The sequence below is a fragment of the Hyla sarda genome, chromosome 7 (assembly GCF_029499605.1).
Source record: "Hyla sarda isolate aHylSar1 chromosome 7, aHylSar1.hap1, whole genome shotgun sequence".
In the NCBI taxonomy this organism is placed as follows: Eukaryota; Metazoa; Chordata; class Amphibia; order Anura; family Hylidae; genus Hyla; species Hyla sarda.
The window spans coordinates 197,676,035-197,799,848 of record NC_079195.1 but is presented as its reverse complement, the minus strand read 5'-3'; the positions used below and the strand labels follow the sequence as shown (position 1 = coordinate 197,799,848).

The 123,814-nt window shown below is 44.1% G+C and overlaps 1 protein-coding gene across 10 annotated transcripts; it reads right to left on the bottom strand.

The window, feature by feature from the left end:
• Positions 1–15,138: 15,138 nt before the first annotated feature.
• On the bottom strand, positions 15,139–103,006 carry LOC130282987 (tenascin-N-like). Of its 10 annotated transcripts, none has more exons than XM_056532065.1 (15): positions 102,888–103,006; positions 88,594–88,960; positions 79,634–80,008; positions 74,547–74,921; positions 72,055–72,318; positions 71,356–71,541; positions 63,119–63,208; positions 42,698–42,961; positions 41,521–41,651; positions 39,868–40,000; positions 36,465–36,616; positions 36,277–36,373; positions 33,696–33,860; positions 32,218–32,381; positions 15,139–17,655 (listed from the first exon to the last, which is right to left on the bottom strand). In XM_056532065.1, exons 2-15 carry the CDS (start codon positions 88,937–88,939, stop codon positions 17,569–17,571), a joined length of 2,829 nt encoding a protein of 942 aa, XP_056388040.1. In that variant the 5' UTR covers positions 88,940–88,960; positions 102,888–103,006; the 3' UTR covers positions 15,139–17,568. The 10 variants fall into 10 exon arrangements, with proteins under 10 accessions (XP_056388040.1, XP_056388041.1, XP_056388039.1 ...); XM_056532066.1 differs by lacking the exon at positions 102,888–103,006 and adding an exon at positions 95,872–95,965; XM_056532064.1 differs by lacking the exon at positions 102,888–103,006 and adding an exon at positions 94,418–94,526.
• Positions 103,007–123,814: the final 20,808 nt, after the last annotated feature.

Sequence of the window (123,814 nt, the reverse complement as noted above, 5' to 3'; positions counted from 1 at the left end):
CCCCTGTGATGTTACAGCCCTATATAATCGGCAGCCATTTTGCGGCTTCTCATTTCATGCCATAGAGAGAGGACAGACTGCGTGTCTATGTGTGTTACACAGATGCTGAATTGATCATAATAACGCAGCATTCCACTGCCAACTGCTAGTCACATCGGCGTTGTGGACAGAGAGCAGTGCAGTGCTTTGCTTGTTCTCACTGAGAAGCATTTTTATACCGGCCATTAACCTCCCAGTCACTTTATTCAGCATTTTACCAGAGAGGGGCAGATAGCTTTTTGTTGCCTCATACATATCAACAAGCTGCCTCAACTTCATGAACCGTATCACAGGAGGCAGGAATGATTTTTCCACAAGAAATCATCTGCTGCTTATACTAGTCTGTAGATGGTATAATAACCAGCAGTTCACACCATACTTAATACTCTGTAACAGAGTGCAATTATGGGTTTAATACCCTTTTTTTTTTTTTTTTTTTTGTGGTACAGCACTGTTGTGTCCTGCTGCTGTGTAGTGTTGCTCGCGAATATTCACAATGCGAATTTTATTCGCGAATATCGCATATTCGCGAATTCGCGAATATTCGGGAATATAGCACTATATATTCATAATTACGAATATTCGTTTTTTTTTTCCACAGTACACATCACAGTGATCATCCCTTTCTGTTTCCAGCTTGTGAGGTGTAAAGAAGGCTCTAATGCTACTGTGTGAGACCGGTGTGCGTATTTTCGCATATACGAAAATTTTGCATATGTGAATTTTCGCATATGCGAATTTTCGCTTCTGTTAATTTCTGTGTATGCTAATTTTCGCATATGCGAACAATAAATCGAGAATATTATGAATATGCGAATATTTGCGAATATATGACGAATATTCGTCCATATATTCGCGAATATTCGCGAATTCGAATATGGCCTATGCCGCTCAACACTACTGCTGTGCAAAAATAAGTTTTTTTCAGCACATTGTAGTGCATTTGTCTGCCCTCATACATGCATACCACATACCTATATCAAAGCAGTCTACTATTTTGTATCTGTAAATCTGTAACAAGTCTAGATACTGGGACAGTCCAGGCAAAAGTAATCACCAGCTGGTGTTTTAGGAAAATACATTTTCCAAGTGTACTTTAGCGCATTTTTTTGCCCTCATAAGTGCAAACCACATACCTACATCTAAGTAGTGCACTTTTTTTTGTACCTGTTAATCTGTAACAAGCCTACATACAGTGAAAGGCCAGGAAAAACTAATCACTGGCTGTTGTGTCATGAAAATACGTTTTCCAAGTGTACGGTAGCGCATTTTTTTGCCCTCATAAGTGCATACCACATACCTACATCTAGGTAGTGTATCATTTTGTACCTGTTAATCTGTCAAGGGCCTACATACTGTGAAAGTCCAAGCTAAAGTACTCACCAGCTGGTGTTTTACAAAAATACAGAGTTTTTAGGCGTATTGTAGCCCATTTTTCTGCCCTAATCAGTGCATACTGCATACTTACATCTACGTAGTGGTCTATTCTGTACTTATTAATCTGTCAAGGGCCTAGATACTGTGAAAGGACAGCCAATAGTATACACCTGCTGCTGTTCTAGACAAATACTGTTTAAGGGTGCATTCCCACACAGCGTATACGCAGCGTATTTCACGCTGCGCAAAATTTACGGCAGCAGCGGGAAATACGCTGCGTATTCCTTGCTCACTATACACACAGGGCTTTCAGGTGGCAGCCCTATGCGTGTAGGGAGTTTTAGAGGCGGGGCCGTGTGCCGGCATGACTGTGACGCGCGGCTCTGCCTCCAAAACTCACTGCACACATAGGGCTGCCGCCGGAAAGCCCTGTATGTATAGTGAGCAAGGAATACGCAGTACATTTTGTGCAGCATGAAATATGCTGCATATACGCCGTGTGGGAACGCACCCTTAAGTGTAGTGAAGCGTATTGTACTCCCCTCATATACGCAATAAGTATGTCAGGAAGAGTATTGCCAGGACATGCACAAAGGAGTGGCAGAGGCCTAAATTCATCAGGCGCAGGCAGAGGTCTCGGCAGAATAGGGGTGTGTGGCAGCCGGAGTCGCAGAGAGAGGTCTGAGCTCCCAGTGGCAGCTAGCAGTCATGATGCGACCAGCAACCCAGCAGCCGTGATTGATCGGTTCACTCAGTCATCCACTTCATCTTAAGTGACAGCCGATACCCCCTGTCAAAAGTCGGTTGGTTTTTCCACTCAACCCTAAGTTGGCATGGCCCTCAGCTGCTGCTGCCACTTCCAGGCTCTGGCACTGTGCTGCTCTATGGTCTCCTCATGCTATTGCTACCACCTCCAGGCTCTGTCATTGTGCCACAATATGGTCTCCTCATGCTGATGATACCACCTCCAGGCTCTGTAATTGTACCGCCATATGGTCTCCTTATGCTGATGCTACCACCTCAAGGCTCTCTCATTGTGCTGCCATGGATACTGCAAAACATAATTAAGGTGCTGGTCCCCAGTTTCAGAAATTCCTTGCATTAGGGTCACTTTCAGGACTCTTGATTCCATCTCCAGGCTGTGCCATTCAGCCACTATATGGTATCCTCATGCTTCAGCCACCTCCAGGCTGTGCCATTCAGACACTATATGGGCTCCTTATGCTTTCCCCAACTCCAGGCTGTGCCATTCAGCCAATATCTTGTTTTCTGATGTTGCTTGGACTGTCTTGGATATTACCTACAATTTTTTATGGTAGCACTAACAAACATACATGCTCAATAAAGATTTCAACATTGATCTTTTAATGTTAGAGGTTGTGAAGCCCTCTTATGTACACATCCTGCTAACTGATCCAGGCTGTGTGTTTCAGGAACTACTTGGCCTACTGATGCTGCTGGGCCTGTGCCTAATTTTTTGGGATGTTAGCACTAGCTAACATACATGTTCTATACAGATTTCAATATTCACCTTTTAATGTTAGGGGTTATTAAGCCCTCTTGTGTACTTCTCCTGTTGCCTGATCAAGGCTGTGTGTTTCAGCAACTATATGGTTTAGTGATGCTGCTGGGCTTGGGCCTTAAATTTTTGAATGTTAGCACTAGCCTACATACATGCTTAATTGAGATTTCAACATTGATATTTCAATCTTAGGGGTTATGAAACCCTCTTGTTCACTCCTGCTGCTGACTGCTCCTGTCTGTGTCATTCATCAACTACATGGTTTGCTGATGTTGCACGGCCTAGGACATTACCTACATATGTTTAGGGTAGCACTAGGTACCATAAATCTTCAATGGAAATTTCACAATTCATCTTTTATTCTTAGAGATTTTGAGGCCCTATTGTCTCCTCATCTGCCGCCAACTCCAGACTGTGTCATTCAGCCACTATATGGTCTCCATATATTGACTGTGTATTGTAGGAAACATGTGGCTATCCTTGAGATACTCTCCCAGCATTATTGCCATGTTTATACCAGACCAGGAATAAAAGGAATATTGCCAAGGACTAGCAGAAACAGGGAACTGTGGATACTGACCACCGGCTGTTGGAATTGACTGACTATCCCAGGTGGTAGATTTACCATTTTGAAGTTTCTCAGTTCCAGTAGGCTTTAAGTTGTTCAATCTTTGTTGTGGTTCTTCAGTTGCAGAATTAAGTTGTATCATGTTTTCCTGTTCCTCCGATGAACTAATGTCACTGGAATACACAATACTCATATTGTCATCTAATGAAGGATCCTTTTCTTCAGATAACGTATCTATCATTTTATTATTTTGAATGTCAGGTGGTATTGTGATAATTTCTGATTATAAAGGAATTTTGTAATCTGGGGCACAGGTAAAGATAAGTATTTTTAAGCGTAATGTAGCACATTTTTCTGCCCTCATTAGTACATACCACATACCTACATCTAAATAGTGTACTATTTTGTACCTGTTAATATGTCAAGGGTCTATATACTGTGAAAGGACAGCCAATAGTACACACCTGCTGCTGTTCTAGACAAATACTGTTTTAAGCCAACTGAAGCTCCCCTCATATACGTAATAAGTATCTCAGGCAGAGTAGTGAAATTTCAATTACTAAATCCATGATATCAATTTAAAAATCTTAAATTTAAATGTAAAAATAATTGATTTCAATGGTCTCCTCATGCTTCAGCCAACTCCAGACAGTGTCATTCAGCCAATATATGGTTTACTGATGCTGCTGGGCCTGGGAATAAACATTTTTGTTATAGTAGCACTAGCTACCCAAAATCTTCAGTTTAAATTTCAAACTTCGTCTTTTTTTCTTAGTGATTGTGAAGCCCTGGGGTCTCCTCCTACTGATGCCACCTCCAGGCTCTGTCATTGTGCTGAAATGTGACATGGGACTCCTTGTTAGATTAGGTCCTTTGTACCCACAGGCCAGGGCCCCAGACACTAAAACTTGGGAGTTAAAAGTTCCATTTCAAAATCCTCAATTTCAAAATCTTAGATTTCTATTTAAAATTCTTGTATTTCAATGGTCTCCTCATGCTTCAGCTCCCTCCAGGCTGTACCATTCAGACACTACATAGGCTCCTTATGCTTTCCCTGCCTCCAGGCTGTGTCATTCAGCCAATATATCGTTTTCTGATGCTACTGGGACTGGGACATTAACTCTATGGTAGCACTAGCTAACATAAATACTTAATTGAGATTTCAAGCTTGATCTTTCAATGTAAGGGGTTATGAAGCCCTCTTGGGTACTGCTGATACTTGCTCCTTACTCCTCCTGTGTCTTTCTGGAATTACTTGGCTTAGGGATGCTTCTGGGCTTGGGCCTTACATTTTTGGATGTTTAGCACTAGCTAAATACATGCTTAATAGAAATTTCAAAATTGATCTTTAAATGTAAGGGGTTATGAAATCCTCTGATTTACTGCTGATGCCTGCTCCTGACTGTGTGTTTCAGGAACTAATTGGCTTATTGATGCTTCTGGGCTTGGGCCTTACATTTTTGTATGTTTAGCACTAGCTAAATACATGCTTCATAGAAATTTCAACATTGATCTTTCAATGTAAGGCGTTATGAAAACCTCTGGTGTACTGCTGATGCCTGCTCCTGATTGTGTGTTTCAGGAACTACTTGGCTTATTGATGCTTCTGGGCTTGGGCATTACATTTTTGGATGTTTAGCACTAGCTAAATACATGCTTAATTGAGATTTCAACATTGTTCTTTCAATGTAAGGGGTTATTAAACCCTCTTGTGTACTGCTGATGCCTGCTCCTGACTGTGTGTTTCAGGAACTACTTGGCTTACTGATACTGCTGGGCTTGGGCCTTGAATTTTTGTATGGTACCACTACCATATAGTGGCTGAATGACACAGCATGGAGGTATTGGCAGCATGAGGAGACCATACAGTGGCTGAATGACACAGTGTGGAGGTGTTGGCAGCATGAGGAGACCATATAGTGTCTGAATGGCACAGCCAGGAGTTGGCAGCACCATGAGTAGACACTAGGCCTTCTCAATCCCTAAGATTATAAAATGAATTCTGAATTTTAAACTGAAGATTTTAGGTAGCTAGTGCTACCATAACAAAATTTTTATTCCCAGACCCCCATGCTGTGTCATTCAGCCACTATATGGTCTCCTGATGATGCCAACACCTCCACACTGTGTCATTCAGCCACTATATGGACTCCTCATGCTGCCAACAGCTCCATGCTGTGTCATTCAGCCACTATATGGTCTCCTCATGCTGCAAACACCTCTGCGCTGTGTCATTCAGCCACTATATGGTCTCCTCATGCTTCAGCCTCATCCAAGCTGTGTCATTCAGCCACTATATGGTCTCCTCATGCTGCCAACACTTCCACGCTGTGTCATTCAGCCACTATATGGTCTCCTCATGCTGCCAACATCTCCACGCTGTGTCATTCAGCCACTATATGGTCTCCTCATGCTGCCAAAACCTCCACGCTGTGTCATTCAGCCACTATATGGTCTTTTCATGCTTCAGCCTCATCTAAGCTGTGTCATTCAGCCACTATATGCTCTCCTCATGCTGCCAACTCCTCCACCCTGTGTCATTCAGCCACTATATGGTCTCCTCATGCTGCCAACACCTCCACGCTGTGTCATTCAGCCACTATATGGTCTCCTCATGCTTCAGCCTCATCAAAGCTGTGTCATTCAGCCACTATATGGTCTCCTCATGCTGCCAACACTTCCACACTGTGTCATTCAGCCACTGTATGGTCTCCTCATGCTGCCAACACCTCCACGCTGTGTCATTACGCCACTATATGGTCTCCTCATGCTTCAGCCTCATCCAAGCTGTTTCATTCAGCCACTATATGGTCTCCCCAAGCTTCAGCCTCATCCAAGCTGTGTCGTTCAGCCACTATATGGTCTCCCCATGCTTCAGCCTTATCCAAGCTGTGTCATTCAGCCACTATATGGTCTCCTCATGCTGCCAACACTTCCACGCTGTGTCATTCAGCCACGATGTGGTCTCCTCATGCTGCTAACACCGCCATGCTGTGTCATTCAGCCACTATATGGTCTTCTCATGCTGCCAAAACCTCCACACTGTGTAATTCAGCCACTATATGGTCTCCTCATGCTTCAGCCTCATCAAAGCTGTGTCATTCAGCCACTATATGGTCTCCTCATGCTGCCAACACCTCCACGCTGTGTTATTCAGCCACTATATGGTCTCCTCATGCTGCCAACGCCTCCACGCTGTGTCATTCAGCCACTATATGGTCTCCTCATGCTGCCAAAACCTCCACGCTGTGTCATTTAGCCTCTATATGGTCTCTTCATGCTGCCAAAACCTCCACGCTGTGTCATTTAGCCACTATATGGTCTCCTCATGCTGACAACACCTCCATGCTGTGTCATTCAGCCACTTTATGGTCTCCTCATGCTTTAGCCTCATCCAAGCTGTGTCATTCAGCCACTATATGGTCTCCTCATGTTGCCAACACCTCCACGCTGTGTCATTCAGCCACTATATAGTCTCCTCATGCTTCAGCCTCATCCGAACTGTGTCATTCAGCCACTATATGGTCTACTCATGCTGCCAACACCTCCACGCTGTGTCATTCAGCCGCTATATGGTCTCTTCATGCTGCCAACAACTCCACTCTGTGTCATTCAGCCACTTTATGGTCTCCTCTTGCTTCAGCCTTATCCAAGCTGTGTCATTCAGCCACTATATGGTCTCTTCATTCTGCCAACACCTCCACGCTGTGTCATTCAGCCACTATATGGTCTCCTAATGCTTCAGCCTCATCCAAGCTGTGTCATTCAGCCACTATGTGTTCTCCTCATTCTGCCAACAACTCCACGCTGTGTCATTCAGCAACTATATGATCTCCTCATGCTGCTAACGCCTCCACGCTGTGTCATTCAGCCACTATATGGTCTCCTCATGCTGCCAACACTTCCACACTGTGTCATTCAGCCACTGTATGGTCTCCTCATGCTGCCAACACCTCCACGCTGTGTCATTACGCCACTATATGGTCTCCTCATGCTTCAGCCTCATCCAAGCTGTTTCATTCAGCCACTATATGGTCTCCTCTTGCTGCCAACACCTCTACGCTGTGTCATTCAGCCGCTATATGGTCTCCTCATGCTTCAGCCTCATCCAAGCTGTGTCATTGAGCCACTATATGGTCTCCCCAAGCTTCAGCCTCATCCAAGCTGTGTCGTTCAGCCACTATATGGTCTCCTCATGCTTCAGCCTTATCCAAGCTGTGTCATTCAGCCACTATATGGTCTCCTCATGCTGCCAACACTTCCACACTGTGTCATTCAGCCACGATGTGGTCTCCTCATGCTGCTAACACCGCCACGCTGTGTCATTCAGCCACTATATGGTCTTCTCATGCTGCCAAAACCTCCACACTGTGTAATTCAGCCACTATATGGTCTCCTCATGCTTCAGCCTCATCAAAGCTGTGTCATTCAGCCACTATATGGTCTCCTCATGCTGCCAACACCTCCACGCTGTGTTATTCAGCCACTATATGGTCTCCTCATGCTGCCAACGCCTCCACACTGTGTCATTCAGCCACTATATGGTCTCCTCATGCTGCCAAAACCTCCACGCTGTGTCATTTAGCCACTATATGGTCTCTTCATGCTGCCAAAACCTCCACGCTGTGTCATTTAGCCACTATATGGTCTCCTCATGCTGACAACACCTCCATGCTGTGTCATTCAGCCACTTTATGGTCTCCTCATGCTTTAGCCTCATCCAAGCTGTGTCATTCAGCCACTATATGGTCTCCTCATGTTGCCAACACCTCCACGCTGTGTCATTCAGCCACGATATAGTCTCCTCATGCTTCAGCCTCATCCAAACTGTGTCATTCAGCCACTATATGGTCTACTCATGCTGCCAACACCTCCACGCTGTGTCATTCAGCCGCTATATGGTCTCTTCATGCTGCCAACAACTCCACTCTGTGTCATTCAGCCACTTTATGGTCTCTTCTTGCTTCAGCCTCATCCAAGCTGTGTCATTCAGCCACTATATGGTCTCTTCATTCTGCCAACACCTCCACGCTGTGTCATTCAGCCACTATATGGTCTCCTAATGCTTCAGCCTCATCCAAGCTGTGTCATTCAGCCACTATGTGGTCTCCTCATTCTGCCAACAACTCCACGCTGTGTCATTCAGCAACTATATGATCTCCTCATGCTGCTAACGCCTCCACGCTGTGCCATTCAGCCACTATATGGTCTCCTCATGCTGCCAAAACCTCCACGCTGTGTCATTCAGCCACTATATGATCTCCTCATGCTGCCAACAACTCCACGCTGTGTCATTCAGCCACTATATGGTCTCCTCATGCTGCCAACACCTCCACGCTGTGTCATTCAGCAACTATATGATCTCCTCATGCTACTAACGCCTCCACGCTGTGCCATTCAGCCACTATATGGTCTCCTCATGCTGCCAAAACCTCCACGCTGTGTCATTTAGCCACTATATAGTCTCCTAATGCTGCCAACACCTCCACGCTGTGTCATTCAGCCACTATATAGTCTCCTCATGCTTCAGCCTCATCCAAGCTGTGTCATTCAGCCACTATATGGTCTCCTCATGCTGCCAACACCTCCACGCTGTGTCATTAAGCCACTATATGGTCTCCTCATGCTGCCAACGCCTCCACGCTGTGTCATTCAGCCACTATATAGTCTCCTCATGCTTCAGCCTCATCCAAGCTGTGTCATTCAGCCACTATATGGTCTCCTCATGCTGCCAAGACCTCCATGCTGTGTCATTCAGCCACTATATGGTCTCCTCATGCTGCCAAAACCTCCACACTGTGTCATTTAGCCACTATATAGTCTCCTAATGCTGCCAACACCTCCACGCTGTGTCATTCAGCCACTATATAGTCTCCTCATGCTTCAGCCTCATCCAAGCTGTGTCATTCAGCCACTATATGGTCTCCTCATGCTGCCAACACCTCCACGCTGTGTCATTAAGCCACTATATGGTCTCCTCATGCTGCCAACGCCTCCACGCTGTGTCATTCAGCCACTATATAGTCTCCTCATGCTTCAGCCTCATCCAAGCTGTGTCATTCAGCCACTATATGGTCTCCTCATGCTGCCAAGACCTCCACGCTGTGTCATTCAGCCACTATATGGTCTCCTCATGCTGCCAACAACTCCAGTCTCCTCATGCTTCAGCCTCATCCAAGCTGTGTCATTCAGCCACTATATGGTCTCCTCATGCTGCCAACACCTCCACGCTGTGTCATTCAGCCACTATATGGTCTCCTCATGCTGCCAACGCCTCCACGCTGTGTCATTCAGCCACCATATAGTCTCCTCATGCTTCAGCCTCATCCAAGCTGTGTCATTGAGCCACTATATGGTCTCCTCATGCTGCCAACAACTCCAGTCTCATCATGCTTCAGCCTCATCCAAGCTGTGTCATTCAGCCACTATATGGTCTCTTCATTCTGCCAACACTTCCACACTGTGTCATTCAGCCACTATATGGTCTCCTCATGCTTCAGCCTCATCCAAGCTGTGTCATTCAGCCACTATATGGTCTCCTCATGCTGCCAATAACTCCCCGCTGTGTCATTCAGCCACTATATGGTCTCCTCATGCTGCCAACACCTCCACACTGTGTCATTCAGCCACTATATTGTCTCCTCATGCTTCAGCTTCCTCCAAGCTGTTTCATTCAGCCACTATATGGTCTCCTCATGCTGCCAACACCTCCACGCTGTGTCATTCAGCCACTATAAGGTCTCCTCATACTGCTAATACCTCCAAGCTGTGTCATTCAGCCACTATATGGTCTCCTCATGCTTCAGCCTCATCCAAGCTGTGTCATTCAGCTTGGCACCAACATCTGCAATTATGGTGCAAAAAAACGAAAACAAAAGTTGAACGAAAATGAACTCTCACATATTTTCATATTTTCAAAGCAGCACAAGAGACCTTTGAAAATGTGAGGAGAAAAAAAAGTGTAATTGATATCGATGGAACAGAAGTAACATAAGTTTTTGAATATCTACCCCCATGAAATCCACTAAAATTTGTGGTTAAATAAACTGTTTGAAAGATAGAAATGTGAGTTTTAGTAGAAGAAAAAAACTGCTTCAGTCGATTGTTCCTGTGAACATCTTTATTTTTCTATTTCAGTACAGATTTAGTTTGCAGGGCAGAATACAACTATATACATTGTATGTGTGACAGTAAGGTGAGTAGTTAGCTTGCCAGCAGGAAAGACATTGTAGAAATGGACTATTTACATATCCTGCCCGCTTCTGGGGGTGAAGACCGGAGCACTCAGTCACAACCACTCTCTGGATTTAGATAGCTCAAGAAAATAACATAACCACAACAATCATCATTGAAGTCATGCTGCATGGATAGTGCATTAAATAAACATGAAAAACATGAATGAGGTTAAATACTAACAAAATTGCAATGTATAAAATAAAAGAACAACAAATGAGGGACGATTCTGGAGCTGCAGAATTAGTCTGCACTATTTGAGTCCATGTGACATAAATAGAACAAAAGTCACATGTAAAACAGATAAAAAAAGAAATTCAGCTTCCCAGCATCCTCAGGGAGAAACTCAAATAACTACTTCTTATAGGGGTGGTCCAGTGAAAAACAACTTGTTTCCTATACACAGAATAGGGGATATGTGTCTGATCGCAGGCGGTCCAACTACTTAGACCCCAGGGTTTCTCCTGGACGGGACCCGGCTCTTCCTGTGGAGCACATGCTGCAGACGACACAATCTCTATTCATTTCTATATGAGCGCTGGAGATGCCTATGTACAGCACTAAGGCTGGGTTCACACTCCGTTTTGTCCATACGGTGACCGGATCCGGCCGGGGGATGGGAAAACCGGCCCTCCCGTATCCCAGCCGGACCCGGCCCCCATCTCGTTCATTTGAATGAGCCGACAGGAGTCAGATAGTGATACGGGAGCGCCCAGTTTTCCCATCCCCAGGCCGGATCCAGTCCCCATATGGACAAAACTCTTTTAGGTGCTCCCATAGAGAATAAATGGAGCGAGCACCGTCGGTATCAAGCGTTTTACTCAGAAAGTCATGTCTCGTTCAGGAGATCGAGGGGGTTTCCAGTGATCAGACTCCCCCCCCCACATGATCAGACACTTATTCCCTATTCTGTGGCTTGGGGATTAGTTCTATTTTACTCGACTACCCCTTTTCTGCTTTGCCGTTTTTTAGGGGAAAACTGCCATTGCAGTTTTTGAGCCAAAGCAAGAAGTCCTTCCGTTATATTTCCCATTCCTTTTGAATACACTTTTGGCTTCGGCTCAGAAACTGCCAAGTGGAAATCAAGCCTAAAGGGGTTTTCTATCCTTATAAAAATGATGGCCTATCCTCAACATATTAGGCCTAATGCGGAAGCCTCCTAATATATTCAATGGAATCCTACTGCACACTGCAGAATTTCCATGGTGGAATTTCTGCCAAGGAAATTGCAGTTCAGAAAGAATGAATGATGTTAATGAGTGTCATTACGCCACTATATGGTCTCCTCATGCTTCAGCCTCATCCAAGCTGTTTCATTCAGCCACTATATGGTCTCCTCTTGCTGCCAACACCTCTACGCTGTGTCATTCAGCCGCTATATGGTCTCCTCATGCTTCAGCCTCATCCAAGCTGTGTCATTGAGCCACTATATGGTCTCCCCAAGCTTCAGCCTCATCCAAGCTGTGTCGTTCAGCCACTATATGGTCTCCTCATGCTTCAGCCTTATCCAAGCTGTGTCATTCAGCCACTATATGGTCTCCTCATGCTGCCAACACTTCCACACTGTGTCATTCAGCCACGATGTGGTCTCCTCATGCTGCTAACACCGCCACGCTGTGTCATTCAGCCACTATATGGTCTTCTCATGCTGCCAAAACCTCCACACTGTGTAATTCAGCCACTATATGGTCTCCTCATGCTTCAGCCTCATCAAAGCTGTGTCATTCAGCCACTATATGGTCTCCTCATGCTGCCAACACCTCCACGCTGTGTTATTCAGCCACTATATGGTCTCCTCATGCTGCCAACGCCTCCACACTGTGTCATTCAGCCACTATATGGTCTCCTCATGCTGCCAAAACCTCCACGCTGTGTCATTTAGCCACTATATGGTCTCTTCATGCTGCCAAAACCTCCACGCTGTGTCATTTAGCCACTATATGGTCTCCTCATGCTGACAACACCTCCATGCTGTGTCATTCAGCCACTTTATGGTCTCCTCATGCTTTAGCCTCATCCAAGCTGTGTCATTCAGCCACTATATGGTCTCCTCATGTTGCCAACACCTCCACGCTGTGTCATTCAGCCACGATATAGTCTCCTCATGCTTCAGCCTCATCCAAACTGTGTCATTCAGCCACTATATGGTCTACTCATGCTGCCAACACCTCCACGCTGTGTCATTCAGCCGCTATATGGTCTCTTCATGCTGCCAACAACTCCACTCTGTGTCATTCAGCCACTTTATGGTCTCTTCTTGCTTCAGCCTCATCCAAGCTGTGTCATTCAGCCACTATATGGTCTCTTCATTCTGCCAACACCTCCACGCTGTGTCATTCAGCCACTATATGGTCTCCTAATGCTTCAGCCTCATCCAAGCTGTGTCATTCAGCCACTATGTGGTCTCCTCATTCTGCCAACAACTCCACGCTGTGTCATTCAGCAACTATATGATCTCCTCATGCTGCTAACGCCTCCACGCTGTGCCATTCAGCCACTATATGGTCTCCTCATGCTGCCAAAACCTCCACGCTGTGTCATTCAGCCACTATATGATCTCCTCATGCTGCCAACAACTCCACGCTGTGTCATTCAGCCACTATATGGTCTCCTCATGCTGCCAACACCTCCACGCTGTGTCATTCAGCAACTATATGATCTCCTCATGCTACTAACGCCTCCACGCTGTGCCATTCAGCCACTATATGGTCTCCTCATGCTGCCAAAACCTCCACGCTGTGTCATTTAGCCACTATATAGTCTCCTAATGCTGCCAACACCTCCACGCTGTGTCATTCAGCCACTATATAGTCTCCTCATGCTTCAGCCTCATCCAAGCTGTGTCATTCAGCCACTATATGGTCTCCTCATGCTGCCAACACCTCCACGCTGTGTCATTAAGCCACTATATGGTCTCCTCATGCTGCCAACGCCTCCACGCTGTGTCATTCAGCCACTATATAGTCTCCTCATGCTTCAGCCTCATCCAAGCTGTGTCATTCAGCCACTATATGGTCTCCTCATGCTGCCAAGACCTCCATGCTGTGTCATTCAGCCACTATATGGTCTCCTCATGCTGCCAAAACCTCCACACTGTGTCATTTAGCCACTATATAGTCTCCTAATGCTGCCAACACCTCCACGCTGTGTCATTCAGCCACTATATAGTCTCCTCATGCTTCAGCCTCATCCAAGCTGTGTCATTCAGCCACTATATGGTCTCCTCATGCTGCCAACACCTCCACGCTGTGTCATTAAGCCACTATATGGTCTCCTCATGCTGCCAACGCCTCCACGCTGTGTCATTCAGCCACTATATAGTCTCCTCATGCTTCAGCCTCATCCAAGCTGTGTCATTCAGCCACTATATGGTCTCCTCATGCTGCCAAGACCTCCACGCTGTGTCATTCAGCCACTATATGGTCTCCTCATGCTGCCAACAACTCCAGTCTCCTCATGCTTCAGCCTCATCCAAGCTGTGTCATTCAGCCACTATATGGTCTCCTCATGCTGCCAACACCTCCACGCTGTGTCATTCAGCCACTATATGGTCTCCTCATGCTGCCAACGCCTCCACGCTGTGTCATTCAGCCACCATATAGTCTCCTCATGCTTCAGCCTCATCCAAGCTGTGTCATTGAGCCACTATATGGTCTCCTCATGCTGCCAACAACTCCAGTCTCATCATGCTTCAGCCTCATCCAAGCTGTGTCATTCAGCCACTATATGGTCTCTTCATTCTGCCAACACTTCCACACTGTGTCATTCAGCCACTATATGGTCTCCTCATGCTTCAGCCTCATCCAAGCTGTGTCATTCAGCCACTATATGGTCTCCTCATGCTGCCAATAACTCCCCGCTGTGTCATTCAGCCACTATATGGTCTCCTCATGCTGCCAACACCTCCACACTGTGTCATTCAGCCACTATATTGTCTCCTCATGCTTCAGCTTCCTCCAAGCTGTTTCATTCAGCCACTATATGGTCTCCTCATGCTGCCAACACCTCCACGCTGTGTCATTCAGCCACTATAAGGTCTCCTCATACTGCTAATACCTCCAAGCTGTGTCATTCAGCCACTATATGGTCTCCTCATGCTTCAGCCTCATCCAAGCTGTGTCATTCAGCTTGGCACCAACATCTGCAATTATGGTGCAAAAAAACGAAAACAAAAGTTGAACGAAAATGAACTCTCACATATTTTCATATTTTCAAAGCAGCACAAGAGACCTTTGAAAATGTGAGGAGAAAAAAAAGTGTAATTGATATCGATGGAACAGAAGTAACATAAGTTTTTGAATATCTACCCCCATGAAATCCACTAAAATTTGTGGTTAAATAAACTGTTTGAAAGATAGAAATGTGAGTTTTAGTAGAAGAAAAAAACTGCTTCAGTCGATTGTTCCTGTGAACATCTTTATTTTTCTATTTCAGTACAGATTTAGTTTGCAGGGCAGAATACAACTATATACATTGTATGTGTGACAGTAAGGTGAGTAGTTAGCTTGCCAGCAGGAAAGACATTGTAGAAATGGACTATTTACATATCCTGCCCGCTTCTGGGGGTGAAGACCGGAGCACTCAGTCACAACCACTCTCTGGATTTAGATAGCTCAAGAAAATAACATAACCACAACAATCATCATTGAAGTCATGCTGCATGGATAGTGCATTAAATAAACATGAAAAACATGAATGAGGTTAAATACTAACAAAATTGCAATGTATAAAATAAAAGAACAACAAATGAGGGACGATTCTGGAGCTGCAGAATTAGTCTGCACTATTTGAGTCCATGTGACATAAATAGAACAAAAGTCACATGTAAAACAGATAAAAAAAGAAATTCAGCTTCCCAGCATCCTCAGGGAGAAACTCAAATAACTACTTCTTATAGGGGTGGTCCAGTGAAAAACAACTTGTTTCCTATACACAGAATAGGGGATATGTGTCTGATCGCAGGCGGTCCAACTACTTAGACCCCAGGGTTTCTCCTGGACGGGACCCGGCTCTTCCTGTGGAGCACATGCTGCAGACGACACAATCTCTATTCATTTCTATATGAGCGCTGGAGATGCCTATGTACAGCACTAAGGCTGGGTTCACACTCCGTTTTGTCCATACGGTGACCGGATCCGGCCGGGGGATGGGAAAACCGGCCCTCCCGTATCCCAGCCGGACCCGGCCCCCATCTCGTTCATTTGAATGAGCCGACAGGAGTCAGATAGTGATACGGGAGCGCCCAGTTTTCCCATCCCCAGGCCGGATCCAGTCCCCATATGGACAAAACTCTTTTAGGTGCTCCCATAGAGAATAAATGGAGCGAGCACCGTCGGTATCAAGCGTTTTACTCAGAAAGTCATGTCTCGTTCAGGAGATCGAGGGGGTTTCCAGTGATCAGACTCCCCCCCCCACATGATCAGACACTTATTCCCTATTCTGTGGCTTGGGGATTAGTTCTATTTTACTCGACTACCCCTTTTCTGCTTTGCCGTTTTTTAGGGGAAAACTGCCATTGCAGTTTTTGAGCCAAAGCAAGAAGTCCTTCCGTTATATTTCCCATTCCTTTTGAATACACTTTTGGCTTCGGCTCAGAAACTGCCAAGTGGAAATCAAGCCTAAAGGGGTTTTCTATCCTTATAAAAATGATGGCCTATCCTCAACATATTAGGCCTAATGCGGAAGCCTCCTAATATATTCAATGGAATCCTACTGCACACTGCAGAATTTCCATGGTGGAATTTCTGCCAAGGAAATTGCAGTTCAGAAAGAATGAGTGATGTTAATGAATAAAAGATTGATGTTCATTCTTTCGGCGAAATTCTGCCTGGAATTGCATTGTCGTCAATGGGGACAGTGCATGTCAGAGCGCTCATGGCGCCAATTCATTCCACCAAGATTTTCTGCAGGTGGAAATTCCTTAGTGTGCATGAACCCTTAGTAGTGGTGGTGCAAGTCACTGCACCACTGTCCCCAATCAAGTAAACAGAGCAATGCTGCAGTACCTTATAGATAGGCCATCACTTTTATAAGGTTGGAAATCCCCTTTAGGGTACGTCTATGCGCTTCAAATAACAGTGGGTTTCCATGCTGCGGGAAGTCCTCTGCGAGTTACACTACCATTCACTTCAACGGGTCCACTGGAAATCTGCCAATTTGACAACACAGCGGACTATCTGCAGGCCCATGCAAGTGAATGATGGCGTTACTCGCAGATAGCCAAATCCGCTGCTAGGTAGGAGCGTGTGAACATACCCTTCAAGGGGATTTTACTTTGTAAGTTCATAAAGCTTAATCACTATATAAACATAAGAATGATGAACAACTTTTTCAATATATTTTATTTTTTCTATTCCTCCTCAATATTGAAGATATTTTTGTCCTTATCCCTAGCTAGCTCTGGATACGTTTGCATGCAGCCTAGGCAATGCTCTGTGTGCTATGATAGTTTGCTACAATGTATCAGTCTCAAGTTCTTTATCTTAGAGCAGTGTTACCCACTCAGTGTGCCTCCAGCTGTTATGGCGAGCAATGGAAACATAAAGTATATTAGAAAGTTGTCAAACTTTTCATTTGTTTAGCGATTGAGCCTTTTCATGTCAAAGTGGAAAATCCCTTCAAATGGGTTGTATGAGATTAGGTAAACATGGTGGCTATTTTGCAGAAAATAGCGTCATTCTTGTCTATGGGCTAGGTACCGTATTAGAGTTTAGCCACTGTTACTTAAATGGCCAAAAACGGTATTTCAAAAAGATAGCAGCCATGTTTTTATTTTTTCCCTAATCTGATAGAAACCCTTTCAAAGATGGAATGTTGTACTGAATTTCCCTTAAATCATTGGACTTATTGGTCTCATCTTCATTTCTATAAATGGAATGGAGAATTCATGTCCTTTCCAAGGCTCCCAGTTAACTCCCTGCAAAACAGAAAAGAATATTTAGAGCCTGTATGAAAGCATGAACACTAGAAAGTAATAAGTCAATGGGCCTAATTTACTGAACTGAATACAACACATTTTATGGTTTATTTTTGCGACCTTGATGCGACATTGTGCCCCATGGAGCTCCGCAAAAATCTTGACAAAACCACCAGAAAGCACACCAAATGGGCATGGTTTTAAATTAGTATACAAATCCTACACATTTATAAAATTTTAGGGTAACAACATCTGCCCTGCACGGCACCCCCCATCCCCCCCCCCCCCCCCGCTACCACACTGGCAATAGAATTCCGTTGCACAGTGCACCCTATATTCCGCCGCTAAAATTCCCACGACAAAAGAATGAGCTTGATCTGCCCCTTCGTTCAGTAAAACAATAATAGAGTGCAGATTTACATACGCTTACTGTGGATTTACCAACTTCATCTGCTGGAAGTTTCTACTACTCTTAAAGGAAAACTGTCATATGTTTTCTCCTGCACTATCCACAGGTACCCATGGATAGTGCGGGAGACGCTGAACATTTTGAGTCCTACCTTGCCCAGATGCGCTGCGCCGTTCGCCCCGTTATAGCAGGTTTTTTGTATATTTAAATTAGCTGCTAACTGGCACGGGTGGGGTTACTGCCTTCATCTGGCACTGTGATGTAACCGCCGCCCGGCCCGCAGCACCACCCGGCTAATGAATATTCATGTAATGTCTTACACTCTCCTTCTCATCCCGGCCGATGCTGCACATGTGCGGGATTTCCTACTATACCCGGAAGCGGTCTTCAGCGCTGCTTCATTAGTCCGGAGCAGTGCTGGAATAAAGTTGTAGGCATGTTCATGCCTACCATCTATTAGCAATATAATGAAGCAGCGCTGAAGACCGCTTCCGGGTACAGTAGGAAATCCCGCACATGCGCAGTATCGGCCGGGATGAGAAGGAGAGTGTAAGACATTACATGAATATTCATTAGCCGGTGCCAGATGAAGGCAGTAACTCCACCCGTGCCAGTTAGCAGCTAATTTAAATATACAGAAGAACTGCTATAACGGGCAAACGGCGCAGCACATCCGGGCAAGGTAGGACTCAAAATGTTCAGCATCTCCCACACTATCCATCGGTACCTGTGGATAGTGCAGGAGAAAACATGACAGTTTTTAAAGGGGAACTTTAAAGGGGTACTCCGGTGAAAGACTATTTTCTTTTTAAATCAACTGGTGCCAGAAAGTTAAACAAATTTGTAAATGACTTCTATTTAAAAATCTTAATCCTTCCAGTACTTATCAGCTGTTGTATGCTCTAGAGGAAGTTCTTTTCTTTTTGCTTTTCTTTTCTGTCTGACCACAGTGCTCTCTGCTGACACCTCTGTCCATGTCAGGAACTGTCCAGAGCAGGAGCAAATCCTGACATGGACAGAGGTGTCAGCAGAGAGAACTGTAGTCAGACAGAAAAGAAATTCAAAAAGAAATGAACTTCCTGTGGAGCATACAGCAGCTGATAAGTACTGGAAGGGTTAATATAAAAAAATAAAAAAATAAAAAATATATATATATATATATATACGCCGGTATATATATATATATATATATATATATATATATATATATATATATATATATATATTCCCCAACCCCCCCCCCACCGAAGTACCCCTTTAAGTAAAATATCTTCTCATGTTGTTTAATGACATATTATGACATATGTTTAGGGTTTCCACCATGTCCCCTCTTCCCCTGTCCTGTAACACATAAATAGGTTCCCACCATGTCCCCTCTTCCCTACTGTAAAAAATTATAAAGGTTCCCACCATGTCCCCTCTTCCCTACTGTAAAAAATATAAAGGTTCCCACCATGTCCCCTCTCCCCTACTGTAAAAAAATATAAAGGTTCCCACCATGTCCCCTCTTCCCTACTATAAAAAACATAAAGGTTCCCACCATGTCCCCTCTTCCCTACTGTAACATATGTACAGGTTTCCATTATGTTCTTCATTTCACATTTTCATTATAAGTTTTATGCTTAAATTCTCCCACCATTTTGTAGCCCATATTTGAACCCAAATAGGATGACAAAATAAGGGTTGTCTGAAAAAGTATTCTTATAGTTTTATGGTTAAAGTGTTCATGATGGATGGGTAAATACGACATTCACTTGCCGCCGAATATCTGCTAATATCATTTTGATGGTGCCGGTCCTCACTGTCCAACTTTTCATGTTTGTGTCTTGACACATAGGAAATGACCAGTCTGCCCCTCACTGTGTAGGTGAATGCTGTGACTAGTGACTGGCTAAATGGGCACTTACTATGTGTTGAGAGGCAAGCAAGAAGCTCTTGGCGGCATGAACCAGCATCACCAGAGCCGCACCAGAGGGGATCAGTGGGAACTTTCAAATGTACAAATATATACCTGGATAATCCCTTCAAACATTTATGTGGCCTGCATTATGTTTGATCGCCGCATCTAAAGGGTTAATGCTGGACATCAGCCCGATCGGCTTTGTACGGCATTAGCCGTGGGTCCCGGTTGCTATAACCGGGTATGCTGCGCGCTCACCTGCTGAGTGCGCGTCATACCTCGGGAGCCACAAATGGACGTGAATGTACATGAATTTGTGGCAAGGGGTTAAGAAGATTACCATGTCATATGTCATGTGATTGTTACCCAGGAGGTATCAGTGACCAGATAACTCAAGGGTGGCCTATGGGCTCCCTGCTAGTCTCCCCAATATAAGCCCTGGGAGGAGCTAGCTCTCTCTCTTTGAGCTTAGCTCTCATGCTTCCTGCTGAGGTCCAGTGCAGTTGAGTCTAGGTGTGTGTCCAGAGTCATAGGAGGCCTCAAATCCAGTCTGTAGCCACAAGCAGCTACAAGGAAGCCACAGTCTCAGTATTGTCAGTCATCAGTCCAGTCAAGTCAGTCACAGTCATCATATGCCAAGTCAACGTGGCCTGCATTAAATTGACCATTTCTACTACAAGTCCCAGCAAGCCCTTAAGGTCTCTGAGTCACTGGTCACCTCCTTGGGCCCTGGCTAAACTGTATAGACTTTACCATCTGTCTACCCTAAGTTAAGCTACCATTGTCCATAACTTGGCGTCAGAGTCATTATTGCCCCCATGCCTAGCCCAGGATCCAGCGGTATTGAGGATAAACCACGCCTTGGCGTCATGAATAAAAGGGATTAATGCCATCTGCCCCTTGGGTAATTCCACCTGCCCTTTGCATCACACCCCATACCACACTAAGCATTCATTTGTGTGTGTGTGTGGGGGGGGGGGGGTAAGAAGGAGGGGCGTGACAGAGGCCCCCGCAGCCCCCGTAGTGCGGGGGCCCCTTCTTAGTAGGGGCCCCCAGCCAGCCTGGGGCCCCTACTAAGAAGGGGCCCCCGCACTACAGGGGCCTCTGTTTTTTCATTTAAATTAAGTGTTCACCTACCTGTCGGTGCCTCCGCCAGGGCCCTTTAATGCGGCTTTAAGAGGGGTCTGGCGGCAGCGGGATTGGCCGCCGCAGTGCAGCAATCATCAGGGTTATCTGAATTGCTGCCTGTGGCTGCACAGCATCCCCTGTCCCTAGTACACAGAGCACAGGGGAGCCGCGGTGATGTCACATCACGTGTCATCACGTGACTCCCTCAGCGTCTCCATGCAATGAAGCTCGGACCCAAGCTGCTGAACGCCGCTTGTGCTATGAGGAGCACCAGAGCTGCTGCTCCATACAGTAAAAAGTAAGAACAGGAAAGATTTGAAAGGATAGGGTGTGGAGGGAAGGCTGGGGAGACAAAATATGGGGTTCAGGGGTGGGAGTGGGGTGGGGTATAAGGAGACCAAGGATTAAGGGGTGATTGTAAGGAGACCAAGGATGAAGAGGAAGGGGGGGGGGGGGGTTGTAAGGTGACCAAGGATGAAGAGAAGGGAGGGGGACGTTGTAAGGAGACCAAGGATGAAGAGGTGGTTGTAAGGAGACCAAGGATGAAGAGAAGGGAGGGGGGGGGGGTGTAAGGAGACCAAGGATGCATAGGGGGGATGAGGAGACCAATAATGAAGAAAGGGGGGGGGGGGGGTGTTTGTAAGGTGACCGGGGATGAAAGGAGGGAGTGAGGAGACAAAGGATGAATAATGGAAGGGGGATGGGTGGGAAGACCAAGGATGAAGAGGTGGTTGTAAGGAGACCAAGGATGAAGAGAAGGGAGGGGGGGGGGTGTAAGGAGACCAAGGATGCATAGGGGGGGATGAGGAGACCAATAATGAAGAAAGGGGGGGGGGGTGTTTGTAAGGTGACCGGGGATGAAAGGAGGGAGTGAGGAGACAAAGGATGAATAATGGAAGGGGATGGGTGGGAAGACCAAGGATGAAGGGGGGGGGGGGGTTGTAAGGTGACAAAGGATGAAGAGGAGGGGGTGAGGGGACCGAGGATTAATAATAGGGGAAGGTGAGGAGACCAAGGATGAAGAGGAGGGGGGGGGGGGTGAGGCAACCAAGGATGAAGAGGGGGGGGGTGAGGAGACCAAGGATTGGGGGAGGGGGAGGTGACCAAGGATGGGAGGGGGGGGGGGGGGGGTGAGAGTGATGTGACCAGGGGGGTTGAGGGAACCCAGGATGGGATTGGGGAGGGTAAAGGTGAGGGGACAAAGGTTGGGGGGAGTGAGGCTGAGAAAACAGAGGAGGAGAGGGGGAGTCGTATATGTATGATTGATAGATGCATGTACGTATGTATGATGTGTGTATGTATGTAAGATAGATCGCACATCTATTGTGCATATATCTATCATACACACATCTATCATACATACATATACAGTACTATACATTGATGCAGAGGCGTGGGGGGCCTGGGAGTGATTGGGTACATTTGGGTATAATGTCTGGCAGGGTTATAATGATTATTGTCTTCATATAGAGGATGAGAATCTGCTGACAAAGTGAGGAACCAATGATGTCTGGGCGTCAGACTCTGCAGAGAAAATGTAGCTGGAAGAAGACAAGGACCAGATGAAGAGGAAAAGGAATGACAACAGAGAAGGCATCACTCAGGTCACTGATATCATTGTGTATTCTCCTGACTGTCCCATCAGAGATGTTGTAATTTGTAAGTTCTGCAGTGATGATGGGTGACAATGTACTCCAATCTGTGGCTCTGCAGCTGTTGCAAAACAGCAACTTCCATAATGCCTGAGACTCTCCAGACATGATGGGTGTTGTAGCTTTGCAACAGCTGAAGAGCCACTTGAACCGATGTGATCGGACCCCCACCAAAGAAATTGACTGCTTATTCTAAAATGTCACCACTTAATTTTGGTCCCAGGCACTTTTTTGCATCGGGCCCTGTGGTTTCTAGCTACGCCCCTGATTGGTGGGTCACTGTATATAATCTATATAGGAGGTTGCAATATCTAATCCATACAAGAGGGCAAAGTAACCCCTTAACCTCTTAAGGACGCAGCCTGTTTTTACCTTAATGACCGGGTCCAATTTTCAAATCTGCTATGTGTTGTCTCTTTAACCCCTTAATGACGCAGGACGTATATTTACGTCCTGCGCCGGCTCCCGCGATATGAAGCGGGATCGCGCCGCGATCCCGCATCATATCGCGTCGGTCCCGGCGCTAATCATCGGCCGGGACCCGCGGCTAATACCACACATCGCCGATCGCGGCGATGTGCGGTATTAACCCTTTAGAAGCGGCGGTCAAAGCTGACCGCCGCTTCTAAAGTGAAAGTGAAAGGGACCCGGCTGCTCAGTCGGGCTGAAATCGCGGCATCCCGAACAGCTGATCGGACACCGGGAGGGCCCTTACCTGCCTCCCCGGTGTCCGATCAACGAATGACTGCTCCGTGCCTGAGATCCAGGCAGGAGCAGTCAAGCGCCGATAATGCTGATCACAGGCGTGTTAATGCATGCCAGTGATCAGCATAGGAGATCAGTGTGTGCAGTGTTATAGGTCCCTATGGGACCTATAACACTGCAAAAAAATTAAAAAAAAAAAGTGTTAATAAAGGTCATTTAACCCCTTCCCTAATAAAAGTTTGAATCACCCCCCTTTTCCCATAAAAAAAAGAAAACAGTGTAAAAAAAATAAAAAATAAACATATGTGGTATCGCCGCGTGCGTAACTGTCCAAACTATAAAAATATATCATTAATTAAGCCGTACGGTCAATGGCGTACGCACAAAAAAAATTCCAAAGTCCAAAAAAGCGTATTTTGGTCACTTTTTATACCATTAAAAAATGAATAAAAAGTGATCAAAAAGTCCGATCAAAACAAAAATCATACCGATAAAAACTTCAGATCACGGCGCAAAAAATGAGTCCTCATACCACCCCGTACGTGGAAAAATAAAAAAGTTATAGGGGTCAGAAGATGACATTTTTAAACGTATAAATTTTCCTGCATGTAGTTATGATTTTTTCCAGAATTGCGACAAAATCAAACCTATATAAGTAGGGTATCATTTTAACCGTATGGACCTACAGAATAATGATAAGGTGTAATTTTTACCGAACTATGCACTGCGTAGAAACGGAAGCCCCCAAAATTTACAAAATGGCGTTTTTTTTCCGATTTTGTCGCACAATGATTTTTTTTTCCGTTTCGCCGTGCATTTTTGGGTAAAATGACTAATGTCACTGCAAAGTAGAATTGGCGACACAAAAAATAAGCCATAATATGGATTTTTAGGTGGAAAATTGAAAGGGTTATGATTTTTAAAAGGTAAGGAGGAAAAAACGAAAGTGCAAAAATGGAAAAACCCTGAGTCCTTAAGGGGTTAAAGGGGTATTCCGGGGTAAACTAACTTTTAACTATTCTGCCAATTATGAATAATCATGCTAGTTCTACATTAACTTGCTATACCGCTCTGCCGTGGATCATCCTCTTTTTATTCTTTTATGGTCCCCCCAGGTCTAGCGTTTCCTTTTAGGTCCTGATGATGTTCGTCTCACAATCCTTTACGGCTCGAGGCACCAGCTGGTATCGGGGGCTTGGCTATTTCTTGTATTTCCTCACAAGCCAGCCCCCTGATTACATTTGTGGTCCATCTGTACGTCCTAACGTGCCGGCGTCTCAAGATCTCGGCAATCTGCGCAGGGAACGCAGGGAATGCCGTCATGTCAGGATGTACAGTTGGATCACAAACATCATCAGGGGACTGTATTTATGAGGAAATACAAGAAATAGCCAAGCCCCCTGATACCAGCTGCCGCCTCGAGCCGCAAAGGATTGATACGATCGTCATCAGGACCTGAAAGGAAACGCTAGACCTAGGGGAACCATTAAAGAATTAAAAGAAGACGATTCACGGCAGAGCGTTATAGCAAGTAAATGTAGAACTAGCATAATTATTCATAATGGGCAGGATAGATAAAAGTTAGTTAACCCTGGAATACCCCTTTAAGTGGTAATACCTCTGACATGCTTTTACTTATTGATGCGATTCTGAGATAGTTTTTTTTAGTGACATATTGTACTATACATTAGTGGTAAGTCTTCATTGATTCATGCAGCATTTTTTTTTTTTGTGAAAAATTGAGAAGTTTCTAGCTTCTTTTTTTTATGGCACTCACTGTACGGTAAAAATGATGGTATTTTTAATCTGTGAATCGGTACAATTATGGCAATACCCAATTTATATAGCTTTTTATGTTTTTTTTATACATTGGTGCTTATGGGAGGAGGAGTGATGGCATGAACGCGGAAGCTCCAAGCTTTTGTGTTCCAGTTGCCGTCGCTGCCAGCCCCGAGATTTCAGGGGTCCCTGGCAGTGGGACCCCCGCGATCAGACATCTTAACTCCTATCCTTTGGATAGGGGATAAGATGTTTCCGGCGGACTACCCCTTAATGCCGGGCATCGGCCTGATTGGCGATGTCAGGCATTAGCCACAGATCCCGGCTGCTGATAGCAGATGGGACCAACTGACTATGATGAGTGCTCGGTTGCCTCTTTGTGCTTAAGTGATTAATTACAGCTCGGGCAAGATAAAAATGTTAGATGTATGTGTATAGTTTTTTGCTAAAATAATATAATTTTTTTTTCTTATTGGTCCATACCTCCTGGCCAATCACAGCTGCCAGTGGGAAATGTGAAGTTACAGTATACCGTAACTTCATTTTCTACATTGGGAAACCAGGGAGCAGAGCACAGTAAAGACATGCTGGGAGTTATAGTGATGCAGAGCAGGCGGAAGATTTGCGGGTGGGTGGCAAGCTTGTCACCTGCCCACACATCTGTCGCCCGCGCTGCATGTCTACAACTCCCACCATTTCCTTACTGCAAGGGCATGCTGGTAGTTGTAGTCATGCGGCACGGGCAACGGGAGATGTGCGAGCGTGTGACAATCTTCCCTTGCTTGCTTGTCACCCGCCTGCACATCTCCCACCAGCCTGTCATCTTATGACTACAACTCCCAGCATGTCCTTACTGTAAGGGCATGCTGGGAGTTTTAGTCGTGCAGCGGGAGCATGTGACAAACTTGTTTATTTTCTTAGGGTATAAAGCATAGATAATTGCAGTTTTTTTTCTATGCTAAATAATGTACTGTATGTTACACTGATATTTAAAGTATTACGTACAGATTCTCTTCAAACCTCCATAAAAAATGCTGATGGTCAGTGCATATCAGTATGGGCAGAGGAATTTGGTATGGGTGGAGTATATTGGCATGGGTGTGGCATACTTTGTGGGGGAGGAGCTAAGGGGCATTCTCATTGAGTGTCGCAGGGGGGCCCCCAAATTTATTGTTACCCCACTGATAATAAGATATAGCTGTTTACTAAATGAACATTATCTTTTATGTATGGGCAGCTTTAGAATGCTGGAAAAAAAATACCTATAAGGGCAACAAACTTTGGGAAATGCTGTGAATACCAAACAGGAAAAGTAAATACTAAGCACAAGAATATAAGCTAGGCTGGGTTCACACCACGTTTTTGCAATACAGTTTTTTTTTCAGGTTTTTGATAAAAAAACGGATTCCTCAAAACCTGACTAAACTGTATCAAAACGTGTGTACAAAGTTTTATCTGTATACGGTTGAAAAGTGATGTCCGGTTGCATCCGTTTTTTAAGAAAAAAAAATGCATACGTTTTGAACTTTTCACTCCATTATGAATTAAGTTTCACTTGTTTGATTGAAATTCCAAGAAAAAAAACTGTGCAAAGTCAAAAACCGTATGGTAAAAACTGGATGGAACTGTACACACATACAGTTCAGTACGGTTCCCATTGACTCCCGTGTTTAAAAAAACGTATACGGGTCTATACGGTTTTTCACCTGGACCAAAAACCGTGGTAGGCCACGGTTTTCTGTCCAGAAAAAAAAAAAGTAAAAAACCGTGTGGTGTGAAAAACGGAGACAACCGTATGCAATATGGTGCATGCGGTTTTGAATGGAAAGTCTATGGCCACGGTTTTCTGTATAGTTGCATACATTTTTTTTTTTTTTTTAAACCGTATCCAAAAACTGTATAGAAAATCATGGTGTGAACCCACCCTTACTCATGAGATATGAGCCAGAAGGCCTGGGATGTAATAGAGGTTGAAGAGTAAAAAAAAATATAAAATAAGTGCCATGTAGATAAAGAGAAATAGAGTCGGCACAGGCGTCTCTGCTCTCAATTCACACTCTTCAGTCCTGACAATCAACAGTCCTGCATACTGCGGGCTAGCAGGTGCTCGTTCACATTACTCGAGGTGCTCAAAGCAATGAAAAAGAGAAGGTAAGGAGGCACTCGGTGAAACGGGCTTCTTTTATCCTTGGTGCATGCAGACAATACAGTATTGTATTGTATTGTCTGCATGCACTGAGAATAAAAGAAGCCCGTTTCACTGAAAAACGTGCGTGCTTCCTCACCTTCTCTTCTTCAGAAAAATAAGTGCATATGCAGAAGTCCCCAAGTGTCCACTAGGTCATTGATGGGGGACACTTTGCACCCCAGGTTTTTAAACTTCTCAACTTAAAGGGGTACTCCGGTGGAAAACTTTTTTTTTTTTTTTATCAACTGGTGCCAGAAAGTTAAACAGATTTGTAAATGACTTTTATTTTAATCTTAATCCTTCTAGTACTTATTAGCTGCTGAATACTACAGAGGAAATTATTTTCTTTTTGGAACACAGAGCTCTCTGCTGACATCATGACCAAAGTGCTCTCTGCTGACATCTCTGTCCATTTTAGGAACTGTCCAGAGCAGCATATGTTTTCTATGGGGATTTTCTCCTACTCTGGACAGAGATGTCAGCAGAGAGCACTGTGGTTCTGATGTCAGCAGAGAGCTCTGTGTTCCAAAAAGAAAATAATTTCCTCTGTAGTATTCGGCAGCTAATCAGTACTGGAAGGATTAAGATTTTTTAACAGAAGTAATTTACAAATCTGTTTAACTTTCTGGCACCACTTGATTAAAAAAAAAAAAAAAAGTTTTCCACCGGAGTACCCCTTTAAAGGGGTACTCCGGTGGAACACTTTTTATAATTAAATCAACAGGTGCCAGAAAGTTAAACAGATTTGTAAATTATAAATAAGAAGAAAAAGGGCTGCCTACACCTCAAGGGCAGTCATTTGAACAATTTGATATATTTAGGCTGAGACCGTGCTTCAAATATTCATAGTATAAATTTATTTAAAACATGAACATCAAAATGCAAATGCAAAAAATGCAGAAAAATCCCCTCACAGGGCCCTTGTGGGGGGAAAAAATACAAGCAAATATCGAGAGAGAGAGTAAATACATATAAAATAAATTTAATAAATTTACAATAAAACTTTACTTTAAAAATTATATAAATGCAGTGTGATCGCTAATCCGGCAATTTTGTATCTGATAATCCGGTATAATGTTGCCAATGTTCAAAAAAATAAATCACAACAGATATGTAAGTGTCCAGAATATTGTCCCATATATATCTGCAAGATGTTGTGTAATAAAATAGAGATATTAACCGATAAAGGGATTCCTGTGTTATCCTTGCGCTATGATGCTGTCCTGTGGGCGCTGGCAGGCGGCACCGCTGGTTCAGACGGCACTGGACCTGATGTTTGCTGTCCGATGCTGCAGTCCGGAGGTGTCAACGATGGTGTTAGCTGCTCTCCCTCGTGTGGATGGCGTCTGACTCCAATGGTCAGGAACTGCAGGTAATGAGTGTTCCAGATGATACACAGGATCAGCGGCACGGAATGTAGCAACAGAGGAGATCGTTTCGGGGTGCTGTATTAAGAATAATCGACCCTTTCCTCAGTAGCTGTGCTACTGAGGAAGGGGTCGATTAATCTTAATACAGCATCCCGAAACGCGTTTAGCCTTGTTTTTATGCAGTGTGATCGCCACCATACTTGAAACAACCACTAAAAAGCCAGTTGCCACTGGTAACCACCGTAACCACTGTTGCCCTCGGATCTCCACTATTGCTACATTCCGTGCCGCTGATCCTGTGTATCACCTGGAACACTCATTACCTGCAGTTCCTGACCGTTGACGTCAGACGCCATCCATACGAGGGAGAGATTATGTTCATGTTTTAAATAAATTTGTACTATGAATATTTGAAGCACGGTCTCAGCCTAAATATATCAAAGTGTTCAAATGACTGCCCTTGAGGTGTAGGCAGCCCTTTTTCTTCTTATTTATAATTATTATTATACACCTGGGTATAGGTGTTTTTTGCCTACTTTGCATCGGCCAGTATTGAATTGTGAGCTGCACCATTTTTTATTCTTCATAGATTTGTAAATGAATTCTATTAAAAAATCTTAAACCTTCCAGTACTTATTAGATGCTGAATTCTACAGAGGAAATTCTTTTCTTTTTGGAACACAGAGCTCTCTGCTGACATCACGAGCACAGTGCTCTCTGCTGACATCTCTGTACATTTTAGGAACTGTCCAGAGCAGCATATGTTTGCTATGGGGATTTTCTACTACTTTGGACAGTTCTTAAAATGGACAGAGATGTCAGCAGAGAGCACTGTGCTCGTAATCTCAGCAGAGAGCTCTGTGTTCCAAAAAGAAAAGAATTTCCTCTGTAGCATTCAGCAGCTAATAAGTACTGGAAGGATTAAGATTTTTTAATAGAAGTAATTTACAAATCTGCTTACCTTTCTGCCACCAGTTGATTTAAAAAAAAAAAGTTTTCCACCTGAGTACCCCTTTAATGGCATCGATCAGGGGGCCCCAGGTCCCCTACTGGTAGCTCTAAGCCAGTCCATGTACACCCATAGTGTTCTGCTCCATCCCCATAAACCCATTCCTAAAAGGAGCCCCTCCCTTAGAAAATCCAGGGGATCCCCTCAGATACCATATGTGAAGCATCAGGAGGGTGGTAAAGCTGGCAAAACTCTGCAGTATTTGTGTGAATACTTCCGCTTTTAGGGAGAATGATTTTCTATTATCTATATTTCTCTACATAAATTCTCAAGGAGGCAGCGACATGGCACAAAGTGGAAAGCTTCCGAATTCATATGTCTTTAAACTAAAGTATTTTATGTTAATGTCCCTGGCAGAGAGCCATAAATAGCAGTGAAATTATGTAAATGCATCATTTCCCATCAGTCTTCTCTACAGCCGCCTGAAATCAGCCGAACATCTATTGTCTCCAATGGAGATCAGACCCCACTCCAACTGTTTTTATAAGGCAGTAGAAGTGACAGCAAATCTATTCTCAGCCATTTTTTGGAGTGAAATACTGTACCATAACAAGGAGCCTCGAGTCTTCCCAGGGATGAATATCTTAAACAAAAGGGAATACTTCTCGAGAGGCCATAAAATAAAGATAAAGTGGAAATTTTATGGGAAACAAAACCGTGTTGGGCATATAGTTTATTTTACCTGTAAACTCACCTAAATACATATTCAACAACTGATACAACAAGCCCAGATATAGCCCGAATAATAGGTGTGTGTGTGATGAGTACATAACAGCACACTACAGAACAAGGGGAGTACAGAGTAAGGGGCCCCATAAATCCAAGCTGTAATGTAAGATTCCTGGGGCCCTGCGCAAAATCTGCAATGAGGGCCCTACCTACACTGTGCTAATTAAATTCTGTCTTCTTATGTGTCAGAGGAACCTTTGCGCACTCCCCGTAAATATGCCCCTACTATAGGCAAATCAAAATGCCCCCCATATTCTCCACCTTGGCTGTTTTTAGTATCAGGTCGCTCCTCACCTCTATTCAACAGAGCTGCGCAATGGAAACAGAAGACTATGGGTATGTTCACACTGAAGAATTGGCGAGGAATTCTCGTTTAAAAATTCCGCTGCGGAATTTCCATTTTACTTTCCGCGTGGAATTTGTGCGGAATTCACACGGATTTTCCTTGCGGAATGTAGGAAGATACTGTATTTTTTTGTTTTTTTGCTGGACGACCACTCATTTTGCTGGACGCCACTAATTATAGTTTTTTTTTTATAAAGCGAGCAGAATTACTCGTGGAATTTCCTCTCCAATTCCTCAGTGTGAACATACCCTAAAGACATACAACTCTGACAATACTTTATCAATTCACGTAAGTGACCCCACATTATAACCCAAGTATATTGGGTCTAGTGTGGGTAAACAGCCTGTAAGTTTTGCTTTAAGGAGAACCTGTGGCCATCCTCCCAAAAACTGAGAATGTATTATTATTATTATTATTATTATTATATAGCTTAGGATGCCATGATCACAAATCTTTTTACAGTTTCTTGATAGTCCCCTCTGTTCCCAAAATATGAGGGTTTATAACTTGTCGGACAATTCAGTTAAGCGTCAAATGGGTATGAACTTAAGTTTAATAACGGGAATGAATATCAGGTGATGGGTGGGATTATATAGGCAGGGGGTGCGTATTAGGAATACGTACTCAATGTTACAACACATACACCCCCTGACTGTATAATCCCACCCATTATCTGATATTTACTCCCATTATTAAAAGTTTACGCCCATCTAACAATTGACTGAATTGTCAGACAAAATACAAACACTCATATCTCAGGAACAGAAGGGTGTATTAAAAAACTGTAAAAAGGTGTATGATCAGGGCATCTTAAGGTATTTAATGATAGTGGAATCTAAATTGTTTGGAGGGGTGGCGGTCCCAGGTCTTTGTTAAATGGGCAATGTGTAATGCCTAACATCTCCTGTGGTGGTGCTACAGAGGTTTTTTTTCCCACAAATTAACACAGGTTCCAAAGGGAGATTCCTTATAATCATTTATTAACAAGGGACCCTTCCAATATGTAGGGAACATCCTATAATTACAACATTATTGAGGGGGCGTGGTGTGACGGCATGAGGGGCGGGGCTATGATGACACGAGCTGCTGGCAGCGGCTCCAGCATTCGGAACAGTTTGTTCCAAATGCTGAGCAGCGGAGTACCCCCTTAAGTTGAATGAAAAAAAAAAAAAAAGAAAAATCTCCTCTATATTATTAGGTGTGTCCCGGCTACCAATGCCCAACGAACCAATGTTTGTACAACCACTTGGGACAAAGAAGCACCAAAAATGTCACCTTTTACTGGTCTGCAATACTTTTGTTTCTTATTCAAATAACACCAGTAGTGGATTGGTTTTGTGTTCATACCTGACTGTGGTTGTTATCACCATACTGCCCCATAGGGTTGGCAAGGTGGCAGTTTCTGTACCAGAAGGCTCCACGATGTGAGAGGGCGCAGTTAGTCAGTGCAAGATCATTGTCTTTATCCCACGTAGTGAATTTCAATCCATTATGATACTTAAGAGCATCGCCTTAAAATAAAGCAGCACAGAATTATATACAAAAAATGAAAAATTAGCAAAATTAGCAAATATGTCAGATTTCCCATACATTGTGATTTTTGGCTGAGATATGCAATAGAAGTCAACAGGACTGATGTTTATACACAGGACTTGAAAAAAAATATGCTGGAGTATGATAAGGGACACAATGTATTAATACATTTTGCACATGTTTCACTGTGTGCCGCATGCTGACATCTGTGCCAGCTACCAGGGCAGGGGCGTAGCTATAGGGGGTGCAGAGGTAGCAAATGAACTGGAGCCCTGGTGCCTTAGGGGGCCCCAAAGCACAGAGGCCAGTATTCTAATTGGCACATGGAGCCCTGTTGCATATTTTGCATTGGGGCCCAAAAGCTACAAGTTACACATCTGCCGACTAAAAGCTGGTGAAAGTTTCTTCTATAGCTTACACCGATTTTCTAGCATGCATTATAGTAAATCTGCTGGTTGGAAGAGTGCACCTGAAAGTAGAAAAGAAGAGACCGACGGGGGCGCCTTGTGCGTTACCACTAACACAGATGGCAATGTTTACACAGCGGCCATCAGCGGACAAGAAGTGCCCCTAAGTAATGGCCGTTCACCTTGAGCAAATAGAATATTCGCATATCAACCCAAACCGTGGGTAGCCAAAGTCAGGAACAGCTGCTGAGCCTAGGTCCCAGGGGAAGGAATGATCTGATCCTGATGGAGGGTAGAGGAAGAAAAACTGACCCTTACGATGGCGCTGCTAGTTACGAAATGAGGTGGATACCAGACCAGAAATATTGTGAAAACATCGGAATGGTTTATTAAACATAAGAAAACAATAAAATACAGGGATGATGCATTTAGGGGGAGCCACCCCTTCCTCAGATCAGTATACTAATACTGATCTGAGGAAGGGGGTTGTTCCCCCAAAACACATCATCCCTGTAATTTCTTGTTTTCTTATGTTTAATAAACCATTCTGGTGTTTTCACAATACTTCTGGTCTGGTATCCACATCATTTTGGAACTAGCAGCGCCACCGGAAGGGTCAGTTTTTCTTCCTCTGCATTGATGGTTGGAAGAGGACATGCCCCCTCAAGTTAAGTCGTGCCCATTTATGTGAAGCGGTATGGGTGATAGAAAACGTTAAATGTCACAAAATATTTTGTGCAAAATGGTCTCGTACAAAATGTCATGACTTTTTTTTATTCCAGAAAACTGGTGCACCACTATAATACATTCCCCCTAATAGTTCCCAGGCTTTCTTGTGATATCTGTAGCACAGTGCTGTAGACTTTCTAGAATCCTCTGTCTTACCTGCTGTGCCAGAGTAGTTATCAGCAGTCAGTTTGTATCTATCCCTAGAAGAAGCCACTTTAAAGGTGTTATAAACGGCATAGGCAGACTCCGTTCCGGCCCGGAGGTCCACACGCAACTGATAATCCACGGGGCTAGATGTAAGTTTATAAAGCCACTCCAGACCTGCAGAGATACAGAAATACAGTAATATTACTGAAAAAAAGGCCCCTGTCTATAAAATTCTACTGTTATTTATATTATTACTACTATTCCCCTGACAACTAATGGGGCTCCCCGGGCAATAGAGGATATTGGAGCCCTGTAAGCCCACCCATATGTAAGCCACATCAATATGCGTAAATAAAACGTGAATATTACGAATATGCGAATTTAGCGAATATATGACGAATATTCATCCATATATTCGCGAAATATAGCGAATTCGAATATGGCCTATGCCGCTCAACACTAATTTTCACCAGAGCCCGCCGCAAAGCGGGATGGACTTGCTGTGGCGGTAACTCCCAGGTCGTATCCCCTGATAGTGACTCGTCCTCACTGACAGCTGAGACTGGCGCGGTACACAAGGACAGGGCTGAGGCAAGGTCGGACATAGCAAAAGGTCAAGGTAGGCGGCAAAGGTTTGTAGTCAGGGGCAACAGCAAAGGGTCTGGATACACAGGTTTGGGATACACACAAAACGCTTTCTCAGGGCACTAGGGCAACAAGATCCGGCAAGGACAGGAAGGAGGAGTGGGTTTTTATACTTTTACACTGATTGGAAAAGATTGGGCCAAGCACCAATTAATGGTGCACTGGCCCTTTAAATGTGAGAGACCCGGCGCACGCGCGCCCTAGAAAGCGGGACCGCGCGCGCCAGGACTGAGCATACGGAGGACGGGGCAGGTGAACAGAACGGGATGCAACCCGCGGGCAGGCACGTCCCGCCGCGTGGATCGCATCCCCGCCGGGGGAATTAGAGCAGCGCTCCCGGTCAGCAAGTCTGACCGGGGCGCTGCGAACAGGAGATGAACGCCGCAAGCGCTCAGGGGGAGGAGAGGGACCCGGAGCGCTCGCCGTTACAATAAATTCATCTGTGTGGCCAGCATATTGAATTATACTATATACTGACCCCACATATTAGTTTATCCGAAACACTGTAACCCTTACATATGAATTTATATTATATACTTGCCCCTACATATAAATTTATTCTATAAACTGTAACCCCCACATATAAATGTATACTATATACTGGACTCCAAATAGGAATGTATGGGGCAGTATATAGTATGATTTCATATGTGGGCTAGCATACAGTATAAATTAATATAGGGGGGCTGTATATAGTATAAATTCAAATGCAGGACCAGTACTATATATACTGTCCCCAAACCTGTTAGTCTGCACCTGCTCCTGATGTTCCCATACAGATGAACATTCGGCATGGCCCCTTTATGGGGAACAGTAAGCAGCAAGACAGCTCTGGTACCGGCTTATCCCTATGTCATGCATCACGCCATCATGCATTGCCCTTGGCACAACACATTATGGGGGAGATTTATCAAAACCTGTTCAAAGGAAAAGTTGCCCAGTTGCCCATAGCAACCAATCAGATCGCTTCTTTCATTTTGCTGAGGCCTTGTTAAAAATGAAAGAAGCGATCTGATTGGTTGCTATGGGCAACTTTTCCTCTATACAGGTTTTGATAAATCTTCCCCATATTATCAGTTTTCAAAGAGATCACCTTTAAAGGGATATTCCCATCTGAGACATTAAAGAGGTTGCCCAACACCTACGTGTGCACATCTCCACACACAGCAAATCAAGCAATCACTGGCTGAGGTGGTCACCACTGTGGCTAGTGATTGACTGGTATTTCCTGTGTGCCATGACATTTACCCACATATTTTGACCAGCAGGGACCGAGCACCCTAAGAATGGCAGTGGCTGGGGATTGGTCAGGTGAGTATCGCGTATTTTTATTTTTTAGCCAACCTAAATTCCTTTCCAAGTGCTTCAAGATACAGTTCCAGACCTGAGCACCTAGGCATACGTTTATAGCTTCAGGATATACAGTGACCCCCCGACCTACAATGGCCCCGACATATGATAATTTCAACATGTAATGGCCTCTCAGAGGCCATCGCATGTTGAAGGCAGCATCAACATACAATGCTTTTGTATGTTGGGGCCATCGCATAAAACCCCGGGGACGCGGCGACAGAGATGGAACGCGACATCCAGGGCATCGGTGACGGTCCGGAGCAGCGGAGACAGGTGAGTTCCTCTACCAGTGGTCTTCAACCGGCGGACCTCCAGATGTTGCAAAACTACAACTCCCAGGATGCCCGGACAGCCAACGGCTGTCCGGGCATGCTGGGTGTTGTAGTTTTGCAACATCTGGAGGTCCGCAGGTTGTAGAACACTGTCCTATACTTTACATTGCACGGATCCCTCAACATGCGATGGTTTCAACAAACGATGGTCGGTTTGGAACGGATTACCATCGTATGTTGAGGGACCACTGTAGCTTCAGACCTGAGCATCTAGACATACGTTTAACTTCACACTGTAATCATTTTCAAGTTTTCCATACCAAGCCAGAATTCATCATTGGGATCTCCAAATCCCTCTCCATATGTCCTCCAGCGCTGGTAGAAGTCAAGCTTCCCATTAGTCCTTCTCTGGAACACCTGCAAAGAGAAGAAAAAAAAGGCCATGAGGGAATTATGTACATAAGGTAAACCTTAGAATTTGCCTAGATGATAAACGTAAAGTACTTACAGTCCATCCACCCCCATCGGTATCCTGGTCACAATACACTCTGACACCTGGTGTGTTGTCTCCTCCAGGGTAGATGGTATATACACCACTTTGTCTGTTGCCGGTAAGTCGGATTTGGCTACAATCCACAGGGAATTTAATTATGTATGCCACTGGAAGAGAAATAAGAGGGAACCACTAAGATGAACAAGCCTATTCAATATATGATAGTAACCATTTAACAAGTAGCAGTTCAGATTTGAATGTATTAATACTTAAAGTGAACCTGTCAGATCCACACAAAAAAAATGTTACTCAGTACCTAATTCTGAATATGTACATGTAATTTTTATGTCTTTATCACCGATGTTTTACAAAAAAATAGCATATTACAGCTGCTCATTGTCTTTTCCATCTTCCAAAAGGGAGGGAGTGTGTTCTTCTCTTGCCTGCACTGTGATGACTTCTCCCTCTCCCTCACTCTGCTGACTCACTGCTCTGGGAGGAGCCTGGCAGCCCTGCTCTGTAACCCTTTTCTCTCTGGTTTTATGCTGCACACACACACAATGATTATTGGAGATTGCCTGTACTCTACCACCAAAGACTTTGTCTAACACAAAATTTGTGTTATTAATGTTTTTTTATGCATACATTTTATATATGTTTCTATGTCATTCATGTGTGTCATCCTTTGCCAGTCCTGTAATGCTGGGACTTGTAGTTTTGGAATGGTTGGAAGTACAGTGTGTTAAGCTATGCGCTCCGGCCTCCCACGCTGGCCGTGAGCGCATGGTCCCCTTACCTTCTGCTGCCGACGGGGCTGGGACTCGCACTGCGGGACGCACCCGCATGCGAGCCCCAGTCCGTCACTCTCCGGGTGTTTCCCCTGCCTCTGCTTCCACCTCTCTGCTTTAAGATTTAAAGGGCCAGTACGCTCATTAGTGTAGCCACCTGTGTCTTGTTGATAAATTCCTCCACCCTCCTCAGTTCTCTGCCGGATCTTTGTTGCCTTGTGCCCTAGAGAAAGCGTTCCTTTGTATTGCCTTGCCGTGTATCAGATCTCCTGCTCTTGTGACCTTGACCTTGCTTCTCTGCCGCTTGCCTTCTGAACTTCTGCTACGTCCCGACTACGCTACTGTGCTGCCTGCCCTGACCTACAGCTATCCTGACTACGAGTTGTCTCATCCCTTCTGTGCTTCGCATCTCCTCAGCCGCCTGTGTGGTCGAGCCGTTGCCGGGGGTTACGACCTGGGTGTTGCCTGCAGCAGCAAGCCCATCCTGCTTTGCGGCAGGCTCTGGTGAAGACCAGCGGCACCTTAGACTCCGTTCCCTGGCACGGTCCGAGTCATCTGCCACACAGGTCCAGCGGATCCACATACACCGGAGTTCCTGTCTTCAGAAACGTGAGTGTTGCACAGTGTTTGGATAACTCTTTTTGAAGCAGTGTTGCCTTCAGCTGTGTGCTTACAGCTTTTGCAAAACTACAACTCCCAGCATGCCCAGACATCATGTGACTGTCCAGGCATGATTATAGTTGTAGTTTTGCAACAGCTGGAGGCACATGTTTAGTAAAACTCTGAGTTACAGCAGTGTTGCTGTTGCAGGCTGTGTTCCTCCTGCAGCCTTGTCAATCAGTCCTCTCATGTCCATGACCTTTAGACACGCTCATGCTGCTGTGGGACGCATCAGTGTCCCAAGAGGTATGAGGACCCCTAGTGGTGGGATTTTCAAAGGCAGATTTCTTCAATTGGTACTCTGGTGGAAAACTTTTTTTTTTTCAAATCAACTGGTGCCAGAAAGTTAAACAGATTTGTAAATTACTTCAATTTAAAAATCTTATTCCTTCCAGTACTTATCAGCTGCTGTATGCTCCAGAAGAAGTTGAGCAGTTCTTTTTAGTCTGACTACAGTGCTTTCTGCTGCCACCTCTGTCCAAGTCAGGAACTGTCCAGAGAAGGAGAGGTTTACTATGGGATTTGCTCCTACTCTGGACAGTTCCTGACAGAGACAGAGGTGACAGTAGAGACAGTCAAAGAATAAACTCAACTTCCTCTGGAGCATACAGCAGCTGAAAAAGTACTGGAAGAATTACCTAATTTTTCGCCGTATAAGACGCACTTTTTCTTCCCCAAAACTCGGGGGGGAAAAGTTGGTGCGTCTTATAAGGCGAATACACACCTATCGCGGCGGTCCCTGCGGCCATCAACGGGTAATACAGGACATCACCGATCGTGGTGATGCCCTGTATTAACCCTTCAGATGCAGCAATCAAAGCTGACCGCCGTGTCTGAAGCGAAAATAACACTAACCCGGCTGTTCAGTCGGGCTGTTCGGGACCGCCACGGTGAAATTGCGGTGTCCCGAACAGCTTACAGGACACCGGAAGGGACCTTAACTGCCTCCTCGGTGGCTGCTCCGTGCCGGGATCCCCTGCATGGCCGGCGCTCTCCTTCGTCGTCATTACGTCGTCGCGCACGCCGTCCCGTCATCCAATAGGAGCGGCGTGTGTAGCGACATGCGTAGCGACGTGCGTAGGGACGTGCGTAGGGACGTGCGTAGCGACGTCATGGCAACTACGGAGAGAGAGGATACCGGGCAGCAGAGACGTTCTGGAGCAACGGGGACACCCCGGGGATGCGGCGACAGCGATGAAGGGCGACATCCAGGGCAGCGGTGACGAGCGGTGATGGGTACGGAGTGGCGAGGACACGTGAGTACTACCTCCTATACAAGTGGTCTTCAACCTGCGGACCTCCAGATGTTGCAAAACTACAACTCCCAGCGTGCTCAGACAGCCAACGGCTGTCTGGGCATGCTGGGAGTTGTAGTTTTGCAACATCTGAAGGTCCGCAGGTTGAAGATCACTGTCCTATACTTTACATTGCATTTTGTTCAGAATCTTTCTTTTCTAGATTTTTATCCTATAAAATTAGGTACGTCTTATATGCCGGAGCGTCTTATATGAGGAAAAATACGGTAAGATTTGTTTTTAATAGAAGTCATTTACAAAATTATTTAACTTTCTGGAGCCAGTTGATAAATAATATCAACTTTCTGGAGCCAGTTGATAAAAAATAAAATGTTTTCCACCAGAGTACCCCTTTAATAAAATGTGAACTTTTTAAAGTAAGTATATTGGAAAAACTATTGTTTTGCCAAGATATACAACATACAAAATGTTTTTATGGTAATGGTAATAAAATATTTTACATTATATAACATTTAAAAAAATGCAAACATATAGAGTATACAAGAATAACAACCTAGTGTAGCTAACAAATACTCATGTACATTTTCAAAATAGCTTTCTTAGTCACCAACTGGTGAAAAGTGGCATTTTATATGTTACAAAGCCATATTTTCTGACTTGGGTGAATTTAGTGATGGTGTTTTTAGTATATAAATCATCTTAGTGAATCCTTACCAGTGATAAACATGGTGGTGGCTTGTCTGCTCTTTCGTTCTCCTTTGTATGCCCTCAAGAAGACATTGTACTGGGATCCTCTCTGAAGACCTTTCAACTCATAACTCTTGCTTGAAGCATCTAATTCAATCTCCTATAATGGACAGATAAATCCATTGTTACTGTTGAAAACACAAAAAACACTACAGAACCAACATGATAAAGCTAGAGGTAAAGAATTCCCAACAGATGGTCTGGAAACCTACCATTTGTCATTGAATTATTTGTACCACTTTTAAAATGTCTGAAAGATGGGGGCTTATTTTATAGAAAATATTGAGCAGTTTGTTCCTAGATCCAACATTTCCTTAAGATATCACTATAGGACTATGGTCACACAGTGTAAAATGAAAGCAAAAATACTGCAGTAAATAGGCAGCATGTTATCATGTGTTCCACGTCAGTGCACACACATAGTATAAAAAAAAACTGCAGTAACTTCAATGTTGAAATTACTTTTGTTGAAAGTATTTTTTATGGTAAAATGAAGGATGCCATTACAAAGTACAATTGGTCCGATAAAAGAACAAGCCTTCATTTGGCTCTGTTGATGGAAAAATAAAAGAGTTATGGCACTTAAAAGATGAGGAAGAAAAATCAAAAATGCTAATCACGTAAATTGGCAGCATCATCAAGGGGTTGAGCACCAAACTAATGTTGAAGGGTGAATATTCACTTATTGTCTAAGCAGAGAACACGTCACCCAATCATTAAATCTAAAAAGTTTCCCAATGGGATCACTTGAAGGCGGTACCACCTGCTTGTAGTTTACAGTCATGTAAACATCTAAATCCAAAAATATAGACCGTAAAAAAACATCTTTAATACTTTTCCATCTCAATGATATCTCTCAGTGTTGAAATCCACCCTCTTCCGACATCATTAAGTGGATATTAAAGCCTTACTAAACAAACTCGGCTCGTATTCCTCCATCTGGCATTGCAGTAATTACCTTTACTGCAGACTTTTAGATGCGCTCTAGCATGTTTTGCTCAATCATATATTTTATGTTACTGTACATAAACCAGGCTTTAGATTCTGAAATGAAACCATTGCCAGTTAAGTACGGCTCAACATTATTTGTTTATGTCCAAACGCTCGTGTGCTGTGTTTATACGGGCAATAAATGATGAAAAACTTTCTGCAGATGCAGTGAGTGTTGCAAAAAAAGGCTTATGCACAAAGCATGCATGGCCCTCAATGTACGGTCATAGCAAATAGAGCTGGAAGAGGTCACACCAGTGTTTCCCAACCAGGATGTCACCAGCTGAGATAAAACTACAGCTCAACTTCAAATTGACTTCTATGGGAGAGTTTTCTAGGCATCCTCTGTGACCAATGCAAAGGTCATTACAAAGCAGCCATCTATTGTGAATGGCCTGATCCCTTATCATCTATATACAGGTGAAACATTTCACAGAAATCCTTTTCCAATAGCATCCATAAAGGCCAAGCAAATTCTATGGGGCCCGACTGCGGTTGTGTGATCTGAAAACTGAACTGCAAGATGTCAAGACCATTTAAGAACATAATTTGTCGATAGGAGGAAAATAAGAGAAAACATAATCATAAATTCTTCAAAGATATGTTAAATATAAAACTTTCATTCTTTACCTGACGGTTGCCATCTCCATCCTCATAGGTAAGTATGTAACCATCTATCTGAGCAATAGGAGGAGTCCAGGTCAAGGTGGCTTCTGTCTGTAAAATTCCAGAGGCCTCAAGATTTTTGGGTGCATCAATGTCTAGAGGAGAACACATAAAATATTATAGTATAAGAAAAGCCTCCTAGAGATAGAAGGAAGTTTTCAACTCAAAGCCATAAATGAAGAGATTTATATTATGACACTCTTGCCTACCCTCCAAGGACATCTGGGGACACTCTCCCAGATACCCAGAAGGGTACCCGGAAGTGCTCAAATTGTCTGCATTGTAGTCTTCTTCCAGCTGTGTCATGAATAAGGGACCACTTAGGTTTGGTCTAAAGGGTTTAGGGATCAGAGGATATGCAGATCTGAAGTGTAGTGGCCATAAAGAGTGCTGGTCATGAAAGGTGTTAGGGTCTAATTCAATGGAGGTTTTGCAGGTTTTGTTTCCTCTGGATAAAAGGCCAATAATATTATTTATTGTTAAGAATATATATGGTTTTAAATGGCTCAAAGGTGTAGCTTCACTTAAAATGTGTTTTGGGTACGTGTTGTCAGGGCTGGTGCAGGGATTTTTGCCACCCTAGGCAAAAGCTAATTTTTCCGCCCCTTGACTCCTCCCATTGGCCTGTCCTTTGACACTCCCCACCTTACTACTGGGGTGACACCCTGTAATAAACCTCTTCCCCATGTAATCTCCTTACTACTGAAAGCAGTACTGCTCTGAGGCAGACAGGCATGATTGTGCAGGAGCGCCATCACTGCACACTGTCACAGAGGGGTAGCTGATGTATGGAGGTGCACGCACTGTCAGGATGCCGGACCTAGCCTGAGTAATTGCGCCTCTCCGCCTTGGATGATCGTTGCATGCAGCGGTGGCCATAAGATTCTCTAGCAGGCTGTATCAATAATTTCAGTGTACAGAAAGTTATGGTGGAGGGGGTGGTGGGGCTGCTGGTTGAGCCAGTGGTTCATGCTGGTTGTCTAACTTTCTTGCAGTGGGCAAAGTGGCACACACCCCCCATCAAGAGGGCGCTATAGGCGGCTGCCTATCTTGCAGAGCCGGCCCTACGTGTTGCTATAATTGTGATGCTATCTTCTTTGTATGGACAGCTATAACTAAGTTGGAACACACCAAATCTCACCTGTTATGGCCGAAACAGTGGCTCTCTTACTCTTCTTGCTTCCTTTTTCTGACCAAATGTTGAATATGTACTCCATGCCAGGGGTGAGGCCTGTCAAGAAAGTGGTGGTCTTGTCTTTGCCCACAGCCATCTCCTCGCTTTGTCCATCCAGTGATGTGTAGGTCAATATGTAGCGATCGATCTGAGCTCGGGCAGCCTCCCAGGACAGGCTGGCAGTGTCTTCACCCACATCTGTGGTCACCAGGTTTTTAGGGCCATCAATTCCTAAAAGATATTTGTTCATTGTTAGTCCATTCTCCCATTTACTACATTTGAAATTTTTGGCGCACTTAAAGCCACCGACGTTTCCTCAGAAGCTACACCTGTTTAACTGAGAACATGCCCCCTTTTCACCCTTGACGGAACAGTGTGTACAGTTAAATCAGTCATATCAGACAGTTTTTTGGCAATATTGCACTAACTTAGCGCCAAAATTCTGGCACATTTGCAATAGTACATCTGGACCACTGTTCTCATTTCCCGGTGTGCTGAGAACAGAACATTACTCCTTCTTTGTACTCATGAATGTTTTTCTAAATATTATTTTATACACCTTTTCCATTGCCTTAGCCATTGTGTCCGGCTTATCACCATGAACACCTAATAAAGCTTTCATTTTCCACATCTTTTCACATAAGTTATGTTTTTATGTGCTTTACAACTCCATTATGAATCAAATTATGAAAAAGAACATAAAAGTCTGCGATATATATACCAACGTACATAAAAACTTGCACTATGAATATAAATAGGCCTTCAACTAAGTGATTTACTCTTGATAATACACACATTTTAATATAGTTCAAAATAACTCTGGCAGCACTGAAATGAAATTCTAATACAAAGTCACTTAAAGGGGAACTCTGCCCCTAGGCATCTTATCCCTTATACAAAGGATAGGGGATAAGATGTCTGATCGTGGGGGTCCCGCCGCTGGGAACCCCTGCGATCCCTCCTGCAGCACCACTGTCATCTTGTGCACGGAGCGAAGATCGCTCTGTGCACAAGATGATAGGGGGTGCTGCAGGAAAGATCCCGGGGGTTCACAGTGGCGGGACCCCCGCAATCAGACATCTTATCCCCTATCCTTTGGATAGGCGATAAGATAGATGCCTAGGGGCGAAGTAACCCTTTAAGTATATTGGGGGAGATTTATCAAAACCTGTCCAGAGGAAAGGTTGCCCAGTTAACCATAGCAACCAATCAGATCGCTTCTTTCATTTTTAACAAGGCCTCTGCAAAATGAAAGAAGCGATCTGATTGGTTGCTATGGGCAACTGGACAACTTTTCCTTTGCACAGGTTTTAATAAATCTCCCCCATCATTTTTTTAATCCATTCCATTGATCACACTACAATATCGTTAGAGAAGATCCTATCTATAGGTGTTCATACACATTACAGCAAACTCAACCGATTCCATCAATTCTGGAAGGTCAAAGCAACTGTTTTAGGTGTATGAGGTGTGCTGGCCCTCCCTTGTAGAAGATAATGAGGTAAAGAGGGATGGAGCATACTGACTTTGATGGTTTGGGTCACATCCCAGACAATGGACTCTCAATGGACAAAATGCTTGGCACAGGCAAAGCTGAGATGCAGAGTTTAAGGACTCCTATAGTTAGCACGTTTAACCTCTTCAAGCTGGGAGTGAGGAAGGTGCTGCAATAGGATTCTGGGGTTACAGATTGGCAATGTTTGTGCAGTAGACTGGGATATGGTCAATCGGGGTATCACCAGAAAAGCAGTTTTTAGAGGAAGAGAGAAACACAGACAGGTAACCAATAGACATAAACAGGAGTAGCACTAAAGGTACCAGACAGATAAACCAATAGATGAGGCATGAACATAGTGAAGAACAACCAGCCCAAAGTCATTAAAGTGATTATCCAGGATCAGAAAAACCAAGCTAATTTCTTCCAAAAACTGTGTCACATCTGTCCCCATGCTGTGTTTGGTATTGCAGCTAAGTTTCATTAAGGTGAATGGAGCCAAGTTGTAATACCACACACAACCTGGGGACAGACGTGACACTGTTTTTGGAAGAAATTGGCTCTGTTTTTCTATTCATGGATAACCCATGGATGGAAAGCAAATGTAGCACAGGATAGCTGGGGAGCACAATAACTGGGTAAGGAAAGCATGTTTCTCAATCATCCAGTTGCATTTTGCAGCAAGTAGTCATAAATGAACAGCCAGGCCAAGGTCTTCAGGAGGGGGCAGTGGCTATGGCACTGAAAACAAAAGCAGGCATGAAGCGAGACGCAACTGACTGTGTGGTGGGCCAGTATGGGAGGGTGTTTCCCCATACTTCTCCTGTCCTATATGGCAGAGGCTCTCCATGTCCCCAGGGCACCCTTTATGTATCATCACCTGTGTATATAAGTTGTAATATTAATAATGTACTGTTTCTTTAATTGTTATACCATGTGATTGTTACCGTGGAGGCACTAGTGACCAGGTGACCCCCCCAAGTGACCTATGGGCTCCTTGCACAGCCCCCCTATATAAACAGGGGAGGGGCTGCAATTTCTCTCTTGTTCCTGAGGTCCAGTGCAGTCAAGACATGTTACAGAGTGTGTCTAGAGCATTGGAGGCCTTAAGCCTAAAGTCTGCAGCAGCCTGTCAATTGCATGTAAGCTAAAGTCATCTAATTGTCAGTCATCAAGTCAGTCAAGTCAAGTCTACTGTTTAGTCACCGTGGCCTGCACCAAAGTCTGTCTAACTACTGCAAGTCCCAGCAAGCCTGCGAGGTCCCCCTGTGTCACTGGTCGCCTCCTTGGCATATTGGCTGTACTGCATAGATTGTGTCCTCTGTCTACCCTCAGTAAAGCTACAGATTGTCCATAACTCTAGGACCAGAAGTATTACCTTCGGGTGGTTAAGGCTAAACCATGCCCTGGCGTCACGACAAGAAGGGGGTTAATGACATCTGCCCCTTGGGTTATAACATCTACCCTGCACCTCACACCCCGCCGCCACAACAGAAAGGAAGGAGAGGAAGAAACACAAACTGTCTAGCTACCCGATGCAGTTTTCGACTTGAACCATGGCTACCAATAGAGACCCAGCGTTGGATCAGGGAGCTGTAACAAACTCATGGTAGATAAGATGCTGCCGGAGGTGCCTAGCTACAGCTTAATCTACAGTATTAAGTTCAATATGAACACAATGGCTGCATTAAATCTGAATTACTAAGGATTTACTGACCTTGTTGTTACAGTATATTTGAAGTAAATAGTGAATATATCGGTGGAAAAATTCTGCCAGATATCAACATTGTACATCCATGTGTTTTTGTAAAGGAATTTACTGGCAAATCTCAGTTCTAGTATCCATTACGTTTGATATTGGTGGAGAAATAAATCTGACTTGTGCATGGATGATGTTAATCTACCCAGCCTTTAGGGAATAAACTCACACATAGAGATAGGCTGAACATGTTCTTTACTGAGATAAGCAGACATCATTACAATAAAACCTAGCGCATTCGAAAGACTGGTGACACGTGAAGTATGATAAAATGTGTATGTCATGTTCAGTCATGTCACCGGTGGATGAACAGGCAGGATATTTTCTCTAACAAAATATTCATCTTGACTGTGCAAAAGAAATTAACCCTCTTCATTTTACCCATTTGTAGTACCTGTGTTCAGATTTTTGCATAGATGGGCAGATGCCAGTCCTGCTGTACTTTGGTATATCTCTATGGGAGAGCCTAAGATAACTGAACAGCTCTCCCATAGAGATATATGGACGTTGTGATGCGCCGCTCCTGGGGAGAGTCGGGCCCATACAGGAAATCATGGGGGAATGCCAGCGGTCGGACACCCCGCGACCTTAAACTTATCCCCTATCCTGCGGATAGGGAATAAGATTTTTGGTATGACATCATATCTCCTTTAAAGTGGACCTGTCCGCAGAAAAACATGGGTGTAAATAAGTGTGGTATCCCGTACCGGATTGTATCCGTTACCTTTTGGTGAGGTCCCCAAAGTCCCTAGTTACAGTTGGGGTCCTCATCTATAGCTAGCCCCTTGTCACCCCTTCAATAGTTGAAATTATTCACAATTAATGTGTAAATATGTAAATAAAGTATATTTACCTTGTAGCGTCGCAGGACCTGCGGGTCACGTGATGCGTTCCAAAACTCTATGGTTTATGGTTCAAGGACCTTTGGAGGAAGTCAGGTGATCACCCACTATGCATTGTAACGGTGAGTGACAGCTGACTCGGACCAATCCAAAACGGCCCTGCCCATATAAGGGAGCGGCTCTTTCCTCATGGGCTGCTGATAGAGGAGGATTTGCGCAGCTGTCGTCAGCAGTGACTAGGCCCAAGCCTTGCGGCAACAGGCATCTTACAGAACTGTGAGTTATTTCAATCCCTCTTAAGTCTGCAAGATCACCGGACCTAAACAGACCCCTAAATCCGGACGGATCTCTGCATCATCCATAATTCTAATAACCTCTTGGATAAGCTAATAGTCCGCGGCATCTGTCAATCACTGCCGTATTACCTAGAGACTGTATTGCTAAGACTGTTGCTGTTAATTGGATGTACTGCAAGTACTTCAGTAAAGTTCATACAAGTTCAAGTTCCTCTCTATTGTGTACCTTCATTCATTTAAGCACGCACCTATCATTTTTGGGAAGGGTGGCGATAGGCCGAAGATTTACCACAGCGTATTAACCCCCACCCTGGCGTCACGAGTGACAGGGATTAAATTAACCCCTCATCTACTGAAGCAACACCCCCAACAACACTACACCCCCCAAGGCAGTGGTTCTTAACCTTGTTGGAGGTACTGAACCCCATTATTTTCTTATGCGCATTCACCGAACCCCTCTTAATTGGAAAAATAAAATATGATTTTTTCAAATTAAAAACATAGGAGGTATATATTTAAGTATATATTTATACATAGGTGCCCAAAATGAACAAAACCATAAAGAACAGGGAACAAAACCATGAAAACATGATTTTCACACAAAAACATAATGAATATTTACTGCAAATCAGTGTGACTTCTGCTGTTGTCTTTCAGAGACCAGATCATAAATGCGCAACTTTACCTTGGCAAGTGCCACTCTCGCAACAATGGCAGTGTTCCCCCACATTAAGCAGGCAGTGTTCCCTCAGATTAGGCAGGCAGTGTTCCCCCACATTAGGCAGACAGAGTTCCCCCCACATTAGACAGGCAGTGTTCCCCCCACATTAGGCAGGCAGTGTTCCCCCCACATTAGGCAGGCAGTGTTCCCCCCACATTAGGCAGGCAGTGTTCCCCCATATTAGGCAGACAGAGTTCCCCCACATTAGGCAGGCAGTGTTCCCCCACATTAGGCTGGCAGTGTTCCCCCACAGTAAGCAGGCAGTGTTCCCCCACATTAGTCAGACAGAGTTCCCCCACATTAGGCAGGCAGTGTTCCCCCCACATTAGGCAGGCAGTGTTCCCCCACACATTAGGCAGGCAGTGTTTCCCCACATTAGGCAGGCAGTGTTCCCCCACATTAGGCAGGCAGTGTTCCCCTACATTAGGCAGGCAGTGTTCCCCCACATTATGTAGGCCAGTGGTCTTCAACCTGCGGACCTCCAGATGTTGCAAAACAACAACTCCCAGCATGCCCGGACAGCCGTTGGCTATTCGGGCATGCTGGGAGTTGTAGTTTTGCAACATCTGGAGGTCCACAGGTTGAAGACCACTGATGTAGGCAGTGTTCCCCCGCAGACATACAGCCTCCAGCTGTATACAGTGTATGGCTGGAGGCTGTATGCCTGTGTACTGTCCACTTCAGTGCTCTGACCACTGCTTTGGCTATAGCAGTAGGTCTCGGGACCCGTGGTCGGAGCACCGAGGATGACGTGCCGTGCGCGTCTTCCTCCTTCTCTATCCTCCGGTCCTCAGCGCCTTTGTTTCCATGGGCGCACGTACGGGACGTCAGTGATGCCCCGGCGTACGCTATGTCCCGATGGCCCTGCGTTTTTAAACTTAACGCAGGGCCATGGGGAGTTAATAGTGATGGGGGAATTGCCCCGTCGCTACAGGACGGGCAAACAACGGCTCTGCTCGGGGCCCCAAGCAATTGCTTGGTTTGCCTGTCCTGTTGCGACCACCCCCGCCGAACCCCCGGGACTGACTCACTGAACCCCTGGGGTTCGATCGAACCCAGGTTAAGAACCACTGCCCCAAGGCTTACCATATAAGTCCATGGCCTATCTAGGTACAGCCAGATAGGGCTGTTCATTAAGATTCCTGGAATGCCTTTTTTTTATCTCCATAGTCCTTTCTAGTGCCGAGATAAAAGATTTTTTTGTCATTATGCAAATGAGGCTTAGAGCCTCCCCAGCGTGGCAAGAGCCTAGATAAGTCCAGCTCATATCCTCTTTATCTAGTGGCTATCAGTAATATGAGGTAGGTAGATGCAAGCGGGGCTGGGGGTTGTAAGAAAGAAGACATGGGCTCTTGCTATGCTGGAGAATGCTCACTGGGCTTTTACGCCTTATTTGCAAAATGGCAAATAGGCTTATATCTGGGCACTGGAAAGGACTACAGAGAGAAAAAAAAAAGGATACACCTGGAATCATAATGACCAGTCCTTTCTAGCCATGGGGTTATTTAGACCCTTGTTTTCCTGCTGACAGATCCACATTAAGTAGGCTAAATGGTATTGGGTAGACATGGTAGACCAACTGTGACCCAATGGGCCGCATTAAGTTGGCTTCACATCCCATTTGGGTTGTATGTTGCCAATATACATCAGGATGCCAACAAAAAAAAAGTATGCCATTGTATGAAGTGGCATGCCTATAGCAGGCCCTTTGATTTTAAGGAACCAAACATGACTATGTTTGGTTCCTTAAAATCAAAGGGCCTGCTACTAGTGAATCTGTTTAGACTATTTTATTTTGTGGGACTCAAATGCATGGGAAACTTCACTTGCGAGTGGTATGAAAAAAAAGTTTGGGAAATAGGCCGAACATAGTCACTAGCAAACTACATTTGATCCATTACAGTCTAAAGGGATACGACACAGTATACATCAACATAATTTTTTTCCATTGTCATATTGTATACCAGTTAGCTGACCGAATATGTGTATGTGGTTTTCTTACTGCTGGCTATTCCCAGTTGCCTAAGTGACCCAACCAACATTCCTACCATGGCCGATATACAATGCTACCATGATACAGACAGTAGGGCAGGAATGAGCACAATTATTATTCTTAGTGTTCCGAAATCTGTTTTCTCTTCACTATTTAAACATCTGTCGCCCGACAAAAGAATACAATGAGAAGTTGTCACAAAGGCGACAGATCCCCTTTCAGCAATTTCCGTGCTTCATCATAAAACAGCTCAGACAAGCGCCGCGGCTTCTTATTCTATTATAATTTCCTAGTTTTATTATGCAGCAGTTTTCTTAATTGAATTAATCATAGCTAGTGTATTTACATGGCTGCCTGGAGTATATAAAAGAAAATAATGAGGATTGTTTAGTGCCGCAGAGACATCACGCTGTACCGAGAAAAAAAACTTCTACTGCACAGATAGGGTTAAAAGATACATAATTCAAGGATTTATGGATTGTCAGAGATGGGAAAGCACAAATAATGAAATATACAAGTCTGCAGAATAAGCTATATTTATCCAAGTGATGTACAAGGCGGCCTGATGCTGATATATACGCTACGATACCCATGAGTACTTGTGTGCCCTGAAATAGATATTGAAAATAAGGCATTTTCAGTTAGTGCTTGCTGGGTAAATAAATAATACTGTTTAATGAGGAATCAGAGAGAAGCTGGGAATCATGGCTCTCAACAGATCCCTATCTAAATTTACATGAAGGGAGATAAAAAGAAATGGATGTCCATGTAACGGCTCCGCCATGATTTGTATATGTAGGAATGTAAATGTCATATTTTAGGTCTTACCGTACACTCATGTAATATTCATCGGTGACACTTGCTCAGAGAGTGTGTGACAGGTCGTAATATAAATATCCTGCTCGTATACTGATTAGACCGGCGAACACATTCCGCAAGGACTGTCAATGGCAAAGAATGATTGCGCGGGTGATGAAGTGCTTGTTTGATCAATGGATTGAAGGAGCATTTGTGTCATTTGGTGATTGTGCAAATAAATCACTGATAAAGTCAGAAAATGATTATGAGAGTAAAGAAATGATTGTATAATCCAACCCAGGGTCAGATCTACAAGTACTCAGAGCCCACTTCACTCCAAGTCTCTGCAATGGAACTACAAACTCTATTTCTGCATATATTTACACCCCTAAAGAGTCCCATAGTGATGTCACTGCAAAAGAATCAATGAAAATGCTGTCCAATCAGTTGGCATCATGTTGGATAGCAGGTCGAGCTGAGCACAATGACATATCATTTGTGGGAAAATATTTAGTATATTATTAAATTATTTAAATATCTACTCATTCTAGGCTTAGGAGTCCAGTGGGCGGTCCTAATCAGTGACTGACCTCTATTTCACGCACTGAAGTCATAAACTCAGAATATTCAGATTAAGGGTCCATTCACACACAGTATTCTGCACAGATTGAAATCTGCAGCAGAAAATCCTGCGCATCAAATCTGCGCAGAATACTGTAAGTGTGAATAGACCATAAAAGAGAACGATGCTGCTAAATAATATAGGTTGTAGTGCTGCAGTATATTCACCTCTACCTGGGTACTGCTAGTTTAAATGTGTCTTGAGAGAATCTGTTGTCTGCAATTCCCATTCCAAACTGCTGACACTGTTAGATAGCTGTTAGGGCAAGGAGACATATGATACCTTTCATATATCTTTCTGTGCTTCCATAATATAGAAAAATGCTTTTATTCTCCTATGCAAAATGTCAGAGAGGTGCCCTCCCCCCCAGCCCCTGAAGTGCTGAGGGTTGAAACACCTCCTCCTGATTAACCATCAGCTGGAAGCCAAGCCCTGTTTCCAAATCTCATACCTGCACACAATCGTTATATGCTGCACAGGAACAAGATTTGGGAACAGGGCTCGGCTTACAGCTGACTGTAAATCAGTCAGGTACGGGAATAGGAGACTGAGCAAGAAGACATTTCAGATCTTAGGACTTTAAGGTTTTAGGACTGCCTCCTTGACTCTCTGGGCCAGAGAATAAAAGCATTTTCTATGTTTCAGCATTTTAAACTGGAAGATTCCCTTTAACATGTACTATATTACTTTCTACTACTTAGTATGTGCATACACTTACCTATATAATCCACATGCCCTAACAAGCTGCTAGAAACCTCTTGAAAGGTCTATGGCTGGTGTACCCAAGTCCATCCCTTTCTTTCCATAGGCCCCAGAGAGCTGAGCTGATCCCTGCAGACTGTAGTCTGTGCAGTCTTGACCTGACCAGGAAATAACATGGAGCTCTTGTGAGCTCGTCCCTGCCAGCAAGCCTGCTGTGCCAAATATAAGTTACCCTGGCTCTGCCAGAGGATACTGTTCCTGTTGCATTTCTACCCACGTCAGATCTTGAATGAAGAAACTTACACTTACAAACTACTTCAGGACAAACTGAAGGAGTATCTACTAAAACCCATGTTTTGACGCTGAAAGGGAGATCTGTCTTCAGCCAGAAAAGAGAAGGTGAACAAGGGCTCTTCTGCTTCCACTAGATTCGTAGTGGGCCAGTGCAGCGGAATTATCATGATGTCGCCACAACCTTTACCACCTTTGCCACGCAATCGAGTATCATGAGTAACAAAAGTATTTACCACGGTGAGCCAAGCTGTGACTACCCTCATACATACAGACCCCTATTACAAAAGCTGCTGAGACGATGAGACGACAGACCCCCCCCCCCCCCCAGGGATCAGACACTTAGCCTTTAACCTATGGATAGGGGAAACGTGGAATACCCCTTTAACTACTGAGTGAATTTGACTACAGGTATGTGGCCATTGCTGTCACGATGCCGGCTGGCAGGTAGTGGATCCTCTGTGCCAGAGAGGGATTGGCGTGGACCGTGCTAGAGGATCGGTTCTAAGTCACTACTGGTTTTCACCAGAGCCCGCCGCAAAGCGGGATGGTCTTGCTGCGGCGGTAGTGACCAGGTCGTATCCCCTAGCAACGGCTCAACCTCTCTGGCTGCTGAAGATAGGCGCGGTACAAGGGAGTAGACAGAAGCAAGGTCGGACGTAGCAGAAGGTCGGGGCAGGCAGCAAGGATCGTAGTCAGGGGCAACGGCAGGAGGTCTGGAACACAGGCTAGGAACACACAAGGAAACGCTTTCACTGGCACTAAGGCAACAAGATCCGGCGAGGGAGTGAAGGGGAAGTGAGGTGATATAGGGAAGTGCACAGGTGTAAACACTAATTGGAACCACTGCGCCAATCAGCGGCGCAGTGGCCCTTTAAATCGCAAAGACCCGGCGCGCGCGCGCCCTAGGGAGCGGGGCCGCGCGCGCCGGGACAGAACTGACGGAGAGCGAGTCAGGTACGGGAGCCGGGGTGCGCATCGCGAGCGGGCGCTACCCGCATCGCGAATCGCATCCCGGCCAGAGGCGGTATCGCAGCGCCCCGGGTCCGTGGGACCGACCGGAGCGCTGCAGTGAGAGGAGTGTAGCGAGCGCTCCGGGGAGGAGCGGGGACCCGGAGCGCTCGGCGTAACAGTACCCCCCCCCTTGGGTCTCCCCCTCTTCTTGGAGCCTGAGAACCTGAGGACCAGACTTTTGTCCAGGATATTGTCCTCAGGTTCCCAGGACCTCTCTTCTGGACCACAACCCTCCCAATCCACTAAAAAGAAGGTTTTCCCTCTGACCTTTTTAGATGCTAAAATTTCTTTGACGGAGAAAATGTCCGAGGAGCCGGAGACAGGAGTGGGGGGAACAGATTTGGGAGAGAAACGGTTAATGATAAGTGGTTTAAGAAGAGAAACATGAAAGGCATTAGGAATACGAAGAGAAGGAGGAAGAAGAAGTTTGTAAGAGACAGGATTAATCTGGCGCAAAATCTTGAAAGGACCAAGATAGCGTGGTCCCAACTTATAGCTAGGGACACGGAAGCGGACATATTTGGCGGAGAGCCATACCTTGTCTCCAGGGGAAAAAATGGGAGGAGCTCTTCTTTTCTTATCCGCGAATCTCTTCATGCGTGAAGAAGCCTGTAAGAGAGAATTTTGGGTCTCTCTCCATATGATGGAAAGATCACGAGAAATTTCATCCACAGCGGGCAGACCAGAGGGCAAGGGGGTAGGGAGGGGGGGAAGAGGGTGACGGCCGTACACCACGAAAAACGGGGATTTGGAGGAAGATTCAGAGATTCTGAAATTATACGAGAATTCGGCCCAAGGTAGAAGATCTGCCCAGTCATCCTGGCGGGAGGAAACAAAATGTCGTAAATAGTCACCCAAGATCTGGTTAATTCTTTCTACTTGTCCATTGGATTGAGGATGGTATGCAGAAGAAAAATTTAATTTAATTTTGAGTTGTTTACAGAGGGCCCTCCAGAATTTAGACACAAATTGGACGCCTCTATCCGAGACGATCTGCGTAGGCAACCCGTGAAGACGAAAAATGTGTACAAAAAATTGTTTAGCCAACTGAGGCGCTGAAGGAAGACCAGGAAGAGGGATGAAATGTGCCATTTTGGAGAATCGATCAACGACCACCCAAATAACAGTGTTGCCATGGGATGGGGGTAAGTCAGTAATAAAATCCATACCAATCAGAGACCAAGGTTGTTCGGGAACAGGCAGAGGAAGAAGAAAACCAGCGGGCTTCTGGCGAGGAGTCTTATCCCGGGCACAGATAGTGCAGGCTCGCACAAAGTCCACCACATCAGTCTCTAGAGTCGGCCACCAATAGAAGCGAGAGATGAGTTGCACAGATTTCTTGATGCCCGCATGACCTGCGAGATGGGAGGAGTGACCCCATTTGAGGATTCCGAGGCGTTGGCGTGGAGAAACAAAGGTCTTTCCTGGAGGAGTTTGCCTGATGGAGGCTGGAGAAGTGGAAATCAGGCAGTCAGGAGGAATGATGTGTTGAGGAGAGAGTTCAATTTCAGAAGCATCTGAGGAACGAGAGAGAGCATCGGCCCTAATGTTCTTATCAGCAGGCCGAAAGTGAATTTCAAAATTAAATCGGGCAAAGAACAGAGACCACCTGGCCTGACGAGGATTCAGCCGTTGGGCAGACTCGAGGTATGAGAGGTTCTTGTGATCGGTGTAAATAATAACTGGAAATCTTGATCCCTCCAGCAGATGCCTCCATTCCTCAAGTGCTAATTTAATGGCTAGAAGCTCTCGATCCCCGATGGAGTAGTTCCTCTCCGCCGGAGAGAAGGTCCTAGAAAAAAAACCACAAGTAACAGCATGCCCGGAAGAGTTTTTTTGTAGAAGGACAGCTCCAGCTCCCACTGAGGAGGCATCAACCTCCAATAGGAAGGGTTTAGATGGGTCAGGTCTGGAGAGCACGGGAGCCGAAGAGAAGGCAGACTTGAGTCGTTTAAAGGCGTCTTCCGCTTGAGGAGGCCAAGACTTGGGATCGGCATTTTTTTTGGTTAAAGCCACAATAGGAGCCACAATGGTAGAAAAATGTGGAATAAATTGCCTGTAATAATTGGCGAACCCCAAAAAACGTTGGATGGCACGGAGTCCGGAGGGGCGTGGCCAATCTAAGACGGCAGAGAGTTTATCTGGATCCATTTGTAGTCCCTGGCCAGAGACCAAGTATCCTAGAAAAGGAAGAGATTGGCATTCAAACAGACATTTCTCAATTTTAGCATAGAGTTGATTGTCACGAAGTCTCTGAAGAACCATACGGACATGCTGGCGGTGTTCTTCTAGATTGGCCGAAAAAATTAGGATATCATCAAGATATACAACAACACAGGAGTATAACAGATCACGAAAAATTTCATTAACAAAGTCTTGGAAGACAGCAGGGGCGTTGCACAGGCCAAAGGGCATGACCAGATACTCAAAGTGTCCATCTCTGGTGTTAAATGCTGTTTTCCACTCATCCCCCTCTCTGATGCGGATGAGGTTATAGGCGCCTCTTAAGTCCAATTTAGTAAAGATGTGGGCACCTTGGAGGCGATCAAAGAGTTCAGAGATGAGGGGTAAGGGGTAGCGGTTCTTAACCGTGATTTTATTAAGTCCGCGGTAGTCAATGCAAGGACGTAGAGAGCCATCTTTTTTGGACACAAAGAAAAATCCGGCTCCGGCAGGAGAGGAGGATTTACGGATAAAGCCCTTTTTTAGATTCTCCTGGACGTATTCAGACATGGCAAGAGTCTCTGGGGCAGAGAGAGGATAAATTCTGCCCCGGGGTGGAGTAGTGCCCGGGAGGAGGTCGATAGGACAATCATAAGGCCTGTGAGGAGGTAGAGTCTCCGCTTGTTTTTTGCAGAAAACATCCGCGAAGTCCATATAGGCCTTAGGGAGACCGGTTACTGGAGGAAGCATAGAGTTACGGCAAGGGTTACTGGGAACCGGTTTTAGACAGTCCTTTGAACAAGAGGGCCCCCAACTCTTGATCTCCCCAGTGGACCAATCCAGGGTTGGGGAATGAAGTTGAAGCCAGGGAAGTCCAAGGAGAATTTCCGAGGTGCAATTGGGGAGGACCAAAAGTTCAATCCTCTCGTGATGAGATCCGATGCTCATTAGAAGGGGCTCCGTGCGGAAACGTATGGAACAGTCCAATCTTTCATTGTTTATACAATTGATGTAAAGGGGTCTGGTGAGACTGGTCACTGGGATGTTGAACCTGTTGACGAGAGAGGCCAAAATAAAATTTCCTGCAGATCCAGAGTCTAAGAAGGCCACAGAAGAGAAGGAGAAGGCAGAGGCAGACATCCGCACAGGCACAGTAAGACGTGGAGAAGCAGAGTGGACATCAAGGATTGTCTCACCTTTGTGCGGAGTCAGGGTACGTCTTTCCAGGCGGGGAGGGCGGATAGGACAATCCCTCAGGAAGTGTTCGGTACTAGCACAGTACAGGCAGAGGTTCTCCATGCGGCGTCGTGTCCTCTCTTGAGATGTCAGGCGAGACCGGTCGACCTGCATAGCCTCCACGGCGGGAGGCACAGGAACAGATTGCAGGGAACCAGAGGAGAGAGGAGCCGAGGAGAAGAAACGCCTCGTGCGAACAGAGTCCATATCTTGGCGGAGCTCCTGACGCCTTTCGGAAAAACGCATGTCAATGCGAGTGGCTAGGTGAATAAGTTCATGAAGATTAGCAGGCATTTCTCGTGCGGCCAGAACATCTTTAATGTTGCTGGATAGGCCTTTTTTAAAGGTCGCGCAGAGGGCCTCATTGTTCCAGGATAATTCAGAAGCAAGAGTACGGAATTGTACGGCATACTCGCCAACGGAAGAATTACCCTGGACCAGGTTCAACAGGGCAGTCTCAGCAGAAGAGGCTCGGGCAGGTTCCTCAAAGACACTTCGAATTTCCGAGAAGAAGGAGTGTACAGAGGCAGTGACGGGGTCATTGCGGTCCCAGAGCGGTGTGGCCCAAGCCAGGGCTTTTCCAGACAGCAGGCTGACTACGAAAGCCACCTTAGACCTTTCAGTGGGGAACTGGTCCGACATCATCTCCAAGTGTAATGAACATTGGGAAAGGAAGCCACGGCAAAACTTAGAGTCCCCATCAAATTTATCCGGCAAGGATAGTCGTAGTCCAGAAGCGGCCACTCGCTGCGGAGGAGGTACAGGAGCTGGCGGAGGAGATGGTTGCTGGAGCTGTGGTAGTAACTGTTGTAGCATAACAGTCAGTTGAGACAGCTGTTGGCCTTGTTGCGCAATCTGTTGTGACTGCTGGGCGACCACCGTGGTGAGGTCAGCGACAACTGGCAGAGGAACTTCAGCGGGATCCATGGCCGGATCTACTGTCACGATGCCGGCTGGCAGGTAGTGGATCCTCTGTGCCAGAGAGGGATTGGCGTGGACCGTGCTAGAGGATCGGTTCTAAGTCACTACTGGTTTTCACCAGAGCCCGCCGCAAAGCGGGATGGTCTTGCTGCGGCGGTAGTGACCAGGTCGTATCCCCTAGCAACGGCTCAACCTCTCTGGCTGCTGAAGATAGGCGCGGTACAAGGGAGTAGACAGAAGCAAGGTCGGACGTAGCAGAAGGTCGGGGCAGGCAGCAAGGATCGTAGTCAGGGGCAACGGCAGGAGGTCTGGAACACAGGCTAGGAACACACAAGGAAACGCTTTCACTGGCACTAAGGCAACAAGATCCGGCGAGGGAGTGAAGGGGAAGTGAGGTGATATAGGGAAGTGCACAGGTGTAAACACTAATTGGAACCACTGCGCCAATCAGCGGCGCAGTGGCCCTTTAAATCGCAAAGACCCGGCGCGCGCGCGCCCTAGGGAGCGGGGCCGCGCGCGCCGGGACAGAACTGACGGAGAGCGAGTCAGGTACGGGAGCCGGGGTGCGCATCGCGAGCGGGCGCTACCCGCATCGCGAATCGCATCCCGGCCAGAGGCGGTATCGCAGCGCCCCGGGTCCGTGGGACCGACCGGAGCGCTGCAGTGAGAGGAGTGTAGCGAGCGCTCCGGGGAGGAGCGGGGACCCGGAGCGCTCGGCGTAACAATTGCAAATCACATATAATAGCATTTGGATTTGCAAAAAGGCAGTTAACAAGCTAGGACTGGACTTATCTTATTGCTATGTTAAATAGCCTATATTTGTCCCCAGTGCAGAATAGCAATGGGGTTGTACGAAATTTTAACTGCAAATTTGACGTGTTATCCATAAGAATTTTGGGCTGAGCGGTGGCATGATAGATTCTGCGTGGTAACATAAATGTAGGCTGTATATATTTAAATACAAAATACTGTTCTCCTTTCATTAGTGGATAATGAATAATTCTCACGGTTTTTCCACTTTCGCCTGTCAGCACTTTCTGGCTGCCTAGAGCTAACAAGAGAATTTTCTTTTATCAATTAAATTGTAGTATCGCTGATCACACAGCTCTGTATTATTATAAGGACCGTGGAAAAGGAAGGGTTCTGTGATATTGTTTGCTTTTTGTGTTTTTTATCCAATTTTTGTTCCCTATCACTTAAACAGTTATGAGGCAGAAAATTAGTTTCTCTAAAAGTCCCTTGTTGTAGTTAGAATCCACCATTATTTAGGGCAGTGTTTCCCAACTACAGTGGTCCCTCAACATATGATATTAATTGGTTCCAGGAGAACCATCATATGTTGAAACCATCATATTTCGAGTACATATGTCTATGTAAAAATGGTAATTGGTTCTGGGGCCTCGGAACCATTGTATGTTGAATACATATCTCTATGGGAAACTGCTAATTGGTTCTGGGATGACCATTCTATGTGGAGTGTATGGGGAGTGTTTAACAAACCAGGGTGCCTCCAGCTGTTGCACAACTACAACTCCCAGCATGCATGTACTGTCTGGGCATGCTGGGAGTTATAGTTTTGCAACAGCTGGAGGCACACTGATAGGGAAACATTGATGTATGGGGTGTATAGTGTGTCTATGTATTGTATGTGATGTGTGACATCGCATACAGTACTGTACAGTTCTTTAAATACCTTCAGGGGCGACAGAATGTCCTCCATTACGATCCTGCCGACTACAGCTCTATAGGAAAGGAAGGGGAGGGCAGCCAGCAGCTCATTGGATGCCTGCAGCAAGATGCTACAGGCTATTGGCTATGGCTGCATTGGGGGGGCGGGGCTTACACGGAGCTCACAGTGGAAGCCTGTATGAGTTAGTAGGACAGCATGTGAGGAACAGGAGGCAGAACGGGGCACACAGGGCACATTAAACAACTATCTGTCATTTGCTGAAGTTGTCAGCGCTGTCACATAGCTGTTTGTATGATGGCCCCGACACACAGCAGCATCATATGTCGAGGCTGCCTTCAACATACGATGGGCTCTGAGAGGCCATCATATGTTGAAATGATCATATGTCGGGGCCATCATAAGTCGGGGGTCACTGTAGTTTGCCTCTAACTGTTGCAAAACTACAACTCCCAGCATGCCTGGACAGCCTTTGGCCGTGAAATTACCATACTTCATGCTTTGCATAAAAAAGATAGGGGTTGACTTCCTAGACATAGACAAGCACATGTATGTCCTTGTGGTTGGGTACCACCATGAATGGCGGCCCCAAGGTCATGAGTGGTGCACCCTTGATCTAGACCATCTCATTCTGAATGTGTCATTATGAAACAGACTATTTTATAAAAGGGGGGGGGGGGGGTCTGGCTACAATCAGAAGCTAGTTGTGAAGTCAGTTCTATGTTCCTAATTTCTCCTAAGAAAAGCAAAAAAAAGGAGCAACAGTGCATAAAATATGGTACCAAAAATATCATACTGAATTCTATTTTTCAATCCTGCCCAAAAGTTTAATCTACTATACGATAAATGGGCATTGTCAGAATAAAGACTTGTACATCTTGGCAAAACATTAACCTTTCCAATATACTTCATAAAAATGTTTATCTTTTTTTTTATATAGAAATCTTGGCTTATAAAGAAAAGACCATTAGGGGTCCCTATACCATCCAGAACATAATCCTGTCCGGCTGCAGCATCATCTTTGTCCAGTGAGGGCGGGACTAGCACTCCTCTGTGATCACTCCTGTCCTGTCTATTAGACTGCAGCATGAAAGAGAGTAGGGGGTTACAGAGCAGCCTGCAGTGATTGGATGAAGAGACCCAGCACAGCAGACTCAGGGAGGAAGTGAATTAAAGGTGAGTGAGGGCGGGCTCAGTTCTTGCCTCAGACATGCCCCTTCCTGAGCAGTGGATGTCAGAATGAATGAGCACCAGAACAGAGGGATTTTTGAGCCAAATACAGAAGCTGCACACATAAAAAAAAGACATGTAAAGCTTCATTTTTAAATGACAGGTACACTTTAATGGGTATCTGCTCTAAAAGGAGTATTCCCATTTTGATTTCAGCTGCCGAAGGTTGTGGGAAGCAGAAAAAAGCTGAGCTGGCTATTTTTCTTTCTTTTTTTAAAATCTTTTTAAATATGAGTAACCTATGTTGCCTTGCAGTAATGGGGTCCTAAGTTCAAATCCCACCCAAGATATGAAGTCTGCAAAGAGTTTGTATGTTCTGCCTGTGTTGCGCTGGGTACTCCGGCGTCCTCCCACACTCCAAAACATACTGATAAGTAAAGCCCCAATGGGGACAGGGACCAATTTGAGTATACAGCGCTGCAGAATCAGTGTGCGCTATTAAAATAAAGAATTATTAGTACCATGAGCTACGCTGTCAATTCAAAACAGCTGGAAATAGCTCATTCCTACAGCCAGATGCCAATAGATGAGTTCTCCTAGTGCTTCTAATCAGCCTGAAAGTCTCAAGCTGCTTTATTTGCATAATGTTTTTTAAAGAGATTAGTCCATGAATAATATTATGTTTATTTAAATAAAGCATCAAATTATAGACAATTTTTGAAGTTAAACACATTTAAAAATGATTCGGTGAAGAGTAATGACATTTACTTATCCAGTATGGTGCCATCTGGAGTTCAAATGGTGTAACAATGTGCACATCCAGCTAATGAGCTACATACTGGAGGACACACATGCTCAGTCCTTCTCCTCACAGCCGGGGGTTTGCATGACGAGTCTCTGTTCCCACCAGAGCAGAAGCTTTCTGTCCTGATTGGCAGAGCCTCTGAAGTAACATAACAGTATAGCGGACAAAACTTCTCAACTTTTCAGGGTTTTAAAGGTTTTAAGGGACTAGTGTTGAGCACGAATATTTGAATAGTGAATTTTTATCGCGAATATCGGCACTTCACGATTTTGAAAATATTTAGAATATAGTGAAGTATATCCGTTATGACGAATATTATTTTTTTTTGGTTTGTTTTTTCACAGTACACATTACAATGATGTTACAATGATGAATAAAAAGTGATCATCCCTCCCTGCTTCCAGCTTGTGGTCCAAAGAAGGCAAATATGCGAAAATTTGCAAATGTCGGCACTTCCAGAGGACACTGATCCCTCCCTTCTTTTAGCTTGTGGGCCAATGAGAAGGATGCAAAATACAGTTGTCAGAGGGTAGCAACATCCCTAGCAACCAATAGGAAAGTAGTCAGTTGAAAGATATAATCTCGCATGCGCATTTTTGCAAATTTCATTACAACTTTCGCATGGAAAAAGTTAATGAATATGCGAAATACACGAATATATGACGAATATTCGTCCATATATTCGCGAAATATCGCAAATTCGAATATGACCTATGCCGCTCATCACTATAAGGGACTATACTGTAAGCTGCCAGAGGGAGAAGGAGATTATTGTCTTTAGGGCCCACCCCTAGAAGTTCAGATTATCAACAACACAAAGGGGAGGAGGACATGCAAGCAAAAGATGATAGAAATGGGGTATTGTAATGCTAGAAACACTACAAATTACTTTAAAACAGCTATTTGAGTAATGGGGTTTCACTTTGAACTTTCTGAAATGTGGGGAGGGGGGCTTTAAAGTATACATATATGGTGTCCCGGTACAGGACCTTGTCCTGTCCCTTTGTCTAAAGTCCCCTCAGCCAGAGTCCCTCCATGTCAATAAGGCTCTCCTATAGGGCTAACTCCTAGTCACCTCATATAAATGGTATTTAATGTATGAATATATATATATTTAATATGTTATATAGGAATACCTCTGTATAGGACCTTAGAAGTCACGTGCCTTTAATTAAATTGTTTTATGGTTTAAGGACCTTTGGGTCATGCGATACCCAGAGTTCACTGGGTCAGGACTGACAGGTTCTGCTGACCAATGAGCATTGTCCCATCCCCTTAATATATAAGGGGCTGCAGCCACTAAATGTTCTCTCTCTTCCTGCCGGACTATCAAGCATGCACATCTCAACACAAATAACAAATCAGGCTAGGCCTCAAGCCTAAAGTCCAGCAGCCACAAAACCGTGAGTTTCTCCAAGCTCAATCCTACAAATCCGGTCTGACTACTACAAATCCAATTCTTCTAAAAATAGTAGCACAGTGGTTAGCACCAAAGCTCATTGATCCGAGCCCCAGCAAACCTGTGAGGAACCTGTACCACGGTTCTCTCTCTCTCAAAGACTGTTATGTTCCATGCCGTTGCATAAAATATGCAGTAAAGTTACTTCAAGTTTACTTCATAAAATCTGCTGTGGACATTCCGTAATTTCTCCCTGCCGTTTGTGAGACAGTTGGCGGTAAGACCATTACATTGAGGAAACTGCACCCTGGCATCACGACAATTAAGGGTTGACACCAATATCCTACACTATCACCGCAACACCCCAGACACCATCACCCTGCCGGGTACCACACATACATTTGCTTAAGCCCCATTTAACACTTTCTCCAATACCATATCCATATATAACACATAACAGACTTAGCACCATACCTGTTATGCCCACTACAGATGAGGCTTTTCCTTCTCGTCCTCCTCTCACAGATTGGATGCTGATATCGTACGTTGTACTGGGCAGTAGACCTGAGGAATAAAAGACAAATAAACACATTTTTATAGGATTTTCAAACAATTTTGGTCTAGGAATACAATGATTTTTATCCTGCTGTGCAACATTGTGCCGCATCAGAGAACCATTGGTACCTGGAATACAAATTACAATTTTGATGGCATTGACATTAAAATATGGGCCATTAGAATTGTTCAAGACATAAACTTGCAATCTATTTCTTGATGATCGAGTTACTTTCCCATAAATGCATTATAAGAAGTGTTTCTCACAGTGGTTGTTAATATACAAAGGACAGGATGTTCACATTTGTATGTAAATGGGACCTAAGAATCCTATTTTTGGAAGTTTAATACCAAATTCATGCTTTTGCTTCTTAAAGTTGTTGTCCGGATTAGAAATCCAGTTGCATACGCCATATTGGGGAATTATGAGTTAATGGAGGGCAGGTCCTCTGTTTAGGATCCTTATCTCTAGGTGAAAGTGGAGAGCAGTTACAAAGAGCGTCTCTTGCGCTGGAGGACCTGTTCTGCATTAAAAAGATGACCCCTTGATTTGAATGGACAATGCGGTAATGCTTAGTTTCTCCTGTGGTGGTGCTGCAGGGAAATTGAACACTTTCTATTAGGTTTCCCCACAAATTAAGGGGCCTTTTTAACAAGCAACAACTGTCCAAAGTAGAGATGGGTCTGCACAGGGTTAGAGAAGCACAGCTGCTTTCCTCCAAAAGCAGTGACACAGCTCGACATAAGTGCAAAAATTACTGCACTATAAGAATACTATATACCTCTTATGGGTATGTTCACACTATGTAATTAGCGCAGAATTGCGTGTCAGAATTCCGTGATGTGAACTGAAATTGAACTGAAATTGAACATGTTCATTCTTTGCAGGGAAGTCTACGAGCACTGTGTGGTGGCCCAGTACGGGATGGTATTTCCCCGTACCTTCCCTGCCCTGTCAGGCAGTGTCCCTCAGTGTCTCCAGGGCCCCCTGCAGTTGTTCCCCCCATGTAAATAGGTTATGTATTATATTGTGTATTGTACCTTTAATAAATGTACTATGTGATTGTTACCCAGGAGGTACCAATGACCAGCTGACCTCAAATGTGACCTATGAGCTCCCTGCTAGTCAACCCCATATAAGCCCTTGGAGGAGCTAGCCTCTTTTTTTTTTTTTTTCTCCAAGTCTTTGCTGAGGTCAGTCGTGCCTATAGTGTGTGTCCAGAGCAGTGGAGGCCTCAAGTCAAGTTCTGCAGCCACAAGTCAAGTAAGCTGAAGTCACTGTCCTGTTAGTCAAGTCTTCTGTCTATCCAGCATGGCCTGCACTAAATTCTCCTGTCTACTACAAATCCCAGCAAACCTGCGAGGTCTCTGTGTCACTGGTCACCTTCTTTATTGTCTACCCTCAGTAAAGCTACTGTTGTCTGTAACTTGGCGTCAGTGTCTTCATTGCCCCGTGCCTAGCCCAGGATCCAGCGGTCTACCTTCAGGTGGTTAAGGCTAAACCACGCCCTGGTGTCACGAACACAAGGGGTTAATACCATCTGCCCCTAGGGTAACAACATATGCCCTGCACCTCACACCCCGCTGCCATACCACAACTTCGTAGCCATCAATGGTGACGATGCAGTGCCGCAGTATTTTGGCAGCAGACACCAGATGGAATCGATGGAGTCGAGTCGAAGTACGCAGTGTGAAAAGACCCTAAAGGAGTATTCTGGCAGCATGGTTTTTATTTTTTTATGAAGATGCCCAGGCTGTCTGCTATGTAAAAAAAACACCTTTACTTACCTCACTTGCTCCCTCGATGCCAGCCCCTGGTGCTGTGGTGGCCCAGTATGGGAGGTCTTACACCATGCTCATGCTGTCCTGTCAGGCAGCCTTCTTCAGTGTCCCCAAGGCCCCCTACACTTGTTTCCCCATTGTAAATATGTTTTACCATGTAAAGTGTTATAAAATGTAATGTTGCTTTAAGAGTTATACCATGTGACCAGGTGACCCCAAGAGTGACCTATGGGCTCCCTGCTAGTCTCCCCCATATAAGCCCTGGGTGGAGCTTCTCTCTTGGAGCTTCTCTCTGCTGAGCTCCAGTGCAGTCGCCTAGTGTGTGTGTCAAGTCAGTCCCTGTCATCTGTCAAGTCAGCGTGGTCTGCATTCAATTGTCCAGTCCTACTACAAGTCCCAGCAAGCCCCTTAAGGTCTCTGCGTCACTGGTCACCTCCTTGGGCCCTGGCTGAACTGTATAGACTTTACCATCTGTCTACCCTCAGTAAAGCTACCGTTATTTGTAAGTCTTTATTGCCCCCTTGCCTAGCCCAGGATCCAGCAGTATACCTTAGAGTGGTTTTAGGCTAAACCACGCCCTGACGTTACGAATACAAGGGGTTAATGCAATCTGCCCCTAGGGTAACAACATCTGCCCTCATTACACCGCGCTACCACAGTGTAATTCTCTACCTGGTGCCAGGTGTGATTGCATCACAATAAAGCTCTGCAAATCACTGGCACCAGTGGTGTCCTGCCATAGCCAGTAAATAGCTAAGTGGCAATGTGATGTATTGAGTCCCGGCATCAGGAAGAAGACTGGGGCCGGGGTTCATATGCCACGTTTCTGCTCAGCCAATCACTGTCTGAGGGACACAACGGTGGCCAGTGATTGGCTAAGCATTACTGTGATACATTGCACAAGAAAGAGTATTACACCGGGGACAGGAGCAGAGATACCCGAGGCATTGGGGGAAGCGTGGGGGGTAGGTAAAGGTTTGTTGTTGTTTTTTAAAGCAGACAGAAAACAAAAAACTTCTGGCGCAGTACCCCTTTAAAGTGAAAACTTAAGAGTCACATTTCATGATATTTTACAGGCGAATATATAAGGAAATGTCCCCAGGAATACAAAAGCAGCTGGTTATATGAATGATATCGTTACATTAATCTCTCTCTATCTCCCACAACCCTGCAGTATTTCCAATAAAAAAGTCGGGTCAAATATCTGCTGAAAACTACAGCTCGTTTTTATTGTGTTGAGTCAATTTATTTTGCGAGTCTCATAAGTTACAGGAAAAAAACTCCTTGATGAATTCCCTAATTTATACTTATCTAAGTAGAATTCTATCTATTCCAGATGTACTGTGGTTGTAGTTATCTGCTGCTTGTGTTTTTTTTTGTTTTGTTTTACAGACTTATCAGATTGGATAAATTGTGCATTTTACAACTGTATATTCTAACTCAATAAATGCGCAGAAAAGACTCGGATAATGGAAGATTTTTTTTTTTATTCTATCCCAGAAACGTAATTATGGATCTTAAAAGCACGTAGAAAGCTTTAATAAGTGATTTATGTTGATATCTCTATATAGAATTTAAATGGAACCTGTCATCAGATTTTATGATTTAAACACATGGCAATGGGTTATATAGGGTAAAATCTTCTTCCTCGAGAAACGTTCCGTCCGGCAGGAATGATGAAGATATATTATTTAAAAATGTGTTTCCCATGGACTTATAAGTAAATCCCTGGGTGGGAACCATTCTAGTCTAGCCCTGTCTGTTCTGGCTGTAATTGCGCCCCCCTCAGTGTGATTGACAGCCTGGGCATGGCCTCCGTCATCTCTCTGCTCCATCTGCTTACGGAGCAGAGCGTCAAGGGCTGTCAATCACATTGAGAGGACGGAATTAAAGCCAGAGAAGACGGGACTAGGTAAGTATAGCTCAGACCCAAAAGTGACCACCTTAGCTCATAAGACAATGAGACAATTAACAGCAACATATGTGGCAGTGTTCCATTGGAGGGAGGCATGAGTCAGAAAAGCCTAAAGCTGCTGTCCTAATGTGAAACAGTCCTTTGTCCCGCTCCCGTGATATAACGAGGGGTCCCACGGTGACCCCGCATCATATCACGGCGGGCCCGGCGTCATAGTGAAGCTGGGACCCGCCGCTAATAGCGCGCAGCACTGATCGCGGTGCCGCGCACTATTAACCCTTTAGCCGTGCGCTCAAAGCTGAGCCACGCGGCTAAAAGTGAAAGCAAAAAGTGTCGGTTAGCTCAGTGGGCTGTTTGGGATAGCCGCGGCGAAATCGCGGCATCCTGAACAGCTTACAGGAAAGCAGGAGGGTCCCTACCTGCCTCCTCGCTGTCCGATCACCGAATGACTGCTCAGTGCCTGAGATCCAGGCATGAGCAGTCAAGCGGCAGAATCATCGATCACTGGTTTCCTATGAGAAACCAGTGATCAATGATAAAGATCAGTGTGTGCAGTGTTATAGCCCCCTATGGGATAACAATGATCAGTGTGTGCAGTGTTATAGGTCCCTATGGGACCTATAACACTGCAAAAAAAAAGTGAAAAAAAAAGTGAATAAAGATCATTTAACTCCTCCCCTATTAAAACACAGTGTAAATAAAAATAAAAGTAAACATATGTGGTATCACCGCGTGCGGAAATGTCCGAATTATAAAAATATATCGTTACTTAAACCGCACGGTCAATGGCGTAAAAAAATTCCAAAGTCCAAAATAGTGCATTTTTGGTCACTTTTTATATCATGAAAAAATTAATAAAAAGCGATCAATAAGTCCTATCAATGCAAAAATGGTACCGTTAAAAATTTCAGATCACGGCGCATATGAGCTCTCAGACCGCCCCATACGTGGAAAAATAAAAAAGTTACAGGGGTCAGAAGATGACAATTTTAAACGTATTAATTTTCCTGCATGAAGTTATGATTTTTTCCAGAAGTACGACAAAATCAAACCTATATAAGTAGGGTATCATTTTAATCGTATGAACCTACAGAATAAAGAAAAGGTTTCATTTTTACTGAAAAATGTACTACGTAGAAACGGAAGCCACCAAAATTTACAAAACGGCAGGTTTTTTTTTCAATTTTGTCTCACAATGATTTTTTTTCCCGTTTCACCGTAGATTTTTTGACTGACGTCATTACAAAGGAGAATTGGTGGCGCAAAAAATAAGCCATCATATGGATTTTTAGGTGCAAAATTGAAAGAGTCATGATTTTTTAAAGGCAAGGAGCAAAAAACGAAAGTGCAAAAACGGAAAAAAAACCCGGTCCTTAAGGGGTTAAAACGTACCTTTTGAACAATAACTATTGTGTAGCACTTACAGTCTGTGCCTAAATGCCTGAACGAGTCGCCGTTCTACCCATTCCCCGCCGTATATTACTATGCAATAGAAAAGAAAGCTTTCCAATCCATCTCCACAGCACCCGTTTCCAGCACTAGACCCAGTGCCATAGAATTACAGTACATTGGGTATCGAGCTGGAGCGGCTTAGTCTCCAATTGCAAAGCTACAAATGTTGAGAAGCGGCAGGGAGAATGGCATCTCTGTTCAGGATTTTAGGCCCTGAATTTAAAAAGAAATATCATATCAAAAATGACAGTGCAGCACGATTTGTCAAAAAAGCATTGAAGGTAAGCTTTAAAGGGGTTATCAAGCCCAAAACACATATCCCCTAGACAAAGTCTATGTCTATCAGAGAGCTGAAGAGATCAGTCCATGGAGTGCATGCTGTCTGCCGCTCCATGCAGCAAGAAGATGTGGGGGGGGCCGCGTTTTAGAGATCGTGGGGTGTCACAGCAGCCGGACCCCAGCAATCACATGCTTATTCTCTATCCAATGGAGAGGGGATATGTTTTCTTGTCTGGATAGCCCCTTTAAGGGAGTACTCCGGTGGGGGAAAAAAAATCAAATCTACTGGTGCCAGAAAGTTAAACAGATTTGTAAATTACTTCTATTTATCTTAATCCTTCCAGTATTTATCAGCTGCTGTATGCCCCACAGGAAGTTGTGTAGTTCGTCCAAGTCTGACCACAGTGCTCTCTGCTGTGACCTCCATCCATGTCAGGAACTGTCCAGAGTAGGAGCAAATCCCCATAGCAAACCTGTCCTGCTCTGGACAGTTCCTGAGATGGACAAAGGTGTCAGCAGAGAGCACTGTGGTCAGACAGAAAAGAACTGCACAACTTCCTTTGGAGCATACAGCAGATGATAAGTACTGGAAGGATTAAGATTTTATTAATAGAAGTAATCTAAAAATCTGTTTAACTTTCTGGAGCCAGTTGATATGAATATTTTTCTTCCACCGGAGTACCCCTTCAATACTATAATGGCCTAGATTTAATAATACTACATTTTGCACCAGATTAGAGAGGCACCATAATTATCAAATTGTGTTTGACCAGTACTTTCTGTAAATTATTCAGGGATATCTATCATTCTGGTAATCCGACACATGGTTATTAGATGACTTATAGATGTCAAGCTAGAATAATTGCTCTGGCTATGGGCTATTATAACTGTATTACATGCTTCTTATCTCCTTTGTTACCTTGGGGGCCAACAATACATCAGCAGGCTTTACAAGATGTTCAGCACAGCCTGTGAACATATGGAACCAGTTACAATATACTGCCACTGGCAGACCTGTTCCAACCTTTGTCAGAAGTCACGGAATATAGTTATGCAACATGTCACATGAAAGGGCTTTAGATCTGATACGTGGATTACAAGAGACAATACACACAAGGGTGGAAACCTGAAGAAATGAACTTAACCATAAATAATCTGAGTTTCTCTGAAGTTGGATAAGCTTAAAAAGTAGAGAATGTGATAACATGATCATCTAACCTTGTTTAATCATTTTATCTTGAACAAATACTTTTGACCAATTTTAAAGGATTTTTTTAGGCTTTGTTCTATGTTTTTTCTCCTCCTGCTGGATCCACTGCATTACGGGGGGCCCAATGAATCCCACTGACACCAACTTGAGATTTGTTGTGGTGTCCGTCTTTTTACCAGAAAAAAATAGTGCTGCATGCTGCGCTGTTCTTCACATCAAATAAAGTAAAGTAACTGCTAACAGAGGCTCTGAAAGAAAAATCTGACCAGAGCCTAAGCCAGTCACCTGCTTGTGTGACCTCCCATACTCTTAAAACATGGTTTCCTCTCCTCGCCCCCACCCTTTAGGACAGGAGGTAACACATGATATGCCTCTTTTCTCCACCGCTCCCTGGCTCTCCCCTTCTCTCCCTGTCTTTAGAAGGATGGTGTTTCACATGCTGGGTAGTAGACCAAGTAGAGTCTGTGATAAACAGAATTACAGGAGTAATTACAGCACTACCTTACCCCCATTTTAGACCATGTAAGGCTGCATTCGCACCTCGTTTTTACGTTACGGTGCCGGATCCAGCTGGGGGAGGGGCAAACCGGGCTCTCCCGTACCCCAGCCGGACCAGCACTGAAATCCATTTACTTTAATGAGCCGAACGGAGTAGAACGGTGACTTCGGTCGGCTCATTTTTGACCCATATCCGGTTTTGTGACCAGACCTAAAACCATAGTATACCACGGTTTTAGGTCTGGTCAGGAAACCGCATATGGGTCAAAAATGAGCCGACTGGAGTCACTGTTCCACTCCGTTCGGCTCATTAAAGTAAATGGAGTTCAGCACTGGTCCGGCAGGGGCACGGGAGAGCCCGGTTTGCCCCTCCCCAGCTGGATCCTGCACCCGTAATGTAAAAACGAGGTGTGAATGCAGCCTAAGAGAGTGTCAACATGCAGCTATAAATAGAAATGTTTTTGATGGGAAACTATAGCTCTTTATGTGGTAATCCCCTTCAAAGTAAGCATCAAAACAAGAGTGCAATACAGAGCTAATAAAGATAATTAAAAAAATATATATTTACTTCAGACCTATGGTAGCATCACCGGGTGAGCATCCAAATACACATAAGTACTCTTCTGTATTTTTTACAGGATCAGGAAATCATTTTAGGAAACTCCAGGCACAACTAATACAGACTCTCATACCTAGAGCACTGCCTGAGGTGGTGATTTATGACACAAGGATACACTATCAGAGAGATAACATGCGCACCCCCTTCAAGCCCTGAATTAAGTTTAACATTTACTAAAATGGCCTTATACTTAGACAGCATAAACTTAAATGGACAATCTTCAAATGCACCAGTTTTATCACAGTGACTTAGGCTGTAAACTGTGTAGGTTCAAGTGTAGACCAAATATTAGTTGACTTACTTTACATCAGAATTGAGCATCAGTAAATTATTATGGTGCAAAAAGGGATGTCATACTACTGAAAGGCCACGGAATTTGACAGTATGAAGTGGTTTCTCACCTGTAATGATGTATCTAGTTTTGGGGTCATTGCTCTGGGACACTTGAACCTCTGTCTCCGCTCCTCCAGGTTGGGCAGCATACTTTAGTTTGAAGTAGTCCACTCTAACGTCAGGATTTTCCCACTCCACCTCCAAGGAATCCTCAGTCTCTTCAGTCACCCACAGAGTTCCAAGAGCAGCATCATCTGAAAAGGGAAAGAAATGATGACTGTATTTGACTGTTTTAAATTATGTTTAATTTACACAAATCCTTGCGTTTTGGAATCATATCAGTGAAGAATGTGGGACTGTGCGCAGACATATCAACATGGTTTTTGGTAAAATTGGACATACAAGCTGAAATGTCAAAATGGGACAGCTATCACTACCAGGTTCCCAGTATCATTGGAACTAAGCATTGGGATAGATATGATAGATCAGGTCTGTAACTGGTGATTGGCTTAGCAGGGAACAGAACATCAGAAGGGGGATGTGAAGAACAGGAGTGCAGACCAAAATATTTGACAACTAAAGTGTCAGGCGATGGTAGAAGGTAAGTATGCAGGATTTTGTTGTTTATTGTAGCAGGACGCACATAGTAATCTTTCACATTTCCAGGAAAACCCCTTTAAACAATTCTACCAGAATATGTCAATAGAAAAAGTTGATTACAAGTCATAGATGTCACCCTCTGTATACAATTTTCTGACCCTCCTCACCAGTTCGGCCTTGAAGCTCAGCTGGGTCGCTGGTCACTCCATTCTTCACTTGGTACATCAGTATTTTATACAATGTGCTGGGGCTCAGACCGCCAATCTGGTAAAAGTCTTGGTTTGCAGAAACTTTAATCTGCCGTTTCTGGCTTTCATCTCCGAAAGGATAATAACTAATATAATAATAATCTATTTCCACCAGCAGATCCCAGGCAATGTTCAGAGAGTCCTCTGTAGTGCTGATGAGACGTAAGTTCTGTACGGCCATCACTGTCATACAGCAAAAATAGGTAAATTACTTCTAATACCGATTGATACTGAAACAGCCGATGATTTAGTGTGTGCTTCTGCTTCCTATCTCTGCATTTATCAGGCAAGAAGATGATCAAAATGAAAACCAAAACTACTGACTTACACACAAGAAGATTCTATTGTTTAACCCCTTCCGGCTCCAGCAAGTTTTGGCAACAATATTTTTACTGTTTCTTCTTCACCTTTTAAAAGCTTTAACTTTTTACATTTTTCTGTCAATATTTTGCCGGAACACTTAAAGAGTACCTGTCATCAAACCATATTTCCTAAACTAAGGCCGGATTCACACCACATTTTTGCAATACAGTTCCCGTATCAGGTTTTTGGATGAAAAACTGATTCATCAAAAATGATGTCCGGTTGCATCAGTTTTCAAAGAAGAAAAACCATATGTTTTTAACTTTGCACTCCATTCTGAATAAAGTTTCACTAGTTTGATTGAAATTCCAAAACTTTGGTGTGCACTGCGCATGTGCAAAGTCATAAACCGTATTGTGCAAACCGGATGGAACCGTACTCACATAAGGTTCTGTACGGTTCCCTTTGATTCCCATGTTTATAAAAAACGTATACGGTTTCAAAACGGTTTTTCACCCGGACCAAAAACCGTGGTAGGCTACAATTTTGGGTACGGGAAAAAAACAGACAAAACCATACAAGATGCAAAACGGACGCAACCTGATGCATCTTTTGACATACAGTTTTCCATAGTGAGTCAATGCGGTTTTCAAATTGAAAATGTATACGGGAACTGTATTGCAAAAACGTGGTGTGAACCCACCCTAACTCAGATTATATTTCCTAATTACTCCTAACACCCCTCCTGCCCTTAAAAATTTTTCCGAGGTATATAAAGCTGTGTATCATGCCTTTCCCCTTGCTCACATTGTGTGAGCACGGGCAGGAGAAAGTGGGCGTTTCCCACTGAAGCCTGCGTGAGCTGTGCCTCACCATGCCCCGCACGCACTTCCTGAGTTTGGTCTCCTGCCAGGTCGGGAGGAGTCCAAACTAACTGTTTGACTTTCGCAGGAAACAGAACAGAGCCACCTAGTGGCGTTTTTCAATCACATTAAAAACGTATAAAGGTTAAGAATTTTAACAGCAAGTAAATAGCAAAGTATATTATAATTACATAAGGAATAATATATTAAAAGTTTAGTTTGGTGACAGGAACTCTTTAAATTTTTTTATGGCACCTGAATTTTACCGACCGTTGGGCAATAATTTTCTTCCTTTCTCAGGATCATGGTGGTCTCAGCGGTCGGACATTCTGTCTTCCTCCGAAAGTTTTCACCCATTACAGGATAAGCAATGTTACACCTTGATGTTTGGGACATTTACACATTTTTAATTTTAGGGACAGTTCTATCTCCAAGTTTGGTCCACACAATTGGCAGTTGGAGTGCCTAAGCATTGTATGGGTATAGTTTGCCAAATGTCCCATACTAGGGGAAAAATTCCTTCCCGACTCCAATATGGCATCAGAATAAATCCCTGGATCAATGTTCTGTCCCCATAAAACTAGTATCCATAACCTGTAATGGTATTACTGTCCAGAAACATGTCCAGGCCCCATTTGTACTTTTTTATTTAGATGTCTGATCACGGGGGGGGGGACCCCACGATCTTGGAGCCTGCACCCCAGCATTCTGAGCATTAATGTTCAGCACGCTGGATTCAGGAGGCCGTGGTCATGCCACGCCCCCTCCATTCATGTCTATGGGAGGGGGCATGACAAGCGGCCACAGCTGTCATGCCCCCTCCCATAGACATGAACGAAGGGGGCGTAGCGCAAGCTCATGACAGCCCGGACATCGTGGGAGGTCCGAGTGGCCCCCCGCGATCAGACATCTTATCCCTTATCCAAATAAGAAGTCTAAGGGTGGAGTACCCCTATAAGAGCACTAACAGTATTATCAGTTGTATTAACAGAGCTGTTCTATATCACATCCAGAGGAAGATGGGAAGTGTCACTGTAAAACATAGATGGGATGGGTCTGCTATAGCAAGAGCCTTCCTCTGTTAGTTGTACTCTACTCTCCATTAAAGAGGATGCATTGAGTTGGGGACCTCTCTCCAAGATGCCCATATGCTCTAATAACATAAATATGGTAAGAGTTGTCTTTAGGAGACAACCCATTTAAAGGATGTGATCTAAATGAAAGGAACCTCAAACAGTATCTTACCTTCTGAGCAAGAGTCACCAAAGAATCCCTCCTCGCAGAAGCACTGGCCACCATCACAACGGCCATTTTCCCCACAATTGACGATACAATCTACCATCTTGCAGTTTGGTCCTGTCCATCCCAAGTTACACTGGCAGGCACCATCGACACATATGCCATTTTCACCACAGTCCAAGAGGCATGCCTTCTCACTGCAGTCAAGGCCTGTGAAACCACTTGGACACTGGCAAACGCCATTGACACACACCCCTCTATTAGCGCAGTTATTGGGGCAGCTTTTCACAGAACAGTCTGGTCCTTCCCAGCCATCATTACACACACACAGACCAGTGGTAGGGTCATATCTACCATTATAGCTGCAAAGACTGGCGATCTCTGAAAAAGTAAGACATTAAATTAGATTTGGTTAGAAATGTGCTTGAGCTTACTTAGGATCAAAAACTTTTCATGGTTCTAACAAAATACTTGTTTGAAAATGTGAAAGGTGGATAAGACAATTTACCCTTATGTCTTGCCTTCCATGTGTGGGGTGGAAGGTTCAGGTTCGCCTATGGTCTGTGTATGACTGTTGTCTCGAGTCTTTCCATGGATCCTGTTTTGCGCGAGACAACAGCTGATTACATGGGGCTTCTTCTTCCCTGACAAGTCAGCTTCTTGATGACAAATGTGGTCCAGCTGTACGTGCCACCATGCAAATGTTCAATGCACCCCCAGTTGTCATGTGATCTCAGCAATCTGTAGACAATGCGGGGGCACATTGCTGCGGCGGCACGTACAGCTGCACTGCACAGGTCATAACGGGGCTGATTTGTCAGGGAAGACAAGAACAAGCTAAGCCCCCTGTGATCACCTGTTGTCTTGAGCCAAAAAGGATTCTGGAAAAGGCCCGAGACAACAGTCATCCAGACACTGGAGGAATGTTGAACATGGGGGGACCATGAAAAGACAAAAAAAGGGGTTGTTCCACCCCACTCATGTAAGTAAAGCACTTAAGACATAACTTGCCATCACAGGCATGATAGTGAAAAGTTATTAAAACCTGGATAACCCCTTTAAATAAAATTGCAATTTATATTTCTTTGGATACGGTTTCTTTGGATACGGACCACCTGCGATCTCCTGTACGGGGCCGCGTCAGTCCGCAGGAAGGTAGTGTTCCCTCCCCACATAACGCGGCGGCCCAAAATGTCCCCACCATGTATCCTATAGCAATACATGGACGAGGTGTGTCTGCCATGGCTTCCTGCTGGAGACGGCACGGCACTTCCTGCAGAGTGCGGTGGCCCCATACAGGGGATTGCGGAGGGTCCCAGCAGTCAGACCCCCTCGTGAACTATAACTTCGGATAGGGCATAAGTTATATTCCACTACAGTACTGCTTTAATTTTTAAAGGGATATAAGAGAGTGCTCCATGGTGCTTTAAAAGAGATTTTTATATATATATATATATATATATATATATATATATATATATATATATATATATATATAAATAAAAAGGCTAGGCATGAAAGCAGTTCACCCAAAAGAGTTGTGTAGCAACATACACAACAATGGTAGGCTAGTGAGAATAGTGAGAAATCCGCTGCCCTCCGGCTTGTACGATTCCAAGGAAAGATTAGGCTTCGGTGAGGACGCCGGCTCCACGAGGCGCAGGATAAACTCAATAGGAGACCAGGTAAAAGGAAGAAGGTTTAATCCCAAGATGCAACGTGATTCACTGCAATCATACAGCTTCATCAGGCATGATGAAGCTGCATGATTGCAGTGAAATGCGTTTTATCTTGGGATAAAACCTTCTTCCTTATTCCTGGTCTTCAGTTGAGTTTATCCTGCGCCTCGTGGAGCCGGCGTCTTCTCCGAAGCCTAAGATTTCCCTGCTTTAAAGGGGTATTCCAGGAAAAAACTTTTTTTTATATATCAACTGGCTCCAGAAAGTTAAACAGATTTGTAAATTGCTTCTATTAAAAAAATCTTAATCCTTTCAGTACTTATGAGCTTCTGAAGTTAAGGTTGTTCTTTTCTGTCTAAATCCTCTCTGATGACACCTGTCTCGGGAAACGCCGAGTTTAGAAGAGGTTTACCTATAGGGGTTTGCTTCAAAACTGGGCGTTTCCCGAGACACGTGTCATCAGAGAGGATTTAGACAGAAAAGAACAACTTCAGAAGCTCATAAGTACTGAAAGGATTAAGATTTTTTAATAGAAGTAATTTACAAATCTATTTAACTTTCTAGAGCCAGTTGATATATATATATATATATATATATATATATATATATAAAAAAAAGTTTTTTCCTGGAATACCCCTTTAAAGCAGGGAAATCTTAGGCTTCGGTGAGGACGCCGGCTCCACGAGGCGCAGGATAAACTCAACTGAAGACCAGGAATAAGGAAGAAGGTTTAATCCCAAGATAAAACGCATTTCACTGCAATCATGCAGCTTCATCATGCCTGATGTCTGGATAACCCCTTTAATTTTGGCTGGGGTTCTCCTTTAATACAACAATCCATGGGTTCCAATGACCAGCGGAGCACTGTATTTGGATTCCTAGTGAATTGAGAATATTACAGCTCTATTTGTTCAGCACAGTATTACATCTGGACGCAGTCATGTCTGGTTGCTGTGGTAAATGTTGTATTTTTTACTTTACTTTTCACTAGTTTCCATAAATCATTTATTTTGCTGCTGACATTTAAGACAATATTGCTTTAAAATGTCAAAACTAAAAGGAACGTTTTCCTGCCAGGTTACCGACAGTGTGAACGTAAGCATAACAAATAGCACAGTAAGTCCTGTGTTTACCTACTCCTCAATCCATATCCAAGGACATAAAAGTCGAAGGCGAAGCATGACATTAATGTAGATTTCATAATGAAAACTAAAGCTGATGTTTTGTTCGCCCAAAGCTGAAGAAGGAAAAACCATCTCAGGCAAAGGTCTCAATGCCTGATCATCAGCGGGAAAATTCTGTGCAGATATTTACACACATCGAAGACAAGATTGTTCAGCCTCCAGGTGCTCCGGTGGGCTGGAAAAGGTGGATACAGTCCTAGGAAAGAGTCTCCTAAGACTGTATCCACCTTTTCCAGCCCACGGGAGCACCGGAAAGCTGAACTAATTTATGCAGGAAAAGTCAGCAACCGCCGAGCCGAGAAGTTCGTGACGAATCGAATTTACTGTAAGTTCGCTCATCTCTAGTTACCGTATATACTCGATTATAAGCCGAGTTTTTCAGCACGATTTTTCGTGCTGAAAATGCCCCCCCTCGGCTTATACTCGAGTGAACTCTCCGCCTGTCAATCCCTTCTCAGTGGTCTTCAACCTGCGGACCTCCAGATGTTGCAAAACTACAACACCCAGGATGCCGGGCCATCTATGCTGCAGGGACCGTTCGGTGGGGATGGTTAGGTGTTGCAGGCTGTCCATTTTCACCGGGGGGGGGCCCTCTTCTCCGCTCCGGGCCCGGCCCCTGTGCGTCGTCGTCAAGGCAACGTTACTAGTCCGGGCCCGAAGCGCGGGGAAGAGAAAATGGCCAGCCCGCAACAACTAACCATCCCCACCGGACGGTCCCTGCAGCATAGATGGCCCGGACCAGCTCACCCTAACTTCCCGCCGAGGGGAGGTGAGTACAAAACAAAAGGGGGGGGGGGGGCTGGATGATGAGGAGTTGTCGTTTTGAAACCTCTGGAGGTCCGCAGGTTGAAGACCACTGATGAAGGGATTGACAGGTGGTGATGATGAAGGGGGGGGGGGGATGATGATGAAGGCTGCAGTGGTCTTCAACCTGCGGACCTCCAGAGGTTTCAAAACTACAACTCCCAGCATGCCTGGACAGCCGATGGCTGTCTGGGCATGCTGTGAGTTGTAGTTTTGCAACATCTGGAGGTCCACTGGTTGGAGACCACTGATGAAGGGATTGACAGGCGGAGATGATGAAAGGGGGGGGGATGATGACAGGGTGATGATGAAAGGGGGGGGATGATGACAGGGTGATGATGAAGGGGGGGTGTGATGACAGGGTGATGATGAAGGGGGGGTGTGATGACAGGGTGATGATGAAGGGGGGGTGTGATGACAGGGTGATGATGACGGGGGTCTGGATGATGACAAGGGGGGATGATGTATTTCCCACCCTAGGCTTATAGTCAAGTCAATAACTTTTCCTGTTTTTTTGGGGTGAAATCAGGGGCCTTAGCTTATATTCGGGTCGGCTTATACTCGAGTATATACGGTATGTATTTTTACCCTTATCTTATGTACTGAGCCCTGGAACCATGGGCCCTATATAAACTAGTGGAGTACCCGGTATTGTCCGTACTTCCTACCTAAACCTTGCAGGAGATTAAAAGCAACAATGATACTCTTGTCCTCATATCTCATCTTCATATCCTGACCTATTATCATGACCTCATATCCCGTCCTCTTATCTCATCCTCATATCCTGTCCTCATGTTTTGTCCTGATATCCCATTCTCATATCTCGACCTCATATCATGACCTCATATCCCATCCTCCTATCCCGAACTCATATCCCCACCTCATTTCTCGTCCTCATATACCGTTTTCATAACCTGCCCTCATATCCTGTCCTCATATCCTGTCCTCATATCCTGTCCTCATATCTTGTCCTTGCATGCCATGCTCGTATACCGTTTTCATATCCCATCTTTTCGGTCAGGTGGAGGCAACTAAGGACAAGAGAGTGTTAGTGCATGGAGTCATTAGTAGAACGAATAATTCTAAGGTAGACCCCTCCAGGGACCCTTATTGTCAAAGGCGATCAGGTCATGTACATGTAAAGTTGTTAATATTGTTTGTAATGTTATTTATAAAGTAATTTAAAAAGGTTTTCTTAATTCTGTTAAATAAAGGGGCTGAATGGCCCAATTTTACACCACACTTGTGTCCTCATATTGTTTGGGTAAAGGGGATTTGGAGGCAGGAGGGTTGCACTTGTCTAAAATCTAAACATATTCTTATGCATCATCATCATGTATGAAGGAGCATCCGGGAGCTGTAAGGAGAGATGCGGATGTCAACATAATGGGGTCCGCAAAATATTTGGATTAAGAAATCTTCTTACCTATGGCGCAGTCAACTCCCATGAATCCTTCATCGCAGACACATTCTCCATTAACACAGCGGCCATTGGGACGACAGTCGACAGCACATTTTTTCTCTTTGCAGTCCACGCCAGTGTATCCCTCTGAACATATGCAGGTGCCGTCAACACATTTCCCAAATTCTCCACAATCAACCGGACATTTCTTCTTCCTGCAGGCTGGGCCGGTATATCCCTCCAGACACTGGCAAACGCCATTAACGCAGGTGCCAAACTTGCCACAGTCATAGAGGCACTTCTTTATGGAACAGTCAGGTCCTTCCCATCCCTCATCACACTGGCAGTAGCCTAATGCTGGTGAATACTTTCCATTTCCATTACAGTTACCATAAAGTGCTGGAAAAAAGAAATTAAATGGAACTTGTAACATGTGAATTCATTCTGAAGTCAGGTACATACATTATAATGGTCGGCTGTCGTCATACAGAGCCATTTAGTCAAAAAAGGCCCCAAAATGAAGACGGGTTTCCTCCATGTAGGGAGACAGATACCATTTGCTGCCCCAGCTCTGTATCTGAATACTGAAGCAGGGTGGTTTGTTGTCCCAAGTCCCAGCGGCGGGACCCCCATGATCACATATCTTATCCCCTATCCTTTGGACAGGGGATAAGATGTCTATGGGCGAGTACCCCCCCTAAAGGTTAAGTCAAACTTTTTTGTAAACAAAATAAGTATGCCTAAAATTACCCTATTCTAATCTAATCCCTTTGTATTGTTTGATGGCTCATTTTATGCGCCGTGATGTCTAGTTTTTATTGGTACGATTTTCCAGGGGAAGGTTTTAGAGATGCGCCCGCTCCTTACCTATCGGCGCGTCTTAGAAACAACGCCTCTTCTACTTCCGGACATGTTCGCAGCAGTCCTGGGACCTGATCATGATCCGATACTCTGTATTATGTTTATACATCATTCCCACTCGTTTTTACACCCTATGTTCCTCATTTGCTATTTGTTATTTGATGCATTGAGACGTTATGCCTTTTTTTCCATTTTGAAATGTTTCTGCAATATTCTGTTTTACACTCTGGCCCCTCCCTGTTATTTTGGGCGCCATTTTCTACTGTATTTATTGTCGGTTTGTGTGCCATGTTGGTATCACTGATCTGAAGAAGGGGGCGCTGTCCTCTGAAACGCGTTATCCTTTCATCTTTTGTTTTGACCTCAATAAATTTGTCCAGTTTATGTTCACAAGACTACTCTGGTCCGTTTGCCTTCCTGCTTGTTGGAAACTAGCAGCACCGAATACTAAGGGTATTTTCCTCCTCACCTCCCCCTGCATATAACATTGGTATTTAAGACCTCTTAAAGGGGTTTTCCCTTGTTTATACTGTTTTTTGTTATTATGTTTGTGTGTTATGTGCGTATAAGTATGTGTTTTTTATGTGTGTTGTGATTATGTATATATGCATTTTCTTACCTTTTGTGATGATCCGGAAGCTGGCCCCTTTTTCTTCCAGTGGCTTGCAGTGCACCTCGGCCTCCGCCATGTTGTGTTCGGTAAGTGGGATGTCGGGGGGTGTGTTCTTGCTTCTGTCCTTCCTATCTTCTGACGTCCGAGGCGAATCTTTTCTTCCTGTTTCTTCTGTGGCTCAGCGACGAATCTGCGACCTCTTCTGGCGCATGCGCAGGTAGTTTTTGTTTTTTTTTTACCAATAAAGTTTGTTTTTGTCTAATTGACAAACTGTCTGTGCTTGCGCAAAGCTACGCTGTTAGCGTAGACCTAACGTACGCTACTCTGTTAGCGTAGCACTTGCGTACTCACGCATGCGCACACAGTTTGTCAGTTAGACAAAAAAAACTTTCTTGGTAAAAAAAAAAAAACTACCTGCGCATGCGCCGGAAGAGGTCACAGATTCGTCGCTGAGCCACGGAAGAAACAGGAAGAAAAGATTTGCCTCGGACGTCAGAAGATAGGAAGGACAGAAGCAAGAACAACCCCCCCCCCCCCCCCCCTCGACATCCCACGTACCGAAAACAACATGGCGGAGGCCGAGGTGCACTGCAAGCCACTGGAAGAAAAAGGGGCCAGCTTCCGGATCTTCAAAAAAGGTAAGAAAATACATGTATACATAATCACAACACACATAAAAAAAACACATACTTATACACACATAACACACAAACATAATAACAAAAAACTGTATAAACAAGGGAGAACCCCTTTAATATACCCTGACAGTGGTAATTTATTCATATTTTAGCCTCATTTTTCAATTTTATGGTAATCTTACCGCACTTAATTAGTGTTGAGCGGCATAGGCCATATTCGAATTCGCGAATATTCGCGAATATATGGACGAACATTCGTCATATATTCGCGAATATTCGCATATTCGTTATATTCTCGTTTTATTTTCGCATATGCGAACATTCGGGCACGCGAAAATTACCATATACGAAAATTAGCACATATGCGAAAATTAGCATGTGCTGATATTCGCATATGCGAATTTCCGCACGCCAGTCTCACACAGTAGTATTACAGCCTTCTTTACACCACACAAGCTGGAAGCAGAGAGGGATGATCACTGTGATGTGTACTATGAAGAAAAAAAAAAACAAAAAACGAATATTCGTAATTACGAATATATAGCGCTGTATTCGCGAAATTCGCGAATTCGCGAATATGCTATATTCGCAAATAATATTCGAATTGCGAATATTCGCGAGCAACACTACACTTAATTAAACAATACCTTTTTTTCCTTTATTTTCTCCAAAAACTTTGTATCTAAATGTAAGCAAGCCATCATTACCCCTGCCCATTGAGCACATAAATTCTTTGAAATTCTAAATGTGCCAGCGGGTTAACTATAGAAAGTGCGAGATGATCATGAGAAGGTAGGGTAATAAATATAGATAATTAAAAAGCATTGCGAACACCTGCGATTTAAGAAGATCCCAGAATCCTTCGCTCCGACATAATCCCACCGCAGGAACCGCAATTAAAATGGTATTAAATTGCATCAATTGAGAGTCTTACAACTAGAAGGGGCATTCCTCTGAACACTTATCTTTTATCAAATACAGTGATCCCTCAACTTACAATGGCCTCAACATACAATAGTTTCAACATATAATGGTCTTTTCTGAACAACCGTAAGTTGAAACCAGACTCAACATACAATGCTACGGACAGTCCAGATCTGTGTCAATGGCTGGAAGAACTGACCAATCAGAATGGGCATTCACTGGTAAAACACCTGTATTACTGAAGTGCATGCACTGACTGGTGTCTGATAGCGCCCCCTACAGTATAGGGAGGTATTACATGTTCTGTACACTTTACCTGTACCAGGGTTAGCTGCTCCTTTGGACACCAGGTGAGGGTGGCTCCATGTTACTTTTTTAGGACATTGTGTACTGTACAGGACCCCGAAGAAGCTCCTGTCCTCTACATAGACCAGTGTTTCCCAAGCAGGGTGGCCCCAGCTGTTGCAAAACTACAATTCCCAACATTCCCGGACAGCCTTTGGCTGTCCGGGCATGCTGGGAGTTGTAGTTTTGCAACAGCTGGAGGCTCCCTGCTTGGAAAACACTGACATAGACAGTGATTTACAGCTCCCAGCAGATCTTTCTTACTTTTATATGTAAGGATTTGCTTTATCTGTATTAGTTATCTACTTATTTTTCTTTAATTCTCACTTTTTCCTATTTTTGGATGACATTTTGGTGCCTTTAGAAGCAATTACCAGGTTTCCATAGAGTTCTGGTCTCAACATACAATGGTTTCAACATACAATGGTCGTCCTGGAACCAATTAATATTGTAACTTGAGGGACCACTGTATTGCACTCGCCCAATTACGTAAGTAAATTCAAGGGGATCTTGTGCATTTTACTTTCTTCTCCAGAATGATGCTCGGCACGAGATTATTACGTCGCTTTATTTACAGAACGTTGCTTTTGTTGCAAAAATTGAGAAATTTTTATAATTTCACTGTAAGGGATGTTGTGAGTTTTAGATACTATTGCCCTTTTTCATACATTCAGTGGCCACTTTATTAGAGATATCTACTCCTTTATGATTGGAGGTTCCATGTATGAAAAATCAACCAAGTGAGCAACTTTTCTATGGACCAGGTTAAGTGTGAATCTGCTTTAGGAAAATCAAGTGTACCGAGCAACTTAGAGTGAGGCCTACTTAAAGGGGTACTCCGGTTTTAAATCAACTGGTGGCAGAAAGTTAAACATATTTGTACATTACTTCCATTAAAAAACCTTAATCCTTCCTGTACTTCTTAGCTGCTGAATACTACAGAGGAAATTCTTTTCTTTTTGAAATTCTCTCTGATGACATCACAAGCACAGTTCACTCTGCTGACGCTATTATAATAATGCTTTATTTATTGTTGTCCTTAGTGGGATTTGAACCCAAGTCCCGAGGACTGCAAGGCAGCAGTGCTAACCACTGAGCCACCATGCTGCCCTTAGCATAAATCTGCTATGCATGGTTGCTAAAATGGACAGAGATGTCAGCAGAGAGCACTGTGTTTGTGATGTCATCAGTGTTCCAAAAAGAAAGGAATTTCCTCTGTAGCATTCAGCAGCTAATAAGTACTGGAAGGATTAAGATTTTTTAATAGAAGTAATTTACAAATATGTTCATCTTTCTGCCACCAGTTGATTTAAAAGAAAAAAGGTTTTCACCGGAGTACCCCTTTAAAGGGGTAGTCCAGAGGAAAAAATAACGTCTTCAAATCAACTGGTACCAGAAAGTTATACAGGTTTGTAAATTACTTCTATTTAAAAATCGTAATCCTTCCAGTACTTATCAGCTGCTGCATGCTACAGAAGAAGTTGTGTAGTTCTTTCCAGTCTGACCACAGTGCTCTCTGCTGACACCTCTTTCCCTGTCAGGAACTGTCCAGAGCAGGAGAGGTTTGCTATGGGGATTTGTTCCTGCTCTGGACAATTCCTGAAATAGACAGAGGTGGCAGCAAAGAGCAGAGATATCTATAGGATTACAGTAAAGGGGCACTCCGGAGGAATAAACATGTTTTCAATTTTCTGTTGCCAGAAAGTTCTACAGATTTGTAAATAACTTCTATTTAAAAATCTTAATCCTTCCAGTACTTATCACATGCTACAGAAGAAGTTGTGTAGTTCTTTCCAGTCCGACAACAGTGCTCTCTGCGGCCACCTCTGTCTGTGTCAGGAATTGTCCAGAGCAAGAACAAATCCCCATAGCAAACCTCTCCTCTTGCTCTGGACAGTTCCTGACATGGACAGAGGTGTCAGCAGAGAGCACTGTGGTCAGACTGGAAAGAACAACACAACTTCTTCTGTAGCATGTGATAAGTACTGGGAGGATTAAGATTTTTAAATAAAAGTTATTTACAAATCTGTAGAACTTTCTGTTGACAGAAAATTGAAAACATTTTTATTCCTCCGGAGTGCCCCTTTACTGTAATCCTATAGATATCTCTGGGATGAGGTAAAACCGGCTGTTCAGAGTATGCCAGTGCCTTCAGCATAGTCCAACTTCACTGCATTGGTGGATCAATACGCCATTAGATTAAAGGGGTACTACCGTGGAAAACGTTTTTTTTTTTAAATCAACTGGTGCCAGAAAGTTAAAAAGATTTGTAAATCACTTCTATTAAAAAATCCTTAATCCTTCCAGTACTTTTTAGGGGCTGTATACTAAAGAGAAATCCAAAAAAGAAATGCATTTCCTGTGATGTCCTGACCACAGTGCTCTCTGCTAACCTCTGCTGTCCATTTTAGGAACTGGAGAAAATCCCCATAGCAAACATATGTCCTAAAATGGACAGCAGAGGTCAGCAGAGAGCATTGTGGTCAGGACATCACAGGAAATGCATTTCTTTTTTGGATTTCTCTTTAGTATACAGCCCCTAAAAAGTACTGGAAGGATTAAGATTTTTTAATAGAAGTGATTTACAAATCTGTTAAACTTTCTGGCACCAGTTGATTAAAAAAAAAAAAAAAGTTTCCCACAGTAGTACCCCTGTAATGTTTTTAATGAAGAGGCCATTGGACATATATTACATATGGCAGCAGTCTCCAAAGTGTGGACGTCCAGATGTTGCAAAACTACAACTCCCAGCATGTCCGGACAGCCAACGGCTGTCCGGACATGCTGAGAGTTGTAGTTTAGCAACATCTGGAGGTCCTCAGTTCCAGAGACCATTGGCCTATAGTTAATTTTATTCTGAAACAAGGTGCCATCTAGAGGAGTGTTTCAGAACTGCAGGCTGTCTGTGTGCATTCTACCGCCATAATCCACCTCTTTAATCACTGCGCACAGCATCTGATATTAATTAGGCGGAAAAGTCAACTAACCCCGGGATCACCAGCCAGATAATGATCAGGTCTCGACTCCTATACAGCTTTTTCTCTTTTTTTTTTGTCCTCTGCCAGCTCCACCATAATCGAGGGAATTAATAAAAACCCGAAATAAATTGTTATCTGCCATCTCCAGTACTTAGTCTGAGATGTTACAGTTCTCAGCCTCTGAAAGATCTTACGAAGATCAACAGTAGCAGCCGAATCATAGCGAAAACATATGACCCTGTCGCTTTCATTTTTATTTTTATTTTTTTTTTTTTCGGATTGATGTCAAAAGTTTGAAATGATATCAACTCAAAGTAGAAAAAAAAAGAAGAATTTCTACTATATAGTTACGTGTACATGGAAATCTTATTTATAAGGGTGTAATGTTGCATCCAGGGGAGGATTGTATATATTCTGGGGGCGAAGCTGGAGAATTAATAGAAAGTATACAAACTCCATGTAGAGCAGTATTTCCCAATCACTGTGCCTCCGGCAAAACTACAACTCCCAGCATGCCCGGACAGCCATTGGCTAAGCATTTTATTGCACTCTTTTATTTTTCATATGTTCAATATCAAGGGTAGATATGTAATTAGAGGAATTCTGTCAAGTTGAACATATGCAGTCTGATCTGCTAGTACCGGTTATTGGCGGTTTTCACTCCGGGGCAAAAGCCGGATACGGTTGAAAAATGATCAGACCGGAGTCACCAGCTTATTCTGTTCAGCTTAGGGTACGTTCACACGGAGTAAATCCAGAGTAATTCACGCAGAAAAATTTACGTGCGGAAAAAAGAATTTTATTTTCGCGCGCAATTTGCGTGCAATTTGTGCAGAATTGCGCACAGAATTGCACGCAGAATTGCGGGAGAAAGAAGTGAAGGGGTTTTCAGCTATTTCCGTGCAAATTCCGTATGAATTCCGTGCACATTCCGTGCAAATTGCACGCAAATTCCGTGCGAAAACGATGTCGGGCGGAATTTTTTTTTTTACCATTGACTTCTATTGACTTCTGCTAGTGGATTCCGCTTGAAGAATGAACATGCTCATTCTTCAAGCGGAACGGAATTCAGCATCGGAATTCCGCTAGCAGAATTTCCGCAGTGTGAACAGGACAGCGGGAAAAACATTAAAGTCAGTGGGCAGAGGAGATGTGAATTAGGAGAATTCAAGAGGAAATACTCCGTGTGAACGCACCCTTAGGCTGGGTCCACACTGTGGAATTTCTGGGCAGAATTTCTGCCGGAGATCAAGCCGGCGGCACTAGGACCACGTGGACTGCATTGCCGTCCCCATAGATGTCAATGCATTTCTGAGCAGATCTCCCCAAAGATCCACCCAGAAATGCATTGCCGTCTATGGGGACGGCAATGCAATCCGTGCGGTCTTAGTGCCGCCGGCTAAATCTCTGGCAGAAATTCTGGCCAGAGATTCCGTAGTGTGAACCTAGCCTTATTGGATCGAATGGGGTTACGACAGAGGTTACGGCAGGGATACAGCAGCAGGCGGTTTTGTAATTCTTCCACCGAATTGCTCCTCCCGGAAGCGCAAAATATGGTGTGAATGCCCTTAGTAGCAAATACATCTGTGTTGGGGGGAAGATGGGTAAGTACTTCACTGGAGGGGGAAGATCATCAGAACCTCTACACTCTTGTGTACAAACAAATGTTTACAAATCAACTGGTGTCAGAAAAATTTTAAATCAAAATCAGAAAAATGTAAAATCTTACTTCTTCCAGTACTTATCAGTTGCTGTATGCTCCACAGGAAGTTGTGTAGTTCTTTCCACTCTGACCACAATGCTCCCTACTGACACCTCTGTCCGTGCCAAGAACTGTCCAGAGCAGGAGCAAATCCCCATAGCAAACCTCTCCTACTCTGGACAGTTCCTGACACGGACAGAGGTAGCAGCAGGAGAGCACTGGGGTCAGAATAGAAAGAACTACACAACTTCCTCTGGGGCATACAGCAGCTGATAAGTATTGGAAGGATTATGATTTTTAAACAGAAGTAATTTTCACATCGGTATAACTTTCTTCCACCAGTTGATTTGAAAAGAAATTTTTCCACTGGAGTACCCCTTTAAAGGGGTACTACGGTGGAAAACTTTTTTTATTTTTTTTGGTCAACTGGTGCCAGAAAGTTAAACAGATTTGTAAATTACTTCTATAAAAAAAAAAAAAAAAATCTTAATCCTTCCAGAACTTATTAACTGCTGAATACTACAGAGGAAATTCTTTTCTTTTTGGAACACAGAGCTCTCTGCTGACATCATGACCACAGTGCTCTCTGCTGACATCTCTGTCCATTTTAAGAACTGTCCAGAGTAGGAGAAAATCGGCAGAGAAAACATATGCTGCTCTGGACAGTTCCTAAAATGGACAGAAATGTCAGCAGAGAGCACTGTGGTCACGATGTCAGCAGAGAGCTCTGTGTTCCAAAAAGAATTTCCTACGTAGTATTCAGCAGTTTATAAGTACTGGAAGGATTAATATTTTTTAATAGAAGCAATTTACAAATCTGTTTAACTTTCTGGCACCAGTTGATTAAAAAAAAAAAAAAGTTTCCCCCCGGAGTACCCTTTTAAGCAATACTGAATGACTTCCATTACAATCAAGTCATTTACCTGCAGCTCCACAGCATCCATCATACTGATCCTTCATCTCCTTCATCCCCAGTTCTAACGCTTGCAGCCTGGCGAGGAGGTCATCTATAAGTGCATTCCTCTCGCAGTCTGCAGCAGAGTTTTGGAGCTGCAGTTTGTGCCTGAACACCAGCTGGTTATCACTCGATTCCACGGTTTGTAGCGGTTCTTCCCCATCAGCGCTGTAGATATGGGTGATGGTGAGTGCCTTCTCGCTGCTGCAGGCCTTGCTTCCTGGCACTTCGATGGCCGCTGCAGAAGTCAGAAGATCATTGGGACAGCAGAGAAGGAAGCCGGCCAGCAATCTCCATACTATCAAGCCGTCCATTGTGAGTCCTCACCAGGAAGACTGCAAATTTTGAGAAAAAAAAACAAGAAATGCATGAATACTACTGTAGTAGACTGTTTCCTAAAATTAACTATAAACTTATAGTGGTTTCCAAGAATAGTGTTGAACGGCATAGGCCATATTCGAATTTGCGGATATATGGACGAATATTCGTCATATATTCGCGAATATTCGCATGTTCATAACATTCTCGTTTTATTTTCGCATATGCGTAAATTCGCAAATGCGAAAATTAGCACATACAAAAATTAGCATAAGCGAAACTTCGCATATGCGAAACGTAGTATATGCTAATTTTCGTATATACGAAAATGCGCACGCCAGTCTCACACAGTAGTATTAGAGCCTTCTTTACTAGTGTTGCTCGCGAATATTCGCAATACGAATTTTATTCGTCAATATCGCATATTCGCAAATTCGCGAATATAGCACTATATATTCGTAATTACGAATATTCGTTTTTTTTTTGTTTTTTTTTTCACAGTACACATAACAGTGATCACCCCTCTCTGCTTCCAGCTTGTGTGGTGTAAAGAAGGCTCAAAAACTACTGTGTAAGACTGGTGAGCGAATATTCGCATATACGAAAATTAGCATATGATAATTTCCGCATATGCGAATTTCTGCTTGTGCGGGTTTTCTTATATGCGAATTTTAACGCGCATATTTGCATATGCGAAAATAAAACGTGAATATCAGCGAATATATGACGAATATTCGTCCATATATTCGCGAATATTCGCGAATTCGAATATGGCCTATGCCGCTCAACACTATTCTTTACACCACACAAGCTGGAAGCAGAGAGGGATGATCACTGTGATGTGTACTGTGAAAAAAAAAAAACGAATATTTGTAATTACGAATATATAGTGCTATTCTCGCGAATATTCGCGAATATGCGATATTCGCGAATAAAATTTGCATTGCGAATATTCGCGAGCAACGCTATCCAAGAATAAAAATGAGAATTACCGTATTTTTCGCCCTATAGGACGCACCGGCGTATAAGATGCACCCAATTTATAGGTGCAAAATCTAAAAAAAAAAAGATTTTTAACCCAATAGTGGTCTTCAACCTGCGGACCTCCAGATGTTGCAAAACTACAACTCCCAGCATGCCCGAACAGCCGTTGGCTGTCCGGGCATGCTGGGAGTTGTAGTTTTGCAACATCTGGAGGTCTGCAGATTGAAGACCACTGCATAGGAGGTAGTACTCACGTGTCCCCGGTAGTACTCACGTGACCCATCACCGCTGCCCTGGATGTCGCTCCATCGCTGTCGCCGTGTCCCCGTCGCTCCGGAACGTCTCTGCTGCCGGCTGGGTATCCTCGCTCTCCGTCACCGCCATCATGTCGTTACGCACGCCGACGCACGTACGTGACGACGTGATGACGAGGAAGGAGAGCGCCGACCATACAGGGGATCCCTGAACGGAGAAGACACCGAGGAGGCAGGTAAGGTCCCTCCCGGTGTCCTGTAAGCACTAACCCGGCTATTCAGTCGGGCTGTTCGGGACCGCCGCGGTGAAATCGCTGCGGTCCCAAACAGCCTGACTGAACAGCCGGGTTAGTGTCACTTTCCCTTCAGACGCGGCCGTCAGCTTTGATCGCCGCGTCTAAAGGGTTAATACAGGGCATCACCGCAATCGGTGATGTCCTGTATTAGCTGCGGGTCCCGGCCGTTGATGGCCGCAGGGACCGCCGCGATAGGGGTGTATTCACCGTATAAGAGGCACCGACTTTTTCCCCCCAGTTTTGGGGAAGAAAAAGTGCGTCTTATACGGCGAAAAATACGGTAATGTCTTCCAAAAAAAAAAACAGCACCATCCCTATCATAAGGATGTGAAAAAATTTAATTTTGAAGGCCATTTCCCAGATTAGAACAAAAAAAAAAAAAAAACAGTGCCACCCCTATCCTCAGGTTGTGTGTGGTATTACAACTTGGCTCCATTCACTTCAATGGAACTATTCTGCAATGCCACACACAACCTGAGGACAGGCTTGGTGCTGTTTTTTTTTCTTTTCCTTGTTTTATAAGAAATCAGCTCTGTTTTTCTAATCCTAAATAACCCTTTTAAGAATTAGATTGTGTACATTACTTACATTGTTAAATGTATAAATATATATATATATTTTTGTTATTATTTATTTATTTATTAAGAATGTTTGGTGTTGTTTTTTCTCATTTTCCTTTTTACTACCTACTATATATCTTAAATTATTGTTAGAATTTTGTAGTTTTCATTCTGGCCACTGAGCCTAATAACAATCTGACACTACCTAGATCATCACAGACAGGATTACAGTAAAAAGGTGACACCCGCAGGCCTGCCACTTCTGCAAGCTATAACTGACTGCTTATCTTTATTACTGCACAGTGCAGCCTAATAAAGCCCTGCTGACCCCAACATGTTTTCTTTCTTCCCTTTCTTAAAGGGATAGTCAGGGGAATTAAACTTATCAGACACTTACCCCCTATTCACAGCATAGGGGATAAGTGTCTGATTATGGGGGCTCCGACCGCTGGGACCAAAGGTTTGTTTTGTTTTGCAAAAAAAAAAAAGGGGGGACATGCCACAGACAAAGCAGTAAAATTAACCCTTGAGGAAAGTGATCTAAAGAAACATGCTATGGGATACTGCAAGTGTGCTCTGCTAAAGGGAGCTCCGTCGGTCAATCCATTGGATGGATGGAAGTTGAGCGGAGAAAAAAATACTACAGTACAGTGTCTGTACTATGCTGCAGCTGCTCCTTCTTACTAAATCCCCAATTTGCAGTAATTATCTGTAATATGCACCCGGAACATGAAGGCAGTATGCTGGGAATTGTAGTTTGCAACAGCTGAAGGCACATTGGTTGGGAAACACTGGTCTAACTAATGGATTAGTAAATCTGTTCTATTTTTAGTTAATTAAAGTAAATTTTTAGTTAATTTAAGCAGAAGGATGTCCATATTTTTAATTAGATAGTTGAATGATATCCCCATATACCGTATTTTTTGCCATATAAGACGCTCCGGCAAATAAGACGCACCCAATTTTAAAGCACGAAAATCTAGGAAAAAAAGATTCTGAACCTTCAACCTGCGGACCTCCAGATGTTGCAAAACTACAACTCCCAGCATGCTGGGAGTTGTAGTTTTGCATCATCTGGAGGTCCGCAAGTTGAAGACCACTGGTATAGGAGGTAGTACTCACGTGTCCCCGCCGCTCCGGACCCGTCACCGCTGCCCTGGATGTTGCCGCGTCCACAGGGTGTCCCCGTCGCTCCGGAACGTCTCTGCTGCCGGGTATCCTCGCTCTCCATCGCCGCCATCACGTCGCTACGCACGCTGCTCCTGTTGGATGACGGGACAGCGTGCGCGACGACGTGATGACGACGAAGGGGAGCGCCGGCCATGCAGGGGATCCCGGCACGGGGCAGACACCGAGGAAGAAGGTAAGGTCCCTCCCGGTGTCCTGTAAGCTGTTCGGGATGCTGCGATTTCACCGCGGCGGTCCTGAACAGCCCCACTGAGCAGCCGGATTAGTGTCACTTTCACTTCAGACGCGGCGCTCAGCTTTGATCGCCTCATCTGAAGGGTTAATACAGGGCATCACCGCGATCGGTGATGTCCTGTATTAGCCGCGGATCCCGGTCGTTGATGGCTGCAGGGACCGCCGCGATAGGACAGGTTTTAATGTGTATTTGCCATATAAGACGCATTAACTTCCCCCCCAGTTTTGGGGAAGAAAAAGTGCGAAAAATACGGTAATTCCCCTTGGGATGTTTGGTTCATTTGTCTTGTTCATCTGTTTGGACAGGCGCTTAGTGTCAGACAATTATGCTTCTCCCTTTAAAAGTCAAAGGTTAATAAACCTACTTGACTTCTGTGATTTATAAGATGAACAAATCTCTATTAGTACAATAAAGATATCAATACATCATCATTAACACAGGAGGAGGGGGGCATAGATAACACATTGGAAGCAATGGACCGTCAAAATGATGCATGGGAAGACTGATGATCTGTGCTAAAGAATAGTAAAGGCAAAGCATAAATGGGAACACATGGGCTCCCTGCTTAGATAGAAATACGACAATATCACCAGATATTCCTCATAGAGCACTCATGTTGGACCCAGATAACGTAGGTAACTGAGATGACCCAAACAGGGTATATGGACACCCCCTTGAAGAAATGCTTCCTCTGAGGTTGTTATTTATGGGGCTTCATAGCAAACCACTTTAAGGTTCCATGGGGGAGATTTATCAAAACCTGTGCAGAGGAAGAGTGGTGCAGTTGCCCATAGCAACCAATCAGATTGCTTCTTTCATTTTCCACAGGCCTCTAAAGAGGCCTGTGGAAAATGAAAGAAGCAATCTGATTGGTTGCTATGGGCAACTGCACCACTCTTCCTCTGTACAGGTTTTGATAAATCTCCCCCCATGACAGTAGGCATCTGTAATAAAATCACAATGGGGGGAGATTTATCAAAACCTGTGCAGAGGAAAACCTGCCCAGTTGCCCATAGCAACCAATCAGCTTGCTTCTTTCATTTTTATGAAGGCCTGTGAAAAATGAAAGAAGCAATCTGATTGGTTGCTATGGGCAACTGGGCAAGTTTTCCTCTGCACAGGTTTTGATAAATCTCCCCCAATGAGTGACAAAGCCCTGACAGGCTGAGAAGAAATGTAATATAACTGCACTAAAAGTGAGGCAGCGGTGGCAAATAGAGCTTCATAAACCCACACGCACAGGGAGGACATAAAAACTACTTACAGATGTTGCCTTGGAAGGTTTCGAGAGCTATAGCGTCCTGTACTGTCTTATATTTATGGAAAAAGCATAACATATGTTTACGGAAAAACGCACTATGCTGGCTACTATTAGAGGAAAGGGGTACTCCGGTGGAAAGCATTTTTTTTTAGGTTTTATAAGTCAACTGGTGCCAGAAACTTATACAGATTTGTAAATTACTTCTATAAAAAAAAATCTTTACCCCTTCCTGTACTTTTTAGAAGCTGTATGCTACCGAGGAAATTCTGTTCTTTTTGAATTTCTTTTCTGTCTGTCCACAGTGCTCTCTGCTGACACCTCTGTCCGTGTCAGGAACTGTCCAGAGCAGCATAGGTTTGCTATGGGGATTTTCTCCTGCTCTGGACAGTTCCTTATATGGACATCAGGCATCAGGTGTAAGCAGAGAGCACTGTGGACAAGACAAAAAGGAAATTAAAAAAGAACAGAATTTTCTCTGTAGCATATATTTGCTGAAAAGTACTGGAAGGGTAAAGACTTTTTTTTATAGAAGTAATTTACAAATCTGTTTAACTTTCTGGCACCAGTTCATAATAAAAAAAAATAAAAATAAAAGATTTCCACCGGAGTACCCCTTTAAAGGAGTTCTCCAACTGAAATCTTTTATCCCCCGCTGTGCCCGGGCTGTAAAACTATACATAATAAACTTTCACTTACCTGCCTACGATCCCCCGTTGTTCCGATATCGCCGCCCGTGCTCCGGTCCCTGTCAGCTTCCTCTTCCTGCGGGTCGGTGACTTCACTCTGCGCTCAGCCTATCAGCGGCCGCGACGGGACATTGCTGCGGCCGCTGATAGGCTGAGCGCAGAGTGAAGTCACCGACCCACAGGAAGTGGAAGAGACCGGGACGGTGATATTGGAACAACGGGGGATCGTAGGCAGGTAAGTGAAAGTTTATTATGTATAGTTTTACAGCCCGGGAACAGCGGGGGTTAAAAGTTTTAGCTTAAAGAACTCTTTTAAGAGCATTCTGCATTTGAATATACATTAAACTTAAAGAGGACCTGTGACCAACCCAAAAATGAGAAACGGGCTTCCTGATCTCACACCTCTGTACAGTCTCTGCTAAAGAATAATGTAAAAGGGTTATCCCACTATGAAAATGTGGTGTCCCAGCACAGGTGGCTGTCCCGCGGTTGAGGACTGATTTGGGCAGCCTGGCAGCATATAGTGTTGGGCCCACTAAAGTTCCTTTATAGTATAAATAATGTGTACAGTGACCCCCCCCCCCCCCGACCTACGATGGCCCCGACATACGAGCATTTCACCATGCGATGTATGTTGGGGCCATCGCATAAACGGCTATCCGGCAGCGCTTCAGCTACCACTGGATAGCCGTTTAGGGTGCCCCGTGTGCCCCGGTGATGGTCTCCTACCTGTTCTCGGGGCTCCGGCGCGTCCTCTTCAGGATCCCCTTAATCGTCGGCTCCCTCCATCGTCGCCATCACGTCGCTGCGCACACCATCCCGTCATCCAACAGGAGCGGCGTGCGTAGCGACGAGATGGCGGCGACGGTGAGCAAGGATGCCGGGGAAACAGAGGCCTTGCCGGAGTGTCAGGGACGCGGCGACAGCGATGGAAAGTGACATCCAGGGCAGCGGTGACGAGCGGTGACGGTCCGGAGCAGCGGGGACAGGTGAGTACAACCTCCAATACCAGTGGTCTTCAACCTGCGGACCTCCAGATATTGCAAAACTACAACTCCCTGCATGCCCGGACAGCCAACGGCTGTCCGGGCATGCTGGGTGTTGTAGTTTTGCAACATCTGGAGGCCGCAGGTTGTAGACCACTATCCTATACTTTACATTGCACGGATCCCTCAACATACGATGGTTTCAACAAACGATGGTCCGTTTGGAACGGATTACCATCATATGTTGAGGGACCACTGTATAGTGTAATATGGGATAATATATTTTCCCTATATTAATTGTTCTATGTATGTAAGTTTAATGTATTACTGTGCCTTTAACTGTGTTGCCCACGAGACCCTGCAGCAACCCCATGTGACCATGTGAACCAATGAGACCCCAAAAGCTCCTTCTGTATAGTGAGGTACAGGGGAGGAGTTAGTGAGTACAAGTCTGTCCCCCTCAGTTCGTACTCCTCACCTAAGCTGAGGCCTACTGCAAGTCTTATCCCTGGTCATCCTACAAGTGTCACTCGCGGGAGGACTACAGGTCCCTGCTGAATCAGTTACAGTGCCTTGGAAGGACCCTAGCTACCAGAACCTCAAATCCTACAATTCCGTCCGGTGAAAAGCACCACAAGTCTCAGAACGGCAACAAGGCTCGCAAGGGGTATACTACACTCTCACACTAAGGCCAACTGTTTGTGCTTTACCAACATCACAAGCTCAGTAAAGGCAGTTAAAGGGGTATTCCAGGAAAAAAAAAATTTTTAAATGTATATATATCAACTGGCTCCAGAAAGTTAAACAGATTTGTAAATTACTTCTATTAAAAAATCTTAATCCTTTCAATAATCATCAGCTGCTGAAGTTGAGTTGTTGTTTTCTGTCTGGCAACAGTGCTCTCTGCTGACATCTCTGCTTGTCTCGGGAACTGCACAAAGTAGAATAGGATTGCTATGGGGGTTTGCTTCTAAACTGGGCGGTTCCCGAGACACGTGTCATCAGAGAGCACTTAGACAAAAAAGAACAACTCAACTTCAGCAACTCATAAGTACTGAAAGGATTAAGATTTTTTAATAGAAGTAATTAACTTTCGGCAGCCAGTTGATATACAAAAAAAAGTTTTTTTTCCTGGATAACCCCTTTAACCGTAACCTTATGTCGGTGTATTTATTGATTCAGCGTGTCTGGCCCAAGAAGACTGGGTTTGAAGATACCCACACATGGGTAAATATGCATAATCGGGGAGGAGTTGTAGTTTTGCAACAGCTGTAGGCACCCTGTTTGGGAGACACCGGTTTAGAAAGATATTATCCAGTACAGCAGATATAATGCTGTATAATGTGCCTAGTTACTGTAATAAAGCACAGCTGTCACAACACTACATTCCACTACTGTGCTGCGTATTCCAGTCCAAACATTCTGAGTAATGACTGGGCTATTGACATTATTGCTAGTGGAAGACATCTATTAAGAGCCGCCAGATGTGTCTAAGCCAATGAATCAGCAGATGAAGGTAATGTAAGTGCTTGTAACCGTGAAACCTACACATGGGTCAATGTAAAAAATATCTGTTATATGGATGTGTTAAAGGAATTTATATATTTATTTATATTTAACATGTAATGTTATTAAAGGAGTTCTGTGGGGCCTCACAACATAATCTAAGTGTCTGATCACTGGTGTCTGATCGGGGCGGATCCCAGAAGTCGGACCCCCACGATCAGACACCTGTGATTAGACACATTGGATCTCCTGCACGGCACCCCAGCTCTCCGCAGGAACGGAGTGTGTCGACCCCACAAGACACGCCCCCTCCATGTATCTTTATGGGAGAGCTGGAGATACAGCATTCCGGTATCTCCGGCTCTTTCATAGAGACACATGGAGGGGATGTGTTGACCTCCATTTGTGCGGGGGTCGACACGCTCCTTTCCTGGAGAGAGCCGGGGGGCCGTGCAGGAGATCATGGGGGGGTCCCAGCAGTCAGACCCCCTGCAATCAGACACTTATTCCCTATGTTTTAAATAGGATATAAGCAGGGGTCAAGTCCTGGGAAAAAAAGTGTAGGAACTCACCCAATATTTCCACTAAAAGGGGTACTCCGCCCCTAGATATCTTATCCCCTATCCAAAGGATAGGGGATATGATGTCTGATTGCAGGGGGCCCGTCGCTGGAGACCCCCGCATCCTCCCTGCGGCATTCGTTTAGAGCGTTGGTTGCAGCTCCGGAGGCTCGTGATGTCACAGCCCCTCAATGCAAGTCTATGGTCATGCCCCCTCCCATAGACTTGCATTGAGGGGGCATGGCCTTGATGTCACGAGACTCTGCCCCCCTTCGCCAGTCATTCAGCATGGAGTGAAGTTCACTCCATGCACCGGATGTCTGAGGTGCCACAGCCGAGATCGGGACCCCCACGATTAGAAATGTTAACTACAGGCTCTGGGCTGTTGACAGGGAAGGATCTGCGCTGCTGTCATCAGTGAGTTAGGCCCGAGCCTTGCGGCGACGGCTGATCTTTACTAAACTGTGAGTGTAATCAATCCCTACGCACTCTGCAAGATCACCGGACCTTATCTAACCCCTAAATCCGGATTTAAGTTCAACTACCTTGTGGACCTTCAGTCATTATATGCATGCACCTATCGTTACTGGGAAGCCCTCAGCCTGGCGTCACGAATGACAGGGTTAACCTTAACCCCTGATATACTGAAGCAACACTCTGACTACACTACCCCTACCCCAGAGGCCTACCACACATGTAACAAGAATAACAGATCTGTCAACAGCAGCTTGTTGGCAGTATCTGGGAAGCCAAACTATTTTCTTTGTCTATATAGGACAACAAAAATTGTAATCCTCAAGTCAAAGCAGCAAAAAATGTCATAGAGATGCTAGGATTTATTAATAATAATAATAATAATAATAATTTAAGTTGCATTTACCTATTTGGTTTACATCATTTTTTTATTCATTGTTGTTATTATTATAATTATTATTACTACTACTTAAAAAAAGGAAAAAATGCCTTTGTCATTATAAGCTGGTTTCACTAGAGCTAGGTTTCTACTTTTTTTGTTTTGCTTTTTGTTTTGTTTAGCTTTTTGCAAAAAAAAAAAAAAAACACCAAGAAGGCCACAACTGACGCATGGGGTCTTTTTTGGTTAAAAAGCAGTGTCCAGATTTTAGCTGAAAGTCAATAGGGATTTTTGAAACACCAAACCTACTTGCCGTTCTTCTCCTTCGGTCCTTTGGCATTTTTACACTCATCTTGGGCATTTTGGTGCGGTTTTGTGCTCAGTGGTGTTTTTCCAAAATCACAGCGTGTTAAGACTATTGCGGGGGGGGGGGGGGGTTGTTTTTGTTTGTTTATTTAAAAAATGTTGTCGGAAATCTACGGAAGGCAAAAAATACTATAAAAAACGCCATGTGTTTTTAGCATTGCCATTTTTTGTGGCGTGTCTCCCCTCCCCAATTCTTTAATGGAAATCCTTGTGTTACATGATGAAAGAATCACATGACTTGTGATTAGAAGAACTCAGGGGGAAAAAACGCCAAGACCGAAACCCGCTATTTATGTTAACAAAAAAAAAAATCCACAAAAATAGCATCTTGGGACAGGGCAGTTTTTTGTTTTTTTTTGGGGTGTTTTTTAATTAAAGGGGTACTCCGGTGGAAAACTTTTTTTTTTTTAAATGAACTGGTGCCAGAGAGTTAAACAGATTTGTAAATTACTTCTATTAAAAAAATCTTTATCTTTCCAGTACTTATTAGCAACATGTATGCTACAGAGGAAATTCTTTGCTTTTTGAATTTCATTTTTGTCTTTTCCACAGTGCTCTCTGCTGATACCTCTGACCGTGTCAGGAACTGTCTAGAGTAGCATAGGTTTGCTATGAGGATTTTCTCCTGCTCTGGACAGTTCCTGATACGGGCATCAGGTGTCAGCAGAGAACCATGTGGACAAGACAAAAAAGAAATTCTAAAAGAAAAGAATTTCCTCTGTAGCATACAGATGCTAAAAAGTGCCAGGAGGATAAAGATTTTTTAATAAAAGTAATTTACAATTCTGTTTAACTTTCTGGCATCAGTTGATTTTTTTAAAAAAATGCCACAGGAGTTAAAAAAAAAAAAAATGCAAGGGAAAGAATGGGTGGAAACCTAGCCTTACAGCTTAGTTTATGCTGAGCTTGTGGTGATTTGTTTTGTTTGCATATATACAGGAGATTTGGGAACATGTAGAGCTGCAGTGTAAAGCATGTGGGAGGAACAGTGCAAAAGCCTTAGGCCAGTGGTTCTCAACCTTTTTAGCGACTGTACCCCCAAAGGGTGCCCCTCAAGCGTAAGTTCGCACAGAAATAAAATAAGTCAAAAAGTACTTAAATTCATAATGGCTTACCTTTCTAATGCGATACTAATGCGATACTTAATCCCCTACCCCTTCCTGATCCCCTTGTGTCATGATTCCCCCCTCCATCTTAATCCCCTCATGCCATTATTCCCCCACACCCTCTGATCCCCTTTAGCCATAATCGGATAATAGCAAAAGGGAATCAGAGGGAGGGGAGATTAATGGCACAAGAGGATTAACGTGGGGGTGGAGGGGTGGGGGGAAGGGATAATGATTACCCCCCTCCATATTAATCCCCTTCTGCCATTATTCCCCCCCTCCCTCTGATTCCCTTTGCCATTATCCCCCCTCTATCTTAATCCCATTTTGCCATTATCCCTCTGGGCCAATATATGAGATACATACACTAACACCCTCTCATACTGCGGTGTTATACTTAATTTAACATGCTTACCAGGCCTGTGTCTATCCCGTTCGGTGGGAGTTGGAGGGCTGCACTGACGGGTGACGTCCTTCTGCGCTGTGACGGCATCTCCGTGCAATGTCAGGGACGTCACATGTCAGGCCTGGCAGCCACTGCAGCTCACTATATTGTACCGTGGCCGGAGCTGCGGCCGCGGTACAATATAGTGAGCTGCCGCATCGTCTGCGGCGTCCAATCCCTGCTCTGTGCTGACAAATACTGGCCAATGCATGGCTGGTGTTTGTCGACGAATTGCTGTACCCCCACATAACCCTTGGCGTACGCCTAGGGTTACGCGTACCCCTGGCTGAGAACCCCTGCCTTAGGCTATGTCCTCACAACGGAATACTGCAGGTGCTAACTGCATACAGGTGCTAGGACCGCACAGCGCAGCAGAATTTCATTGAATTCAACGGACCGCAGCAGAGACTCCATGCCGTATTGCAATGCGGAATCTGTAATGGAAATTCTGATGTGTGAACATGGCCTAAACCTGTGATGAAATAAGATTTGATTCTACTCCTGGGAGCTAAGATTAAGACACTGATCGATTTGCTCTACTATACCTAGAATAATATAATTTATATCAGTGGTCTCCAAACCATGGACCTCCAGCTGTTGCAAAACTACTACAGTGGTCTCTAAACTGTGGACCTCCAGCTGTTTCAAAACTACAGCTTTGCAACTCCTGGTGTTCCACAGTTTGGAGACAACTGACTTAAATACTCCACCATTCCCCCATGATTCCCAGAGTAAAATAACATCACAATTGCAGATAGTAGTTGGTCCCAGCGTTTAGGTGACATCTCATCACTACAGACATCATCATCATCATCATCATTTTACTTAAAGGGGTTATCCAGGAAAAAAAAATTTTCTTATATATCAACTGGCTCCAGAAAGTTAAACAGATTTGTAAATTACTTCTATTAAAAAATCTTAATCCTTTCAGTACTTATGAACTTCTGAAGTTGAGTTGTTCTTTTCTGTCTATGTCCTCTCTGATGACACGTGTCTTGGGAGCCACCCAGTTTAGAAGCAAATCCCCATAGCAAACCTCTCCTACTCTGTGCAGTTCCCGAGACAAGCAGAGAGGTCAGCAGAGAGCACTGTTGCTAGACAGAAAACAACAACTCAACTTCAGCAGCTGATAATTATCGGAAGGATTAAAATTTTTTAATAGGAGTAATTTAAAAATAAGTTTAACTTATAAAAAAAAAAGTTTTTTCTTGGAATATCCCTTTAAAAATGCGCAGCACAAAGATGGACAGAACGGTATAGAAAGAACAGCCACAAGCTACGGTATGTATATAGGGGAAGATTTATCAAAACCTGTGCAGAGAAAAAGTTGACCAGTTGCCCATAGCAACCAATCACATCGCTTCTTTCATTTAAAAAAAAAAAAAGGCCTCTGAAAATGAAAGAAGAAATCTGATTGGTTGCTATGGGCAACCGGTCATCTTTTCCTCTGCACAGGTTTTGATAAATCTCCTCCATAGACACTTATACTATTTTTTTTTATTTTCAACCCAAAATAGAACTAAAGATTTATCCAGCGGAGAACCCCCTTATACAAAAATTTATGTTAACCCAAATTATGATACCCATCTCCCAATCATTGCTATCAAGCCGGCCATAGAAGTCGTGATGTATGTAACAGCAACAAACATATTATGAAATAAATAATTCTTCAAATTATTTTCTACTGCTAAAAATTACATTCCAATTGCATTCCCTTAATGCAGTGTGCCTCCAGCTGTTGCAAAACTACAACTCCCAGCATGCCTAGACAGCCTTTGGCTGTCTAGGCATGCTGGGAGTCGTAGTTTTGCAACAGACGAAGGGACACTGGGGGGGGGGGGTGTAAAGCAAAAAGTCGCAAAAAAGAGCCTAAGACGCTGCGCAAAAACACACAAAAATAGCTCTAATGACAATGATAAATCCCCCTCAGTGTTTGGAAACCACTGACTTAATATGTCAGACCAATAAGCAATGTCCAATGATATGATAAATCCAAATTTTAAAATTCTTCTCATAATTGTTATCGCCACATATTCCCTACTAGAACTTAAAACGTTGCCAGGGCGAGATAGGAGGAACAACATTTTGCTGAAAACAAGTTGAACATACATGCACCTACATTTTTCATAGGCACCAGGCAATAGACTAGAACAGTGGTCTCCAACCTGCGGACCTCCAGATGTTGCAAAACTACAACTCCCAGCATGCCCGGACAGCCAACGGCTGTCCGGGCATGCTGGGAGTTGTAGTTTTGCAACATCTGGAGGTCCGCAGGTTGCAGACCACTGGACTAGAAGGTTAAGTTATGTACACTGAAGATAACTAACTAACTACCTAAATAAATAAATAAGTACATCCATACATTTTTATTATATTTAAGTATTTATTCGTTAGTTTATTTATTTTTATTAAATAAATAAATAAATATAAATAAATATAAATAAATACATACATGCTTACTTAAATATATACATTAATTCATTAATAAAAAATAAAATTCAAAATTATATTAATCCATCTGGTACCGCTACTATAAATGTACAAATCGGTGTAATACTCTGATGCCGCAGACTAACACACACACAGTATAGTGACATTCAGAGTTGCTAACCCCAGTACCCAGTGCATTGGGTACCACAGCTCGGTGCACACACCTACCCCACTCCGATGACCTGGACTCTGTCACTTCTTGCGCTCTCAGCAAGTTTAAGTGTTGTTCAGACCCAGCAGAAGGGACCAATCGCCAACGCAGGGGAGTTGCTCTCATGCTACTGTTTATCCCTAAATGTCTGGGACCCCTGTAATTCCTCCATCCCACCCCCTTTCTGTATTAAATCCTTGCTTAGAATTTTCCTAAAGCACATCTGCCTATGGGAAGACCTCTCGCCCCCCTCCCCATCCCATTCCTTCTCAGCCTACAAAACTCCTTGTAAAACTCACTGAACAAATGTTTGCAGCTATTTTACGTATTGGAAGTGGAAGGCTCTAAAAACATGCTATTCCTGGCCGGTAGTACCGTAAGTGTGCAGTCACTTCTGTGGGAGGAATTGGAAGTACTGTGATTTATTTCTATTGGACATCAGATTAGGATTGTTATTAGAAGACATCAAACATAAGAAAAACGTAATATACAATTATAGTTGTAGGCATAGAGGAAAGAACGGGGTGGCACCATTGCTAACAACACCTAAACGTAACTCTTGCTGTGTGAGGTAGGAGGGAATGGGACAAAAATCATGGGGTGCAGAAAACTAAGAAAAAACAATGTCCAAATGTGCAAAAATTCTGAAAAATGAAGTTTTCGCACTCACCATGAAATAGAGCCTTTACAATTCACAGGCAACCGGAATGGAAAAGAGAAAAAAAACGCACAGCCGAGGCTATGCGGACTAGGGGCAACAAGCCTTGTTTCACGGTCTTCCCGCTTCCTCTGGCCTCCTAGGAAGCGGGAAGACTGTGAAACAAGGCTTGTTGCCCCTAGTCCGCATAGCCTCAGCTGTGCGCTTTTTTTTCTTTTCCATGCCGGTTGCCGGTGAATTGTAAAGGCTCTATTTCATGGTGAGTGCGAAAAATCTTTTTTCCTAATTTTTGTAATGTACAATATAATGGCTGCAAAAATCGGTATTGAACAGCACAGTAAACCAGTGAATATGCTATAACATGGAATATATGGGGGGGGGGCATTCATCAAGAGTGGAGTAGGTACACGCCTTTTTACCCCATTAATTCATGTAGTGGAAATAGATTAATTATATGGCACAGAGCATGTGATAAATCTGGTTCTGATCACATTTCTTACTTCAGTACGCCGCTTTGAATGGTGACCCTCTGCAACTTGTTGTGCGACTTTTTATCCCGTGCGACAAAATGTGCTACTTTTTAATAATGCAAAGAAGAGAAGGTGGTCTCGGCACCATCCAACTGTTGCTGTTTAGAAAAGGACATTATTCCGATCGTCATGCACAGTCCCTAGAAGTCACTCCTGTGGCCTTTCCGGTGCAAGTCACGCAATGCAGTACAGTATGGCAATGGATGTAAAAGAAGAATGCGGAGCACTCACCAGGTTCTCGAAACAGGGACTTCTTTATTTCCTTTTAAATACGGTGCGGGTTCACATGCAGGGGAGCGTTCACATGCAGGGTTTGCGCGCCTCGGCGCTTCATCAGGCCGGTGCTGGAGCACCGGCCTGACGAAGCGCCTCAACGCGCAAACGGTCCGTCGCCAGCTTGAATACCCCTGTATGTATTCCATCTTGCTCCCCTGCATGCGAACCTGCACCGTATTTAAAACAAAATAAAGAAGTCCCTGTTTCGAGAACCTGGTGAGTGCTCCGCAATCTTCTTTTACATCCATTTTAATAGTGCTGTTTGTAGTCAGTTTTGTAAGCCAAGTCAGGGCTGATGTAGATTTGCGGCTAAGTTGCAACAAACTGAAAAGAGATCTTCTGGAGATTGGCCGCATGTGTAGCTTTGTTCCAGAAATTAAGGACTTTCAGTCCCACACACAGAGTCTGCCAATGCCATAGTCTCTTGTACAAACTCAAGATAATATGAAGAATCTTAAGGTAATGGAAAGAACATAACTGTCGGGCTCTCCTGCGGCCTACACCAGAAACAGGAATAGATCTATGTAATGTGTTTGTTTTTATATATGGATTTATTTCTATTTTACCATTTTATTTTTAATTTTTGTTTTAGATCAGTGCAGTAACAGCATATCTAAAAATCATACATGGAACATGTTACTAAGGGGGTAGACAGAAATCATAGGGACCTATCTTAGAAGAATATGCCCAAGTATTAGCACTTTACCAAATGTACCATAACCTTATTAAATATCTACTATAATATTAAAATTACCTGCCAAGTTTGTAGTTTTACCCATGTACTGGCAAAAGAAGCTCTGAGTCGTTGAAGCAAGGACTCCACAAGATATTCACAGTAGATCCTTTAAATCATTATTGTCACTTGAAGCAACATTCCCTCATGTGATAGCCTATGGGATCCCTACTGTGACTGACTGACTCCGCCAAAAGTGACTTCTCCTTCCCGATGACAAGCCCCAGCATATCACAGGCAATATCCTTAGGCAGAACTAGAGATTATTGCATCCTTGTGCCCAAAGAACCAGGCAACACCAGTCTTCAGGTATAAAATCAGAATTCTTTATTGTGGAACAAGTGTCTTCTTTTATAGGAAGGACATCACAGGGGGAAGGGTCAGTAAAGACAATACAGGTGACAGATAGTCTGGGAGCTAATCCAACAAAGGTAATCCAGGTGACAGGTAGTCTGTGAGATAATCCCATAAAGGTAATCCAGGTGACAGGTAGTCTGTGAGATAATCCCATAAAGGTAATTCAGGTGACAGGTAGTCTGTGAGATAATCCAACAAAGGTAATCCAGGTGACAGATAGTCTGGGAGATAATCCAACAAAGGTAATTAGCTCTCCCTATACAGTGCCTTGAGTGCCAAAGGTGTATTGTGCACAGAAAGTGTATGAAAACAGCAAATAAAAGTATTTTAACTCTGAGCTTTATGTCACTGGACAACATAAACTGAGGGGTACAAATAGTGATGTCCTAAAGTCCATCCAGGTAGATAGGGTGACTCTAGGATCCGTCACACCTACTTTTTGCTGTTCCCTATGTTTTGCTTTTTTACAACTATTCTGATCTATCAGGTTCTCCAAAGCTCAAATCCACCCCATTTTACGCGGAAACCTTAGAAAATATGTTGGGGACATGCCCATTTTGCCGATTACACGCCCCTTTCCCCCGACAGTAACACCCCATTTTCAGGTTGGTTGGGTTCATTGGATTTTTTGGGAGCAAAATTTCAGACGCAAAACCCAACAAAAAAAACATTGGGAAGTAAATTCACAAATAAATAAATAAAAAGTCCTAAAGATGTATGGGTAAGGGCCACTGATATCTTTCTTTGTTGTGTAGCCCCTGTAAGGTATTTGTGGAGAGCAACAGGCACAGTGTCTGAGAGAAGCTGTCAATTTAAATTTCCTATGTTTCCCTGGGCCAGTAAACTGAGACAAGTAGACATTATAAATGAGTGGGGGGCACTAATGGGCATTATTATTTACTAGGGGCACTAAGTTGGCACTGATACTCGGGGTAATTTTTACATGTGTTTGGCCACAATTCCTGTCAGGGGAACAAAGAGGGGCCATCGTGGGCTGCATCTGCCTTGAGGTGAGATGAGGATCTCGCCTCAGGCAGCACATTGCAGGGTCTCTCGAGGGACGGCAGCAGGCTGCTATTGCATCGCTTCTCTCAAACTAACTCAGATACACTCACAACCGACAGACTGTCAGTTATTAATGTTCTAAAAGCAGTGCTGCACCAGTGCCGCTGTCCTATCTGAGTGACAGTGGCAGAAATATGTGAGCAAAAATAAAAACTGTTAGACTGTCAGTTCTAAGATGTCATGGTAGTCTGGGCCAGATAGGGAAGTAAAAGGAAAGTGAATGACTCTAATTGTGAAGAACTCATGAAGAACTACTGTTATCACTTATATAAAGTCTACACAGTGATTAAACTGGTATGTCACAACTATATGGCCCTTGTATGGTGCTATTATATGGTATGTTAATGTCTATTATTCAGATATAAGTTATAATATACAATGCATTTGGAAAGTCTTGATTTTATGTTGTGAACTTGTGCTAAAAAATTTTTTTTTTTTAAGTTTTCCCCCATAATTCTGCACTCAATACACCATAATGACAAAACTAGGAATATTTGCTAATTTATTTTAAAAAAGGGTGGGGGAAATGATAAATTATTGAATTTACATAAGTATTCAGAACCTTTACTCCAGTACTTAGCTGAAGCCCCTTTGGCAGTGATCACAGCCTCCGGTATTCTTGGGGATGAAGCCACAAGCCACACTCCTGGATTTTGGAAATGTCTACCATTCTTCTCTGCAGATCCTCTCAAACTCTGTGAGCCTGGATGAGGACCATAGGTGGAAGCCATTTTCAGGTTGCTCCAGAGATGTTTGATTGGGTTCAAGTCAAGGCTCTGGCTGAGCCACCCTAAGGGTCTATTCCCACGTCAAAATTTCCGCTTGCAGAATTCCGCCTCAAACTAAAGCCCATAGACTTCTATGGAATTCCGCACTCCCATTCACACTTCTGAATTTCCGCTTGCGGAAATTCAGAAGTATGAATGGGAGTGCGGAATCCAATAGAATTCTATGGGCTTTAATTTGAGGCAGAATTCCGCAAGTGGAAATTCCCCCGTGTGAACAAACTCTAAGCCACTCATGTGTTGTCTTGGTTGTATGCTTAATTTCATTTTTTTTGTTGGAAAGAGAAGCTTTGTCCCAGTTTGAGATCCAGATCATCAGGATAAGTTTTTTTTTATATTAAGAATATCTCTGTACCTCCACCATGCTTCACTGTAGGGATGGTATTAGGCAGGTGATGAGCAGTGCCTGATTTTCTCCAGACATGATGCTTAAAATTGAGACAAAAAGTTTAATTTTAGTTTCATCAAACTGAGTCTCAGAGTTTTTTAGGTGCTTTCTTTGCTAATTCCATGCTGGCTTTTATGTGTATTTTACTGACAATAAGCATCCTAGGCAGTATACTCGCACATCGTGGCAGCTCTCTGCCTAGCTCGGGGAGCAGGGGGAGCGGCCGCAATGTGTGCAAGTACACCCCGCATGCATGGCGACTCGCACTTTGCTTCAGCGTGTCTGCTCATAGCAGCGCATTGCCGCTTCGAGCAGGCAAAAGTAAAGGCACCATGCAGCGGTCCTTCAGCAGCGGATCCGCAGCGTGAAATGCGCTGCGGATCCACTCGTGTGAATGTATCCTAAAGGATTTCTCCAGTATAGGAAAACGTATCCCCTATCCTAAGGATAGGGGATAAGTTTCAGAATGCGGGGGGTCCGACCGCTGGGACCCCTCCATGATCTCCCGTACGGGGCCCTTGCAGTCTGCGGGAGGGTGGCGGGTTGACCACCACACGGCTGACACGCCCCCTCAATACAACTCTATGGGAGAGCTGGAGCGCCGCCTTTGGCAATCTCCGACTGCCTTTGGTCCATATGCGCTATCTTGCCAGAGAGCCGGGGCCCCATACGGGAGATCGCGGGGAGTCCCATCGGTTGCCCCCCCCGCGATCTGAAACTTATCCCCCCTATCCTTAGGATAGGGTATACGGTTTCCTGTACAGAACAACTTTAACCTCTTCAGGACATAGGGCGTATGGATACGCCCTGAATCCCGAGTCCTTAAGGACCGAGGGCGTATCCATACGCCCGTGGGAATTCCGGCCCCCACCGCTAGCCGGTTGGGGACCGGAGCCGGATGCCTGCTGAAATCGTTCAGCAGGCATCCCGGCATATCGCCCAGGGGGGTCATTATGCCCCCCCATGTCGGCGATCGCCGCAGATCGCTGGACAATTCAGTCCAGCGATCTGCGGCGATTCCGGGTCAATCGGGTCTCCGGTGACCCGGTGACCCGGAATTACTGGCTGTTCGGGGCCGTCTCTGACGGCCCCGAACAGCCAGAGCCTGCAGGGGTGAGGTGGCACTGGTGCCACCTCACGATCGCCCTGATTCGTCGGCCGGATTACCGGCCGACCAATCAGGGCGCCTGCTGCGGGTGTCACTCCCGCACCCGCTCCGCCCCTCTTCCGGAGGACGTGAGCGGGTGCGGGAAGACGACCCCCGGTGCTGGGGACCCCGATCCCCGGCGCCCCTGTTGGGATCGGGGCCCCAGGAGCAGCTGCGGCGGCGGGACTGACCTGCAGCGTCTGGATCGTTGGAGGTGAGTGACAGCCTCCTGCTGTTGCTTAGCAACAGCTCCCAGCATGCAAAAAGGGCATGCTGGGAGCTGTAGTTATGCAACAGCAGGAGGCAGACCACCACAACTCCCAGCATTCCCTTATGGGCATGCTGGGACTTATGGTTTTGCAACAGCTGGAGGCACATTCTTTCTATGGAAAAGTGTACCTTCAGCTGTTGTATAACTACAACTCCCAGCTTGCACAAACAGCTAAAGTGCATGCTGGGAGTTGTAGTGGTGCATCTGCTGGTTGCATAACTACAACTCCCAGCATGCCCGTTGGCTGTCGGTGACTGCTGAGAGTTGTAGTTTTGCAACAGCTGAAGGCACACTGATTGTGAAACTCAGAGTTTTTTTTTACCTAACTCAGTGTTTCACGACCGGTGTGCCTCCAGCTGTTGCAAACTACAACTCTCAGCAGTCACCGTACACCATGCACCGTACATGCTGGGAGTTGTAGTTTTGCAACAGCTGGAGGCACACTGGTTGTGAAACACTGAGTTAGGTCACAAACTCCGTGATACATAACCAGTGTGCCTACAGTTGTTGCAAAACTGCAACTCTCAGCAGTCACCGACAGCCAACGGGCATGCTGGGAGTTTTAGTTATGCAACAGCTGGATGTCCCCCCCCCAATGTGAACGTACAGGGTACACTCACATGGGCGGAGGCTTACAGTAAGTATCCGGCTGCAAATTTGAGCTGCCGCAAACTTTCTGCTGCAGCTCAAATTGCCAGCGAGAAACTACTGTGAACCCCCCGCCCGTGCGACTGTACCCTAAAAACACTACACTACACTAACACAAAAAATAAAATAAAAAGTAAAAAACACTACATAAACACATACCCCTACACAGCCCCCCTCCCCTCCCCAATAAAAATGAAAAACGTCTGGTACACCACTGTTTCCAGAACGGAGCCTCCAGCTGTTGCAAAACAACTCCCAGTATTGTCGGACAGCCGTTGACTGTCCAGGCATGCTGGGAGTTTTGCAACAGCTGGAGGCACCCTGTTTGGGAATCACTGGCGTAGAATACCCCTATGTCCACCCCTATGCAATCCCTAATTTAGGCCTCAAATGCGCATGGCGCTCTCACTTTGGAGCCCTGTCGTATTTCAAGGCAAGAGTTTAGGGTCACATATGGGGTATCGCCGTACTCGGGAGAAATTGTGTTACAAATTTTGGGGGGTATTTTCTGCTTTTACCCTTTTTAAAAATGTAAAATTTTTGGGAAAACAAGCATTTTAGGTAAAAAAAAAAAAATTTTTTTTACATATGCAAAAGTCGTGAAACACCTGTGGGGTATAAAGGTTCACTTAACCCCTTGTTACGTTCCCCGAGGGGTCTAGTTTCCAAAATGGTATGCCATGTGGTTTTTTTTTGCTATCCTGGCACCATAGGGGCTTCCTAAATGCGGCATGCCCCCAGAGCAAAATTTGCGTTCAAAAAGCCAAATGTGACTCCTTCTCTTCTGAGACCTGTAGTGCGCCAGCAGAGCACTTTTCACCCCCATATGGGGTGTTTTCTGAATCGGGAGAAATTGGGCTTCAAATTTTTAGGGGTATTTTCTGCTATTACCCTTTTTAAAAATAAAATTTTTTTGGGAAAACAAGCATTTTAGGCAAAATTTTTTATTTATTTTTTACATTTGCAAAAGTCGTGAAACACCTGTGGGGTATTAAGGTTCACTTTATCCCATGTTACATTCCCCGAGGGGTCTAGTTTCCAAAATGGTATGCCATGTGGGTTTTTTTTTGCTGTTCTGGCACCATAAGGGCTTCCTAAAGGTAACATGCCCCCCAAAAACCATTTCAGAAAAACGTACTCTCCAAAATCCCCTTGTCGCTCCTTCCCTTCTGAGCCCTCTACTGCGCCCGCCGAACACTTTACATAGACATATGAGGTATGTGCTTACTTGAGAGAAATTGGGCTACAAATACAAATAAAAATTTTGTCCTTTTACCCCTTGTAAAAATTCAAAAATTGGGTCTACAAGAACATGCGAGTGTAAAAAATGAAGATTGTGAATTTTCTCCTTCACTTTGCTGCTATTCGTGTGAAACACCTAAAGGGTTAAAACGCTGACTGAATGTCATTTTGAATACTTTGGGGGGTGTAGTTTTTATAATGGGGTCATTTATGGGGTATTTCTAATATGAAGACCCTTAAAATCCACTTCAAACCTGAACTGGTCCCTGAAAAATACTGAGTTTGAAAATTTTGTGAAAAATCAGAAAATTGCTGCTGACCGTTGAAGCCCTCTGGTGTCTTCCAAAAGTAAAAACTCATCAATTTTATGATGCAAATATAAAGTAGACATATTGTATATGTGAACCAAAAAAAATGTATTCGTAATATCCATTTTCCTTACAAGCAGAAAGCTTCAAAGTTAGAAAAATGCGAAATTTTCAAATTTTTCATCAAATTTACGGATTTTTCACCAAAAAAGGATGCAAGTATCGATAAAAATTTACCACTATGTTAAAGTAGAATATGTCACGAAAAAACAATCTCGGAATCAGAATGATAACTAAAAGCATTCCAGAGTTATTAATGTTTAAAGTGACAGTGGTCAGAATTGCAAAAAACGCTCCGGTCCTTAAGGCCAAAATGGGCTCCGTCCTGAAGGGGTTAATACCTTTGCTAAAATTCTTTCTTCACATTCTCATTATAGGGTATTAGGTGCAGAATGATCAGGAAAAACGTAATTTTTTTTTAAATTTAAGAATAAGGCCACAACATAACAAAATATGGAAAAGGGAAAGGGTCTGAATACTTTCCAAATGCATTGTATGTGTTACAGCATGACAATTTATTTCAGAGAACAGCTGATGTATCTTTGGTACAGATTTCAAGATCTAGTAATATCCAAGGACAATGTACTAATAAAGCGGTGTATATAAGCCTATTGGGGGGAATTCATCAAGCTGTGCTAACGTACACGACATGCGTACACTGTTTTCCATGGTGTAAGTGTTTTTTACGTGTGACACATTTATCATACTATCACGGGGGGGGGGGTTGATAAATTTGGCATACATAAGCAAAAACACTTTTTTAGCATACATAAGCAAAAATCAAGTAACGACTCCGGAACACCACTTTGTAAAACCATGAAACAGTTAGAGATGCAGATAGTTCACAACTGGTGCCAGAAAGTTAAACAGATTTATAAATTACTTCTATTAAAAAATCTTAATCCTTCCAGTACTTATCAGCTGCTGAATACTACAGAGGAAATTCTTTTCTTTTTGGAACACAGAGCTCTCTGCTGACAGCACGAGCACAGTGCTCTCTGCTGACATCTCAACAGTTAAGAACTGTCCAGAGAAGGAGAAAATCTCCTTCTGTAGTATACAGCAGCTAAGTACTGCAAGGATTATTTTTTAAATAAAGTAATTTACAAATCTGTTTAACTTTCTGGCACCAGTTGATAAAAAAAAAAAAAGTTTTCCACTGGAGCACCGCTTTAAGGTAGCAGCTTATTTTATGCTGCGGATCTGCCGATGATGGACCCTGAAATGAGCTCTCTGCCTGTGCGTGTGTCTGGTTGTAGCAGTAATCCGCTGCTATAAGCAGGCACCCAGGAAGCAGCGCGACTGTAGAAAACTGTGCGCACATGTGCAGTTTATTAACAGACATTGCGGCCGCTCTCAGCGATGGAGCGGCTGCAATGTCTGTGAGTAAACTGCACATGCGCACACAGTTTACTACAGTCACGCAGCCAGCGCTGCCATCAGAAATTTCGGGCCCCTCACACAGCTCAATGCCAATGTATAGCAGTATTATATTCAGGGTACAGTGTTGAGCAGTATTCTATTTAGGGTAAAGTGTGGGGCAGTATTATATTCAGGGTACAGTATGGGGCAGTATTTTATTTAGGGTGCACTTTCTGGCAAGGTTATAATGATTACTGTCTTCATGCAGAGGATGAGGATCTGCTGACAAAGTGAGGAGCCAATGATATCTGGGTGTCAGACTCTGCAGAGAAGATGGAGCTGGAGGAAGACCTGGTCTCTTGACCCGATGAAGAAGAAAAGATAACAGAGAAGATATCACTCAAGTCAGAAGACGTCACTCAGGTTACTGATATCATTGTGTATTCTCCTGACTGTCCCATCAGAGCTGTAGTCACTTGTAAATTCTGCAGTGATGATGGGTAAAATTGTGTCCAATCTGTCTCTCCAGCTGTTACAAAACTACAACTCCCATTGCCAGAGGTTCTCCAGACATGATGGGAGTTTTAGCTTTCCAACAGCTGGAGAACCACTTCAACCGAGGTGATCGGTGTGGGGTCTCAGCAGTCAGACCCCCACCAAAAAAATGGGCTGCTTATTATAAAATGCCCGGATCCTGGGTGGGGGGCAGGGGGGCCCAGGGCTTGAGTGTAAGGGGCCCCGAACTTTCTGATGGCAGCCCTGTAAATGAGTACTGCAATATGCCCCTAATAAAAAAAAATGTGAGATGAACTCTATTTGCACTGTGCCAGAGACCTACAGTTGGATACTAGTGCTGAGCGGCATAGGTCATATTCGAATTCGCAAATATTCGCGAATATATGGACGAATATTCGTCATATATTCGCTAAATTCGCATATTCACAATATTCCCGTTTTATTTAGGCATAAGCGCAAATTCGCGTATGCGAAGATTAGCGTATTCAAATATTCGCATATACGAAAATTAAGGTATGCGCAAAATTAGAGCATGCGAAAATTAACGTTATATGAAAATTAGCGTATGCAAAAACTCGCATATGCAAAATTAAGATATGCGCAAAATTATCGTATGCGAAAATTAAAGTTATGCGAAAATTAACATATGTAAAAATTCACGAAAATCCACGTTTGAGGAAATTCACGTATACGAAAATTCACGTATGCAAAAATGCGCATATGCGAAAATCAAGATATGCGAAAATTCGCGTATGCGTAACCAAAGGTATGCGAAAATTCACATTGGCAAAAATTTAGGTATGCGAAAATTCGTATGTGCTAATTTTCGCATATGCGAAAATACGCAAGCCAGTCTCACACAGCCTTCTTTACACCACACAAGCTGGAAGCAGAGAGGGGTGATCACTGTGATGTGTACTGTGATAAATAAAAAAAAACGAATATTTGTAATCACGAATACATAGTGCTATATTCGCGAATATTCGCAAATTCGCACTATAATAAATACATAATATGGAAATAAATACATGTAAAAATATTGGAGAGGATGACTGGTTCTAAAGGTCTTGGTGTATATGTGAATATGATATAATCAATGTGTCGTACAATTTTTGGATGGGTATAATTGTAATAAGGTGATTGAGAAGGAGAGATAATGCAAAGGAAAAGGGTCAGGACAGAGAAAGAAGAGACGGGAAAAGACGATAGGCAGAGCAGATATAAGGTTGGTAAGTAGATAAAATAATTGAGGAAGGAAGAGAGAGGAAAGAGAAGGAAAAAAGGGAGAAAGAAGACAATAGTAGGTATAGAACAAGTGGGTATTGTAGGTGATATAAAAATATATCTGAAAATACATATAGCAATGCTCTTACAATGTTTAGAATAAGGTGCAATTTATTAAAATACAAAATGTTATGCAAATACAATACGGGGAGAGCGCTGGGCCCTAGTGATGTGAATCTCCCAGAAAATACAATTACATACACTCTAAAAACGATAGTTAAATAGTTAAAATATCACACATAACTGTGGGTCACTAGATGAATGAAACAATCAAATACTCCATAGGGTAAAAAGTCATAGTTCATGCAATATGTGCTCCAGTTCCTGATGCTCTTGCAATTGAAGCAACCATGCAATACTATCGCTGTGGGAAAGACAAAGTCAGTACAGGATCCTGGTAATGTTAATCAGAAACAAATGACGATTGCACGGACCTGCAAAACAAAATGAAAGTGCCAGCACTGTGGCCGCTGAGCGGTATTTCCGGGTGCAACTGGAGACGGGGGGAAAGATTGTTATAGGTACTGTGTACCTCTCACCCGTACTTCCGTGAAAACTTGCTGTTTGATCCAGTGCCCGCTTGAGCTGCAATCGGGATCTCCGGTGGGCTGCAGACCTTCAAGATCAGCGATCGATGGATATGTCCCGAAGCCTGTGACTGCTGGATGGCGCGTCCTCGTGGAGGGGAGCGCACTATAATGATGATGCTGTGCGGTAGATGCGGCTATAGGTGCATAGCCTGGTTGTAGGAGTACTTCATACAGTGACTGGTAGCACAGTCAGTGGCTGTAATACAGACCAGACGTGTTTCAGACCCTCTTGGTCCTTCCTCAGTAGTATTAAAGGGGTACTCCGGTGGTCAATGTGTTTTTCCATTTTTGACTTACCCTATTTGTTTTGTTTTTATTTGTCTTCTTGTTGTTTAGCCTACTCTATTTCCGTTCTTTGTTGTCTTTTTATCCCCCACTTTGTTTTCCTATCTTTGCTTCTATTTTCTGTTTCTTGCTGTGCTGAAAACTACAAATCCCAGCATGCCACATGCCTTGCTGGTTTGGGGCGGCTCCTTTTTTTTTGTTTTGTTTGTTCCACCCTTTACCCCCCCCTACTATTTTCCTGGGTCGGCCCCCTTATACACTGCACACTAATATAATCAGCCTTGGTTGGGATACACTGGCATACACACACAAAAGAGACTACAACTCCCAGCATGTGTCATTCAGGAGTTTTTAGTCTGTAGTCTCCTGGGGGTTGTAATTCACCACACCTCTATAGGGCATACACCAGTGTTTCCCAACCAGGATGCCTCCAGGTGTTGCAAAACTACTACTACCAGCATGCCTGGACAGCCAAAAGCTGTCCGGGCATGCTGGGAGTTGTAGTTTTTATACAGCTGAGGACACCCTGGTTGGAAAACAATGCACTTTGTTTGTAATATACTGAATAAGCTAGGCCAGTGTTTCCCAATCATTGTCGCTCCAGCTGTTGCAAGACTACAACTCCCAGCATGCCCAAAGACTGTCAGGGAATGCTGGGAGTTGTAGTTTTACAATTGGAGGCACACTGGTTTGGAAACACTGGTGTAACATGATATGTATGCTGAATAGGCTAGGATAGTGTTTCCCAACCAGTGTGCCTCCAGCTGTTGCAAAACTACAACTCCCAGCATGCCCAAAGTCTGTCCAGGCATGATGGGAATTGTAGTTTTGCAACAGCTGGAGGCAGACTGGTTTGTAAACACTAGCATACACACACATAACAGGGACTACAACTCCCAGCATGTGTCATTCAGGAGTCCCCCCCTCACACACAGAAATCATCCCCAGTCCGAGATTTATTCCCCTGCAGTCTATACATCCTCAGCCTGTGCACCTTTTGATCCTCCCCTTCAGATAACACTCCCCCCCCCCCCTCTTCACATACATCTTCTCTGTCTTCTTTCAGTGCAGACCTGCGTCTTCAGAAAACAGATCAGGGGGAGGGGAGATGAGCTGTGTAGGAGCGCACATGCACACCTGTGACCACCAGGAGGGGGAGATAAGGGGGCGTGGCCTATCTCTGTCATGCAGGAGCTGTGTAGGAGCTTCTTGCTCTCATGCACACCTGTGACCACCAGGAGGGGGAGATAAGGGGGCGTGGCCTATCTCTGTCATGCAGTTCTGAAAGAACAGAGAAAAAAAAAGCTCTGACAAGATGTCCACAGCCTAATCCTAACCTGTGGACAACAGTAAGAGATCCAACACAGAACTACAGAACTTCCTGGCCCACAAACAGGTAAGACAAAAAGACACATGCTACACAAACATATAATACATGTCAATTGCAAAATACATGAACATTAAAAGAAGATGCAATATAGCCAAAAATCTTAACCACCGGAGTACCCCTTTAATGTGGTGAGAACAGAAGTTTGGCTTTATATACTTTTGAGGGCAAATAGGAAAATATGGTAAAAACATCCAGGAACAAAAACATGGTCAGTTGCAAGAGCAGAAATGGAATGAAAGTGAGAGAAATGAAGAGGGAGAGAATAGTGGGAGAATATCTGATTTCTCTCACTAGTTTATTTTACTGTTCTAATCTTTCCCTCTACACAGTTATGTGTGATATTTTAACTATTTAATTACTATCGTTTTTAGAGTGTATGTAATTGTATTCTCTGGGAGATTCACATCACTAGGGCCCAGCGCTCTCCCCGTATTGTATTTGCATAACATTTTGTACTTTAATTAATTGAACCTTATTCTAAACATTGTAAGAGCATTGCTATATGTATTTTCAGATATATTTTTATATCATCTACAATACCCACTTGTTCTATACCTACTATTGTCTTCTTTCTCCCTTTTTTTCCTTCTCTTTCCTCTTCCTTCCTCAATTATTATATCTACTTACCAACCTTATATCTGCTCTGCCTATCTTCGTTTCCCGTCTCTTCTTTCTCTGTCCTGACCCTTTCCCTTTGCAATATCTCTCCTTCTCAATCACCTTATTACCATTATACCCATCCAAAATTGTATCCACACATTGATTACATCATATTCACACATACACCAAGACCTTTAGAACCAGTCATCCTCTCCAATATTTTTACACATATTTATTTCCATAATATGTATTTATTATAGTGGAGTGTGTATCCACCTGTAGGTCTCTGGCACAGTGCAAATAGAGTTCATCTCCCATTTTTTATTATTAGAGGCATATTGCAGTACTCATTTACCACCTACACACATATATACATTTAGACCTGGAGAACCTGTCACCTTGTATATTCATGTTTTTAAAAAAGACCACCCACATAGAAAGCCACTTTTAAATACTATTTTTTTTTTGGGGGGGGGGTCTTCTCAAAGAGATTTATTAGAACAATACATGACATCCAATGGAAAGAGAGACATATACACAATAAAAAGTAAAGGGGGGGGGATTACATTTTATTTTTAGTTATAGGAAGGGTATACTGGGGATACTGCGAGGCATAGAAATGTGTGTTATGTTCTATTTTGCTATGTGTGAAATATAAATGTATAGGTAAAGCATTTTTATATACTGTGTTGATCCAAAGGAAGACGAAAACCCCCTTGAGGAAAGAGCCAATTATCCTTATGTAAGGGGGGAAAATTTCTTCCTGACCCCAAATATGGCGATCGGAACAAGTCCCAGGATCAAAAGCCAGTACCTGACCTATCTAATATGGAAAACTATTATATATAAATATATATATATATGCATTCTTTATATGCTATACCTATTTTTATTATTTCGTTTTATTTTCATATTGTTTTATTTGTTGAAATATTTAGTAAAGAATTAAAGATTAATCACACTAGACCAAATTATGGCTGAGATGATCCCAAGGAAGGCAAAACCCCCCCTTGAGGAATAAGCCAATTGTCCTCAAAGGGGAAAAATTCCTTCCTTACCCCAAATATGGCGATCGGAACAAGTCCCAGGATCAGAGCCGATATCTACCCCTATCTGTTGTGTGTGTGTCTGTGTGTATGTGTCTATACTATCTATATATGTACCTGTGTGTATATTTCTATCTACCTGTATGTGTGTGATCCTAATGTATGTGTGATGATGTGTGATACTTACCAGGTCTGTGCTGAGGTGTTACAAGCACAGGCCGCTCCTGGGTGCAGCACTCAGATGGTACAGAGCTCTGGGCCGTGGGCTGATCTTACCATTCCCAGCTTGGAGCTATGAAGGAGAATCCTTCCAAGGGGTGAAGAGCTGTCTCTACCTCTGACCACCGCAGGTCTCCCTTCTTCAGAGCTGCCTCGAATGGTGTAAATGGCGGCTGTGCTCTCTTCTGCTCCAGTTCCTCCCAGTTGATGGTGGTGAAGAATGGATGGTCTCTGATGTTCCTGTTCACACCCAGCCGCTTCTCAGGATTCTTGTGCAGCAGTTGTTTGATGAGATGTTTCAGGTCAGCAGGGAGCCAAGATGGAATATTAGGCTTCTCTCTGGTGATGGAATCGCGAGCCATTTCTCTGTCTCAGCCAAAGTAGAATGGGGAACGTCCTGCTGACATCCGGGATACAACAATCCCCAGGCTCCACCAGTCAACCGCTGCATGGTAACTCTTCCTCTGGAGCACCTCTGGGGCCATGTAAAGTAATGTGCCCGTCACTCCTTGGATCTTGTTGGAGGAGGTGACGCCATCTTTGGCAACTCTGAGATCTATAATGCAGATGTGTCCATCTCGATCCAGCATGATGTTATCTGGCTTGATATCTCTGCAATGAAAGAAGAGAAAAAAATGTATTAATAAAAAAGAGAATAGTAAAATTAGGCAAAATTAAGGACTCTGGGAAAGTTGGGTGCATTATTCATAACATGACAAGGAAGTTATACTTACCGATGGACGGCGTTCTGTCTGTGAAGGAAATGGAGGCCACATGCAATCTCTGCTGTGAAGAATCTTACTATTTCGATGTTTAGACTGCTGTACACTCTGAGTAAAGCCTCCAAGCTGCCGCCGGACAGGTACTCGGTGATGAAGAAGGCATGGTCCTGAGACTGCTGTGCAGCATACAGGTGACACAGGAACGGGCAGTCTCGGGCCAGCAGGAGTATCCGTCGCTCTCTCTGTAGGATTGCTGCATTGTCCGCTGTTTTGGTGATACCTTTGATGGCGACGTAGTTGTTTCGGCCGGGGACTGATGCCAGGCCCACCTGAAAGAAACCAAAGGAAACAATGGAGCAAATGGAAGACTATGGGAAATATTGTGTATTTACAATACCACATACAGTAGGTATAATTTGAGCCAAATGTAGATAGGCACTGTGTGGTGATGGTCTGTGTTATTTCCATACCTAGGTGCATATGAGATGTAGTAAGGAAGTAACAAATACACCAAGTATCACAGGAGACAACCCCAACATAATAACATCATTTACATAGTCATTACAAGAAAAAAATCTATTATGGCAACTTCAACCTACTATAAAGCATTAAGTGACTTTGAAGTGAGCTCAGGAGCTGTGCTAATTTTATAGTGGTGAGTGTCGGCTACTATCAGCACCAGACACTCACCACTAGTAACAGGGAGCAGAGATCCGCTGCCTGTCATTAACCCATTAGTTTCCGAGATCAAAGAATTAAATCATACATACATTCTAGCTATTTCAGTTGGCTCATCGGTCCGATGAGCTAAAATGGCAGCAGAAGGTCCCCTTACCTGCCTTCTGACGCATCACACTGCACAATGCTTTACAATAGGCATAGCATTGTACATTGAATGCGCTCTAGTGATTGCATATAAAAGTCATACCGATCAGGGTGAGCGGGACCCCACAATGCAACCTCGGTGTCCAGTTGCTAGCCATGGTAACCAGAGACCTCAGAAAAACTTCTGGTTTTCTGGTTACGGAAGCCGATCAGGTTTTGTCTGCTACTATGCCTGTCAGTGTCACTGCTAGGCATAATACATTGCAGTACAGATTTGTACTGCAATGTATTATATGTATCAAGTCCCCTAGTGGGACCTTAAAAAAAAAAAGGTCAATTTAAATAAATGAATGAATGAATAAATAGAGATGAGCGAATCGAAGCTAACGAACCCAAATTCATTACGGATTCCATGAAATATTCGATTCACAACGAATGTGAATATCTCCGCGACTCTATCGCGCAAATTGCTTCATTAAATTGCATTTTACAGTGTTCCAGGCAAAAGGAAACCTAAAATGACGGATCCATATGTCACTACATGGGGCAGGAGATGATGGGAGGGTGGGAAAGTAAGGCAGGAAGGGAGGTAGGCGGGATGACCCTGAGTCACATGATTGATACAGCCTATCAGCATCTATTCACCCCTGTGATGTCACTGCGCTATGTAATCCCCATCCATCTTACGGAGGCCCATTTCATCCATGCACTCAGAGAGAGAGGACGGAGCCTGCGAGTGTGTTTGTGTAGTGTACCACAGACAAGCTGAACTTAATAGCACAGTGTTTCATCTGCTAGCCAGCCAGTGCCATTCCGCTCGCCGTTGTTGTAGCGAGACTGCAGTGCGCCTGTGTGACATTGGAAAGGATTTTTACAACCTTTAACTTATAGTCACTGAATTCAGCCTTTTATCAGAGAGGGGCAGATTGCATATCGTTGCCTCATGCATGACAACAAGCGGCCTCCAGCCTCTTGAACCTTAGTATGAAAGGCAGGATGGATTTTCAGCGCAATTTTGTGTATTTTTTCCCACAAGAAAGAATCTGCTGTTTCATAGTAGTGTTTAGGCAGTATATATAATAACCAGCAGTTCATTACCTTGTTAATACTCTCTGACAGAGCGCAATCTTGTGTTTAATACACATTTTTCATTTATTTCATTTTTTTCTTTGTTGCTGCAGTGTTGTGTACTGGTGGTTTTGTGCAAAAATACGTATTTTCAGCAGACTGTAGTGCATATTTCTGCTCTCATACTCGCATACCACATATGTACATTTAAGCCGTGTACTATTTTGGAGCTGTAAATCTGTAACAAGTGTGCATACTGGGAAAGTCCATGCCAAAGTAATCACTGGCAGTTGTTTTACGAAAAATAAGTTTTCCAAGTGTATAATATTTTTTTCTTTGCTCTCTCATGTGTGCATACCACATACCTACATCTAAGTAGTTAATTTTTTTTGTTTCTTTGAATCCGTAACAAGCCCACATACAGTGAAAGGCCAGGGAAAAGAAATCACTGGCAGTTTTTTTTAGGAAATTACGTTTTCCAAGTCTACTGTAGTGCATTTTTTTGCCCTAATACGTGCAATATCACATACCTCCATCAAAGCAGTGCACTAATTTGTACCTGTTAATCTGTCAAGGGCCTACCTACGTGAAAGGCCTGGGAAAAGTAATCACTGGCTGTTGTTTTAATAAAATTACGTTTTTCAAGTGTACTTTAGCGCATTTTATGGCCCCCATACGTGCATACCACATAACTACACCTAAGAAGTGTGCTTTTTTGTACCTGTTAATCCGTAACAAGCCCACATACAGTGAAAGGCCAAGGAAAAGAAATCACTGACAGTTTTTAGGAAATTACGTTTTCCAAGTCTACTGTAGTGCATTTTTTTGCCCTCATACATGCATATCACATACCTACAAATAAGTAGTGTGATTTTTTTTGTACCTGTTAATCTGTAACAAGCTTACATAGAGTGAAAGGCCAGGGAATAGTAATCACCGGCTGGTGTTATAGGAAAATACATTTTCCAATTGTACTGTGGCACATTTTATAGCCATTATATGTGCACAGCACACACAACTTCATCCAAGTAGTGTGCTTTTTTTTTCCCTGTTAATTTGAAACAAGCCTACATACAGTGAAAGGCCAGGGAATAGTAATCACCGGCTGGTGTGTTACGAAAATATGTATTCCAAGTGTACTATAGAGCCTTATTTTTCTGTCATATGTGCATACCACATACCTACAAATAAGTAGTGTGCTTTTTTGTACCTGTTAACTCGAAACAAACCTACATACAGTAAAAGGCGTGTAGTGAAGCGTATTTTACTCCCCTTGTATACGCACTAAGTATGTCAGGCAGATAAGTGCCAGGACGTGCTCAGAGGAGTAGAAGGGAAGACAGGAAAAAGCCGGGTATAAAGCGCAAACCACTCCAGACGTCTCGGCAGCCGTCTGCTATAGGCAGGAAGCGGGAATGGCAGTCCTGCGTCTCACACCCAGCGGGCCGCTCTGACAGATCAACCGCTGGGTGTGAGACGCAGGACGCCCATTCCCGCTTCCCGCCGATAGCAGACGGCTGCCGAGACGTCTGGAGTGGTTTGCGCTTTATACCCGGCTTTTTCCTGTCTTCCCTTCTACCATATCCATCGGATGGAGTCCGATCCACGCTGCCACCGGAAGAGCAGCACCACTATCCACCTATGCGCTTCAAGTAGTTGTGAATTCTTCACAACTAACCCAGGTGAGCACCTACACTCAAAACCTGTTAGTGCATCTCCTGCCTTATTAGATATACTGTCCCATGGGAAGCTCTGCCTTTTTTATCTTATAGAGACAATTGGTGCTCAGAGGAGTGGCAGAGGCCTACATTTATCAGGCAGAAGTCGTGGCAGCAGGAGTCGCAGCGAGAGGCCTGAGCTCCCGGTATCAGCTACCGGTCGTGTCTCTACCGACAACCCATCTTTCGTCGTCGATTGGTTGACGCGGTCATCCACCTCATCACAAGTAACATCTGATACCCCCAGTCAACAGTCGGTGGGTTCCTCAGACACAACCCTCAGTTGGCATGGCCCGGGAGCAGTTCCTGTCCCCAAATTGCCTCTGTCCCATGCTGTTCCATCCCCTAAAGAAGTATCTTACGCAGTGGGTTCAACTCCACTATTCAGTGAGAAAGATGTATTAGATGGCAGTCAGCAGCTACTGCCCAGCCAAGAAGTGGAGGAGACATCTGCCACTTCCTACGCTAGGCAGGCAATTATTGATGAGGAGGGTGACGTGGGAGGTGGTGTTTACAGCATTCAAGGTCCTGAATCATACACTGTTGAGGAACCTGAGGAGGACATCAGTGACGTGCAGACAGAACTCGATGATGATGAAGCCGATTGCACTTGGGAGCCAGGTGCAGAGGGGGCTTCATCATCATCAGCAGAAGAGAGTTGCAGGTTGCCCGTGAGGCAGCAGATGAGCCAGAAAGGTGGTAGCATGGTTGGCTGTCAGCATAGTGGCAGAAGTGGAAATTCAGGAGCCAAACGTGCTCGGGGTAGGCTGCCTGCTTCGCAGCAGCCCACCTTCCCGGGAGGTAGTGGGGGGTTCCTGGAGACGGCGGCAGTAGCAGTCAATTATTGCGCA

Coding starts and splice junctions, on each gene's coding strand:
- LOC130282987 (XM_056532065.1), bottom strand. CDS start 88,939: ATGGACGGCTTGATAGTATGGAGATTGCTGGCCGGCTTCCTTCTCTGC. Junction 63,209..71,355: donor AACTAGATACATCATTACAG/GTGAGAAACCAC, acceptor TTTATTCCTCAG/GTCTACTGCCCAGTACAACG. Junction 17,656..32,217: donor GTGATAACAACCACAGTCAG/GTATGAACACAA, acceptor TCTGTTTTGCAG/GGAGTTAACTGGGAGCCTTG.